The 144,179-nt window shown below is 44.0% G+C and overlaps 1 protein-coding gene and 1 pseudogene across 2 annotated transcripts; one reads left to right on the top strand and one right to left on the bottom strand.

The window, feature by feature from the left end:
- Nucleotides 1-32,147: 32,147 nt before the first annotated feature.
- Nucleotides 32,148-123,125, bottom strand: LOC139276189 (calcipressin-1-like). 2 transcript variants are annotated; one of them, XM_070893793.1, is made up of 4 exons: nucleotides 122,586-123,125; nucleotides 37,738-37,911; nucleotides 35,383-35,554; nucleotides 32,148-34,024 (listed from the first exon to the last, which is right to left on the bottom strand). In XM_070893793.1, exons 1-4 carry the CDS (start codon nucleotides 122,862-122,864, stop codon nucleotides 33,849-33,851), a joined length of 801 nt encoding a protein of 266 aa, XP_070749894.1. In that variant the 5' UTR covers nucleotides 122,865-123,125; the 3' UTR covers nucleotides 32,148-33,848. The 2 variants fall into 2 exon arrangements, with proteins under 2 accessions (XP_070749894.1, XP_070749896.1); XM_070893795.1 differs by lacking the exon at nucleotides 122,586-123,125 and adding an exon at nucleotides 48,064-48,359.
- LOC139276550 (U2 spliceosomal RNA) lies at nucleotides 55,007-55,245 on the top strand (annotated as a pseudogene).
- Nucleotides 123,126-144,179: the final 21,054 nt, after the last annotated feature.

Genomic DNA, 144,179 nt, shown 5'->3' with positions numbered 1-144,179 from the left:
TTAAAAAAGAGGGAGAGAGAAAACAGGGAATTATAGACCGGTTAGCCTGACATCGGTAGCGGGGAAAATATTGGAATCAATTATTAAAGATGTAATAACAGCACATTTGGAAAGCAGTGACAGGATCGGTCCAAGTCAGCATGAATTTATGAAAGGGAAATCATGCTTGACAAATCTTCTAGAGTTTTTTGAGGATGTAACTAGTAGAGTGGATAAGGGAGAACCAGTGGATGTGGTGTGTTTGGATTTTCAAAAGGCTTTTGACAAGGTCCCACACAAGAGATTAGTGTGCAAAATTAAGGCACATACTATTGGGGGTAATGTATTGACATGGATAGAGAACTGGTTGGCAGACAGGAAGCAAAGAGTGGGAATAAACGGGTCCTTTTCAGAATGGCAGGCGGTGACAAGTGGGGTGCCGCAGGGTTTAGTGCTGGGACCCCAGCTCTTTACAATATACATTAATGATTTAGACAAAGGAATTGAATGTAATATCTGCAAGTTTGAAGATGACACTCAGCTGTGTGGCAGTGCGAGCTGCGAAGAGGATGCTAGCAGGCTGCAGGGGGGACTTGGACAGTTTAGATGAATGGGCAAATGCATGGCAGATGCAGTATAATGTGGATAAACGTGAGGTTATCCATTTTGGTGGCAAAAACAGGAAGGCAGATTATAATCTGAATGGTGACAGATTAGTAAAAGGGGAGGTGCAATGAGACTTGGGTGTCATGGTACATCAGTCATTGAAGGTAGGCATGCAGGTACAGCAGTCAGTAAAGAAATCAAATGGCATGCTGGCCTTCATAGCGAGGGGATTTGAGTATAGGAGCATGGAGGTCTTACTGCAGTTGTACAGGGCCTTGGTGAGACCACACCTCGAGTATTGTGTACAGTTTTGGTCTCCTAATCTGAGGAAGGACATTCTTGCTATTGAGGGAGTGCAGCGAAGGTTCACCAGACTGATTCCCAGGATGGCAGGACTGACATATGAAGAAAGACTGGATCGAATAGGCTTATAATAACTGGAATTTAGAAGAATGAGAGGGGATCTCATAGAAACATATAAAATTCTGACGGGATTGACAGGTTAGATGCAGGAAGAATCTTCCCGATGTTGGGGAAGTGCAGAACCAGGGGTCACAGTCTAAGGATAAGGGGTAAGCCATTTAGGACTGAGATGAGGAGAAACTTCTTCACTCAGAGAATTGTGAACCTGTGGAATTCTCTACCACAGAAAGTTGTTGAGGTCAGTTCATTAGATATATTCAAAAGGGAGCTAGATGTGGCCCTTACAGCTAAAGGGATCAAGGGGTATTGAGAGAAAGCAGGAATGGGGTACTGAAGTTGCATGATCAGACATGATCATATTGAATGGCGGTGCAGGCTCATGTGCCGAATGGCCCACTCCTGCACCTACTTTCTGTGTTTTTATGTTTCTATGTTCTAGATTCCCCCATGAGTGGAAACATCCTCTCTGCATCTACCTTGTTGAGCCCCCTCATTATCTTATATGGTTCAATAAGATCACCTTTCATTCTTCTAAACTCGAATGAGTATAGGCCCAACCTGCTCAACCTTTCTTCATAAATCAATCCCTTCATCTCAGTAATCAACCTAGTGAACCTTCTCTGAACTGCCTCCATTGCAAGAATATCCCTCCTTAAATATGGAGACCAAATCTGTACGCAGTACTGCAGGTGTGGCCTCACCAATACCCTGTACAGTTGTAGCAGGACTTCTCTGCTTTTATACTCCATCCCCCTTGAAATAAAGGCCAACATTCCATTTGCCTTCCTGATTACCTGCTGTACCTGCATGCTAACATTTTGTGTTTCATGCACAAGGACCCCCAGATCCCTGTGTACTGCAGCATTTTGTAGTTTTTTTCCATTTAAATAATAATTTGCTTTTTTATTTTTTCTTCCAAAGTGGATAACCTCACACTTTCCCACATTATACTCCATCTGTCAATTTTTTGTCCACTCACTTAACCTTAGCCTGTCTATATTCCTTTGCAGATTTTTGTGTCCTCCTCACAACTTGCTTTCCCACCCATCTTTGGATCATCAGCAAACTTGGCTCGGTCCCTTCATCCAAGTCATTAATGTAGATTGTAAATAGTTGAAGTCCCAGCACCAATCCCTGTGTCACCCCACTTGTTACTGTTTGCCAACGAGAAAATGGTCCATTTATCCCGACTCTCTGCTTTCTGTTAGTCAGCCAATCCTCTATCCGTGCTAATATATTACCTCCAACCCTGTGAACTTATCTTGTGCAGTAACCTTTTATGTGGCACCTTATCGAATGCCTTCTGTAAGTCCAAATACACCACATCCATTGGTTCCCTCTTATCCACCCTGCTCGTTACATCCTCAAAGAACTCCAGCAAATTTGTCTTACATGATTTCCCTTTCATAAGACCATGCTGACTCTGCTTGACTGAATTATGCTTTTCCAAATGTCCTGCTACTGCTTCTTTAATAATGGACTCCAGCATTTCCCAACGACTCATGTTCGGCTAATTGGTCTATAGATTCCTGCTCTCTGTCTGCCTCCTTTTTAAAATAGGTCTGTTACATTTGCGGTTTTCCAATCCGCTGGGACCTCCCCAGAATCCAGGGAATTTTGGTAAATTGCAACCAATGCATCCACTATCTCTGCAGCCACTTCTTTTAAGACCCTAGAATGCAAGCCATCAGGTCCAGGGTTCTTGTCTGCCTTTAGTCCCATTATTTTACCGAGTACTTCTTCTTTAGTGATGGTGATTGTTTTAAGTTCCTCCCTCCTTATAGCCTCTTGATTATGCATTATTGGGATGTTTTTCATGTCTTCTACCATAAAGACTGATACAACATATCTGCCATTTCCCTGTTCTCCATTATTACTTCTCCAGTCTCATCCTCTAGGCGACCAACATTTACTTTAGCCACTCTTTTCCTTTTTATGTACCTGTAGAAACTCTTACTATCTGTTTTTATATTTCTTGCTAGTTTACTCTCATAATTTATTTTCCCTCTCTTTATTATTTTTTTAGTCGTTCTTTGCTGGTTTTTAAAAGTTTCCCAATCCTCTGGCCTCCCACTAATTGTGGCCACTTTTTATGCCATTGTTTTCAATTTGATACCACCCCTTATTTCCTTAGTTAGCCACGGATGTTTCTCCCTCCCCTTACAGTCTTTTCTTCTCATTGGGATATATTTTTGTTGCGAGTTATGAAATATCTCCTTAAATGTTTGCCAATGCTCATTAACCATCTTACACTTTAAGCTATTTTCCCAGTCCATTTTAGCCAACTCTGCCCTCATATCTTTGTAGCCTCTTTTATTTAAGCTTAGGACACTGGTTTGAGATCCAAATTTCTCACCCTCCAACTAAATTTGATATTCAACCATGCTATGATCACTCTTTCCTAGAGGATCCTTTACTAGGAGATCATTTATTAATCCTGTCCCATTACAGTGCCAGATCTAAGATAGACTGCTCCCTGATTGGTTCTGCAGAGTACTGTTCAAGGAAACTACCCTGTATATACTCTATGAACTCTTCCTCAAGGCTACCTTGGCCAATTTGATTTGTCCAATCAAGATGAAGATTAAAATCGCGCATGATTATTGCCGTTCTTTTTTTGCAAGCCTCCATTATTTCTTGATTTATACTCCGCCCAACAGTGTAGCTACTGTTAGGGGGCCTATAGACTCCGCCCATCAGTGACTTCTTCCCCTTATTATTCCTTATCTCCACCCAAACTGATTCAACATCTTGATCTTCTGAGTCAATATCATTTCTCACTACTGCACTGATCTCATCCTCTAGTAACAGAGCACCTCACCTCCTTTTCCTTTTCATCTATCCTTCTGAATTGTCAAATACCCCTGAATGTTTAGTTCCCAGCTTTGGTCACCTTGCAACCACCTCTCTGTAATGGCTATCAGATCATACCCATTTATAACTATTTGTGCTGTCAACTCATCTATTTTGTGACGAATACTGCGTGCATTCAGATAAAGAGCTTTTAATTTTGTTTTTTTATTGGTTTTCCCCATTTTCTGATACACATGTTTACATATTCTGCCCCTTCCTGTCATGCTCTGGTTGTCATTTCCACCACTGCTACCCTGCTCGATTGCCTTCTCCTTGCTCTTTGACTGTTTTAAATTTCCGCTCACCTGAACCCTACCCCCTACTAATTAGTTTAAAGCTCTCTCCATAGCCCGAGTTATTTGATTCGCCAATCGGTACAGAGGAGATTTATGAGGATGTTGCCTGGACTGGAGAATTTTAGCTGAGGAAAGATTGGATAGGCTGGGGTTGTTTTCGTTGGAATGGAGGAGGCTGAGGGGAGACCTCATTGAGGTGTATAAAAGTATGAGGGGCTGAGGTAGAGTGGATGGGAAGGATTTATTTCCCTTAGCAGAAAGGTCAACAACCAGTGGGCATAGATTTAAAGTAATTGGTAGGACGTTTAGAGGAGATTTGAGGGAAAATATTTTCACCCAGAGGGTGGTGGGGTTCTGGAACTCACTGCTTTAAAGGGTGGTAAAGGCAAAAACTCTCACCACATTTAAAAAGTACTTGGATATGCACTTGAATTGTCATAACCTACAAGGCTACGGACCAAGAGCTGGAAAGTGAAATTAGGCTGGATAGCTCTTTGTCGGCCAGGGCAGATACGATGGGCCAAAATGGCCTCCTTCTGTGCTGTAAATTTCTATGATTCTATGATTCTAATGTTTTCTGTTAAAATAAATAGGCTAACAGCAATTTCTCAGCACAAAGATTTCTGACCCAATGTTAGATTATTGGTTCCTTTAACTTATTTGGGTTTAAGTGAAACTGACTGAGGCATTTCTTTTTAGTCAGCAGTATTTTTACTCACCATTTTGTCACCTCTGCCTGGTGGGTATTAGACACGTTTATTTAGGCAGTTTCCATTATAAGTGTGAACATAGCAATTTATATCTAAATATATGAAACTAAGGACAGAATGATTGAATTTAAAATGGGGACTGAACTACATCTGTGCATCCTGGTCTAGTTATACTCAACTTGGTTTACCTAGAGACTATACTTGATCTTGAATCCTCACGGGAGATTGACTAGTAATCTATAATCTAATAAAAATCTTATATCTGTCCACATTTCCTGTTTACTTCACTTGCCATCCTGTTGTCATGTTTTTTGTCACATGTTTTCCTGTCGTTATCGAACAACATATCATCTAACTTATTTCTACAATGCCACAGGAGGGCAACTGATACATTAAATGTCTTATGTTGTGTGTACTCCCTGACGACTTTTTTCATGATCAATTTTTATGTTCGCAACCGCAAGGTGAGATTCCGACCCTATATTCTTTCCATCACTGTTGCGTATGCAATAACTCAATGGGCTTAGTACCATAAACTCAATCAGGTGCGACCTGACTCTACTTTATTAGCTCTCAAAGTGAGGATTAAACATGGAGGCTTTCTTTATATACAAGGGCTGCACGTGTGTGTCTGTGGCCCAATGACCTCCGACGGTCACTCCCTCTGGTGGCAGGTAAACCCAGGCATACATACATTACATCATTCCCCCCCAAGATCTTGGTATCAGTCCTATTTACAAATTGAGACAGTCCAGGGCTTTCCCCTCCCTAATTGATCATCTCAGTTCAATTCCAGATCTGGGTGAGCTCTCCAAGTCATTCATGACTTGAGGCTGGGTAGCTGATGTAATGGGAGTGGCAATGTCCATGTCGGGGATTGAAGGTCTAGATTCATTGACAACAGCAGGGCCTTCTGATGGCTGAATATGAATCAGTTGGTCATTGATGGTGTCTTCTTCAAGCTGTTCTGGTTCGTCTGTGTGCCGCAATTTCGTCTGATCAATGTGCCTCCTGCATGTTTGCCTATTAGTGAGCCTGACAATAAGCACCCTGTTACCCTCCTTGGCCGTAACAGTGCCAGTGACCCACTTGGGACCTTGACCATAATTTAGCACATACACAGGATTATTTATAGAGATGTCACGTGACATGGCAGTGCGATCATGATACCACTGTTGATGTTGACATCTGTTTTTGACGTGATCGTTAAGATCAGGGTGGACAAGCGAGAGCCTGGTCTTGAGACAATTCTTCATCAACAGTTCAGCAGGGGGGACCCCGGTAAGCGTGTGGGGTCTCGTCCTGTAACTAAGCAGTACGCGTGACAAGCGAGTCTGCAAGAACCTTGAGTTACGCGTTTGAGGCTCTGCTTCATGGTTTGGACGGCCCGCTCCGTTTGACCATTGGACACTACCATTGAGTCTCATAAACTCTTGAAACTCCAAATTCGTGAAGCATGATCCGTTGTTGCTCACAACGATGTCAGGCAGACCATGAGTGGCGAACATGGCACGAAGGCTCTCAATGGTGGCTGTGGATGTGCTGGATGACATGATTACACATTCTATCCATTTGGAATACGCATTCACCACCACCAAAAACATTTTGCCCAGGAAAGGACCCGCTTGTCGATGTGGATCCTCGACCATGGTTTGGATGGCCACGACCACAGACTTAACGGAGATTCCACTGGTGCATTGCTTAATTGCATGCAAGTGTTGCACTGATGCACACATGACTCCAAATCAGAGTCAATGCCAGGCCACCAAACATGAGACCTGGCAATGGCCTTCATCATTGCAATACTGGGATGGGTACTGTGTAAATCTCATACAAATCTCCCCCTGCCTTTCTTGGACATAACAACACGATCACCCCATAACAAACAATCAGATTGAATGGATTGTTCGTCTTTGCGATGGTTGTAAGGTTTGGTCTCATCGCACACTTCCCTGGGAATGGCCAACCAATCACCATTAAGGACACCACTTTTTACAACCGATAAGATCATATCCTGGCTGGTCCAAGTCCTAACTTGTTGATCAGTGACAGGTGACCCTTCACTCTCAAAGGCATCCATGACCAACAGTAGGTCTGCGGGCTGTGGCATTTCCACTCTGGCGTGGGCAACAGTAAATGACTCAATGCATCGGCACAATTCTCGGTGCCAGGTCTATGGTGAATGACATAATCATAGGCAGATAATGTCAGCGCCCACCTCTGGATGCGGGACGACACGTTGGTATTGATACCTCTATGCTCTGAAAACAAAGGTATGAGCGACTTGTGATCGGTTTCAAGCTCAAAATGAACCCCAAGCAGATACTGGTGCATGTTTTTAACCCCATATATGCAGGCTAAAGCTTCTTTCTCTACCATGCTATAGGCTCTTTCCGCTTTAGACATGCTTCTCGATGCGTACGCAACGGGTTGTAGTTTGCCCGACTCATTGGATTGTTGGAGCATGCAATCAGCTCCATGTGATGAAGCGTCACAGGCCAATACTAAACGCTTGCAAGAGTCATAATGTACCAGCAATTTGTTGGAACAAAGCAGATTTCTAGCCTTATCGAAGGCCCTGTCTTGAGATACACCCCAAACCCAGTTGTCGCCTTTTCTGAGCAGCACGTGCAGTGGCTCTAATAATGTGCTCAATTTAGGTAGGAAATTACCGAAGTAGTTGAGAAGACCAAGGAACGAACGCAGCTCTGTCACATTCTGGGGTCTGGGTGCATTTTTGATGGCCTCTGTTTTCGAGTCCTTAGGCCTGATGCTGTCTGCAGCAATCTTCCTTCCCAGGAATTCAACTTCCAGTGCCATAAAGACACACTTTGAACGTTTCAGCCTGAGCCCCACTTTGTCCAGACGACATAGAACCTCTTCCAGGTTATGCAGGTGTTCGGCAGTGTCACGACCTGTGACCAGAATATTGTCTTGGAACACCACGGTTCTAGGGACGGACTTCAGTAAACTCTCCATGTTTCTCTGAAATATGGCTGCAGTTGAGTGAATTCTGAAAGGACACCTGTTGTAAATGAACAGCCCTTTATACACATTGATGCACGTAAGTTTCTTCAACGATTCGACAAGCTCCTGTGTCATATAGGCTGATGTCAGATCCAATTTGGTGAACAACTTTTCCCCCGGTTAGTGTTGCAAACAGGTGATCAGCCTTTGGTAACAGGTACTGATCCTGTTTCGAAACTCGGTTGATCGTAACCTTGTAGTCTCAACAAATCCTGACAGTGCCATCACTCTTCAGCACAGGAACAATGGGACTAGCTCATTCGTTAAATTCGACCGGTGAAATGACTCCTTCACATTGGAGTTTGTCCAGTTTGATTTCGACCTTCTCCCTCATCATGTACGGGACTGCCCGGGCTTTGTGATGGACGGGTCTTGCATCCGAGTCCAGGTGGATCTGCACGCTGGCTCCCGTGAAGTTGCCGATGCCCGATTCAAACAACAAGGGAAATTTGCTCAGTACTTGAGCACACGAAGCGTCATCCACCAATGACAAAGCTTTAATATCATTCCAGTTCCACTTTATTTTTTTGAGCCAACTCCTGCCAAACAGCTTTGGACCATTGCCTGGAATGATCCACAGCAATAGATCATGAACCGCCCCATCCTACGATATCTTGACTGCTGCACTGCCAATCACTAGTATGAGCTCTTTGGTGTAGGTACGCAATTTTGCATTTACTGGACTCAGCTTGGGTTTCATGGCCTTGGTGTCCCACAGCTTTTCGGAAGACCTCTGGCTCATAATTGACTGACTTGCACCCATGTCTAATTCCATAGATACCGGTACACCGTTCAATTTTACTTCAATCATTATTGGTTGGATCTTTGTCAGGAACGAATGTACACTATACACTTCCTCCTTGGGTATCTCGGGTTGCAATGCCAAATCCACTCTGGATCGGTCATCATCATCCACGTGGTGTGTCGAAGCACGCTTGCTGAGCTATGGACACATCCGCTGAAGGTGCCCCATTTTCGCACAGCCTCTACAAATATACTGTCTGAAATGACACTGATGAGGCCAATGATTGCCCCCACAACGCCAACAGGGTGAAATCGGATTTGTGCCCAATGGCGGACGTCGAGCAGCTACAGGTTTTGCAAACACAGTCGGGTAGGCCCTGCCAGATGCAGCTCTGCCAACCGACGACACAATCTGGTGCACAGTACTTGCCGTGGAGTTCCGACTCTGCGATAATATCTGCTTTGTACTATTGATCGTGGTCAGGCAAGCCTGGGCAATCGTGATGGCCCTGCTCAGATCCAGCATCTCCGCAGCCAGCAGCTTCCGCAGGATCACCTTGTGATTTATGCCTATTACAAAGACGTTGCACAGCATGTCTTCCAACACGGTTCCAAACTTACTCGGCCCAGCGAGACGTCTCAGGTCAGCAACAAATTCCGCCACGTCCTGGCCCTCAGAACGAACATGCTTGTAAAAGCGATATCTCAAGATAATGATGCCTTCTTTAGGTTTGAAATGGTCCCGAATCGGAGCACATAATTCCTCATAGGTCTTTTCCGTTAGACATGCAGGTGAGAGCAGATTCTTTATGAGGCCATAGATTTTTGGACCACAAACCGTGAGGAAAACTGCCCTGTGCCTAACTGCGTCAGCGCCTTCGTCCATCTTGTTGGCCACGAAGTACTGGTCGAGGTGATCTGTAAAATCCTTCCAGTCTTCTCCCTCCATGAATCGCTCCAGGATTCCAACGGTGCTCATTTATTTTTTTGTGCGTGAAAGTTCATATTGAGCCTCGTCGCCAAATGTTGCGTATGCAATAACTCAATAGGCTTAGTACCGTGAACTCAATCAGGTACGACCTGACTCTACTTTATTAGCTCTCAAAGTGAGGATTAAACATGAAGGCTTTGTTTATATTCAAGGGCTGTATGTGTGTGTCTGTGGCCCAATGACCTCCGATGGTCGCTCCCCCTGGTGGCAGATAAACCCAGGCATACATACGTTACAATCGCAAAGACCGCCTACTTCCACTAATGTAACATTGCCCGCCTACACCCCTATTTCATCCCTTCTGCCTCTGATACCCTCATCCATGCATTTAACATTTCTAAACTTGATTATTCCAATGCTTTTCTGGCTGACTTAGAAACATAGAAACATAGAAAATAGGTGCAGGAGTAGGCCATTCGGCCCTTCTAGCCTGCACCGCCATTCAATGAGTTCATGGCTGAACATGCAACTTCAGTACCCCATACCTGCTTTCTCGCCATACCCCTTGATCCCCCTAGTAGTAAAGACTTCATCTAACTCCTTTTTGAATATATTTAGTGAATTGGCCTCAACAACTTTCTGTGGTAGAGAATTCCACAGGTTCACCACTCTCTGGGTGAAGAAGTTTCTCCTCATCTCGGTCCTAAATGGCTTACCCCTTATCCTTAGACTGTGTCCCCTGGTTCTGGACTTCCCCAACATTGGGAACATTCTTCCTGCATCTAACCTGTCTAACCCCGTCAGAATTTTAAACGTTTCTATGAGATCCCCTCTCATTCTTCTGAACTCCAGTGACTACAAGCCACGCCGCCCCCCCGCCCCCCACTGTAATCTACAGCTTATCCAAAACATTGCTGCCTGTATCCTATACCACACCAAGTCTTGCTCACCCATCACCCTTGGGATCACTGACTTACATTGCCTTCTGTTTCTCTAACACTTTAAATTTCACATTCCCATCCTTGTGTTTAGGCCCTTCCATGGCCTCTTTCCCCCCCCCACCCATCCTAATCCTGTAACTCCATCCACTCAACACCCCCCCCCACACACACCCCGACCCCCTCCCCTGCCTCTAAATGCTCTGTTCCTCTCACTTCGGTCTTTTGTGAATCCCCTTCCCCTTGTCCCACTATTGGTGGCTGATCCTACAGCTGGTTATGGCCCATGCTTTGGAACTCCTTTCATAAACCCTTCTGCAACCCCACTTTGCTCTCTTAAACATAGAAACATAGAAAATAGGTGCAAGAGTAGGGTATTCAGCCCTTCGAGCCTGCACCACCATTCAATAGCATGGCTCTTCCTTTAAAGACTCCTTATAACCCACCACTTTGACCAATTTGCTCATTGCTCCTAAATTCCCCTTTTGCGACTCGGTGTCGCCTCTGTGAAGCATTCTGGGACCACTTTCTGTATTAAAGGCACGATATAATGCAAGTTGTTAGTGTTATTGTTGTTGTATCATGTTACTTCACTCACCCTCCAGAGTCCACGAGCCACAGGAATGAGCTCAGCACGTGTGCTCATTGCACAATGTGGCTTGAAACAAGTCCTTAGCTACTTTAGCAGATTGTCTCACTCATGAAGGTGTCAGCCCTTACAAACATAACAACACCCTAATGCTTGTTTTATACTGGAACTATTCTGGGAGGTCACCATTCAGACCGGCACAGAGTTACCTAACAGTTCTGATGAAGGATCACAGACCTGAAACGTTAACTCTGTTTCTCTCGCCGCAGATGCTGCCTGACCTGCTGAGTATTGCCAGCAATTTCTGTTTTTATTTCAAATTCCAGCATCTGTGGTGTTTTGCCTTTGTACCTAAAAGCCATTGTGGTGGATCGCCTGCTGGCTCTATCCTGGGGATAACCCTGTGGAATATCTATCCATTGAGAATACCCCTGTGAAGCCCTTCACAGTGTTACATGAAATATACATAGGCTGAAATTTCAGCGGAACAGGCTCAAGCAGCTGAATTTCCTACTCCCTATGTAATATATGATGTGGATTAAATCATTTCACAAATAAATGACGTGCTTTTCTGTCACCATTCTTTTCTATTTAACTCAGTGCAATAATATCATTAAGAGAGTTTGCACAAGAAATTGTGTGTGGCCAATCCTGCAAACCAGATCATTGGATTTCCTCCTACAATGATTTGTGATAGAAAAATATTGCTATACAATGCCTTACATCCTGAACATGATGATATATTTGAAATAAAATATCTGTTCGGTTCTTCTTTTCAGATATATTATTTGGGCCAGGTTTCAATGGTTTAAAGACTGCACGTAGAGAAATGTTGCATTCAGGGTTGTCAAGCAATTCAAGACTGAAAATTAGATGTGATTTGTCACCAATATAATCAACATAACAAAAAAACAGATTATCTGGTCATTATCATATTGCTGTTTGTGGCTGTTTGCTTGTGCGCATATTGGCTGCCGTGGTTCCTACATTACAACAGTGACTACACATTTAAAAACAGTACTTAATTGGTTGTAAAGCGGTTTGAGACATCCGGTGGTCATGAAAGGCGCTTTATAAATCCAAGCCTTTCTTTTCTTTTCAATAATGAATTTAATGGGCCAATTTTCTGATTGTGTACACATTTTCTATCAAACAATGGTTAGACAATATGGAGTGGCAGATATTCCACCAAATTTCCACTCAAAAGTCAAGGAAATGGTGAACATAAGAACATAAGAATTAGTAGCAGGAGTAGGCCATATGTCCCTTTGAGCCTGCTCCGCCATTCAACAAGATCATGGCTGATCTTCAACCTCAACTCCACTTTCCTGCCCGATCCCCATATCCCTGGAATTCCCTGAGAGTCAATGGAGGAGAAATTCGGGAGCACCCCATTCGAGGTGCTAACTTTTGAAAGTTGAACAGGCGCTAATGTTTTTCAGCTTTCACAAAATTTGGTGTTTGCGTACCAGGAAGGAAGCGGAGCGCTAAATCAAGCACTCTACTTACTTCCTGGAGCGCTGCAGGATGCAGGTGGGGCGGTAGCTGTGCAGAGTTACACAATGGTCCCATGCCATTAAAGGGAAGGGCCTTCGCTGCAGGCTCTGCATTGGGACCAGTAAGCTGGTCCCCGATGGCAGCCACAATCCCGCCCGATCAGCCCCATGCACTCCAGCAGAGTGCCGGGCTGATCGATCGCGGCCAAAGAGGAAGCAAAAAAATTGAGAAGCACCATTTTTTAAATATTGCACTTACCTCGGCCACCTCCTCTTTAACTGTCGAGCCCCCTCAGAATCTTATATTTCAATTAGATCGCCTCTCATTCTTCTAAACTCCGGAGAGTACGGCCCAATCTCCCCTCATAGGACAACCCTCTCATCCCAGGAAGCAATCTTGTGAATCTTTGGTGCACCGCCTCCAAAGCAATTATATAATTCCTAAGATAAGTAGATCAAAACTGTGCACAGTGAAGCCAAGAATTTGATAGAAAGACTAAGGGTGGGGCCTGCAAATGCAAAAGGCAATTAGTAAAACTAGACAAAGACTTTACTGACCTGTGGAAAATGTTCCCATCTATTTTTAGTTTTTAAATTCATTAAATTCCAGCAGCATAGTTATAACTTGCACCAAGTGTATTACCACCGAACAATCGACTGATGATGATAACACGTGAAGACACAAATTCAATACTGCAACACGGATCTTCAAGCTTTCAGTGCTCAGTCTCTGCATATGGCACAGAGCCTCCTGGAATCTGCACTGTTAATACATGCTTGTTTACATTTTAGTTTTTTTTAGTTTCTGCTCCACCATGCTGCACTGTTCCGTACCTGGCACAATCATCAGACATTCCATCTCAGGATCCACTAATACTGCACCATAACCTGTCACCGGGTATATAGAGCAGACTCCCAGCAAGAGCAGCTGAGGCTGAGTTGAAAAACTTTCAAAAAAAGAGCTGGATAACTTTCTGATTGGGAATACATTGAGGGTTATTACCTCTAGACTTGCCTATTCCAACTCACTCCTGGCTGACTTCCCACATACTACACTACGCAAACTTGAGGTCATCCAAAACACGGCAGCCCGTGTCCTAACTTGCACCAAGTCACGATCACCCATCACCCCTGTGCTCGCTGACCTACATTGGCTCCCGGTTAAGCAACGCCCCAATTTCAAAATTCTCATCCTTGTTTACAATGCCCTTCTCTATCTCTGTAATCTCCTCCAGTCCCACAACGGCCCCCCCCCCCGAGATGTCTGCCCTCTTGAGCATCCCTGATTATAACTGCTCAACCATCGGTGGCTGTGCCTTCAGCTGCTTGAGCCCTAAGCTCTGGAACTCCCTCCCTAAACCTTTCCGCCTCTCTATCTCTCTTTCCTCCTTTAAGATGCTCCTTAAAACCTACCTGTTTATCCGAGCTATTGGTCATCCGGCGTAATTTCTTCTTATGTGGCTCGGTGTCAAATATATCTGTTTTGTCTTATAACACTGCTGTGAAGCGCCTTGGGACATTTTACTACATTAAAGGCGCTATATAAATAAAAGTTATTGTTGTTGTTATAGAATACATACAGTCTGAGAGCAAATGTTCAATGGGACATAGTAGGCCTCTTCTGCCAATGCTTGGGTCGGGGAGGGGGAAATTTGTCTGTGGAATAAAGTAAGTTTGAATAATGGAAGTGTGCAGATGGATGGGTTTTTGTGAATATTCTGGAGTTATGTTTGATAACCTTGGGAAGTATTTACACATAATTTCCTAAGAGAGTAATGGGTAAAGTAGAGCCCAAATAGGGTAGATTGTATTGAGTCTGTGGAAGAAGTGAGCCTCGTGCGACAAATGGTCTTTTTTCAATTTGTGTTTCCTTATGTTACATAGAATTACAGAATTTACAGCACAGAAGCAGGTTATGCTGCCCAATTGGTTTATGCTGGTTCCACTCGAGCCTCCTCCCACCCTACTTCATCTAACCCTATCAGCATATCCTTCTATTCCTTTCCCTCTCATATGTTTATCTAGCTCCCCCTTAAATGCATCTATGATATATACCATAACTACTCCCTGCGGTAGCAAGTTTCTGGGTGAAGAATTACTTTTAAAGGTTGGCGTCTGGAATTTCTACATTGATTCTCTCAATCGAGCATAGAAACGAGAGAGAAAGGAATAGAGGGATATGCTGATGAGGTTAGATGAAGTAGGGTGGGAGGAGGCTTGTGTGGAGCATAAACACCTGCATTGACCATTTGGGCCAAATGGCCTGTTTCTGTGCTGTACATTCTATGTAATACGTAAGCATCCACTGTAACTTCGGCGGAAGATCATTTGAAACCTCCGAGAAATGTAAGTGGCTATTTATGCCATCCCACTGGGGTTCCCGCTGATTTTCTGCCGAAGTCATGGTGAGAGATCGGGAGAACGGCGTGGAAATTTTAACCCTGGGTTTTTAAAGACAAAAAATGTGATCACCCAAGTTTAAAAATCAATACTGGAACGATGCAAACACATTTCAACACCATTCTGTTTAAGTCAAGTAAGATAACCCACTGACCACGGAAAGCATGACATATTCCTTCGTATATATTATTACACAACAACAACAACTTTTATTTATATAGCGCCTTTAACATCGTATAACGTCACAAGACGCTTCACAGCAATGTTATAAGACAAAATAGGTACATTTGACACCGAGCCACATAATAAGAGATTACAGCAGATGACCAAAAGCTTGGTTAAAGAGGTAGGTTTTAAGGAGCGTCTTACATAGAAACATAGAAAATAGGTGCAGGAGTAGGCCATTCGGCCCTTCGAGCCTGCACCACCATTCAATGAGTTCATGGCTGAACATGCAAATTCAGTACCCCATTCCTGCTTTCTCGCCATATCCCTTGATCCCACTAGTAGTAAGGACTACATTTAACTCCTTTTTTAATATATTTAGTGAATTGGTCTCAACAACTTTCTGTGGTAGAGAATTCCACAGGTTCACCACTCTCTGGGTGAAGAAGTTTCTCCTCATCTTGGTCCTAAATGGCTTACCCCTTATCCTTAGACTGTGACCCCTGGTTCTGGACTTCCCCAACATTGGGAACATTCTTCCTGCATCTAACCTGTCTAAACCCGTCAGAATTTTAAACGTTTCTGTGAGGTCCCCTCTCATTCTTCTGAACTTCAGTGAATACAAGCCCAGTTGATCCAGGCTTTCTTGATATGTCAGTCCCGACATCCCGGGAATCAGTCTGGTGAACCTTCGCTGCACTCCCTCAATAGCAAGAATGTCCTTCCTCAGGTTAGGAGACCAAAACTGTACACAATACTCCAGGTGTAGCCTGGAGGAAAGAGAGGTAGAGAGGCAGAGAGGTTTAGTCAGGGAGTTCCAGAGCTTAGGAAATGAGTGAATCCAATTATGATTGCTCTTCTTCAAGTTCACTCGCTGCAGAATAAAGCAGTTTAAAGATTCACAACTGGACTTACTCTACCACACCTGATTTTTTTTCAATCAGCCTTGAAAGAGATTGAAGATGTTTGCGTGCCAAAGATATGATATCCAATTCAGATTGCAAGTGGTACTACTGTTACATTCCTGGGTTATGCAATTGTACAGTCAGCTATTTAGGCAGAACGGATACACCCATAATCGTAAGATATTCATCGTTGACAGGAGTGACTAGCACTGCTGTACCTGAGGCAAGGCCCGAAACTTGTAATGGTGCCAGAGTACTGACTAAAGGTTGAGGCATTAGTAAAGTTGTGGAGTTGCACTCCCATTACCCACAGCGTGGGGGTAAATTAGACTTCTTTAATTCGTTCCTGGAATGTGGGCATCACTGACAAGGCCAACATTTATTGCCCATCCCTAATTGCTCTTGGGAGGAGGTAGTGGTGAACTGCCCTCTTTAAACGCTGCAGTCCACGTGGTGACGGTATTCTCACAGTGCTGCTAGGGAGGGAGTTCCAGGATTTTGATCCAGCGACAATGAAGGAACGGTGATATATTTCCGAGTCAGAATGGTATATGACTTGGAGGGGAACGTGGAGGTGATGGTGTTCCCATGTGCCTGCTGCCCTTGTCCTTCTAGGTGGTAGAGGTCACGGGTTTGGGAGATGCTGCCGAAGAAGCCTTGGTGAGTTGCTGCAGTGCATCTTGTAGATGGTACACACTGCAGCCATGGTGCGCCGGTGGTGGAGGGAGTGAATGTTAAAGGTGGTGGATGGGGCGCCGATCAAGCGGACTGCTTTGTCCTGGATGGTATCGAGCTTCTTGAGTGTTGTTGAAGCTGCACTCATCCAGGCAAGTGGAAAGTATTCCATCACACTCCTGACTTGTGTCTTGTAGATGGTGGAAAGGCCTTGGGGAGTCAGGAGGTGAGACACTCGCCGCAGAATACCCAGCCTCTGACCTGCGCTTGTTGTCACAGTATTTATGGGGCTGGTCCAGTTCTGGTCAAAGATGACCCCCAGGATGTTGATGGTGGGGTATTCTGCCCAAGTGGTCTATGCTGGTGTGTATGCTCCACACGAGCCTCCTCCCACCCTCTTCATCTAACCTCATCAGCATATCCCTCTATTCCTTTCTCTCTCGTGCACTTATTTAGCTTCCCTTTAAATGCATCCAGGTTCTATTGGAACAATCAGTGTCGAAATTCCAGACGCCAACCTTTAAAAGTAACTCTTCCCCACTGTAACACCATCCCCACCATCCTCCCAAGTCAATACTGTGGAAAAATGGTCACATGAAATCCCGAAATGTGAGTCATCTATCCCAGTGCATAACTGCATATTGATCAACCAAGTGTCATTTCAAATCTGGGCCTCTTCAATATTCCTTTCCGGTCTGGAGGTACAATGGTAATAACCGCGCAATGAATGGGCCGCGTAGCCCATTAAAGGGCCCGCGCACCCAAAACAAACGACAGAGAACTTTGGTCCTCTCGTTATTGGGACGTTCTGCTGCGGTCATGTGCCTGACACTACCTTGATTTGTAGTATCCATGTCCATTTTCCTGTCATCAAATTTGCATTGACCTCATTGTCCTTGTCATTTTCAAATCCAGTATCAGATGGTTATCAACCACACTGATTTCAACATTTTCTTATTACTTTAGTCAACACTATGGCGATTCATCCGCAGCAAGAACAAGTCAAGGTTATCAGTGGACAGAAGAGCATCAGATTGCATTACAGAATTTGGATTTTAGAAACGCTCTTCATATTCCTGCAACAATTCACTCAGAAATATTATCCATTTTCATGTGTTAGTCACGTTGGTCGACATAGGACATAATTTCTCAAGTTTTAGTACAATGTGGTACTTGCTATCAGTAATATTGCATGGTTCCTGGGAACTATAGCCAGGATTCAGGAAGGAGGTAAGGGGAGTGGAGGTGTTTAATAATACTACTGATCTATTGCTTAAAAAATTACCTTTTATTATATTTTTGTTACCACTACAAAAAAAGCCAGTTAGATTCATACATCGAATTACATAGAAATTGCAACACAGAAAAAGGACAGTCCGTGTTGGTGTTTATCCTCCACACATGCAGTATTTCTAATCCCATGTACCTGCCCTGCTCCTATATCTCTTTATTCCCTTTTCCTTCAACCACCTACTAGAATTCCCTGATCTCTATTATCACACATTAGCTCTTTTCCTTGTTGCTTTATTTATATTTACAATAAATAAGAATGGAGGGGGGTCGAAACTCTGCAGGAGTTCTTCCAGTGCCGCATGGATGCGCCCCAATTCCACCCCATATCCTGGGATCAGGGTCATTTGCCTATTGCAAGTGGGGGCTCAGACCATTTACAATATGGGGCGCCCACCTCAGCTGCAACCAATTGCCTTTGGGAAATTGGTCATTTAAAGTTTAAATCTGCCTTGAGGCTCTCAGCAGCTCTGGACGCCAAGGATGCTCAGGTACCCCTTGCACCCATTGTTGTCGCACTTTATTTACAGACACAAAACAAACTCAAAATGAGTTCTGATGAAAGCTCTCTTCCCCCCCCCCCCCTTCTAGTGAATCCATCTGGCATAGTGTGTCCTTTTGCTGAATAAACCCTGATGCATAGTCCACAAGTGAATCAATTCTGGTACAGTAACCCTCAAATGCATTCATCCTGGTATGCAGGCTCCCCCAGTTGTAACCATCCTGGCCCACAGACTCCCCCAGTTGTATCCATCCTGGCCCATAGGCTCCCCCAGTTGTATCCATCCTGGTATGCAGGCTCCCCCAGTTGTATCCATCCTGGCCCACAGACTCCCCCAGTTGTATCCATCCTGGTATGCAGACTCCCCCAGTTGTATCCATCCTGGCCCACAGGCTCCCCCAGTTGTATCCATCCTGGCCCACAGACTCCCCCAGTTATATCCATCCTGGCCCACAGACTCCCCCAGTTGTATCCATCCTGGCCCACAGACTCCCCCAGTTGTATCCATCCTGGCCCACAGGCTCCCCCAGTTGTATCCATCCTGGCCCACAGACTCCCCCAGTTGTATCCATCCTGGCCCACAGGCTCCCCCAGTTGTATCCATCCTGGCCCACAGACTCCCCCAGTTGTATCCATCCTGGCCCACAGGCTCCCCCAGTTGTATCCATCCTGGCCCACAGACTCCCCCAGATGTGTCTATCCTGGCCCACAGACTCCCCCAGATGTGTCTATCCCAGTCCAGAGACTTCTCTGGTGAATCCATCCTGGTACAGAGACTCCTCCTGGTGTTTCCATCTAAGTAGACTCCCCCAGTTGAAACCATTCCAGTGCAGTCTTCCCCGGCAAACTTAGCCCACAACAGAGATTTCTCTGGTGTGGTCATCCCAGAATAGAGTCTCCCCTTTTGAATCCATCCAGGATTTAAAGTCTTTCAGCAGCTTGAAGGGCCAGCAATCAGGTTTCTGCAATTTGATAACAGGGTGCAGATACAGCTATCAATGATGAGGCAAAAAGAGGTGGGTGATCAAGCGGCCAAAGTCAGCAGAATACAGAGTTCCGGTGTGTGTTTGCAGTGCTGTAGGAAGTTACAGGGATAGGGATGGCAAGGCAATGGAGGGATTTAAACAGGAGGATGAGAATCTTATAGAAACATTTAAAATAATGAAAGGGATAGACAAGATAGAGGCAGAAAGGTTGTTTCCACTGGTCGAGGAGACTAGAACTAGGGGGCACAGTCTCAAAATACGGGGGAGCCAATTTAAAACCGAGTTGAGAAGGAATTTCTTCTCCCAGAGGGTTGTGACTCTGTGGAATTCTCTGCCCAGGGAAGCAGTTGAGGCTAGCTCATTGAATGTATTCAAATCACAGATAGATAAATTTTTAACCAATAAGAGAATTAAGGGTTATGGGGAGCGGGCGGGTAAGTGGAGCTGAGTCCACGGCCAGATCAGCCATGATCTTGTTGAGTAGCGGAGCAGGCTCGAGGGGCTAGATGGCCTACTCCTGTTCCTAATTCTTATGTTCTTATGTTCTTATGTAAACTCGAGGTGCTAGGGGAATCGGAAGCCATTGCAAGTCATCGAGGGCACGAGTGCTCATGTGGATGCTGTACCAACACAATGATACAATATAAAAACAGCATTATGTGATTGCTCCTTTTTGCTGACCTTTACAAACATTGGCAGTATAGATCTATTCAAGGTGACTTGTGTTTGTTGGGCCACTTGTCATTAGATCTGACAGCAAATCAGTTGAAGAACCAACCATGGAAAGGTGTCCATTGTCCCCTATTTTTAAATTGGAAAAAAAAAGAGGAATGTTCAGAACCTCCACGTGTGCTGATATGAGTATGAAAGACAATATGAATGAAAGCCATTGTATAGAAGCTAATGGCAAAGTTCAGTACCTCTTAGTGAATGACTCATAATCAAAGTCATCTAAACGAATCAGGGCATTGCTTTCAACCACTTTCGTTTTATCTTGTTTTACCCTGCTGGTTCCTTTATCACTATCTAACACTTCATGAACTGTGATAGAAATTTATTTATGTAAAGACACTTCAATGGGTTAGCACATTATAGGTACGAGTGTGTCATGCAAACCAAAATAGGAAACTGAAAACCTGCTCTGATTCAAACACAATATTAAATATTCAGACAAACATGTTTTACTATGTGAAAAAAAACATTAGGGGTGCAGTCGCATAGTGGTTATGTTACTGAACTAGTAATCCAGAGGCTCAGATTAATGGTTTGGAGATATGAGTTCAAATCTCACCATGGTGGCTGGGGAATTTAAATTCAGTTAATTAAATAAACTTGGAATTAAAAAACTAGTATCAGTAATGGTGAGTATAAAACTATTGGATTGGCAGGCAGTGACTAGTGGGGTACCGCAAGGTTCTGTGCTGGGGCCCCAGCTGTTTACACTGTACATTAATGATTTGGACGAGGGGATTAAATGTAGTATCTCCAAATTTGCGGATGACACTAAGTTGGGTGGCAGTGTGAGCTGCGAGGTGGATGCTATGAGGCTGCAGAGTGACTTGGATAGGTTAGATGAGTGGGCAAATGCATGGCAGATGAAGTATAATGTGGATAAATGTGAGGTTATCCACTTTGGTGGTAAAAACAGAGAGACAGACTATTATCTGAATGGTGACAGATTAGGAAAATGGGAGGTACAACGAGACCTGGGTGTCATGGTACATCAGTCATTGAAGGTTGGCATGCAGGTACAGCAGGCGGTTAAGAAAGCAAATGGCATGTTGGCCTTCATAGCGAGAGGATTTGAGTACAGGGGCAGGGAGGTGTTGCTACAGTTGTACAGGGTTTTGGTGAGGCCACACCTGGAGTATTGTGTACAGTTTTGATCTCCTAACTTGAGGAAGGACATTCTTGCTATTGAGGGAGTGCAGCGAAGGTTCACCAGACTGATTCCCGGGATGACGGGACTGACCTATCAAGAAAGACTGGATCAACTGGGCTTGTATTCATTGGAGTTCAGAAGAATGAGAGGGAACCTCATAGAAGCGTTTAAAATTCTGATGGGTTCAGATAGGTTAGATGCAGGAAGAATGTTCCCAATGTTGGGGGAAGTCCAGAACCAGGGGTCACAGTCTAAGGATAAGGGGTAAGCCATTTAGGACCGAGATGAGGAGAAACTTCTTCACCCAGAGAGTGGTGAACCTGTGGAATTATCTACCACAAAAAGTTGTTGAGGCCAATTCACTAAATATATTCAAAAAGGAGTTACTACTAGGGGGATCAAGGGGTATGGCAAGAAAGCAGGAATGGAGTACTGAAGTTGCATGTTCAGCCATGAACTCATTGAATGGCGGTGCAGGCTAGAAGGGCCGAATGGCCTACTCCTGCACCTATTTTCTATGTTTCTATGTTTCTATTTTGTGAAAACCCAATTGGTTCACTAATGTCCTTCAAGGGAGAAAATCTGCCGTCCTTACCCTTATGTGATTCCAGACCCACACCAATGTGGTTGACTTTTAACTGCCCTCTGAAATGGCCTAGCAAGCCGCTACAAATGTGGGAGTACCTCCACTACACGGACTGCTGCTCACCACCACCTTCTCGAAGGCAATTCGGGATGGGCAAAAATGCTGGCCTTGCCAGCGACACCACATTCTGTGAATGAATAATTCTAAATAAATTGGCATATATAGATTTTTGACCTTTCTTTTGTTTTGTATGTGTACTAAGTGAATAATGGACCTCAAGAAAGGATTGTGTTCAAATGGAATTTCCCTATTGTTTTAAAACCCAACCCACTTCTATTTTGTCATAAGCCTTGGAAAAAAATTGATGTAATGGCAAGTGACATTTCCTTTCATCCACAATTTGAAGGAGGGTCACATTTTCCATTAAACATATTCTGTAAATACTGTGTGAGAAAACTTTACATTCTGTCTTTTAAATATAAACAATTGAAAAATCAAAATACTATCATGGGTTTGCAACAAAATACTTACCAAAATATAACCTTTGTTGCTTTCATTTGTTATTTGCATAAGAAAACAATTACCACAGCTCACTCTCGGCTGTACATCACGTATCTGTGCAAGACCTTTTCTATTTACCACGCCTGCTCACTTGCAGATACATAGACTGACTCATAATCACTCTCTCACGTGCAAAGTGCGATTCATATGCATTGCACAGTGCCCAACTCACACTGCAATAGCACAATCATTAGTAGAGATAGAAAGAAAACATTTTAATGCTAAAAATCTGAAATAAATAGTGAAAAAGCACAGCAGGCTAACCAGCAACTGAAAGGGAATTAGTTAATGTGTTGAGTGAGATTAAGTTCAGAAATCATTTTTTAACCTAAAATAGTCACAGTTACAGAGGGATTCCGAGGACTCTTGAAGATAGGTGGATAGAGACTAGATGAGGGGAGAGAGGATGGAGTCAAAATAAGAGAAAAGCTTGGAAAGACAGCAACAAACTGAAACAATGTTGTAGAATTTCCATAGGGGGGTTGTTCCAATCTCTGCCATAACTTCTACAGCAAGCCTGGAGCACTGGCATTAAACTGTTGGTCAATATGGATAGGGTGATAGGTATTGCTCAAAGACAATAGATGGTCTTTTTCTTCTGTAGGGTGAAGATAACTCTTCCGTAGAGTTGACACTTTCATAGGGTAGAGTTGACACTTCCGCAGGGTAGAGTTGACACTACAAGGACACAGGAAAGTACAGGACAGGAACAGACCCTACAGCTCAACTAAACCATCTCAAAAAACTTTCAACCTTGCTGACCAGAAGCTATTCCCCCTGGTTATTGACCAGACGGGGCCAATAACCAGAGGGCATAGATTTAATGTAATTGGTAGAAGGCTTAGAGGGGAGTTGAGGAGAACCTTTTTCACCCAGAGAGTGGTGGGGCTCTGGCACTCACTGCCTGAAAGGTTGGTAGAAGCAGAAACCATCATCACATTTAAAAAGTACTTGGATATGCACTTGAAGTGCCATAACCTACAGGGCTATGGACCTAGTGCTGGAAAGTGGGATTAGGCTGGATAGCTCTTTGTTGGCTGGCGTGGACATGATGGGCCAAATGGTCTCCTTCTGTGCCGTAAATTTCTATGGTTCTAAGCCAAAAGAAGAATAAAGAACTAACTGAACATTGGCATTCTGATCGCACACCAGTAATAATGTATAAAGGCTACGGTATAAAGGCAGCTAGTGTCACAACAGATAAGTTTATTACTTTTAAAGAATACTTGGGATCCACTGTAGCACCATTTATATTTGAATGGTTGACAAGAGCTGATTGTAGCTTAGTCTCTTCCGGTCATTAAAAATGTTACTGACAGATCAAGGTTGGTGAGCAGCATGTGCACATGGACTTTGTACTTACATAACTTCACAGCTTCTTTTTGCCACTGCTGTGAAAATACAACATTTAGTCTTCTTTCGTACGGCAGTTGCAAAGCAAATCAAATAACAATATCTAAGTCAGATATCCAGGCCAAAGCTTCTGGTATGATGACAGCCTTCTCACGGCCCACCCTGCTACATGATCTTAGATCACAACTAATGTCGTCTCACAGGACACCGAACTTGTTGTTTAGCCGACCTCCCAGTGACAGTCGCAAACCAAGCAAGTCGAATGCTCCTTTCCAGGACCAAAGAAAACTATACGTAGGCCCAGCCATCCGAATAGGCCAACTTAACATCAAAGGCATCTCCCGTTCAAAATTCTAATAGCTCGAAAGGTTACTCAAGAAACACAACATTTAGTGTGCCTCATAGTCCAGTATAAATTAGCATATAGCCCTAGTGAAGCTGTAATAATAATTTGAAATAGATCACTGCTATTAAATAAAAACGTATTCTCTCTGTTCCCTACCTCCCAATAACTCATCATTATTTGCTTTTATCCAGGAGATTAGAATAATTTGGGTGGTGGATTTCTCCAAGGTGATTTCTCCAAGATCGCCCAGTGAAGCAATGGGTGAAAAACATCAATTTTCTTTCCTCCATTTGATACGATTTCCATTTGGCAATCCAGATGAGAACTGACAAGACTCACTTATGACCATAAATATAAGATAAACACTAATAAATCCAATAGGGAATTCAGGAGAAATTTATTTACCCAGAGAGTGGTGAGAATGTGCAGCTCGCTACCAGAAGTAATAGTCGAGGCAAATAGCACAGTTGCATTTAAGGGGAAGCTGGATGCCCACATTAGGGAGAAAGGAATAACAGATATGCTGATAGGATGAGATACAGAGGGATGGGAGGAGGCTGACGGAGCATAAACATTAGTATAGACCAGTTGGGCCGAATGGCCTGTTTCCATGTTGCAAAATCTTATGTAAGTGGCAAATGCACTCCAATGGTATCTAATTAGGATACGCCGTGTTCACAGGCTGATTTTAGTAAACTCTCACTCTTTTTCTGGTCTGTTTTTCTTTTAAATATTTGCTCCCCTGGTGGCACAGTGGCTGTAGCATGGAACCCCAGGCAGCAGAAGGGCCCCAGGTTCAATTCCTGGTTGGTGCAGAGTTAATTGATCTCACGCTGAAATGAGCTCCCATGCATGATGTGCTAAATAAATGAAAACCAGTCAGGGTTTCCGCTCCTGATTACTGTCCAGTGCCTAAACCGAAAATATATAGAAGCGAATATTGGACAAAATAGTTCAGCTCTGTAATCTTCTCCAGCCCGAGATATCTGCGCTCCTCTAACTCTGCCCTCTTGAGCATCCTGATTATAATTGCTCAACCATTGGTGGCCGTGTGCCTTCTGTTGCCTAAGCCTTAAGCTCTGGAATTCCCTCCCTAAACCTTTCTGTCTCTCTACCTCTCTTTCCTCCTTTAAGACGCTCTTTAAAACCTATCTCTTTGAACAAGCTTGGTCACCTGCCCAAATTTCTCCTTGTGTGGCTCGGTGTCAAATTTTTTGTCTTTTTGTCAAATACTCCTGTGAATCGCCTTGTTACAATTTACTACGTTAAAGGCGCTATGTAAATACAAGTTGTTGTTGTTGTTGTTCTTGTAAACTCAAGTCCTTTCCTTTAGACCTTTAAATGCTAAGAAACAGTAAAGGGATATCCGATAAGTTATTGTTTGATGAGCCGTAAAATTCCATCACGCCAGCAGCTCAACAGCTACTCTGCTAGTCCCACTTTGCTGCAATATTTTCAAACTCAGTCTAACCAGCATGAAGGAGGATGGGTGGAGTAAAGAAAGAATATATTGTTATTGCCACTAGATTCTCCTCGACACTAAAATGTTACCAATCCTTAAAGTTACCAGAATACACACAATTGCATACTGTCAATGTACTGTTTGCACATGCTCTTCAGAAACAAATATCAAGTTCAGTCAAGTCTTCCCACAATTACTTCTGCTAAATATTAGGTGAAGGCAATCCTTGCCAGTTTTGTGCTCCTGTCATCTCGTGACTTGACTGCACAACAACCCAAATTTCACCTTGGGAAAATGAAGTTCACCTCTCTGCACTTTTACAGAATGTGCAAATGATGGGAAAGCTGCAAGTGCTGCGGACGTTGGCTCTCGAGAGATGAGCCACATCCCACCCTCCAGAACTTAAATATTGATCTCCAGGACACTGCTGTAAGTAACTCGGGACTACTTTCATTTTCTTTGAACACGTTTGTTTATTAGTGATACAAGTATTGGAGATGGGGGGAGAATGGCTATTTGAATGGATGGGGCGGTTGGAAAAATCTCCAGGAATACGTTCAACCAGAGTTGGTAAGCCTACCTCAAAACAACAAATTACAGTTTAAAAGTTGCTCAACAAAAATACCTCCCGCTGCTGAAAAATATACTGGGCACACATACATTGAAAAATTGGGCCAAAAATTGCGGCATCTCCGGGTGCGTACGATGTGCGCACACACCTGGCGAGGCCTTGCAAAAGCCGGTTCTCGGCACGTGATGCGCATGCACCAAGAAGGGGCTTTTCCAATCTGTAAACATTTCATTGGAGAGATTCTATGTATCCCCGGGAGAAGGACATCTGCGTAGGAGAGATTGGGCTATTTGCCCAACTCGTGCCCAACGAATGTTCTTCAAACTTTTACGCCTGGTAAAAACAGGCGCATAGCTTACTTTTACCAGTGTAACACTTTTAAAACATAGAAAAATTAAATGTAATCATTCATTTTTAGATTAAAAATCCTGTCCATTAAGGTAAGTTTATTTTTAACACATTAAAAACATTTCCAAAAAATATTTTTTTTTCTAAAACATTTAATTACATTTAATTTCAATTAATTTTAAATGTGCGAGGTGTTTTTTAAATTTATTGTGCTGTGTTCTTTTTATAGGGGGTTATTCTCATTGATAGTAATGAGCGCCTGTATAAACGGAGTTCCCATTATTATCAATGAGAATACTGCATTGGTGGTCCAGGCCCACGTGATTCCAGCAGATGTGTTCGTATGTGGAAGACATGTTCCCATACGCTGCGCAGTGAATTAAGGCCTCTGACCGGAATCCTATCTTCCTCCGGGACCACCAGGTATTGTCGTAGATAACTTTCGGGTCGGAGGAAACCTCCGACTGCAATTTCTCCCCCATTATGCACACCATTGCTCTTTACTATAGTTCAATTGTGCTCAAGTTACATGGTACAGTTGTCTTGAAAGTGGAGGTGGCGGCCAAAAAACAGGTAATAAATGCTGAAGTATCAAGGGCACAGCTCCTCACTACTGTTCAGGTGTTTCTCCGGGGTGGAGGGGGGGAATCAGCTACCATGAACGCAGAGAATGGTCCTGTTCTCCCAAGAGCCACCCAGAGTGTTTCTTCGCAACATAGCAATTGCTAGACAAAAGAAGATCAGGGTCTGTCTAGTTCGCTATCTACCATCCTGATTGTCGCATGATAGAGTTGTTGATGAATCATAGCAATCTATTCTATCAATTAATCTACAGCAGACCCCGATAGAACGCAAGGAAAATCTCAGTGGTGGACAGCTTTGGGAACCATCGGTCTCCAAATAATGCAGGTACGGTTCTATGAAGTGATCACAGCTATCAGCCATTAATGTGTGAGAATAATCAGATACTACTGAACAGTAATTGCGTGCAAATCGTTCTTTTCCTGAAGACCACAGGCTTGATATGAAGAGCCACAACGGAAACCATGCACACCGCCTGAGAAAACTCGGCCACCCAGTGAAAGCTGGCGCTACTTTAGAATCATAGAATAGTACAGCGCAGAAGGAGACATTTGGCCCATTGAGTCTGTGCCGGTTCTTTCAAAGAGCAATCGAGTTAGTCCCCCTCTGCCCGCTCTATCCCCATATCCCTGCAAATTTTTCTCCTTCAAGTATTTATCCAATTCCCTTTTGAAATAATAATGCAATATTAAATAAATAATGCAAGGCATTCTTTTCTCATTTTGCTACTGCTCACCTTCTTCCCTTTGTTTGTGTATGTTTGATCTTGGAAACATAGAAAATAGGCGCAGGAGTAGGCCATTCGGCCCTTCGAGCCTGCACTACCATTCAATATGATCATGGTTGATCATGCAACTTCAGTACCCCATTCCTGCTTTCTCTCCATACCCTTTGATCCCTTTAGCCGTAAGGGCCACATCTAACTCCCTTTTGAATATACCTAACGAACTAGCCTCAACAACTTTCTGTGGTAGATAATTCCACAGGTTCACAATTCTCTGAGTGAAGAAGTTTCTCCTCATCTCGGTCCTAAATGGCTTACCCCATATCCTTAGACTGTGACCCCTGGTTCTGGACTTCCCCAACATCGGGAACATTCTACCTGCATCTAACCTGTCCAATCCCGTCAGAATTTTATATGTTTTGACATCCCCTCTCATTCTGGACACAATAGAAAAGCCTGGTCACAACACAATTGTAAATGCAGTTGGGTGGATAACAAACCTGGACATGCATCAACAACAGCTTTGTCGCTGTCTGCTTTATCGCTGCATTTTGTTAACAAGGTTGTGTCACATTTTCTAGCAGCACAGGAATCCATTTTCAGCAGGTGATGAAGGGGTTGCCTCTTCCAAATGTAACTTTTGTCACTCACCTGATCCATGCACGCACTGCAGGTTACCCAACATGGCAGATGTATCTTGAGGTGACTTGGAAGGATCTAATAGCATAACATAAGAAATAGGAGCAGGAGGCGGCCATATGGCCCCTTGAGCCTGCTCCGCCATTTTATATGATCTTGGCTGATCCGATCATGGACTCAGGTCCACTCCCCTGCCCGCTCCCCATAACCCCTTATTCCCTTATCGTTTAAGAAACTGTCTATCTCTGTCTTAAATTTATTCAATGTCCCAGCTTCCACAGCTCTCTGAGGCAGCGAATTCCAGATTTACGACCCTCTGAAAAGAAATTTCTCCTCATCTCAGTTTTAAATGGGCGGCCCCTTATTCTAAGACTATGCCCTCTAGTTCTAGTCTCCCCTATCAGTGGCAACATCCTCTCTGCATCCACCCTGACAAACCCCCCTCATAATCTTATACGTTTCGGTAAGATCACCTCTCGTTCTTCTGAATTCCAATGAGTAGAGGCCCAACCTACTCAACCTTTCCTCATAAGTCAACCCCCTCATCTCCGGAATCAACCAAGTGAACCTTCTCTGAACTATCTCCAAAGCAAGTATATCCTTTCGTAAATATGGAAACCAAAACTGCACAATTCCAGGTGTGGCCTCACCAATACACCTGTATAACTTCCCTGTGTTTATACTCCATCCCCTTTGCAATAAAGGCCAAGATTCCATTGGCCTTCCTGATCACTTGCTGTAACTGCATACTAGCCTTTTGTGTTTCATGCACAAGTACCCCCAGGTCCCGCTGTACTGTAGCACTTCACAATCTTTATCCATTTAAATAATAACTTGCTCTTTGATTTTTTTTCTGTCAAAGTGCATGACCTCACACTTTCCAACATTATACTCCACCTTGCAAATTTTTGCCCACTCACTTAGCCCATGTCCTTTTGCAGATTTTTTGTGTCCTCCTCACACATTGCTTTTCCTCCCATCTTTGTATCATCAGCAAACTTGGCTACATTACACCGAGTCCCTTCTTCCAAGTCGTTAATATAGATTGTAAATAGTTGGGCTCCCAGCACTGATACCTGCGGCACCCCACTAGTTACTGATTGCCAACCTGAGAATGAACCATTTATCCCGACTCTCTTGTTTTCTGTTTGTTAGCCAATCCTCTAACCAGGCTAATATATTAGTCCCAACCCCGTGAACTTTTATCCTGTGTAGTAATTATCATGCTGTGGTAACATTTGTTTTTTATAGGAGGATTTTATCTTGATCCAGTTGTGGTCTGCAGGTCTTTGTGCAAAAGTTGCAGCAACTTTGTGGCAGCTATTGTTGGGAAGCAGCGGCAACAAAAACAGGTTTCCTCAACCATATCCAGGTGCATGTGGGGTAGTCCATGAATGTAAATCTTGGGTATGGCCAAAATGCACTTGTCTTGTCACAAATTCCTCTTCCTCCCCTTAATTACGTAGCATGGGGGCCAGGAAAGGAAGTTGGATGGTCAGCAGTTTAATGGGAATGGGATCAAGGGAGCAGAAAGTAGATCTTATGCATACGATGTGATGAAGGAAGGCATGAGGGGTGATAGGAGAGAAACTAGAGAAAAGACATGGTTTCAGGGTTAGGGCATGTGTAACCTTGGCATGGTGGGTAAGGGAGAGGCAACTGAAAAGGTGGTCTCAATGTTAGCGACAAAGATGTCCATGCACTTGTTGTTAGAGATGAGGGCAGAGGAAAGTGATTTAGAGATTGTTTGGTAGTGGATAAATTAAGCCAGGGCAGGGTTCATGTTTGCTTTCCAGGATGATCCTGTAGTAGCAAGTGGTTTTGGCTGAGGGGAACAAGGCCTTGTGTGTTCCAACCAGATACGATTGAGGTCTAAACCAGTTTTGTGCTAGATATGCTCAAGTCTGTGGCCCTTGGACTTGACAAAATGAAGATGGGGCCATAGTGGGAGTGCAAAAGCACAGATGGGAGAGAAAAATAATTTTACTTAGGATAAAGGCATCAAAGATGAAGGAGAGGGAGTGGTTGAGCAGACCCACACCTGCAGGCTAAACAGTTGGCAGTCAGAAAGGGCAGATGTAAGCGACTTCTGGGAGAATTTATCCCAGAGGCAGATGCGGAAGGAAGTGAGGTTGGAAGGGGGAAGTTGGTGGTGAGGGATACAAAGAAGTGGTCACAGATGGCCTTATCTGTGATCGAGGTCATGTTAGTAGAGAGGCCATGTGAGATGACACGGTTGAAGTGGGTGACTGTGAATATGACAGGAGAGTTTATATGGAGGGATGGGTTAAGGGAGTAAAGACGAGCAGTGAAATCAGAGGAGGCAGGACAAGTTGCGATGAGATAGACATTAAATTCACCATGAACAAGGAGTCTCTCAGTGCAGAGGCTGAGGTGGGAACACAGGATGGTAGAAAATTAGAATTTTAAAGGAGGGTTCAGAAGGGGTGGAACACGGTGAAGTGCTCAAGAGGAGAATTCAAGGTGTGATTGATGATTAGGGTCACCCCACTACCGCAGTGTTTTTGGCAAGGCAGATGGTAGAAAGTATAGCCAGGAAGGGGGGCTTCAGTCAGGGATACGGTGTCACCACCCATGAATTAAGTTTCCGTCAATTGTAATAATTCACAAGGATGATAAGGCCCTTGTTTGAGAGTGAATGGATATTCTGGAGGGAAATATAGAGAGGGATGGTGATTATTGATCCAGTGGCAGATTCCGAGGAGGTGGGGTAACTGGGAGTTTTCTGTTTTTCACAACTACACACAATATCTTAAGACTCCTTTTTACTGTTGAATTTACATTCCACAACACAACAACAGCTTGATGAGCTTTGAGGAGATAAAAATAAAAATCCAGTAGAGCGTCAAAAGCAACTTTAGTTTTTAATAAAATGTGTAATAATTGAAAAGTTGAGTGAAAATGTAGTACAAAAAGGAGCCAAATTCAGCTAATGCAATTCGCTGGTCAAAAAACACTTACATTTATATAGCACCTTTCATGACCACCGGACATCCCAAAGTGCTTTACAGCCAATTAAGTACTTTTTGGAGTGTAGTCACTGTTGTAATGTGGGAAACGCAGCAGCCAATTTTCACACAGCATACTCCCACAAACAGCAATGTGATAATGACCAGATAATCTGATGTAGTGATGTTAATGGAGGGATAAATATTGGCCAGGACACCGGGGATAACTCCCCTGCTCTTCTTCAAAATAGTGCCATGGGATCTTTTACGTCCACCCGAGAGTGAGAAGATGGGGCCTCGGTTTAACGTCTCATGATGGCACCTCCGACAGTGCAGCACTCCCTCAGCACTACAATGGAGTGTCAGCCTAGTCCATAGGCATCAATTTCAATAAATGCAGAGACAAGTTGCAGCACATACCTACTTTAAAAAAACTCTGACTTTGGTTCTGCCTGTGGTTTTAACATGGGGCAAGCAGCTTAGAGCTTACAATGGTGGACCACTTTCTTAATAATCATCTCAATAAGGACTGGCCACGGATTCGATATAGTATGTCATACTTTCATTTTATAAGGGAAGTGCATGCATCCAAACAAAACTAACACGGTCTTTAAAGCAAATGTATTTATTTGTAAACATCCCACATCTGCCCAATTATTCTAATCTGTACAAATATGAACAATATGTATAGCAGACAGTTCAATAATTTAATATTTTACTGATATTACACTTCTAGAGAAACAGCTTGAAAGGTTCTAACATTATACACAGGATGAGCATACTGTGACGAGACATCACAAATCAGTAATTTAGTACTTTCCACATTTACTCTAGGTAGTCACATCAACATAAATAATCAACGGGCAAGCTCAAGTAACCAACATTTCTGGCCAGGACAACATATTGAAGTGTAGTGGTACATATGGAATTGGTTTCGGATTGTGGTTACAAGAAGTCACTGTTAATCAGTCTTACTCTGGCTGATTTCCCTGCCCAGAATAACTGGTCTTGTACCTTTGAATGCGTGGGAGAGTTTTCCCTTTTCAACCCTTGTATATAAAGCCAGGTGACTTAGTCCCCCTTCTATTCCCGACCTGCTGTCCAGTCCAAAAGGAAAACCGGTAGGTAGATTGGTTTGGGACGAGAACAAAGAAGAAAAGATGGCCACATTCAGACAGCTGTTTGGTTTGAATTTCATTCCATTCCATACAATAAGTGTCTCCAAGAGTTGGCCTCCAAGAAGCGCAAGAGCCATTCCAATAATCAGCAACATTACTCGTTGTGATAGCACACAGCACTGCAGTCCTTCACTGTGCAAGTAAACCAGTCAGAGGGAGCAAAACACAACGGGCTTATGTAGCTAAGCCCAGCCCCGACATTAACGTTAAAAAGGACAAACTAAAGTAGGATTGGTCACGCATGATTTATCATGAAGCACATCCTAAAACGGTGCACGTGACTTGTGTCAGTTAATTAAAAAAAAACATATGCACTAGGATAAATGAACTTAAAAAATTTCCATACAACATCTTGAGTTTTAGTACATGCGGTTAGTTTTAGTGCATGGGGATAGGTAGCTACGTTGCAGAAGGTATGCAGAAAGATAAAGTGCAAGAGAGAGCATGTCAACTATAAACACACCCTTTGTGATGCACTTTGATAAAAGATAATGCATTACAATATGTTGCTGTATTGATAAAAGTTTCAAAGTAAAAAAAAATAAACTGATCCTGATAAGTGGTTGAATTAACATGCGCACAAACTACTGTTTGCCATTAAATTCAAATCCCTGCTTAAGTCTTGAATATGTCAAAATTCCATACATGCCGGGCACTGCTGGAAAGGACTAATTTAAAATATCGTAGCAGGCCACTCTAAACACATGATTAACTGCAATTTTGCAACAATATGCAAATGAAGTAAAACCGTGAGGAAACAAATCATTCCAAACACTCGAAGACACCAAAAATGGTAAAACAGACACAACTAACAGAAAATGTTCAGTGCCAACCACAGCCGCTACATTTTCATGTGCACCATCGTCACTCTGCTGCTCAATCAGCTGATCCGGCTGCCCTCATTTAACACCTTTACACTTTAATGTACAGGCTTGGAGCAGAAAATAACGTAAAAGAATTTATACAGTACAAATTTCCCACATTCTTTCTGCCTATCAGTACACATACAGTTATGTATTTGGGAACTCAATCATTTGCACTGCCGTCCAGTATCCCCATTATAACTCAGTAGTGCGGTCGCTCTCCGCGCCAGGAGTCCAAATGCCAAAAACAAAAGTGGTCAAGTTCACTTTCATTTAGAATGGCCGGCAGTGTAGTCTGGCCGTCTCGTCTGAATTATTTTTGGTTTCGGTCGATTTTTCCCCTCCTCTTCTTCTTGCTCCTGCTCCAGCTCTGGGTCACTTTCACAGACATGAACGACAACACTGGGAGTGGTGTCAGTCCCAGCATGCAATTCATATTTCTCCCCTATACAGAACATAAAAGAATGGATTTTGACAACAAAAAATTTACCTCTTTACATTTGATACGACAGGATTTATTATACATTGTTGCATCTATATCCCAATGTGTTAACCAGGACTCATTGGATCACCATTCTTTCCAACAATTCAAAAATAGAGAACTCATTATCCTCAGTCCCTGTTTTCTCTTGGCTTTTAAATCCTAAATTAGGTGGTGCCCAATAACTATTTCTTGATTTAACTCATCTTCCCTCCTGCCCTATGATACTTAGTCCCTTTATCTTAGTTCAGCAGTTTAAAAATATTCCTCGTGGTTCAACAGTCACCACACCCTCTAAATATATTTCTTCCAAATTAGTTCTCTTTTCTTCCTCCCCTCTCAGTCCTCTTTTTCCTCACTCCCCGACTGGTAATCTGTACCCGGACCAGTATCCAGCATCCGGAAGTTACACAGCAGCAGTCTGGGTTGACTTGCCCTTTAAATATCTCTTCCTCGTTACCAAAGTCATACTTCAAGACATCTCAGCCAACTCACTTTGTAGGAATGTTCCATTGGGACAGACAAAACTCATCTTCCCTCCACATACAAAATGCAGGAAACTGGTGCTATAGAGAAGACCTACATAGCATGGGAACGGTAGCATAGTGGATATGTTGCTGGTGTTATGTTATAGTAGTTATCCAGAGGCCTGGACTAATAAACCGGAGACATGAGGTCAAATCGCACCACAGCAGCTGTGGAATTTAAATTCAGTTAATGAAATAAATCTGGTATCAGTAATGGTGACCATGAAACTACCAGACTGTTGTAACCGTTGTGAGACAGGTTAGTTTTACCCTACTGATGATGTGTTGTTGCAATAGTGATCCTGCGCAGTACGAGAGGAACCACAGACTGGTTCACTTACGTCCTTTAGGGGAGGAAATCTGCTGCCCTTACTTGTTCTGGCCTATATGTGACTCAAGGGAAAGTAGTGTGGTTGACTCTTAACTGCCCTCTGAAATGGTGTAGCAAGCCACTCGGTTGTAACAAATCGTTACAAGAAACAATAATATCTTCACCACGCAGACAGCAGTGGTTCGAGAAGATGGCTCTCCACCACCTTCTCAAGGGAAATTAGGCAATAAATGCTGGCCTTGCCAGCGAAGCCCACATCATAGGAACAAATAAAAAAATAATTTGCACTTTTTATACAAGTTAATGGAAGCTATAAATGGGTACATTTAATGAAAACACTAATTTACCACAAGAGTGCTCACCAATGTTGGAAGAGAAAAATGCATGGGGCTGGGAGAAAGAAGGAAGAAAGAAGGAAGGTCTCAAGTCCTACTGAACTACAACAAAACATGTGTTGTGCTTACCTGGGCCCAGCTTGGAGATTGCATACAACAGGTCATAGTTAATAACCGGAGTGGCATCTTCTGCTTGCTTCCAGCCGACAGGAGGAGACGCTGGCGGAGAAATGAGGAACTGCTTTTCTGGATGGGGTGGAGCTAGGTGTGGGCTACCTTTACTGAAAGATTTGTTCTGGATCTGAAAAAAAATAAACATTTAAAAATGCAAGCTTTTTTTTTTAAAACGAAAGTTGTATTTTGATCTAAAATCTGTGCAAATTTTGTGCTCAAAGTTAAACAGCACTGAAGAATGGAACACTTTTCTATTTCAAACACCCAAGAGTATATTTTCTGATCAGTACTATCCCATTTTCAGATATAAAGTGGGCATTACTGATCGGGAAACGGGTCTGAGACGAGTCAAGTGGGGTCTTCGCCCATTTTATGCATTGTACGTAACCACCCCTGAACCCATTTTCAAAGCCTGGATAGCATTGTAATCATCTACAGTAAAGATGTCAATGGCAGTGATGCATTCACGGTATTTCAAGCTTTCTAGTGGTACTGAATGATAAGGTAAATCAATGATAATCGGCATCATCTGCAATTGCACTGGCATCAATATCTATCTACAGGCCCTGGCACAGACCTACATGGCAACTGTGGGGAACTGGTTTTACTGGTTCCTGATCTGTGCCATCTGCTGCAATGCCACAGACAGCTACTATACGCCATAGGAATAGCACTCTCAATGACATTAAATGATCAGCTGCAGTCTCAAATCTGCCACCACCTACTCACAACCACCTCACACAGTACAACCACTTTAGTCAGACAGGGGGCAGGCGCTGTGCTACTCAGTCACTTGCCTGCAGACTCCATCTCATGCCTTCACATTTGTTTTTCTTTCATTTCACTTTTATCCGTCCATTTTTCCCCCCCACTCCAGCTTTGGTTGATATGCCTTATAAGCCATTCCAAGGATTCAACATTTTTGCCCCTTAATGCTGCCACTTCATCCCTTTAAATTTGATTTGAATTCACTATTTTCTAGTCGGCCAACTCCCGGGAGATTGATTGCCTTCCACAAGGCCAGAGATACACATGGAGCTATGAATAATGGCACTAATGAGCGGACCACAGAAAATTGCATGCCATTAACACACTTCGTACCAGGTTTTGCGGGGCTGATGATTGCGCATGCCGTCGTAACCCTTGTAAAAGATCCCGGACATTCCGGGTTTCCGCAAGTGTGAAAACCCTGAGCTTGCGATCTGTCAAGGTTCGCCTGACCCAAAAATCGCCGGAGCAGAGTTTTATTTGCCCAGCTACTGTCCAGCAGAAGGCCCACGAAACCCTTACTCCTGGTAAAGGCAGGTGTAGGGCCCGCTTTCACCAGCGTAAGGGTTAATATAAATGTTAAATAAAAAATTTAAAAATAAAATAAAACATCCAAACATTTAAAATTAGTTATGTAAATTTTGTAAAATATTTAAAATTATTTTTCAAAAAATTATTTTTATTGTAAATGCTTCATTAAAGGGACTTTTAATTAAATTTGAAAATGGGAACACTTATTTTTATTCCAGTTGTGTAAATTATTTAATTATTTGGGGATTCCCCAAATTAATGGCAATTCCGTTGGTAAATGGAATCCTCATAAGCATATGAAGAATCCTCCTTTCTGATAGGAGTACCTGATCCATGTGATCCCAAGGATGCTTCCGAACCGCTTGCGTCCCTGGGATCCGTGGACCTTTACGCAGACGTGCACCTGCAGGCCCAGGACCCAACGTCTCCAAAGCTCTGAAGCCAGCAGATAGGTTCAAATTTTGTTTTCGGGTCGGAGGCATACTCCGGAGGTACGACTCCGACCGCAAATTCCGGCCCATTACGTCTGGCTGGCATTGAACTAATTTCTAGCCATTCTGGACTGAACTTGCTTGGGACTGGAAACACTAAAGTTCCTGGGTCCAAGATTCCCACATCTCCCTCGATTCTAAGTCCAAACGTGTCCAACCTCAGAATGCCACTTTCTGTGGCATCAGAGCGCTATTCTCCCATACCAGTCATGCTGTGGCTGTAATTAAATTACAATTTTAGTGTTTAAATACTTTTTTCAGTGTTACATAATTTAGGACAAGGCCTCATGAAAGGTACCTGTACTTTAATATATTTTAAGCAATTAGCTGGATACTTGCTTTAAGATTGGAGATTGATGGATTTTTGCTAACCAAAGGTATTAAGAGATATGGGCCAAAGGCGGGTATATAGAGTTAGGTCGCAGATCAGCCATGGTCTCATTGAAGTGAGGAACAGGCTCGAGGGGCTGAATGGCCTCCTCCTGTTCCTATACAAGATTACAGTAGCAGTAATGAATACCTGTGCGAAGTATAGTTTCATTTTCTTCCCATTAAACTCCGTTTCATGAAGTTGAATTCTGGCCTCAGTGGCTGCAATGGGGTTGCTGAAGTTGATCCGCACACGTCTGAAGCTCTTAAAAAACTGAAAGGTCACATTCTTGTCATAGGCTCTGAATAGTGTCTCAAAGTCATCCTGTGGAGAGATTTAAAACAGTAAGAATTGTCAAACTCCAAGCAATTAGTTCCAGAACAGGTTTAATAGCTTTCAACATTAGATTTGAGTTATAGTCCTCCATCACTTTATCACAGAAATCTATAGGTCAAAAAGGTGAGGAGGAGACAGAAAGTTCTCCATTCAAAGTGCTCCCCACTTTAGAGACTTCCTTCAGTCTTCTGATTTTATATCAATTTTCTGAGTTGCAAGGAGGCACAAGAACAGATCATCCTCCTTCCAAGGTTGCTCAATGAGGTCTAACAGGCAGCATCCTGAACGGTTCCATTGGAAACAAACAGAGCCATGCCTTTGGATTGGCATTAGCCATAATGCAGGAGCAGAACAGGGGAGACCAAGCTGACTGACTGAGGGAACAGGGGAGACCAAGCTGACTGACTGAGGGAACAGGGGAGACCAAGCTGACTGACTGAGGGAACAGGGGAGACCAAGCTGACTGACTGAGGGAACAGGGGAGACACCAAGCTGACTGACTGAGGGAACAGGGGAGACACCAAGCTGACTGACTGAGGGAACAGGGGAGACCAAGCTGACTGACTGAGGGAACAGGGGAGACCAAGCTGACTGACTGAGGGAACAGGGGAGACCAAGCTGACTGACTGAGGGAACAGGGGAGACCAAGCTGACTGACTGAGGGAACAGGGGGGACACCAAGCTGACTGACTGAGGGAACAGGGGAGACCCAAGTGGTTACATTGTTTTGTGTATTTGGGCTTCTCTGGATTGGACTATTGTAAGTAGATCTCCTCTTTCCACACCCACACCCAACCCCCTCCCCCTCCACCCCCCACCATACAAAGTCCTCCGGGCTGTTCTTCCTCTTTCAAGTCAAAGAGCTGGCAAGATTGATCCTAAACATTTGAGGTATTCAATTAAACAGCCAATAATGGACACAAAGCAGGTCAAGTCCACTTACAGGTACTGCTGCAGACTGGTGAATGTATCACTTTATGAAGGAGTTACAAGACAATGGCATTTGACCACGTGGCACAGTCAACTTGATGTTTTATGACTTGAATTAAAAAGTTTTAAAGTGCATAATGGGGCCACTGACAAATGGAGCAAAACTTCAGGAATAATTGGGTGCAACGTTTTTGAATCGGAACACCTCGTCACAAACACACGGTAAGAGTTTATTGTTACTTCTGAATTCATGGAAAATCTCACTTTTATTGTTCAAATAGTTTGATTGTTTCCCATAAAGACATCCTACAATTGCATTGCACTGTTTAAAAAAAAAGTTTAATTTTTTTTTACAAAAGGCCAAAGGCGACCTTGACATTTAACATTTTGCACGAGATACACAAGCAGCTGATCTCTCCAATCATTCCAACAGTAAAAGCTGTTGCATTTCAACTGAACATATGAAAACAAACTCATATCTGCCTTGCAAAAAGGAAACCACACGACATTTAGCTGCATGAGGTTCCCGTAATACGTGAAGGAGGTTTCCCGTAGATGTACGATATCCTCCCCAGTCCAAAAGCAAAATGCAACAACTGACCATGACTGGTTTCCGACGTGACCCAATGATGATTACACAGCACACAATGCCTCATTAACGGCACTTTTACACACACAACACCCACGATCGTGCTGCCAAGTCCCGCCGAGTGCGGGTCTCGCACGCCTGGCTCTAAACCAGAATGTAAAACTGCTGGGACTGTCTTCAGGGCTGCGCGTCTTGGCCAGTTGCAGCAGGTTTACATCTGGCCTGCAGCCAGCTGTGCAGGACCAGCGGTTGGGGAGCCCAGTGGCATCAGTGCAATAGAGAGCGAGTGACAGGCAGCTCAGCTTTCCATTATTTGCTTCTATTTTCACTGTGGGCCTCTTCGGAGCTCACTTCACTCATGATGCTCTTGCTGCATTTTGCAAGCAGTTCACAGCTAAGTGCAGGGGCGATGGGCAGTTATGTAACTGCACACACCTGTGTGCTCTCCAGGAAAAGCACATCTAGGAAGATTGCAGCAAGTAAACCTAATCCGGTACAGCTCAGTTACAATCCTTGAACCATTCCTATGTTGCTACCTCTTTAATCTAGCTTTTAGTCACGTGTCCTAATATCTCCTGCTTTGATTTAGTGTCAATTGTTGTCTGATTGTGCGCCTGGAAAGCACCATGGGAAGTTTTACTATGTTAAAGGTGCTATATAAATGGTAATTATTTGTGTGTATGGTGGCTGTTTAATGCAACTGTAAATAGATATGTATTTGAAATTAGATGAATTTAATATTCATGTTTTATGTTAGTGCTCCATTCCTATGTTGATCCCAAGTCATGCCGAGTCATTTATAGCAACCATCTGGTCATGCCATGTTGGTGGATGTTAAAAGTTAAAAAGATTGCCTGCATTCATGGGTAAACAGAATAACCTTTCTACCAGTAACACAGATAAGGATCCCTTCTAATCACATACAGACAGAACCTCTTCACACCCAACTTCGAGTCTGCTCAGTACACCTTTGGCTGGCTATTTCAGCAAAGTTCAACTAAGGGTCATAAGTTAGCTAGAACCAATGGGGAAAGGGGATAATAGGTTGCCATTCACAAATATAATATTTTTCACTCAATTTTTTTTGTATGACATTGCAGACAGTTACTCAGAAATACAACAACTGATATGGAGGCAAGGCACAGAAGTCTGAAATGATGCTTCAACTTCGAGAGATTTTGGTTGGCAATTGCCATTATTTGTGCTGATTTTGATGGCAGTGCCTCTTTGCTAAGGAGGGGGAAAAATGGCAGGTTTCCTGACCCTGTTGCCAATGTGCAGTGACAGGTTTCGGCTTGATGCTCAATGTAGAGACTCTTGATTGATGAACCAGAGGGTTTTTGGTAGCAATGGAATGGTCTGCCAACAGTGAGAAGGGTGGGAAATGAGGAAGTGAGGCTGGAGGGCAGAGAGAAAAACTGGCAAGAAAAGGTGCCACAGAAAAAGTTTATAATTTCTGGCATTAAAACTCAACCAGCCATGTATTTGCAGGGTACAATATAGGACCATGAGCTCACACTTTCAAATCTGTGTGTCTTGGAGAAGGCAAAGTGTAGAATAGTCTGCATTCTTTGTAATCACGTGCATGCATCAATGTTACAAAGAATGCCTTGTTGCATCTTTATTATAGAACACAGTGGACTTTGATTGTTAAGTGAATGTCAAGAAAGAAACAAATATTAAATTCATCTAATTTCAAATATATATCTATTTACAGTTGCATTAAACAGCCACCATACACACAAATAATTACCATTTATATAGCACCTTTAACATAGTAAAACTTCCCATGGTGCTTTACAGCTGCATAATCAGACAAAAAATGACACTAAGTCAAAGAAGGAAATATTAGGACACGTGACTAAAAGCTTGATTAAAGAGGTAGATTTTAAGGAGGGTCTTAAAAGGAGCGTGAGGTGGAGAGGTTTAAGGAGGCAAGTCCAGAACTTAAGGCCTAGAAGTCTGAAGGCATGGCCACCAATGCTGGGGTGAATGGAGTGGGGGATATATATCCGCAGCATAACTAAGACCACCTACTTCCACCTCCATAACTTCGCCCGGCTCCGCCCTTGCCTCAGCTCATCTGCTGCTGAAGCCCTCATCCATGCCTTTGCTACCTCTAGGCTTGACTATTCCAACACCCTTCTGGCTGGCCTCCCACTTTCTACCCTATGTAAAACCTGAGGTGATCCAAAACTCAGCTGCCCATGGCCTAACTCGCACCAAGTCCCGCTCACCCATCACCCCTGTGCTTGCTGCCTACATTGGCTTCTGGTTAAGCAACACCTGCGATTTCAAAATTCTCATCCTTATTTTGAAATCCCTACATGGCCTCACCCCTTCCTATCTATCAACAACCACCACCACCGCTCCCCACCCGCCCCCCCCCCGGCGATGTCTGCGCTCCTCTAATTCTGCCCTCTTGAGCAACCCTGATTATAATCGCTCAACCATTGGTGGCCATGCCTTCTGTTGCCTAGGCCCCAAGTTCTGGAACTCCCTGCCTACACCTCTCCACCTCTCTTTGCTCCTTCAGGACACTCCTTAAAACTTACCTCTTTGACTAAGCTTTTGGTCACTTGCCTTGATTTCTACTTATATGGCTCGGGGTCAAATTGTTTCATCTTATAATGCTCCTGTGAAGCACCTTGGGACATTTCACTACATTAAAGGCGCTATATAAACACAAGTTGTTGTTGATACTCAAGAGGTCAGAGTTAGAGGAACTCAGAGTTCTCGGAGGCTTGTGCAATGGGAGGAAGTTACAAAGATAGTGAGGGGCGAGGCCATGGGGGAATTTAAACACAAAGATGAGAATTTTAAAATAGGGGCGTTGCCGGACTAGGAGCCAATATTGATCAGCGAACACAAGGAGTGAACAGGACTTGGTGCGAGTTAGGGTACAGGCAACAGAGCTTTGGACGATCTCAATCATTTTCCTAATGGGGCACATTATGTTCACAGAGCAGTAAAACATTTAGATATAAAACTATTTCAGAATGCTGCCAAGTCAAATTTCAGTCTTTTACTGCCCTCCTGTGATCGGCGTGGACTTGAAACTTCCTTCTGACGGGACTTATAAATTGCACCTTGAATTTATCCTCGAGAAATACAAGTCACCATTTCAGTAAAGAACTATAGCAATGCAAGAAAAGTTGGAATGTGTAAAGGCAACTCAACCTATTGTGCCCATTCATTTCGGATAATGGATACTGTATTCCATGTGGATGCTACGCAACTCAACATCTAAGGTTATGCAATGAAACTCTGCCCCATCCACCTGCCCAATAGTCAAGTGAACGCTCCCAACACAGCTAACCTTACAGCCTCCATTCGCGCTAGGCACATGCACCATTGACCAGTTGCCTTCCTTAGTGCGACAGTAGTTTTTGGCATGACTGCAGCTCTATGGATCACTTTCCACAAGGCATTCATATTATCCCCATCAATATTTAACTCTCAGTCAGTACAATTTTTGAAATTGTTTTTTGGACTACTGAATGAAATCAGCAGCAGTGATTTATGACTACATTGACTGCAAGTTCTCAAAATAGAAATAAGTTTTGTGTGTCAAGGTGGGGCCGGGGGGGAGGGGCAAAGAGAAGGAGAGAAATCAAATGTATATCTAAACTGTAATTCCACTCCCAGGCTAATTGACAAATGGAATTTTCCATCCTGGCTCAGAGTCTAAGTTTAGACCACTTCCTTAAATGCATTTTCCAAATCCTCGTGTTTTTTTCTCATGTTAAGGCAGTGTAAGTTGTTTATGAAGCGGAGCATCATCAGTGTACCAGACCACCCAATCTCCTCTCCCCCTCCCCCCCCAAATCTCCTCTTTCCCCTCCCCTCCCAATCTCCTCTCTCCCCTCTCCCCCCCAATCTCTTCTCTCCCCTCCCCCACCCAATCTCCTCTCTCCCCTCCCCCCCAAATCTTCTCTCACCCCCCCCCAAATCTCCTCTCTCCCCCCCCCCTCCAATCTCCTTTCCCTCCCCCCCCTCATCTCATCTCCCCTCCCCTCTCCCCTCCCTCACGCCCCCAATCTCCTCTCCCAATCTCTTTTCTCCCCTACCCCCCCTCTCCCCTACCCCCACAATCTCTTCTCTCCCCTACCCCCCCAATCTCCTCCCCCCACCCCCCAATCTCCTCCCCCCCATCCCCCAATCTCCTCCCCCCAATCTCTTCTCTCCCCTACCTCCCCAATCTCCTCCCCCCCAATCTCTTCTCTCCCCTCCCCCCAATCTCCTCTCCCCCCAATCTCTCCTCTCCCCTCCCCCCCAATCTCTTCTCTCCCCTCCCCCCCAATCTCCTCCTCCGCAATCTCTCCTCTCCCCTCCCCCCCAATCTCCTCTCCCCTCCCCCCCCAAATCTCCTCTCTCCCCCCCCAAATCTCCTCTCTCCCCCCCCCAAATCTCCTCTCTCCCCCCCCCCCAAATCTCCTCTCTCCCCCCCCCCAAATCTCCTCTCTCCCCCCCCCCCAAATCTCCTCTCTCCCCTCCTCCCCAATCCCCTCCCCCCCCAATCTCCTCTCTCCCCTCCCCCCCCAAAGACATTTTGCCAGAGCTTGTTAAGTGTCAGGTGGCTTCCTCCCTCCTAAAACATGGTAGAAGTCAATAATAAAAATGGCAAAGCCCCACTTTTGTAGTTTAAAACCTACCTCTATGACCAAGCTTTGGGTCAGCTGATATCTCCTGTGGTTCGGTGTCAAACTTTGACTGATAATGCTCGTGAAGTGCGTTAAGACGTTTTGCTACATTAAAGGCGCTGTATAAATGCAAGTTGTTGTTAAGGATTGGGAACCAGTTAGGGACCTGGTTTGATAGTGTATTATTGGAATGTGATTATCAGAAAGGCCCATGAATATTCATTTTTTTCTCTCCCAATGGAAGAAGACACAAAGCTAGGAACAAGGAATAGAATGATCAGCTTTACAGAGACAGAGCCAGGAGATTCAAACAAACAAAGTGTAAGGAGAATAACATTGAAGAAGATGTGCCACTTCCCTGAACAGCCAACCACTGCCATACTCTCACTGGTCCAGGTGCTCTTGCATTCCTTTTGTTCCACCTACAGTCGCTTCTCAAATCTTCTGTCAGTTTGAGAAAAACACAATGAAAGATTTGGAAAAAAAAGTGTTTGGGGGGGGGGTGGGGGGTGGCATACAAGAGGTCACTTCCCACAACATGGGCTGCTGGTCTCCCATGAAGATTTGTGTTGATAAGTGAGGTTACACTCGACATCCCGATAGTAAAAGGAGGAAAGACTAGCGCTTATACAACAACTTGCATTTATATAGCACCTTTCACAACAACAACAACAACTTGCATTTGTATAAGCGCCTTCAGCCTAGTGAAAAGTCCCAGGGTGCTTCAGGACCTCAGGATGTCAGGATGTCACAAAGTGCTTTACAGCAAATGAAATACTTTTTGAAGAGTAGTCAGTGTTGTAATGTAGGAAAGACGGCAACCAATTCACGCACAGCAAGCTCCCACAAACAGCAATGTGATAATGACCAGATAATCTGTTTTTAGGTATTGGTTGAGAGACAAATATTGGCCAGGTCACTTGGGCGAAGATCTCACCCAATCAACAGCACCTCAGACAGTACAACTCCCTTGCATGTCCTAATAAGTCAGAGCCAATTAAAAACGGCACGTAGAGCTTTGTGCCTGTGCTATAGTACAAAGTCTGTGTACCGCTGAACGCTGACAGTATTTTCAAGCAAAAGTAAACTGCCAGTGCAAAAGGAACCTGACCACTCTACTCAAAGGTCAACGTAAAACTTGGATTTGCCACAAAACCAGTCACATCGGGATGAATACAACAGAATATGTTACAATCCCTTTTTTTACTGCTGACATTGCACTCTGGGTCCCAGGATGGCATTAAGGCCTAACCATGCGAATGCTTTCACTTGTCACTCAATTCAAGCCTATGAAGAATTAAACAATCGAGTCAATATAACAGCATGTAATGCCTCTTGATGATAAACAACACAGCCAGGAGTGACCTAGCAACACACCTAGGAGTGACCTAGCATTGTCCGCTATCATTTTACCTTCTTATAAAAGCGGTACCAGCATAGGCATAATTCCAGATTGAGTAGATTGGGTCTGTACTCTCTGGAGTTCAGAAGAATGAGGTGTGATCTCATTGAAACATAATATTCTGAGGGGGATTGACAGGATAGATGCTGAGAGGTTGTTTCCCCTGGCTGGAGTGTCTAGAACTAGGGGGCATAGTCTCAGGATAAGGGTTTGGCCATTTAAGACTGAGATGAGGAGGAATTTAATCACTCTAAGGGTTGTGAATCTTTGGAATTCTCTCCCCCAAAGGGCTGTGGATGCTGCGTTGTTGAGCATATTCAAGACTGAAAGTCAGATTTTTGGACTCTAGGGAAATCAAGGGATATAGGGATCGGGCAGGAAAGTGGAGTTGAGGTTGAAGATCAGCAATGAACTTATTGAATGGCGGAGCAGGCTTGAGGGGCCGTCTGGCCTACAGTACTCATTGATCACTACAGTTGTTCATCATGTCCAATGAAAGCTATGTTACAATTCCAGTTAGCATCTATCCATTTTTTTTTAATATAAATAAGTTATCTGAAATGCTGCCTCAAACACAGTTCTCAATCTCCATTAACAAAAAAGTGTTTTATCTGGTCTGTATACCATGAGGAAAACCAGTGTGCTTTTGCTCGACTATTGCCGATTACTCATTTTATCTGCACCTTGCTTAGCGTCAAGTCTAAAACTTTTTGTTTGAGTCATGGGAACTTTTTGCATTATTTAAAAATGGTAAATGCGTCTTTCACAAATACCAAAATAATAAAAAAGGGACCACAATTATTTACTGCATGTGTGAGACCAGTGAGAACTTTAAAATGTGTATTGGGCATTGTTTGATCACAGAATGCTGCTGTGATGTGAAATTGTATTCATCAGGTAACTGTTCCTCCAATGCAGCCTTCGGCCGCCTGAGGAAAAGAGTGTTCGAAGACCAGGCCCTCAAATCTACCACCAAGCTCATGGTCTACAGGGCTGTAGTAATACCCGCCCTCTGATCCATGCATCTCCATGGATCAGAGGCATGGATCATGTACAGAAGACACCTCAAGTCGCTGGAGATATATCACCAATGATGTCGCCGCAAGATCTTGCAAATCCCCTGGGAGGACAGGCGCACCAACATTAGTGTCCTCGTCCAGGCTAACAACCCAGCATTGAAGCACTGACCACACTTGATCAGCTTCGCTGGTCAGGCCACATGGTTCGCATGCCAGACACGAGACTCCCTAAGCAAATGCTTTATGCGAAGCTCCTTCACGGCAAACAAGCCAAATGTGGGCAGCGGAAACGTTACAAGGACACCCTCAAAGCCTCCCTGGTAAAGTGCGACATCACCACTGACACCTGGGAGTCCCTGGCCGAAGATGCCCTAGGTGGAGAAAGTGCACCTGGGAGGGCGTTGGGCTCTTTGAATCGTAACGCCGAGAGCCTGAAGAGGTCAAGCGCAGGCAGCGGAAGGAGCGCGTGGCAAACCAGTCCCACCAACCCTTCCCTCGACGAATATCTGTCCCACCTGTGACAGAGTCTGTGGCTCTCATATTGCACTGTTCAGCCACTAAAGAACTCACTTCAGGAGTGGAAGCAAGTCTTCCTCGATTCCGAGGGACTGCCTATGATGATGATGATGTACAGTAGGGTTTTAACACGAGTAGGTTTATGCCATCCAGGGTTAATTTTAAATCTTATATTAGATTTCTGCCAGTGAACAGTTATAACTTTCTCTTACAAATTATAATTAGATTTCAAAAAGGTTAGGGACTCCATTCATAAATTTCTACCAATAGATACCCTCAAGTAACATACTCATTAACTCGAGTACGTTACCTTCTTTGAATTATGGGATATAATAAAAGAGGACTGTCATTTAGAACTTGGACAAAAAGTAGAACTTCTTCCTGGGAAATGATATGCAACTATTCAGTTTATTGGGATGCTCACCTATTCACAATTCTGAGATTGCTTTCTCCCTTCCCCACTTGTGCTTGCCAATAACTATTCTGCAGAGTTTATAGCATAGCCCTGTTTCCCCGACTGTAATATAAATGTAGGTACTGAATAAGCTGGGACAATGCATTCACCAGTAGAGTACGACCCCTTGCAACCCTTTCCCTTTATTTCAGAAACAAAATACGGTACCTAGTTTTAACCCCCAGGAGATAGAATTCACCATCTTTATACGCAATTCCTTCTTTTCCTCAAAATAAGTTATACACTAAATGAGCAGGACGCGAAGGAAAAGAATCATTTTGCAACAGAGGATCATAAAATGTAACGAGGTGTTCATTCCATATTAGCTATTTAGAGAGTATTAAGAAACCAATACCAGATATCCCCAATATCAGTTTCACACACAAACACACACTAAACTACCACGTGCTCCACAAGTCAAATGCCAAACATTCTTAATGTCACTCTTATACATCAAGCCAGTTAAATATGTTCTGGACAACAACAACAACGATTATAAACTGACCCAAAATGTACAATAAATTGAAACGAGATAGTCACTCGCAAGCCGTTTTTAAAAAAATACACAAATTAAGCCAACTCCTTACCCGAACATCAACATCACTGAAGACTTCAGTGTCAGGCAAGCAGGCAATCAGAATAACGTTGCAGTTAAGGCTTTGTAAATGCATGGCTTGTTTGTCTCTAGGAAAAAGAAAAAAGGCTCCCAGATCTGGTTTGTAAACCAGCAAAACGGTCTTAAGCTGCTGATCAAATGTCACTCCTATGAATTACACTCTGCCGTGCAGTGAGTGCACTACTCTAATTTATATAGCAGCTAGTGCTCGCCCTCAAGAGCTTTACGGTGTGAGACAGCAAATTCTTAAACAAAACCTGCACGTTCCTACCAGGACAAAATGAACTTCGAATGGAAAGTCGTGACATCAGCACTTAAGTCAAGCTATCTATGCTAATCAGCTTGGCTTTGCACTGGAAGATGGAAAAAACAGCTGATGTTGCCCGGCAGCTGTGTTATCATTGGTTCTGCACATAGTTTCCATCAGCAGTAATTCCATTCACACCCACAATATGCACTTGATTTGAATGGCTTGCCTGAGATGGAAAATTTTACAGCGTTAAAAGAACTGTTAAATAGTAACAGGAATAAATCATTAAACTGTTTTTAAAGATATTTTAAAAAGAGAGCATGATAGGAAAATGAACAAGCCACCCTTGAATCTCCCCCCAAACCTCTTTCCCTCCACTCATGGCACCTCATGAATTGAACTACCTCACTTAAAACCAAAAATATAAAGAAAACCGCCACCGTTACACGCACAGCATGTTCCATTTATACATTTCATAGAATTCTTTGGGAATGGTCCAACAGACTGAAAACCATTTAATGGTGCTATTATGTTATGATTAGTGGCTAGAGAGTGGCTAGCTGTCGAATGTGCTGGAAGGCAGCAGACCTCAGCTATACTGCCAGCTCCATATCATATTCTGGCCAAGGACAGCTAATCTCTGGGGGGAGGGGGGGTGGGTGCAAAGAGCAAAGAGAAACAAAAGTCAGTTTCTCTGTTAAAGAAAGCCATGCCAGCTCCTAGGAATTGAATCCCCAAGAACACTGGACAAATTTAACACAAAACAAATGAGAGGAAATCATCAGGCAGACTAAAATGGTCATGGCACCAACAAGAATTAATAAAAGATATGGGGCTAAAGATTCGTGATACCTGGTTAGCGCCGGGCGATGTTTACCGCCTCCAACCGGGATATTCACTATTAGCACCCCAAGATGGGAGTAGAGCACGAAGGGAAGCGTTCCACATTACTCTTCGGGCGGTACGGGGTGGTAGCACTGCAGGGATATTGAAGTTCTGGCGCTAGGAAACCAGCAACCGTGCACCTAACAGGGAGGTCAGCTGGACCAACCAAAAAGTGAGAGAAAGTTGAAGGTAGCATTGGAAACATCAGCAGGAGTATGTCAGACCTCACAGAATCACAGAAATGTTAAAAGATTTTACACTGAACACCCACCTGCTTCTGCTTTATAATATCGCCGCAGGAGCTCCCACGGAACGCCTGCTCTCTGTCGGTGACAGCGCCAGGCGCTATGGCAAGCGAAAGGAGTGAAGTTCAGGATCGCGGTGCTAATGTGGTGTTGCACACTCATGACGTCACCAAGTGGGTGGTGTTAGAGTGCTAACTGATAGCGCCACTGCTAAACCACCGATGAAGTTCGCGGCAGGCACCAACAGCGCCAATGGGTGGCACTAAGCAAACGAATTTTTAGTCCATCCGCTTTCACCCATGGCCCAAACACTGGCATAGACCTGTTGGGCCAAATGGCCTGTTTCTGTGTCATAAAATTCTATGTCATTGTCGCAGCTTATAAATTCACAATTTAAATTGGAAGCCATTTCAGGCTCCAGGCAACAACCCAGGATGAAATGTCTGTGCAAAAGTTTGGATACACATGGTATGAGTATGAGGATTTGCTGCTTTACAATTAATAAAGAAGCCGTCATCAAGAAAATGTGACTGGGAAAGTGTTTGAGGAATTAAATGTGGCATTAAATAGATGCATACCTTTGTGGGAAACCACAGCATTTGGAAATTCTGTGTCACATTTAGTTTGCTGAAACAAGGGAGGAGGTATGTATGTGCGTAACTGAAAATGAGGAAGGAAAATAATTACAGCCTAATGAAATATGTAGGACCTTGCCCATTAAGCAAACAGATCTATTTCAAAAATATCCTCTTAGGTCTTGCCAAATATTACTACCAGGAAGCTCACATGAAGACTATGAAAGTATAGAGCAGCTTCAAGCAACATCAGTGACTGTTCCATCTCTTTCACTGACTCAGCAGTGCAGGAACTAGCTTGGATAGCTGTTGTAGTCAAGTGTCCAATAATGTTTCCCTACAAAAACTTCCTCTTAATGTATAAAGTACAGCACAAAATAGAACTTGACCTATTAAGCCAGGCACAATAAAATGTAATTTGTGAAACATTTGGAACATCGAGCTCAGTGCAAAAACTGCGATAACCGCGGAATGGCCAATGAACAATTTCAGTTACGTCAATATAACTATCTTTGCTGCACAGCTAACCTTTAGCAACCATCGACAATGACAATGCTTACATAAAGTATTTTCTTTGTTAACTAAAATACAGTTGACATTTTAACGTTTCATCAGTATACCGTGTGTTTTTTCCTTTGAATTGCCATTTGCTCAAATTCAAATATCGACCATCAGAGCAGTTGAAGCAAAACTGCACTGGCGGCCAAGGCCTCTGCAAAAGGATAGGGCAGTTTCAATCCAGTATACACAGGTTATGTACATAGAAGCTACCCTAGTTGGCACAAATTGGCAGTTAGAGTGCAACAGAATGACTGTTATCCATACTGATACAGGGGGGCACTGATACGACGAGGTTCAACACTGCCTCCAGTGCGCCAGCGCAGCCTTCGGCTGCCTGAGGAAGAGAGTGTTCGAAGATCAGGCCCTCAAATCTGGCACCAAGCTCATGGTCTACAGGGCTGTAGTGATACCCACCCTCCTGTGTGGCTCAGAGACGTGGCCCATATACAGTAAACACCTCAAATCGCTGGAGAAATACCACCAACAATGTCACCGCAAGATCCTGCAAATCCCTGGGAGGACAGACGCACCAATGTTAGTTAGCGTCCTCGATCAGGCCAACATCCCCAGCATCGACGCACTGACCACAGTCGACCAGCTCCGTTGAGTGGGCCACATTTGTGTCAGGCATGCGAACAAAGCAAGCGCTCTACTCGGAACTCCTACACGGCAAGCGAGCCCCAGGTGGGCGGAGGAACATTTCGAAGACACCCTCAAAGGCTCCTTGATAAAATGCAACATCCCCACCGACACCTGGGAGTCCCTGGCCAAATACTGCCCAAAGTGGAGGAAGAGCATCTGGGAGGGCGCTAAGCACCTCGAGTCTCGACGCCGAGAGCATGCAGAAAGCAAGCGCAGGCAGCGGAAGGAGCGTGCGGCAAACCAGATTCCCCACCCACCCTTTCCTTCAACCACTGTCTGTTCCACCTGTGACAGAGAGCCTGTAATTCCTGTATTAGACTGTTCAGTCACCTAAGAACTTACTTTTAGAGTGGAAACATCTTCCTCGATTTCGAGGGACTGCCTATGAGTGATGATGACAAGGGGGAGGAGGGAGGGAGTTATTTTTGCTCAAGTACAAGGTATATTGCTTCACTCAGACGATGGTTCTGGCTATGCCTGACCGTGGAGCTATATTCTGCCATACCCGACAAGTGGAGGAAAGAAAATGTCCCATTTCCCAGTGTTGGTCTGTACAAAAATTCACAGGAGCTACTTGTCTTGCCTGCTGCAACGGCAGGCTTTAGGTACATGGGCATCAGAAAACAGTGGGGGTGGGAAGAGACAAAAGATTAGCAATCTTCATCTCATTCCATTTTAGCCTGCTTTGATTTAGGACCTCACCTTGTATACTATATGGACAACAGTTTGATAAGTGGATGTCTAGAATTTCTCTTGCTTAACTGTACATTGGTTCATTGTGGGGAATTGATTGTTTTACCGTATTTGCCGTATCGTGATCAACAGCTTTCACAGTATTCACATTAAGAAAATTAAAATTTGGACGTAGTTTATAAGATGATGAAAGGAATAGAGGGGCCCAAAATCTGCAGTCAGTGGCGAAGCAAAGACGTTTGCCGCTGGCCCCGAAGTAAGCTTCCCACAAAGATCTCACAGACAGCGAACTGGAGAGTAGGTAAGCTCCTTTGATTCTAACTTTTGAAAAATGTTAGCGAGAGCAAAACAAAGATTAGGGCCCTTACAAGGGGAAAAGGCAAACCTGAAGTAAAGGTGATTTTTTTTTAAGTTTTTCTTAAATATTTAACTTTTTATTAAAATGGATAAATTTGATACTTCACAAAATTAAAATTAGTTTTTCAGCACCATAACCTTTGTTTAGCAGTCAATACGCTGCTAAAACCCCAGTTACACCTAATCCCTTTGGGTCTAACTTTTAGTGAGGAATTTAACAATGGTATTATTGCGGAAGAGCTGATGTTTTCTTCAGTTGCCACGATGTGACAGATTACACTGACTGGGGGGGAGCCGGGGGGGCGGGGGGGGGACACACAGCGCAGCCTGCGGAGGAGCAGTGAATGACAGACCGCATCTTCACAACCTCCGTGTTAGGTTGCGCATACGTGGGTCAGTTTCAAAGGCGAAATGATGGCGAACACCGCCAGTTCGCTGTCATCAGGATCGCAAGTTCCAGGCCGTTGTGTTTGTGTAGACAACCGGTTAGGGAGGACGGGGAGGGGGGCGGGGCACAATCCCAAGTTATCCAAAGCCAGATATAGGTTAGCTGTTAGGAAGTGGTTCTTTTCTCTTTTCCCAGAGAATAGTGGTTCTGTGGAATAGATCGCCGGCTCCTGCAGTGAATTTGCTGAATTCCTTCATGCGAGAGCTGGACCTGTTTCTGGTTGGAGCGGAGATCATCTCATACAAAGGAAAGGTTCTGTATAACAATAATCAGGGCTGGAGTGGTCTCCTGGACTAGTTTTGATCGCCTAAGGTCAGAAAGAAAATTACCATATTGTTTTTCCACAATTAGGCTGGGTTTTTAAATCTGGCTTTACGTTGCTCCCAGGAGATTTTGTGGCTTTCAGGTGGGTGGGGAGCGTATATATTCAGATGCACAAGTTGTGTGGCACAGGCTGGATGTACCAGCGGGTCTTTTCCTGTCCCTCATTGGAGTACGTCTGCAAATATGTTTTTTTTTTTAAAAAGCAGAAAAAAATCAATACTAGATTCCATGGTCTCTAAATTGTAACACTGCTTGTCCAACATCCAGTACTGGATGAGCAAAAATTTTCTCCAATTAAATATTGGAGCCATTGTCTTTGGCCCCGCCACAAAATGCATTCCCTAGCCACCAATTCCATCCCTCTCCCTAGCATCTGTGAGGCTGAACCAGACTGTTCACAACCTAGGCATCATATTTGACCCAGAAATGTGCTTCCAGCCACATATCTGCGGCATAACTAAAACTGCCCATCTCTGCCCCTGCCTCAGCTCATCTGCTGCTGAAACCCTCATCCATGTCTCCGTTACCTCTAGACTTGACTATTCCAACGCACTCCTGGGCTGGCCTCCCACATTCTACCCTACTTAAACTAGAGGGGATTCAAAACTCGGCAGCCCGTGTCCTAACTTGCACCAAGTTCGGCTCACCCATCACCCTTGTGCTCGCCGACCTACATTGGCTCCTGGTTAAGCAACGCCTTGATTTCAAAAATCTCATCCTTGTTTACAAACCGCTCCATCGCCTCGCACCTCCTTATCTCTAATCTCCTTCAGCCTCACAACCCCCGCACCCCACCAGAGATATCTGCGTTCCTCTAATTCTGCCCTCTTGAGCATCCCTGATTATAACTGCTCAACCATTGATAGCCGTGCCTTAGCTGCCTAGGCTCCAAGCTCTGGAACTCCCTCCCTAAACCTCTCCGCCTTTCTACCTCTCTTTCCTCCTTTAAGATGCTGCTTAAAATCTACCTCTTTGATCAAGCTGTGGCTGTCGAATATATTTGTTTTTTCTTAAAACACTCTGTGAAGCACCATGGGATGTTTTACTACATTAAAGACGCTATATAAATACAAGTTGTAGTTGTTGTAGATTAAGCACGATTGCCCAGAACTTGCACAACACATCTACATGTCGGCCTCGAGAATACAATTAGTTATGACTCACCATCTAAACTGTGCTGCTGTAAGTGGGCAAAGAATAGCAAGTATTTCATACCATTGTTAGTTTCATGACAAAGCTGGCTAGTTACAAGACACGTGATCCTGAATAATCCAACACACAGTCTGCAACATGGAAAAGTGAGTCACATCTGGATTCCATTATTTTTTAAACATTGTGATAATAATCAAAGGACCAAATTAAAGTCACCAGGAATCCGGAGTCATTCAATTAAAAAATTGCGTAACCTTTGTTTCTGCGTCTTCAAAGGTCACATTTGACACTTCACTCTGGATGTTTGGTTGTATTACTACTGCAGCTGTTATGCATGAACATTCAGATATCTATGGACTGCTAGCTGTAGAAAAGCACGGAATGAGTTTTTCAGCTATACAGGTCACATTGCTACAAAGCAACCTTGGCTTCACAGCAAGACATGCAGCATGACTGAAGCCCGAGTTCAGGACTGAGACCACCTCCAGGAGATACTCTCGTACCACTCCGCTTCACACCCGTTGCGGTGCATGAAATTTCCAGCCAGCCTTTCAAGCTTTTAGTCGTAGCGATCAAGAATACTAGCACTTATACAACAAAGTATTGTGTATATACTTAAGCGCACATTCATGCATACAACATGTTCTGCTTTATCCTAATTTGAGAACACACCGAGCCAGCAGTATAGCTGTTAAATTGGCACTTGAGATAGAAAGGCAGCATTAGACACAGAGAAGTCACAATTGTGTGGCTGGGGGAGTCAGGCATTAAAGGGGTATCTTCTCGCTTCTCGGCCTTTTGGCTAAGATCATGCGTAACTGACCTGACAGGGGAGTAACCACCATAACCCCAAGGTGGTTCTCCCTGGATCAGGAAGGTATATGCTTGCTTTTTTGGAAATAGGAGGTGGGTGGGGTGGCTTGACCCATCCACCTCCACGGAGGTGTGTGGGGGACCTGACCCATCCACCTCCATGGCACGAACCTGGTATTGCAGTACTTCCAGGAACGGTGCAGTGGCTCTAGGCCTTTTGGCTAAGAGCATTGGCGCAGAGTGATCCTTGATGTGTGCAAGGTGACCTCTGGTGTTTGTGATTTGACAAAGAATTGGAACGATTGGCTACGAATTTCAAAAAAAAAAATTAAAGGGGTATCTTCAACATAGTAAACAAGATAGCACAATGATAAAGAACGCAAGAAATGCTCGCACAGAAGGAGGTGAATCAGCCCAGAGAGTTATTTATTCTATTTCCTCAGTATTTTTCTTCCGCAGTTATCCAATTTCCCCCTGAACCTAGCGATCAACTCAATTTCAGTAGCCACATGGACAAGGTGTTTGTATTCTAATAATCCTTTGAATGAAAAAAAAATTCTACAAGCCGCCCCTAAATTTGTGGAATGTAAATCTGGTATCTAGGCTGCAACTGACTCCCAAAGTGAATCTCACTCTTGAACCCCTTGTCAAATTGGATATGGACTCTGGATTCAGGTTACAAATACATCATCATAACAATGTCAGTCACACTAATGCAAATGTAACAATAAAGGACCCCAAACAATGATGGGTGAAGATGACTCTTATGCCGCAATTTCACCAACGGATGTGAGTTGGGTGCAGGTGGCATCAGTGGTGTGCGGGAAATGCCCCCCAGCTGCAGCCCGCCCTCTGACAGCAATTTTCCGTGGCTGGGGCTCGTTAAGCCCGCTCTGCGGGTTTCCCGGCCATTTAACTGGAAGTGGGTCTGATAACATCATCTGATGGCGCGTCATCAGCCGGTTTCCTTAAAGGGACCATGCCCAACTATTTTTTGACAGTTCATGTGTCAGTCTTTTGCAGCATTGAGCTACTGCAAACACTGACACACACTGCACAGCTGCACTCAGGCTCTCCCATGAAACCCTCCAAATGCTTATGGAGGGAGTCACAGCACGCAGGGAGGTCCTCTTCCATTCCAATGGACAGAAAAGACCTCTTCAGGAGACCAACGCAGCCAGGTTGCACATTACACATGAGGGCACAAGCAGGGATGTTGTATGGAGGACCAGGCTGCAGTGGTGTAAACCTTTCAATGATCTCAGAAGATTACAAAAAGTTACTGCAAAGCCACACTCAACCTCAGCCTGCTGTACCACTCATCACATCCCCATCATTCTGCCTTCCCTTCTCTAACCCTGCACATCCTTACTCACACTTACCTTGCACCTTGCACCTCCACCCATCTCTCTCTCTTCCCCCCCCCTCTCATCAGTTCCCCATTTCACTAGGCACCCCTCATATGAATCCTTGTACCAGCAAACAACACACAAGGGTAGGCACTTGGGTCCTTTAGCCAATGTTCATGTACAGATAATGTTGATGCGGTCAAACATTGAAATCTTATTTTCAGAACTTTGCGTTCTTGGACAGATTTGTAGACACCTTTGGAATTGGCTTCGTGAGTTGTAGTGAATGGTGAGACATAAGGGTATCCCCACAATGGTGATGACTGTGAAAGGAATGGGTTGGACATTGCAGGGATGCGTTATGGAGCTGGTGTCTCGTTGTGCCAACCTGGTGCATCATGTGGCAGTCAGCATGAAGTGAAGTATATGTGGCCATGGTAAGATCATCACTGGCCTCCCGGTCAGCAATGTGGTCGGGTGCTGATGCCCTGTGCAGCATCAGGTAATTGCGGAGAAGCTTGGTGTTGTTGGTGGTGATACTGGTGTGTTTAGTGATGTTGCTTTTGGGGCTGATTGTGGTGGGATTCTAAGGACCAAGGTGAGATTTTTTCAAGGGCACCGATGCTGCTGGAAGAAATGGCAGGTGAGGTTGAGATGACAGAAGCGCCCTGTCAATGGTGAGCGAGGTTGATCCAAGGAGGTGACAGTGAATGGAGCATTCACTGCAAACACTTCCAAAGTGCATATAGCTCACAAATACTCTTCCAAAGCCCGAAGGCGTCAGCTTCTGACACTGGAAAGTGAATAGCTGTGAAATGATAGCTGCAGAAGTGGTCAACTAGCCAAAGCAATAGAGTCAGAGAACCCGACACACTTAGCTGGTGTGAAACCCGAGGGATGGTAAACTTGTCAAAAACTTGGTAAAATTGTAAGTGCCTGCTTTTAATCCTCTTAAATGAGCATGTAAGTACCTTTTAATGATGTTAATTACTTGTCTTGCCGTTTGCTGTTGTGTCCGTTATCCGAACACACATTACGACAGCTGAAAAACTCACGGAGACGGGTTCAGAGCTGGATCCCGACCCGCTGTCAATCAAAGCTATTTTGACAACAGGCCCGCCTCCAACCCCGCACTCACAGGGCTGGGAAGATTCTGGCCTTAGTGTGTGGATGATATAAATGCTCTAATGTTCAGATTTCAGGCAAGTTATGAGGCCAAAATATAAAACAGATGATTGTGTTTAAAATGATGAAAGGGTAGATATATAGGGCTTTTTGCCCAACTTCTGCCCAGCGAATGTCCTTCAAATTCTTACGACTGAAAAAAGCAGGCATAAAGCCTGCTTTTATCAGTGTAAGACTTTTAAAGTACAGAAAAAGACATTTAAAAAAATAATTTAAACATTTTAAATCTTGTTAATTAAGGTAAGTTTATTTTTAGATGCTTTAAAATATGTAAGAATGGTTTTTTTAATTAAATTTTTGCTTTAAATAATTAAATTCCATTTTTACTCATTTGAAATATGTTATTTTAAAAAAAAGTTATTTTCAGTGATTCTGTATTTTTGGGGGTATTCCCATTCATCTTATGGGAATTCCAGAATCACCATAAGTATGAATGGGGATCCCCCCTACTCCGATAGGTTGGGCCGGCCTACGTGATCCCAGTGATGCGTACGAAGCCCATATGCTCCTGGAATATGTGGGCCTCTATGTAGGCCTTCACGGAGAGGCCCGGGACCGCAAGCCTTTGAACCTCTGGGACCACCAGGTAAATTCGTAGAAATTTTTCAGGTTAGAGGCATCCGCCAGCGGGAAGCCTCCGACTGCAATTTCTGGCCATTGATTAGTTGAAGATGGCTCACAGTCCAAGTAGAAATTAAATCTGTAGAAAAGTACACAGGAAAGATGGTGCAATTTGATGGGGTTAGATGAAGTAAGGTGGGAGGAGGCTCGTGTGAAGAACAAACGCCAGCACAGACCAGTTGGGCTGAATGGCCTGTACGTGTGCTGTAAATTGTACGGCCTGGATTTTGCTGCAAGTGCCTAAAAAACAGCTTTTGCCGTTCACCTCGTGCACAGTTGTTCACAGACTTTTAGGTGGCTTGTCAGCAGAGAGACATCCAGTCACCCAGCATCTGTTTGAATGTGGCACCCTCTACAGGGGATGTGTGGCGTCCGAGCTGGACATGCAGCAGGGATGCTCTTGAACCAATCAGATCGAAGAATCCTCACTGGGACAAGCAGACTGTAAAGCAGGAAGTAAAGAGCAGGAAATGTAAATAATTACATTTAAATAATTGTACATGAAGCTAAATAAAGATTGGGGCATGTAATTAAAGAGACAGCAACAGCAACATCGATTTTCTTCGGAGGGAATGTGAGACTTCACACTTCTAAAATTACATTTTCAGGGCCAGAGAAGTTATTCAGGAGTAATTATCACTTATTACACCATTGAAAACTCGATTACTCCTAATTGTACAGGCCCTAACTTTTTCCACCGGTCCTTAGTGCGCGACTTGTGGGAAAGAACCACAAATTCATGACATTACAGTGATAAATGCAGATGCCACCAGCGAAGACTGAAACAGCGCCCCCTGTGGAGGAGCAGGGTATCACTGACAGCAACTTGCGGATTTCCGCGTTTAACTAGGCGTGTGCGGACGCCAGAAATTACTGTCAGTCATGATAATAGCGAGCACACCGTCAGCCGTCAGTAGTACTGCTAAATCCGGACCCATGTCCTTTTCATACACCTGGATCTTGGTGACTCTCATGAGCTAGGTGGTGGGCAATTCACCGAGTTTACAAAAATAACCAAAAAAAACTGCATTTAGAAACAAGGTTCACAATCCATTACAAATTATTACATTTTAACCTGTTGAAGTTTCCATTCATCGAATACAGTGGACTTCAGAATAAAGTGCAATGATCACCTGGCTGTACTATTAGCAATTGGAAACTGAATCAGGTTGCAAAACTGGGGTCAACAATACCTACAGCTCCTCATGCTATTGCCGTGTAAGAGAAGTTTCTATTAAAATGAGGCAGCTGCTCCTATACTTCTATTTTTCATTTAACAAAAATTGTAATTGTTAAAAAGTAGAACCACAAAGGTAGTAATCTCAGGATTGCTACCAGTGCAACGAGCTTGTCAGAGTAGGAATTGCAGGATAGTTCAGATGAATACTTGACTTGAGGAATGGTGCAAGGAGGAGGGATTCAAATTCCTGGGGCATTGGAACTGGTTCTGGGGGAGGTGGGACCAGTACAAACCGGACGGTCTGCACCTGGGCAGGATCGGAACTCATGTCCTAGGTGCAGTGTTTGTTACTGCTGTTGGGGAGGGATTAACCTAATATGGCAGGGGGATGGGAACCTATGCAGGGAGGCAGAGGGAAGTAAAAAGGGGGCAGAAGCAAAAGGTAGGAAGGAGAAAAGCAAGAGCAAGGCAGAGAAATTAAGGGCAAAAATCAAAAAGAGCCACATTACTACATAATTCTAAAAGGACAAAGAGTGTTAAAAAAACAAGCCTGAAGGCTCGGAGTCTCAATGCGAGGTGCATTCGTAATAAGGTTGCTGAATTAACTGCGCAGCTAGCTGTTAATGGATATGATACAATTGGGATTACAGAGACATGGCTCCAGGGTAACCAAGGCTGGGAACTCAACATCCAGGGATATTCAATATTCAGGAAGGATAGACAGGAAGGAAAAGTAGGTGGGGTAGCGTTAATAGTTAAAGAGGAGGTTAACGCAATAGTAAGGAAGGACATTAGCTTGGATGATGTGGAATCTATATGGGTAGAACTGCGAAACACCAAAGGGCAGAAAACGTTAGTGGGAGTTGTGTACAGACCACCAAACAGTAGTAGGGAGGTTGGGGATGGAATCAAACAGGAAATTAGGGATGCATGCAATAAGGGTACAGCAGTTATCATGGGTGACTTTAACCTACATATTGATTGGGCTAACCAAACTGGTAGCAATACTGTGGAGGAGGATTTCCTGGAGTGTATAAGGGATGGTTTTCTGGACCAATATGTCGAGGAACCAACTAGAGAGCAGGCCATCCTAGACTGGGTCTTGTGTAACGAGGGAGGATTAATTAGCAATCTGCCCCATGCGCGGCCCCTTGGGGAAGAGTGACCATAATATGGTAGAATTCTTCATTAAGATGGAGAGTGACACAGTTAATTCAGAGACTAGGGTCCTGAACTTAAAGAAAGGAAACTTCGATGGTATGAGGCATGATTAGGCTAGGATAAACTGGTGAATGATATTTAAAGGGTTGACGGTGGATAAGCAATGGCAGACATTTAAAGACCACATGGATGAATTACAACTATTGTACATCCCGGTCTGGTGTAAAAATAAAAACACAGGAAAGGTGGCTCAACTGTGGCTAACAAGGGAAATTAGGGATAGTGTTAAATCCAAGGAAGAGGCATATAAATTGGCCAGAAAAAGTAGCAAACCTGAGGACTGGGAGAAATTTAGAATTTAGCAGGAGGACTAAGTGTTTAATTAGGAGAGGAAAATAGAGTATGAGAGTAAGCTTGCAGGGAACATAAAAACTGACTGCAAAAGCTTCTATAGATATACGAAGAGAAAAAGATTAGTGAAGACAAATATAAGTCCCTTGCAGTCAGAATCAGGTGAATTCATAATGGGGAACAAGAAAATGGCAGACCAATTGAACAAATACTTCGGTTCTGTCTTCACTAAGGAAGACACGAATAACCTGCCGAAAATACTAGGGGAACGACGGTCTAGTGAGAAGAAGGAACTGAGGGAAATCCTTATTAGTCAGGAAATGATGTTAGGGAAACTGATGGGACTGAAGGCCGATAAATCCCCAGGCCTGATAATCTGCATCCCAGAGTACTTAAGGAAGTAGAAATAGTAGCTGCATTGGTGGCCATTTTCCAAAATTCCATGGACTCTGGATCAGTTCCTATGGACTGGAGGGTAGCTAATGTAACACCACTTTTTAAAAAGGGAGGGAGAGAGAAAGCGATTATAGACCAGTTAGGCTGACATCAGTAGTGGGGAAAATGTTGGAATCAATTATTAAGGATGAAATAGCAGCGCATTTGGAAAGCAGTGACAGATTGGTCCAAGTCAGCATGGATTTATGAAGGGAAAATCATGCTTGACAAATCTTCTGTAATTTTTTGAGGATGTAACTAGTAGAGTGGACAAGGGAGAACCAGTGGATGTGGTGTATTTGGGCTTTCAAAAGGCTTTTGACAAGGTCCCACACAAGAGATTGGTGTGCAAAATCGAAGCACATGGTACTGGGGGTAATATACCGACGTGGATAGAGAACTGGTTGGCAGAGAGTCGGAATAAATGGGTCCTTTTCAGAATGGCAGGCAGTGACTAGTGGAGTGCCGCAGGGCTCAGTGCTGGGACCCCAGCTCTTTACAATATACACCAATGATTTAGATGAAGGAATTGAGTGTTATATCTCCAAGTTTGCAGATGGCACTAAACTGGGTGGTGGTGTGAGCTGTAAAGAGGACGCTAAGAGGCTGCAGGGTGACTTGGACAGGTTAGGTGAGTGGGCAAGCACATGGCAGATGCAGTATAATGTGGATAAATGTGAGGTTACCCACTTTGGGGGCAAAAACGCGAAGACAGAATATTATCTGAATGGAGGCAGATTAGGAAAAGGGGAGGTGCAACGAGACCTGGGTGTCATGGTTCATCAGTCATTGAAAGTTGGCATACAGGTACAGCAGGCAGTGAAGGCGGCAAATGGTATGTTGGCCTTCATAGCGAGGGGATTTGAATATCGGAGCAGGGAGGTCTTACTGCAGTTGTACAGGGCCTTGGTGAGGCCTCACCTGGAATAGTGTGTTCAGTTTTGGTCTCCTAATCTGAGGAATGGCGTTCTTGCTATTTGGGGAGTGCAGCGACATATGAGGAGAGATTGGATCAACTGGGCCTTTATTCACTGGAGTTTAGAAGGATGAGAGGGGATCTCATAGAAACATATAAGATTCTGACAGGACGGAACAGGTTAGATGCAAGTAGAATGTTCCTGATGTTGGGGAAGTCCAGAACCAGGGGCACAGTCTTAGGATAAGGGGTAGGCCATTTAGGACTGAGTTGAGGAGAAACTTCGTCACCCAGAGAGTGGTGAACCTGTGGAATTCTCTACCACAGAAAGTTGTTGAGTCCAGTTCATTGGATATATTCAAGAGGGAGTTCGATGTGGCCCTTACAGCTCAGAAGTTATGGAGAGAAGGTGGGAATGGTGGTACTGAAGTTGCATGATCAGCCATGATCATATTGAATGGCAGTGCAGGCTCGAAGGGCCGAATGGCCTGCTTCTGCACCTATTTTCTATGTTTCTATGTTTTATACACTTACCAGAATCATTATACATTCGTAACTGCTACTGAAAAATCTAACCTGTGCACAATTTCCACTCAGGATCCTTGCAGCTACATTTTAGAACTAAATCTTTTTCAGAAGTGGTCAGCTCTCGTATAAAAAGAGAGGCTGGTAATTAACTGCTTTTTTGGAGGCTAATTTGTGTTCATGTTGGGTGGGGGGGAAAAAAGAGTTCTAATGCAATAAACAGATCCACAAGTACAAAAGTGCAAACCACATTCGTTAACTTTAGTTCCGTCAATGGACTGATAAGTTGCTACAGATTGTACAAAGAGCAGGCTATTAATATTTGGCTTTCAGCCAAATTAATACACAATCACATTTTCCACTCTCTGCTTCAGTTGCATCTGTAAAAGGGTTTACATCAACCCATTCAAGACCACCAAATCCACACACTCAAAATGTTGAAGTTCAAAAAAATCCCATGCCCACAAAAGTAATGTTGGTAGAAAATTACATGAAATAATACTTTTTTAAAAAAAAAGTAAGGACCCCAATTGTCACAAATGTAGTTGGAATTGAAATACACCAAGTACATTTATAACACTGCATGTTCTTTTAAAAAATAATGTTTTGCACCATGAATAATCTGGGTGCTTTATGGAAAGACTAGAAATGTAATATAGTCTTGGTTGTCGAGATAGCATCCATTGATAGTCATGCACAATTGAGAAAACGGAAAATTTGTACCAGGATTGAAACCGATCCAGTGACTGACGAGACGGAGAAGGAACTTAGGTGTTCAATTTTTAAACCAATGAAGTCTCCTTTACGGAGGTCATGCCATACCTTTTTACGTGGACCTGAATGCATGCTGGCGTGGTTTCCAGTTTCCCGTATCAAATAAAAACAAGAAAGAATGAGAAAAATCTCAGCAAAGCTAGTGAAGGTACAGCCGTTAAGCTCTTGATGACACCTGTTCGTTTGCTAACAGATGATTCAACACACTGGCATTCTGCAGCAGGTCTGTCTTTTAAGTAACCTAGATGAAAGACTCTTTTGTTATCCTTTGAATTGGTGAAAATCTCAAAATATGATACAGATATACAAACCAAAACATACCAGGGTGAGGAAGGCAAGGGAGAGAGAGCAAAAACTAATCGTAGCTTTTTTAAAAAGTGTTAAACATGGACAAGGACACTTACAAAATGGGAAAAAGAAATAAATACCAAAGGCACACTCAAAGTCAAAAGATTTTAAAGAGTCAAAACATTAGGGAATCATAAATGAGTTGAGGATACTCAAAATATTGCAAGCTAGAAGATAACAGTTTGTTGAAAACTTAAAAAAATATTTTGATATGTCTCATGATATCTTTTGATACCTCACTACCACTTCTCTCGACCTCTCCTCGATTTCAAAATTCTCCTCCTCGTTTTCAAATCCCTCCATGGCCTTACCCCTCCCTATCTCTGTAATCTCGGTTTGACTGCTGGTCCAACATCCAGTTCTGGATGAGCAGAAATTTTCTCCAATTCAATATTGGGAAGACCAAAGCCATTATTTTCGGTCCCCACAAACTCTGTTCCCTAGCCACTGACTCCATCTCTCTCCCCAAATTCTGCCCGAGACTGAACCAGATTGTTTGCATCCATGGTGTCAAATGTGACCCGGAAATGAGCTTTTGACCACATATCCGCAGCATAACGAAGACCACTTATTTTCACCTCCGTAACATCACCCATCTCTGTCCTTGTCTCAGCTCATCTGCTGCTGAAGCCCTCATCTATGCCTTTGTTAGAACTAGACTCGATTATTCCAATGCACTCCTGGCTGGCCTCCCACATTCATCCCTACTAAAACTAGAGGTGATCCAAAACTCGGCTGCCCGTGTCCTAACTCGCACCAAGTCCCGCTCACCCATCACCCTTGTGCTCGCTGACCTACATTGGCTCCCGGTTAAGCAACGCCACAATTTCAAAATTCTCATCCTGGTTTTCAATTCCTTCTATGGCCTTGCCCCGCCCTATCTCTGTAATCTCCTCCAGTCCCACAGCATCGTCCACCTCCACCAGTTTCTCTCTGATCTCCCCTCTTCACCTCTCCACACTCATCTTGTCCCCGAGACCCACTTCCTGCTCCCTTGACCCTATTCCCACTAAACTGCTGACCACCCAACTTCCTTTTCTGGCTCCCATGTTAGCTGACATTGTTAATGGTTCTCTCCTTCAAATCTGCCGTCATCACCCCTCTTCTCAAAAAAACAACCCTTGACTCCACTGTGCTTGCAAGTTACCACCCTATCTCAAATCTCCCTTTCCTCTCCAAAGTCCTTGAACATGTTGTCGCCTCCCAAATCCGTGTCCATCTTTTAGGAACATCCTTTGTGACTGTGACAAAGGTAAGCTATCCCTCCTCATCCTTCTCGACCGGTCTGCAGCCTTTGACATGGGTGACCACTCCAGCCTCCTCCAACACCTCTCCACCGTCGTCCAGCTGGGTGGGACTGCACTCGCTTGGTTCCATTCTTATCTATCTAATCATAGCCAGAGAATCATCCGCAATGATTTCCACTTCCGCATCATTACCGCGGTGTCCCCCAAGGATCTATCCTTGGTCACCTCCTATTTCTCATCTACATGCTGCCTCTTGGCAACATCATCTGAAAACACGGCGTCAGTTTCAACATCTATGCTGAAGATACCCAGCTCTACCTCATCACCACTTCTCTCGACCCCTCTACGGTCTCTAAATTGTCAGACTGCTTGTCCGATATCCAGTTCTGGATGAGCAGAAATTTCCTCCAATTAAATATTGGGAAGACCGAAGCCATTATCTTTGGTCCCCTCACAAAACACACTCCTTAGCCACCAACTCCATCCTTCCCCCGAGCATCTGTCAAAGGCTGAACCAGATTGTTCACAACCTAATTGTCATATTTGACCCTGAAATGAGCTTCCGGCCACATATCCAGGAAATAACTAAAACCGCCTATTTCCATTCCGTAACATTGCCTGTCTCTGCTCTTGTCTGAGCTTATCGTTGCTGAAACTCTTATCCATACCTTTGTTACCTCTAGACTTGTTTATTCCAATACACTCCTGGCTGGCCTCCCACATTCTACCCTACATAAACTTGAGGTCATGCAAAACTCGGCAGCCCGTGTCCGAACCTGTACCAAGTCCCACTCACCCATCACCCCTGTTTCTCTGGCCTACTTTGGTTCCTGATTGAGCAATGCCTCGATTTCAAAATTCTTATCCTTGTTTACAAATCCATCCATGGCCTCACACCTCCTTGTCTCTGTAATCTCCTTCTGTCTCACAACCCCTATTTAAAAAAGCAGGACAAAAAGCAGGAAACTATAGACCAGTTAGCCTAACATCTGTGGTTGGGAAACTGTTAGTGTCCATTATTAAAAGAAGCAGTAGCAGGACATTTGGAAAAGCAAAATTCGGTCAGGCAGAGTCAGCATGGATTTATGAAGGGGAAGTCATGTTTGACAAATTTGCTGGAGTTCTTTATGAGGATGTGCGAACAGGGTGGATAAAGAAAAACCAGCAGTGTACTTGGACTTTCAGAAGGCATTTGACAAGGTGCCACATAAAAGGTGACTGCACAAGATAAAAGTTCACGGATTGGGTTAGCATGGATAGAGGATTGGCTAACTAAGAACAGAAAGTCAGGACAAATGGTTCATTCTCTGGTTGGCAACCAGTAACTAGTGGGGTGTCGCAGGGATCAGTGCTGGGACCCCAACTATTTACAATCTATATTAACGACTTGGAAGAAGGGACTGAGTGTAACATAGCCAAGTTTGCTGACGATACAAAGATGGGAGGAAAAGCAATGTGTGAGGACACAAATAATCTGCAACAGGACACAGACAGGCTAAGTGAGTGAGCAAAAATTTGGCAGATGTAGTATAATGTCAGAAAGTGTGAAGTCATGCACTTTGGCAGAAAAAAAAAATCAGAGAAAGTTATTATTTAAATAAAGATTGCTAAGTGCCGCAGTACAACGGGACCTGGGGTACTTGTGCATGAAACACAAAAGGATGATATGCAGGTACAGCAAGTGATTAGGAAGGCCAATGGTATCTTGGCCTTTATTGCAAAGGGGATGGAGTATAAAGGCAAGGAAATTTTGCTACAGCTATATAAGGTATTGTTGAAGCCACACAAACTGCGTGCAGTTTTGGTTTCCATATTTACGAAAGGATATACTTGATTTGGAGGCAGTTCAGAGAAGGTTCACCAGGTTGATTCCGGGGATGAGGGGATTGACTTATGAGGAAAGGTTGAGTAGGTTGTGCCTCTACTCATTGGAATTCAGAAGAATGAGAGGTGATCTTATCGAAACGTATTATTATGAGGGGGCTTGACAAGGTGGTTGCAGAGAGGATATTTCCACTGATGGAGGAGACTAGAACTAGAGAGCATGATCTTAGAATAAGGGGCCGCCCATTTAAAACAGAGATGAGGAGAAATTTCTTCTCAGAAGGTTGTAAATCTGTGGAATTCGCTGCCTCAGAGCTGTGGAAGCTGGGACATTGAACAAATTTAAGACAGAAATAGACAGTTTCTTAACCGATATGGGTATAAGGGGTTATGGGGAGCGGGTGGGGAAGTGGAGCTGAGTCCATGATCAAATCAGCCATGATCTTATTGAATGGCGGAGCAGGCTCGAGGGGCCGTATGGCCTATGTTCTTATGTTCTAACCCCCAAAATATCTGCGCTCCTCAAATTCTGCCCTCTTGTGTATCCTTGATTATAACTGCTTAACCATCGAGGCCGTGCCTTCAACTGTCTTGGCTCTAAGCTCTGGAACTCCCTCCCTAAACCCCTCTGCCTGTCTTTCGTCCTTCAAGATGCTCCTTAAAACCTACCTCTTTGACCAAGCTTTTGATCATCTGCCGTAATTTCGTTTTATCTGGCTCGGTGTCAAATTTATTTTTTGTCTTATAACACTCTTGCGATGCGCCTTAGGATGTTGTATTACGTTAAAGGAACTATATAGATACAAATTGTTGTATATAAATACAAGTTGTTGTTTCTATAGAATGCAGATGACCATTAAACGGTCAAATTAGTTCTGAAGATATGTTAGGTAGAAAATGAGGATTGGAAAAAAAGCAAAGTGTGCTGAATTCTTCAAACCAATTTTCACTGATCTCAGTGCAGAATCTCAGATTCATCCAAACTTGACTGGGAATTTTAATGAATGGATAAAGGGACGAGCACTACATTTTTTTTTAAACTCAAAAGCTTCATTGCCTGCAGGACACCAAATCAAATAGAATTCTCACTTTAGGCTTTTGATGTTCCAAAAATAGAGGAACTGCAACTGAAGTTGGAAACGTATCAAAATACAATCCTCGTTAGCCTTGGCTCAGTGGTAGCACCCTCGCCTCGGAAACAGAAAGTTGTGAGTTCAAGACCCCCTCCAGAGACTTGAGCACATAACTGAGGCCGACACTTGTGCTGTACTGAAGGAGTGCTGTACTGTCAGAGGTGCCATATTATGGAGATGGTTTCCCTAGTGGCCTGGCCAATATTCATCCCTCAACTAACATTACTAAAACAGATTATCTGGCCATTATCTCATTGTTGTTTCTGGGACCTTGCTGCACACAAATTGGATGGTGTTTTCTTACATTACAACAGTGACTACATTCCAAAAGTATTTCATTGGCTGTAAAAAAAACTTTTAGGACATTCTGAGGTCATGAAAGTTGCTACAAAAATGCAACCCGTGTTTATTTTTTAATTCTCCCAAGTTTGCAGAATACAATCAGCTGCGAGGGCAGTCACTAGTGTTGGAGGCTGCCTAGATCCGTGGAAATTATTAGCTAGTGGAAGGGCTAAGCCCCTAGGGCTATTAAATTTATTTACTATGAACAAATGTTCCTCGCACCAAAGTACATTACCTTACATGTATGCAATGTGTCAATCATGTTTTCATGTGAGATACATCAGTTATCTACACGTACAGGGAGGCAAGCACTGAAAATACAGGAAGGGATCTGTCCACACAAACTAACCAAAAAGGTCTTTTTTTTTTAAATGAACTCAGTAGAAATTGTGGGGACAACAAAAAAAAAGGCAAACCCAGGAAAGGAAAAGGTTGTGCTGCGACAAAGCAAAGCATCCAATCAACAAGCCTCCTCAAATTCTTGGATGTCTCTCAAGGGCATCTGACAGCAACACAGTTTACATAAAGTTTAAAATAACTTATTAGGGAGGTTATATTTGGAATAGTGTGTGTAATCCTGGGCATCCTACGTTAAATACATTGGTAAATTGGATGGGATTCTGAGAAGAAGGAACATAACCCATGTCTATAAACACTGCAAGGCATGGGTTACACAGACTTAAGCAGGTTTACGTTGGACTGACATCATGAAACTAGAGGATAAAAGTACAAAATAGGCAAACCTCAAATAAAGTGGGAAATTATTTTCCTTTGCCTCTCCCCTCCCCTAGAGGTGTGGAATAGCGCCATTAATGTCATGGTAGATAATGCCAGCAAAAGGAGCTGGATGAATCTGACTATATAATCGCTATTAAAGTTATTGGAAAAATACGTGATTAAACACAGAGGTAGAATTTATTTGATTCCAACCCTATTGGTAGCATGATCCAGTGATGCAAGTTCAAATCCCACCACGACAGTTGGGGAATTTAAATTCAGTTCATTAAATACATCTGGAATAAAAAGCTAGTATCAAGCAATGGGGATCCTGAAACTGCCGGATTGTAGTAAAAACCCATCTGATTCTCGATTGTCCTTTAGGGAAGGAAATCTGCCGTCTTTACTTGGTCTGGCCTATATGTGACTCCAGACCAACAGCAAATGTGGTTGGCTCTTAACTGCCCTCTGAGTTGTACCAAATTGCTACAAAGAAGTATTCACACACGGACTGCAGCAGTTCAAGGCGGCAGCTCACCACCACCTTCTCAAGGGCAAGTAGGGATGGGCAATAAATGCTGGCCTTGCCGTTGGCACCCACATACCGGGAATTAATTTAAAAAATGAAATCATCTGCAACTGCAACTTATCTGAATTTATTTTAAAAGATTTTTTTCACACATTTCAAGAGGCAATGGCAATTCTCGGAAATTAACTTTTTCCACTTTTTAAAGAGTACTGTCATCAAGTACATTCAGGTTGCATACACCACGGTAAAATTTTAATACTGCACTTATAGTCAAGATTTCTTCCATCAGTAGCACAGGCTCTGGCAGAAACAATGCAATCTAAATGCCACTAGAAACAATGGCTAACTCATTTAGATTGATGCAGTTGAGGAGAGAGGGAGATGGTCTTCTGGTTATTATTAGTACATTGCTGGGGAAGGGTAGAGGAAACATACACTCCCCACCCAGTGTACAGCCAGGTTATACTTGACTTGCAGTAATGATGGAAGGCTTATATTCACTGGAATTTAGAAGAATGAAAGGGGATCTCATAGAAGCATTGGGATGGGATTGGACAGGTTAGATGCAGGAAGAATGTTCCCGATGTTGGGGAAGTCCAGAACCAGGGGTCACAGTCTAAGGATAATTAGGTGTGGCCCTTACGGCTAAAGGGATCAAGGGGATGGAGAGAAAGCAGGAATGGGGTACTGAAGTGCATGATCAGCAATGACCATATTGAATGGTGGTGCAGGCTCGAAGTGCCGAATGGCCTACTGCTGCACCTATTTTCTATGTTTCTATGATAAGGGGTAAGCCATATAGGACCAAGATGAGGAGAAACTTCTTCACCCAGAGAATTGTGAACCTATGGAATTCTCTACCGCAGAAAGTTGTTGAGTCCAGTTCATTGGATGTATTCAAAAGGGAGTTAGATGTGGCCTTTACGCCTAAAGGGATCGGGGGGGTATGGAGAGAAAGCAGAAGTGGGGTACTGAAGTTGCATTATCAGCCACGATTATAATGAATTGTGGTGCAGGCTCGAAGGGCCGAATGGCTTGCTCCTGCACCTATTTTCTATGTTTCTGTGTTTCAGGCATCTGGACTGTGTGGAGCAGGTATGAGGAAGCGATGGTCTTTTCCTGCCCGTCATTTCTGTCTTTCCATTTCCCCAATATGGGCATTCCTCACCCCAATGAGAAAGGACAGGATAAAGTCATGGATTCAACCAAGAAAAGGAAACTACAAAGTTACAATAAAATTATACTATGTTCCTTTTGAAGATGTACACTGTAAATAAAAAGTTTGGGATGAAAAAGGTGCAGCAGCTGGTGTACAAGCACCTTTGCCTGTAGACTAACCATCGTGCTGCATTTTTTCAGAATGGGCTATTTCAAGAACACAGTCTGAGCAAAAACTTCCCAATGAGTTAATGATCCGTCAAATATTTACTTCTGTTCCATGCTGCTGGCTATTTATGGCACAATAAAACCTCATTTAAAAAATTTCAACTGGAGGACATTCTGAGCCATCGGCATTATGAATGAACTATTATGGAAAAAATACCTATTCTATTCAATACCATCAATTAAAACATTATGTGGTTCCAATTTCATAATTTTACTTTATATATGTAAACATTAAATGTTGGTTTTAAAGGGGTTTTATGATAGAAAAGAGAGTCTTGCAGTCACTGCACTAAGAGTGAATCAGTTTGACTAATAGCTCTGGCCTTCTAAAACTTGGATTTCAGGTACTCTAAAAATACTTTTTCCTTGCACCCAACGCAAAGGTCCACTTCTGTTGACAAGCCTTCGTTTCCCCATGAACAGGAATATGGGGGAAGATTTTAACCCAACCCCCTCAACAGAAAACAGGTGGGTAAGCAGTTAAAATGCCCCGGGTTACTTACTCGCCAGAAAGCTTCCATAATGCTGCTGCTTCTGGGCAGGTGGTTAAGCTGCCCACCCAAAGCCGGCCAGTCCTGATACAGGTATGCTAATCGGGGTCGAATGACATCATCGGGCCCCAACAGCTATTTTAACCTTGCCCTAAGAGAGGCTACCTGATTCTATGGAGATCAGCAACCTTGATAAAATGGCCAGGAAGTGGACCAGTGGCAGGTTAATGAGACCCGGGCGGTTAAAAATCACTGTGACCTCACATTGCCACAGGCTAGTGGGAAACTAATTGGAACCATCAGGGTATGGTAGTAGCATAGTCATTATGTCACTGGACCAGTGATCCAGAAGCCTGGACTAATGACCCAGAGACACAAGTTAAAATCCCACCACAGCAGCTGAGGAATTTAAATTCAGTTCATTCATTTTGTAAAAAGCTAGTGTCAGTAATCACAACCATAAAAACCCATCTGGTTCACTAACGTCATTTAGGGAAGGAAATCTACCATCCTTACCTGGTCTGGTCTAACAGTGCAGCACTCCCTCAGTACTACACTGGAGTGTCAGCCTAGATTTTTGTGCTGAAGACCCTGGAGTGGGACTTGAACCCACAACCATCTGACTCAGAAGCGAGACTGCTACCCACTGAGCCACAGCGGGACACAATGGCTGCCTTCCAGGTTTCCTCATTCAATTTTTAATACCTGTAGGACAACGCAACATTGCCAGTGAGTGATACTCTCTCTCGGTCTGTCTCCCCTTTCCTCCTTCAGTGGAAGGGCCAATACAGGAAAAGCATTACTTGGTCAGTAATCTGCACGGAGAGAGATCAAAAAACTCCCTTTGAAGTGGCAGCGAGGTGCTACCCAGAGTTGTGGATTTTCTCCAACCTGCTCCCTCCCCCCAACAAGAGGCAGATAGCAATCAGCCAGCTACCTCAGAAAATATACATCACACTGGATCAGTTTAAAGAAAAAATGGAGATTCTTAAAATCCGATTGGTCACAACCGCATTCAATTTTGCTTAAAACAAATCTGCAATGCCTCCAATTTCACCTTTGCTGTAATCCACAAAAACGTCGTTTAATAGCTGGAAATTTCCTGCATATTTGCACCCAGACCCATGCGCAATTGGGGCACAATGCAAACACATGGCCCAAAAAAAATCACGGAATTTTGGGCATAATTGAGTTTCGGGCACAAATATAATATGCCCAGATCTCCTTGATCTTTTACAATCACCTATCAATCCCACCGCTCAAACACATCTCCCCCAAAATAATGGCCCCGCACCCAGCTTCCTGCCAATTGTGCTTGCTTCAAATTACGACCGTTTTTTCCAGATGTAGCATGAAACAATGTCATTTTTCTGGTGTTTTATAGCAATTTTTATGAGCATTAAAAAAAATAATCCTGAAGAGACCTGCACTGTATTTTCTGCTTTATTGAATGCATTTTTATGGCATCAGTATAAGTCACATTGAAAATGGTACAGCTTCCCCAAATGCAGGTTCTTAAACATTTTGTACCCAACGTGCAAGAATGATTTGGTTAAACGACTTGAAACTTTAATCGTCATGCTTAAAGGAGGAATGTATGGTGTGGGTTCGGCGCTTTTCTTGGGCCAGATTTGGTCATAATTTGGCAGACAGAATGATGCAGGAATGGGCAGAAATTTCCAGGTTGTACTTCCACAGGAAATTCCCGGTTGATCTGTACATTTACATTCCTGAGAATTTTTCCGATTCCACCCAAGATGTTTATTCTGTTTTTTTCCCCCCCAAACATCAAGAACATGTAGCTCTTTAGGCAACTAGATTCATTGTGTGTGTGTGTGTGTGTGTGTGTGTGTGTGTGTGTGGGGGGGGGGGGGGGGGGGGAGGAGGGAGGGATCTACATTAAAAAAAAATTAAAGATGTATTTATTTTCCCTTCCAAAATTGCTTTACATGCACTCACCCTATCAGGGGACAGAATCTGATAAAAATGATGATTTATACACATTATTTAAAATAAGGATTTCTACATTTAAAACCTTTCCCGCTAATCACCAGACATGAAAATGAACAGAAACTGCTCAGCCCCAGCACTAAGTGCAGACTTGGGCACATTGCCCTGTCCATTCAACCTGGTCCTCCAACAGAGCCAGATAGAATAGGCTCACTGCGATATCCATAATTCTTGATTAATCTGTACTTGTATTGGGGAACATGAAAACTTCTAATAATTAAAGAAAAACACTCGCATTTACATCATATGCCATCATGCAAAATGTAAAAGCCCTTCACACAATAAATTATTTCTGGAATGCGGCGATTTTTGGGTGGGGAAATAGGGCAGTTAATTGAGCAGTTAAATTGTCCTTCGAGGGAGGAATGTGGCCAGGATACTGGGAGAACTCCCAGTCTTCTTCAAACAATTATCCACTCCCACACAAGTCATTTTTATAATACACTTTAAAAAGTCCCTAGAGCTACCTCAATAGGTCCTGGTGAGATCAACACCCAACTTTGCACAAACCCACTGAACAAAGACACCCGGATTTCAATTGCTAGTCTGTGCCAAGTTAGCCAATCTTGGTTAGGAGCACACAAGAGGTCACTTTTTGAGGGATAGTTTCAAGTAATCTAGCGTCTCCAATTGGTCCCATCACTACCAACTTCAGTGACTCTCGACGTCTTCAATTCATCAAAGTGTGGCAACAAGTTGGCAGGGTGGGGGCACGAGGAAGAGGAGAGAATAGCATTAGAAATAAACATTTTGTAGGTATGATCAGAGCTGTGTTTCCAAGAGTGTGCTGGGAGGAGCTGGAAGAATCAAGTTGCATTATTCTACCATTAGTATCTTGCCAATTTTCCTACTATTTTATATAAATGTTATCTATAAACAATGATGGAAACATGATCTTCACTTGCATACTGTGATATATAGCAGGACTATTTTTCCACCTTCTGAGGTAATGGGAGAATGTGGTGGGCATTCTGCATGCTTTCCAATGAGCAATTTCCCATGATATGGGGTTAATTGTTCAACACAGGCTATATTAACCCACATAAAGGCAGAGAATAGAGGTGCAAGTTTCAGTTCACTGATTGAAACCATAGGTTAGTAGTGAACCTGACAGAAAAAAGTTAAAGGAAAGAGCATTAACTGTTTGTTAAAATTGAATAACCTTCTGATGCTCTCCATCTACACTTATATATGAAGAATGATCACTTGGGCAAAGAAGGTATTAGAGAACAGCTGACGTCCATGATCTGTACCCAGCACAACAGCTGCACAGGGTCACGAAAGTGTCAGAGAAAGTGAAAGAAACATTTGAATACAACATGCCGGCAATAGATGCTTTGCCATCATCAGCAAACTGAAAATGGATATCTTGACAGGTACAATGGCATGTAGGAGGATTGTTACCGAAATCATCCACTTTTCACAAAGGTCTTGAGATGTATATGATATATGGGGTGTGGAGGGAAAGGGGGATCCTTTTGGAAAAAGCACATTGCTGGGAGATGCAAATTGAGAGAGAGAATCCTTCCGATTTACAGGGAAACATGTCGCAGGATTTTCCTCCCATCTATAATCAATCACTAATTGAAAAGACTTGCATTTATATAGCGCCATTCATGACCACCAGACATCCCAAAGCACTTTACAGCCAATTAAGTACTTTTTGAAGTGTAGTCAGTGCTGTAATGTAGGAAATGCGGAAGCCAAGTTGCACACAGCTAGCCCCCACAAACAGCAATGTGATAATGACCAGATAATCTGTGTTAGTGATGCTGAGGGATAAATATAGGGCCTTCTGCTCTTCTTCGAAATAGTGCCATGGGATTTTTTACACCCAACTGAGGGAGCAGACGGAGCCTCAGTTTTACTCTTAAATTCCGAGGTCCCGGATCTGTATGAAGTGTTTACGGACCCGGGAAGGCATCGGAAAAGCCGGTTTACAGCGTGCAAAGCGCATGCGCTGAAAACCAGCTTTTCCGATCTGTCAAGTTTCTGGCTTGACAGATCTCATGCATATCGGGAGCGGGAACACTTGCAGGGCAAGATTTGCGATATTTACGCACATCTTGCCCAGCAAATGTCCTCAAAAATCTTGTGCCTGAAAAAGCAGGCGTATAGCCTACTTTTACAGTCGCAAGTGTTTAAAAATACACAAAAACATTTTAAAATAATTATAAAAACACATTTTGTTAAAAATCCTCCCCACAAATAAAATTAATTTATTTTAAGGCATAATTAAAAAAACTTTGAAAAAAAGTCAGGAAAATATTTTTTTAATAGGAACTTTAATTTAAATGAATCTTAAATATGTAATGTATTTTTCTATTTTTTAATTAGTGTTGTGTGTGTTTGGCGGGGGGAGGGGGGGGGTTCTCATTCATAATGGGAACTCCAACTTACGGAGTTCCTATTATTATGAATGAGAAAATACTGTATCTTGATTGGCTGCCCAGATGTGACTCCAGCTCCAGCATACGGACGTCCCAACGTGCACACGCTCCGATGCGCAGTGAGTGAAGGCCTCAGGATCAGAAGTTTGAGCGAGCTCAGCGTCTTCAGTTAAGTGTGCATATTTTTTCCATTTTTCAGTAGTTTGTCCATGGGAAGACCTTGATTGGAATTTCTGGGTCAAATGTCTCATATCCAAAAGACGGCACCTCCGACAGTGCAGCACTCCCTCAGTAGGGGGGAATGTCAACCTACATTTTTGCGGTCAAGTCTCTGGAGTGGGACTTGTGACTCAGAAGCGAGGGTGCTATCACTGAGCCATGGGGCTGACACAGAAGCTCACCAACAAAAGTCCTCTACAATGGATCCTGAGGAAAAAGTTACCAAAGACATACAAAATTACCTTTCAAGGTCTCAAGTTTTATTTCCTGAAAATAAAAGTGGGTCTTCATTACGGAATTCGAAATCAGTATCTGCTTAAGCACACCCGAGAAACCCAACCCTGCTCACTGAAGGAAAAAGCATACACCGTACAATTTTTTGACAGAAGCCACTCTGACCACGTCACTGAGTAACCTCTGGGATCAGTCTATGGAAAGACCATTATCTACTCAAGACAGCACTTTGCTGAAGTCTATGAATGACAGCTTCAGACAGCTGTTGTGCAAGCAGTGGAAACTTTGAACAATTTGCACCCGACGTCTGAATCCTCCCTCCCTGCCTGCCTCCGAGGATAGGTTGCCGCCGCCACAGGACAAATTGCTCACCCTAAAAGTACCGACTCGGAATCGAAGCGTTCAGTCTCCTTAAACTGCACGTTTTCCATCTATATAGACACGAGGAAAAATGATATTGGTGTGAATGTGCTCCAAGAGCAAGTGTGCAAAGGCAATTTCACCCTCAACAATTTTTAATTTTAAAATAAAAGCAAATTGAAACTCAAGCGTCTGACATCCTCTCCCGTCTGCAGTGAAAACCTCGAAGTCTGGGCTGAAGACAGGGGCAGATTGCCGGACAGGCCACGTCTGGGGCGCCACAACCTGAGACGCTAAAACCAGGTTTTAGTTGCGCCCAAAGATTGAGCCGAACTCGGTGAAAAGGGGGAATATTACCTGGAATCCAACATTTTACCGTGTCCCCCAAATCAATCCAGCTTTAGTGCGCTGCCTTTCCACACACCCAGACAGGGTTCCCGCCACCCCACAGGCCGCGCTGACACCCGCTCACTACACACACCGTATATTGGGAAATCGATATTATGAATGCTGTGCTTGAAGAACAGCAATATAGAATTAAAATATTGCAATATTGCCCACGAGTCAGGCTGGATTTTCAAACAACTGGAAAACAGCACACTTTCAAATTCACTTGTTGAGCAAGAGAAGCTCACCTATCCATCACAGCCACAAGCAGGACAGTAACAATCGAAACAGCGATTTGGTTATTTAAAATTGTAAAAATAATCTTCTACAAAGCTAGCACTAATCACAGATTTAAAAAGGAAACGATTTTCTGACTGCTTAAAACCTGGCTCCCCATCAGGGTTATCTCGGTCACAGTCATGGGGGAAATGACACATTGTGTGTGGGGTAGGGTTCCCAACACTCCCCGAACGGCCGGGAGGTTCCCGGAGTGCTGCCCGAGAGATCAGCGATTTCAATTTCCCGCTGGAGTGCGTCCACATGAACAGGCACTCGTGTGAAGTACTGCAAATAATTATCAACGGTTAGTCTGGCATCGGGAGTCAGAATGAGGTTAGACTGCAGTCATTATGGGTGCTCGGGAGAGAGGGCGAGACTGGCCAATGGGGTGGGAGAGAGACTGGTGGGACACTGCGGAATGGGGTGGGAGAGGGAAAATGTGTGCTGGGAGTGACTGGGGAATGGGGAGAGGGAGACTGGGCAATGGGGTGGGAGGGGGGCTCGGGAAGGAGAGGAAGATTGGGGAACTGGTGCTGGGGGAGACTGGGGAATGGGGTGGGAGGGGAGCTCAGGTGAGAGAGGGAGATTGGAGAATTGGTGCTGTGGGAGACTGGGGAATGGAGAAAGGGAGGCTGGGGAATGAGGGCTCAGGAGGGAGAGGGAGACTGGGGAATGAGGGCTCGGGAGAGTGGGAGTGGTGGGATCAGGGAACAGGGGGAAGAGAACGGACTAGGGTTCAAGCACGGGAGGGAGAAGGGGGCACGTGAGGACCACCATTTCCCACAAAGCTGGGAGCAACAGCAGCAACGTGTTGAGTGGGAGCGGGAGAGGGGAGAAGCCAGCCAGTAAAGGGGCAAGTGAAACCTGGGGACCTTACTATGGGTAAATTGAAAGAATGTTTCCATTGATGGGCGAAGAGCGAACTAGGGAATGGAAATCAAGGATTCTCACTGGACAAACCAAGAGAGAAGGGAAGAGGGAGAATCCTGAACTATTAGACCATGGGATCTTTTACCACATGTGGCTATTGAGTTAGGGATTAAAACTTAATTTAAAAGTAAAGGGGGAAAATATTCAAAAAATGAGGAATATAAAAGGATTGGGGTGGGGGAGGGGGGCTGGCAGGGAAATGAGATTATACGTGAGTGTGCCAGCACTAGGGGTCGAATGGCCTCCTCCTGTGCTGTAATTTCTATAATTCTATGAAAACTCTCCTACATTGAGACTGAGACCAGGGAGTGGGTTAGACATGTTGGTCCTGAGCTAAGTTTAGGACGATATGAGAAGAGCCCCAAACACTGAGCCCACTGCCCTTTGTGTGATCTCTCAGGTTGGTTCAGCTCAGTCTGTACCGGCCGTTGTGACAGGTGAAGTCTAGGTACTGATCAGCTCTGACGGAGGCTCCCAGTTCACGGAACCGGAGTCCAGGGAGATGGGGAGAGATGGGGTCTCTTGAAAGTGACATCAACTGACCACACCTTGTGTAGTGCAGGGGATATCTGGCAGGGTAAATATCAGTGGGTTATAGGATTACTACTAGTTACCAATAAGATATAGGGGATTACACCTTTTACTACCAGCTACATATAGACTATCAGTGAGTTATTGTATTATTGTTGCCTATGAGGGGAATCTGTTACCAGTATTAGTTATCAGTGCAATTTCAGTGAGTTGCCATTAGTTACTGGTGAAATCAATGTTCCTCCCACATCAGATTTCCCCTCTATAAATTGCTCCCCCGTCATCAGTATCCCCTCTTCACCTGCTCACGGGTGGCCCCTGGTTCTCGGAACTTCTGGTACAACACCTCATGTAAAGATTCTCAACCATAGGGCACCCAACCTTGATCAGGTGAATGCAGTAACATATGTAGACGTTGCAACAGTGCAGCACTCCCTCAGCACTGCACTGGAGTGTCAGCTAGATTGTATGCTCAAATCTCTGGAGTGGGACTTGAACCCACAACCGTCTGACACAGGAGAGAGAGCTACCACTAAGCTAAGACTGACACAGTTTAGTGGTTGTTAACACGCTGCAGTAATGGACTGGCAAGAAACCATTTCAGTCAGAATTTCACACACAGCAAATTTACAATTACATTTATTTTTTTTAAAGAAACGAATCATCAAGTGAGAGGCCATAATTTATTGATTTTCTTTAATTCTTGAGACTTGGACATTGCTGGCAACACCAGCATTTATTTGCCATCCCCAATTGCCCTGAATGGTGGTGAGCTTTCTTCATGGACTGCTGCAACAACTACTCGTATTAATATAGCGCCTTTTAACATAGCAACAGGAGGTTTATCAAACAAAATTTGACACTGAGCCACACAAGGAGATATGAGGGCAGATGGCCAAAAGCTTGGTCAAAGAGGTAGGTTTTAAGGAGCATGTTAAAGGAGGAAAGAGAAGTAGAGAGGCAAGGAGGTTTAGGGAGGGAATTCCAGAGCTTAGGGCACAGGCACGGCTGCCAATGGTAGACCGATTAAAACTGGGAATGCGCAAGAGGCTAGAATTGAAGGAATGCAGATATCGAAGGATTTTAGGGATGGAGAAGGTTAGAGAGATAGGCAGTCCATGTAGTGAAGATACTTGCACAATGTTAGGTTGGGAGTCCACAGACTTTAATCCGGTGACAATGAAGCAACAGTGACAGGATGATGTGTGACTTCGAGGTAAACCTGGATGTGATGGTGTTCCCATGTACCTACTAGAAACATAGAAAATAGGTGCATGAGTAGGCCATTCGGCCCTTCGAGCCTGCACCACCATTCAATAAGATCATGGCTGATCATTCACCCCAGTACCCCTTTCCTGCTTTCTCTCTATACCTCTTGATCCCTTTAGCCATAAGGGCCATATCTAACTCCCTCTTGAATATATCCAATGAACTGGCATCGACAACTCTCTGCGGCAGGGAATTCCACAGGTTAACATCTCTGAGTGAAGAAGTTTCTCCTCATCTCGGTCCTAAATGGCTTACCCCTTATCCTTAGACTGTGTCCCCTGATTCTGGACTTCCCCAACATCGGGAATAGTCTTCCTGCATCTAATCTGTCCAGTCCCGTCTGAATTTTATATGTTTCTATGAGATCCCCTCTCATCCTTCTAAACTCCAGTGAATAAAGGCCCAGTTGATCCAGTCTCTCCTCATATGTCAGTCCAGCCATCCCAGGAATCAATCTGGTGAACCTTCGTTGCACTCCCTCTAGAAACATAGAAAATAGGTGCAGGAGTAGGCCATTCGGCTCTTCAAGCCTGCACCACCATTCAATATGATCATGGCTGATCATGCATTTCAGTACCCCATTCCTGCTTTCTCTCCATACCCCTTGATCCCTTTAGCCGTGAGGGCCACATCTAACTTCCTTTTGAATATATCTAACAAACTGGCCCCAACAACTTTCTGTGGTAGAGAATTCCACATGCCCACAACTCTGAGTGAAGAAGTTTCTCCTCATCTCGGTCCTAAATGGCTTAGCCCTTATCCTTAGACTGTGACCCCTGGTTCTGGACTTCCCCAACATCGGGAACATTCTTCCTGCATCTAACCTGTCCAATCCCGTCAGAAACATATAAAATTCTATGAAATTCCCCTCTCATTCTTCTAAATTCCATTGAACACAAGCCTAGTCGATCCAGTCTTTCTTCATGTGTCAGTCCGGTCATCCCAGGGATCAGTCTGGTGAACCTTCACTGCACTCCCTCAATAGCAATAATGTCCTTCCTCAGAGTAGGAGACCAAATCTGAACACAATATTCAAGGTGTGGCCTTACCAAGGCCCTGAACAACTGTAGTAAGACCTCTCTGCTCCTATACTCGAATCCTCTTGCTATGAATGCCAATGTGCCATTTGCCTTCTTCACCGCCTGCTGCACCTGCATGCCAACCTTCAATGACTGATGTACCATGACACCCAGGCCTCGTTGCACCTCCCCCTTTACCAATCTGTCACCATTCAGATAATAATCAGCCCTCCTGTTTTTACCACCAAAGTGGATAACCTCACATTTATCTACATTATACTGCATCTGCCATGTATTCACCCACTCACCTCACCTGTCCAAGTCACCCTGCAGCCTCTTAGCATCCTCCTCACAGCTCACACTGCCACCCAGCTTAGTGTCATCTGCAAAACTGGAGATATTACATTCAATTCCTTTGTCTAAATCATTAATGTATATTGTAAATAGCTGGGGTCCCAGCACTGAACCTTGCAGTACCCCACTAGTCACTAATGTAGGAAACACGGCAGACAATTTGCACACAGCAAGCTCCCACAAACAGCAATGTGATAATGAGCAGATAAACTGTTTTTAGATGTTGATTGAGGGATAAGTATTGGCTAGGAAACCAGGGATAACTCACCTGCTCTTCTTCAAAGTAGTTCCATAGGATCTTTTATGTCCACATGAGAGATGAGGCCTTGGTTTAATGTCTCATCTGAAAGATGGCATCTCTGACAGTGCAGGACTCCTTCAGTACTGCACTGGAGTGTCAGCCTAGATTTTGTGCACAAGTCTCTGGAGTGGGACTTGAACCCACAAACTTCTGACTCAGAGTCGAGAGTACTACCCACTGAGCCAAGCTGAATGTTTAGGCTAGTAGATGAGATACCGATCAAACAGACTACTTTGTCTTAGATGGTGTTGCAACTGCACTCATCCAGGCAAACGGATATTCCATCATACCCCTGGCCTGTGCCTTGTAGGTGGTGTGTAGTCTTATTTTAAATGCTTTGGGGAGTCAGAAGATGAACCTCATTTGTTAAAAGGAAAAATCGCGTTTGATGAAAGGCACATTATTTATCATGCCATTTATGAACAAGCTGAGATGCACCGTGGTCTCATCACTGCCTGTATGGTTTCCAGCATTTAATTTTTTAAAATCTCATCAATTTTGGGCAAAGCAGCGGTTTTTAAATTGAATACATTACCAAATTTTAAATGTGGGTGTCTGTTCTCGCATTTAACTCAGGCCAGCAGAAATATCTGAGTCAATGATTTTTCAATTGCTTCAAGCCCTTCATGTTGAAGATTTACAACCACATCACTAGTCCCGAATTTGGACTTACACTGTTTAATGAGTGCATCTGTTAGTTAAATTGTCAATTAAAGAGTAGAATTCTTTCACCATTGTCTCTATCCCATTCTTTAAAAAAAACAAGATTTGGCAAGAACGTTATTGAAGGCAATTAACTAGACTCCTTGTCTGTGTAGCTCTACCCAATTAAAATTCACTTGCAACAGTTAACCCAGGAGTAACTTAGAAATGCTTAAATGCATCCCATGGAAAGAGAACCACAAAGAATTAAAACAAATCAGAATCTAAGATGGCACAGTGATTTAATCAGTAGACATCTGTTTAAATTTAGAGTCGGGTCGGGAAAGCAAGGCAGGAGGAGGGGAGAAAAGTCCTTATTAAAAAGTAGGATTATTGTGCATCACTTAACTGAATCGTGATGCAATTGTATGTTGCACATGCTGCTTTTACTGCGACATTTACTGGCACTTGCTGCAACATTAATTTGCATTTCCCAAAAGGAATGGGTATTTCTAAATAAACGGGAGCTAGTAAACATTAATTAAAAGGATGTGTGCAGGATGTTCAAGTTCAGTTTGAAAGCTGGTTACCATTATTCAGTACGGTCATCTCTCACTGCATAATATAATACAAAGTTTCTCCACTACATTTTTTTTTTAGGTCCACTAAATATTACTGCAAATTTGGAACTATGTGCATTTTTTTAAAACTTTAAATAGCCTCTTTAACATATAGTAAAAAACATTTCAAGGCGCTTCACAGCAGTGTAAATGACAAACACTGGATGCACTGGAGAAGTACCATCAACGCTGCCTCCGCATTGACAGGAAAGGCCCACCAACGTCAGTGTTCTCGCTCAGGCCAACATCCCCAGCATCGAGGCATTGACCATGCTCGATCAGCTCTGATGGACAGGCCACACTGTCCGCATGCCTGAACTAGACTCCGAGCGAAGTCACGGCAAGCGAGTCCCAGGAGGACAGAGAAAATGTTTCAAGGACGCCTTCTTGAAAAAAAATGCAACATCCCCACCGACTCTTGGGAATCCCTGGCCCAAGACTGCTCACAGTAGAGAAGAAACATTCGAGAAGGTTCCGAACACTTTTTGAGTCTCTTCGTGGGGAGCACGCGGAAGCCAAGTACAAACAGCGGAAGGAGCATACGACAAATCAAGCACCTCACCCACCCGTCCCTCCAACCACCATCTGCCCCATACGTGACAAGAGACTGTAGACCCCGCATTGGTCTCATCTGTCACCTTGGAACTCATTTTATTATGGAAGCAAGTCATCCTCGACTCCGGGGGACTGCCTAAGAAGAAGAGATGATAAACTAGGAAATATTAGGAGGGCTAACTAAAAACTTGGTCAATTGGTGGATTTTATGGGGAACCTTCAAGGAGGGGAGGGAGATGGTGAGGCTGAGGTGTTTAGAGCCTGAATTCTAGAGTAAGAGGCCTAGTTGACTGAAGGCATGGCCGCCAAGGATGGAGCAAAGGCAGTGTGGCTATACAAACAGCCAGAGTCAGAGGAGCAGTGAGTTGAGAGATGGGCATTGTAGGGTTGGAGGAGGTTACAGAAATAGGGAGCGACAAGGGGTTTAAACAAAAGGATAATTGATCATGGTGAAGGGCTATGCCTGAAACTTTAATATTTTCCGTTCTTTACAAATGCTGACCTACTTGCTGTTTCCAGACTGCGCGCTTATTTCAGATTTCCTGCATCTGCAGCATTTTATTTTCTGCGTGTTACAGTTTTCTGTGCCTCACGTCATTTTGGTTGCAGACTCAAACCTAAGCACATTGCTTGCCAAGAGGCACTATTAAAAGTTCCAACCTCCAATTAGATCACCTGTGGAGACACCTAGAAGATAGAGTACACTCATTCTAATTACTCCAACAGATTTAGTAGTAGATGCGGAAATAGATTGAAGAATAAAGTTAGCAAAGACAATGAACCTGAAATTGTGGTCGGAGGCTTCCCGCGAGCAGATGCCTTCGACCTGCAAATAATCTACGCACTTACCTGGAGGTTCGGACACTTGCGCCCCTGGGCCTCTATGCATAGACCATGCAGTGCACAAGTGCCCCCTGGGATCACAAGGGCCGGCCCAACCAATGAATAAAGGGGGATCCCCATTCATACTTACAGGGATTCCGTATGTACGGAACTCCCCTAATATGAATGGGAATACCCCCAAATATACACGAAGACTTAAAATACATTTTTTTTATATATCATATTTAAAAATCAAAATGGCATTTAATTAAATATTTAAAACAAAAATGTAATTTTTTGAAAAATAAGTTTACATATTTTAAAGGGTCTAAAAATAAACTTGCCTTATTTCAAAGGTTTTTAAATATATAAATTATTGGAAAAATTTTTTTATTTTTGTGTCTTGGGGCTGGATTTTCAGCAGGTTTGCGACCGGCTTTTCGCTGCAATTTGACCCTCTGCGGCGAAAACCCGGTCACAAAGCCTGGGCGGGATCCTTGGGTACCTGTTTGCAGTGGCGCTTCCAAGAACCGCCAACGTGCAACGACCCGGATTGCGTTTGCATCGGACTTTCGGCTCTCTCCCGACCCAACTCGTACGCCGTGCCCAGAATAGAGACAGGTCAAATCTGTCGGTGCAGCCCAGCTAGCAGCGGCAAGTATGAAAACCTGCAAAAAAGGTAAGTTAAAGTTTATATTTTTTAATTTGTTTTCAGTGATTCGATAGATAAGGGTCTTATAAATGTTTTTGGAATGTTTTTTGGTGTTCCCACCCCCTGCCCCAAGACCTCTCTCACAGTGCTCCTGGCCCAGGACTAAAGTTGCCGAAAGTTACGGTTTGCGCCGCGAATGCTTGTGCAACGCTTCCCTTATTGGCGCATAGGTAAAGGCCGAGAGGGCTAAAAGCGCAGCAAAAATGGTAAGTTTCATGTATCGCTCCCGTTTTCGCCGAAAAACTGGCCCTTACGCAGATAAAAGCCTAAGGCCTGCTTTTAGAGGCATAGAATTTCACAGGCATTCGCTGAGCAGTAGCCCAATTATCCGCCCGCGGAGGCCCTTTTCTCGGAAATGCGTGCGATCCGTTAAGAAGATACTTGACAGATCGCAAGTTCTGGGTTTTAGCCCATCATACCAACTAGTAGATTTTCTTTAGATCCATGATTGGGAACTTTTTAAAAATAGGTCAATACTTGCTCCTTTAGTGCTGGGGCCTCAACTATTTACAATCTAGATTAATGACTTGGTGGAAGGGACAGAGTGTAATGTAGTCAAATTTGCTGATGATACAAAAGATAGGTGGGAAAGCAAGTTGTGAAGCGGACTCAAATAATCTGCAAAGGGATATAGATAGGTTAAGTGAGTGGGCAAAGTGAGCGAGATGGGTCAGCAGAAGAGAGTCGTGTTAGAGAGAGAGTTGAAGTCCACCAGAAAACTTTGGCAGATAGAGTATAATGTGGGAAAATGTGAGGTTATCCACTTTGGTAGGAAGAATAAAAAAGCAAATTATTTAAATGGGGAAGAGATTACAAAATGCTGCGGTACAGAGGGATCTGGGGGTCCTTGTACATGAAACACAAAAAGTTAGCATGCATATACAGCAAGTAATTAGAAAGGCAAATTGAATGTTAGCCTTTATTGCTAAGGGGGATGGAGTATAAAAGTAGGGAAGTCTACCCCGGAGAGCTGTGGAGACTGGGTCATTGAATATATTTAAGGTGGAGATAGACAGATTTTTGAATGTTAGAGGAGTCAAGGGTTATGGGGAACAGGTAGGAAAGTGGAGTTGAGGTCAAGATCAGATCAGCCATGATCTTATTGAATTGCAGAGCAGGCTCGAGGGGCCAAATGGCCTACTCCTGCTCCTATTTCTTATGTTCTTTAAAATGACCTGATGGAACAAAAAAAAAGTTTCTTGGTTGAGCTTCCCAACAAGAGACTTCAACCCAGTCCAAAATATTCTTCAAATCACATAAATGGTTTGGTACTGGCAGTTATCTCATCACCATCAGAACCAGATTGTACATAGTGCAATTAAACTTTGTAATAGAAAAAGTGTGCACCCTTCAGTCCTGTGCAGGGAGATTTGGCAATCACAAGTGAAGGAAATCAGAAATTTAGGACGTTAACAGCTTTTAAACATTTCAATAGTACCTCAATAAGCTAAAACCAGCCTTGTAGCATGTTGGAATTATAAAAAAATTAAACACAAACTTCAATTGTAACTGCGAAACAGATGCCAGGAGGAGCCCGATTATTGGCAAGAAGAAATACAATCTTTCCCATCGAAATTTAAACTAACTTAGTAACTACTTGTGGGTCGACAAATGTATAAGGAACTTTGAGAAGAATATGTTCAGTTCCTGGACCTAATTAGCAAACATGAAACAAATTTATTACACTTTAGGTACACAATTGGTTTGCGCCTCCAAAACACTTGGAAACATATGAGAGCGGTCCCAATAATTGGATTTCACTCCCTCGCCGATTCCTAGCCCTAAGCAAATGCACTTCAGGACTTGCCTCCTTCCAAGGCACTATTCCAGCAAGAACAAAGGTGATCTCCCTAGGTGACCTCCCCAGTGTCCTGGCAATCCCTCAACCAATATTACAAAAAAAAACAGATTATCTGGTCATTATCGCATTGTTGTTTGTGGAACCTTGCTGTGCGCAAACTGGCTTCTGCGTTTCCCTATTGTACAACAATTATTATATTTCACAAATACTTCATTGGCTGTGAAGAGCTATGGGATGTCCTGAGGTTGTGAGAGATGCGGTGTAAATGCAGCTTCTTTAATTCTAACACACATTATGTAATATGTTACCAGGGACGGCTATTAAAGCGGACTGTACAAGTGGGTTCAAGGGACAATTGAATGAATTTTCTGTAATGGTTCTACTGAAAAAAAAACTGTATTTATAATAGCACCTTTATTGACCTTGGGATGTCCCGAATTGCTTCACAGCCAATGAAGAGCTTTTACAGTGTAGTTACTGTTGTAATGTGAGAAAATAAAAGGAGTGAATTTGTGCACAGCAACATCTTACAAACAGCAAAGATATAAAAAATATGTTGAATAAGGGATAACATTTTACCAGCATACAAGAACTTTCCCCTTCTCTTCTTTGAATAGTACCAAAGGATCATTTACATCCAATGCCTACATTTCAACAGTGACTACATTTCAAAAGTACTTAATTGGCTGTAAAGCGCTTTGGGACACCCTGAGGTCATGAAAGCTGCTTATATAAATACAAGTCTTTCTTTTTGCTGAGAACACTGACAGGGCCTCGATTTGCTGTTTTATCTGAAAGACAACATTTCTGACTGCAGTACTGCATTGTGGGTGCCCCTCAGAATCTGTTTTTGAGGCATACTAAAAACACGAGTAAGCTATTTGACCATATTAAATATACCCACGAGCTTTCAATGTCTATACTTTGTTCCAACTTCCGTCTAAAGAACGATTAAAAAAATAATAAAGAGCAGGAAGATAGATTATGAAAGTAAACTAGCCAAAATATAAAAACAGATAGTATGAGTTTCTACAGATATATAAAAAGGAAGAAAAAAAGTGGCTAAAGTAAATGTTGGTCCCTAGAGGATGAGACTGTGGAATTAATAATGTGGAACAGGGAAATGGCAGAAACACTGAACAAATATTCTGTAACCGTCTTCACAGTAGAAGACACTAAAAACATCTCAATAATGGATAATCAAGGGACTATAGGGAGAGAGGAACATAATACAATCAAAGTAATACTTGGTAAAATAATGGGACAAAAGGCGGACAAGTCCTCTGGATGTAATGGCTTAAGAGAAGTGGCTACAGATAGTGGATGCATTGGTTGTAATCTACCAAAAGTCCCTGGATTCTGGGGAGGTCCCAGCAGATTGGAAAACCGCAAATGTAACGCCCCTATTTAAAAAAGGAGGCAGACAAAAATCAGGAAATATAGACCAGTTAGCCTAACATCTGTCGTTGGGAAAATACCGGAGTCCATTCTTAAGGAAGTAGCAACAGGACATTTGGAAAAGCATAATTCAGTCAAGCAGAGTCAGCATGGTTTTATGAAAGGGAAATCATGTTTGACAAATTTGCTGGAGTTCTGAGAGGATGTAATGAGCAGAGTGGATAGGGGAGAAACCAGTGGATGTGGTGCATTTGGATTTCCAGAAGGCTTTTGAAAAGGAGCCACATAAAAGGTTACTGCACAAGATAAAGGTTCACGGGGTTGGGGGTAATATATTAGCATCGATAGAGCATTGGCTAACTAACAGAAAACAGTGAGTTGGGATAAATGGGTAATTTTCCGGTTGACAAACAGTAACTAGTGGGGTGCCACAGGGATCGGTGCTGGGACCTCAACTATTTACAATCTATATTAATGACTTGGATGGAGGGATAGAGTGTAATGTAGCCAAGTTTGATGATACAAAGATGGGTGGGAAAGCAAGTTGTGAGGAGGATACAAAAAAATCTGCAACGGGTTATTAGACAGGCTAAGCGAGTGGGCAAACATTTGGCAGATAGAATATAATGTGGGAAAGTGTGAGGGTATCCACTTTGGCAGAAAAAATAAAAAAGCAAATTATTATTTAAATGGAGAAAAATTCCAAAATGCTGTAGTACAGAGGGACCTGGGGGTCCTTGTGCATGAAACACAAAAAGCTAGCATGCAGGTACAGCAAGTGATCAGGAAGGCAAATGGAATGTTGGCCTTTATTGCAAGGGGAATAGAGTATAAAAGCAGAGATGTCCTGCTACAACTCTACAGGGTATTGGTGAGGCCACATCTAGAGTACTGCGTACAGTTTTGGCCTCCTTATTTAAGGAAGGATATACTTGCATTGGAGGCAGTTCAGAGAAGGTTCACTAGGTTGATTCCGGAGATGAGGGGGCTGACTTATGAAGATAGGTTGAGCCTACACTTATTGAGTTCAGAAGAATGAGGTTATCTTATTGAAACTCATATGATGATGATGAGGGAGCTCGACAAGGTGGATGCAGAGAGAATATTTTCACTCATAGGGGAATCTAGAACTAGGGGACATAGTCTCAGAATAAAGGGTCGCCCATTCAAAACTGAGATGACGAGGAATTTCTTCTCTCAGAGGGTTGTAAGTCTACGGAATTCTCTGCCCCATAGAGCAGTGGAGGCTGGATTATTGAATATATTTAAGGCGAAGATAGACAGAATTTTGAGCAATAATGGAGTAAAGGGTCATGGGGAGCGGGCAGGGAAGTGGAGCTGAGTCCATGTTCAGATCAGCCATGATCTTATTGAATGGCGGAGCAGGCTCGAGGGACCTAATGGCCTACTCCTGCTCCTATTTCTTATGTTCTTGTGTTCATAAGATTTTATTAAAAAATACCAGAAAATGCCATTGAGGCCGGTTTCATAGAATACCACCTACTAGCCTTGTCACCATTATCTCTCAAGCCTTTTGAAGAAAATGCATCCATTTGTCCCGTGAACCAACTTATACAATCCAAGACGAATAGTCTTCCCTGGTAACATCCTTTATTTTTTAACCTTTGGGTAAAGCATCCTCCTCAATTCATAAATTTTGAAAGTTTGCATCCCCTGATATTCGAAGACCTCATCAGAGTGACAATTCGCATGATTATTGTCATCAAATCCCTTCCTAAAATCAGAACTTTTCAAAAGAGTCCAAGGTGATGAAAATGACGGGACATTAGGTCATTATACAAGTTTTTAAATGATGGATATTACTCTTCAGAATGTTCATCTATCTGACCAGTCAAGTTGCAGGTGAGTAATGAAATCTCTCTTCGTTCCCATGGCTATGCAGTTTGCATAAAAGTCGGGATGTTTCGGGGTTGTGTGTATAATTGAACTGTTTGTAAAATTACACCATCAAATCTTAGTCTCTCCTTTTCCAAATAAAACAAGCCCAAGTTCCTTAACCTTGCTCACAACTTTAAAATTGCCAATATCCAGAATCATCTTAGTTGCTTACCTGTATACCCCACATTGAGATTCGATGACCAGCACTGCACAGTACTCCAAACAAAGCTTTACAACATACAATTACACAAAAAACAAAGTTGATCTAAAGACTTTTGATATACTTGCAAATACGCCAACAAATCCCAATCTGTCACTTTAAGACTATATACTCATAGCAAGAGTTTTTTTTAATGTTCAGCTGAATTCTCAGAATAGGAGTTAAAAAAAATGCTAATAGCATCCCTTTGATGGAAATAGTTTCCCCATTTCACCTAACATTTTCCTTTCTTCTCCAAAGATACTATTTGGGTACTCCACTGGACGAAATTTCAGGGATTATTTCTCAAAATGTTTCCAATTGAAATAAAAAACCCCCAGAACTGCAGAAGTATAGATGTCTCACAGAAAAAGCACAAAAGTCAGGTTTAATTCCATTATAAACCATTTATTATACGAATTATATAGTTCCAATGGAAAAACACCTTTAACAACTCTACACCCTCAGGTGCAACAGTGGATTTAGTCAAATTTAAAAGAGGTGGTTAGAGAAATGGAAATTCTGAACAGTGGTATCCATTGTATACAACAGCTTTTTAAAAAGCTCTTCTAATGACCATTTCCCTAATGCATCAGGTCACGTCCAACCCAACTTTCCATTACTTTACTGGAACAATATAACCATTTTGAAGACAGGCTATTTTGCCACATTGGACTCCTTTATGGCGTAATTATTAAGATAAGTCGACATACCAATAAAATAAAGCTAACTGCAGATTTGTGTTTAAAAGTAATAAAAACACTTGCGAACGAGGCCATACTGATTTAATTTCATTCGGAGAGGGAAAGTAAGGAATGTCTTTGAACATACACCACATGAATGGAAATGAAGCCTGCACACACTTACTGTCACAACTGCCGACTGATCTAATGCCAACGCTGTGACTGGAAATTCATGTTGCTTTTTATGAAATGTGGGGCATTCTAGTTTAGTAGGATTTAACTAATTTAACACAAAGCAAGTTTTTGTAATTTCTGCATAAAATATATTTTTTTAATGATTGCATAAGCTGCCCAGCGTTCACTCACTGCCTACCAAATCTCTACAACCAGGCACAATTACAATTTAATTTATGTTATATTAAAATGTGCAATATTTTTTCTTCCTCCTTTTTCCGTCAATTTTCTCTTTCTACTTGCCTGAAGGTACTGGCTTCTTGCTGCGATACCTTGCTATAGGCCTGGAGGCAGCAAGTACAGCCTACTCCTCCTGAATGAGGGAGGACACCTAGTGGCCAAACAAGGGTACATCAGCAAGGTGATTGGGCACAACTCAAAGTTTAATTATAGATCTGATTCATTATGCACTTTACTCCAAGTCAATCACTCCTGCCCATGCCCCACAAAGTTTAAAAACAGGTTTCTGATGAAGACACTTACTGTTGTTCAAGAGGTTCGGAAATACAGAATGCGGTCATGCAGCAATGTTGTTGAGCATCACTCAGAATAAGGGGTCGCACATTTAAGACGGAGATGAGGAGGAATTTATTGTCTCAGAGGGTCGAAATCTTTGGAATTCTCTACCCCACAGAGCTGTGAAGGCTGAGTCATTGAATATGTTCAAGACAGATTTTTGAACTGCAGGGGAGTCAAGGGTTATGGAGAACAGGCAGGAAAGTGGAGTTGAGGGCATTATCAGATCAGCCATGATCGTATTGAATGGTGGAGCAGGCTCGAGAAGCTGAATGGCCTGCTCCTGCTCTTATTTCTTTTGTTCTTATGCTCTTCTGTACTAAGAGCAGGAGTAGACCATTCAGCCCATTTTGACAAAAAGTGGAAACTCCAGAAACATTGCCGGAAAATTAAGCCCCCAAGTTTCGGCTCACTTCGCCGAACTGATCGCTGAGGTGATCGTCCACACATCGCCCATCCCAACTTTCGGCACATCGCCGGCACTTTGCCCATCTGATCGCTCGTCGAGAACATCGTGGGATAATAGTTGCTTTTCCTGGGCCTTCCTCATCCAAATGGGCACTACGGACGTCATTTTGAATTTCGGAAGAAGGGAGGTGGCAGCAAAAAATAGCTGAGATATTTGTTAGTTATTTAAGGCTATTTTACAGATAGACTCAGATTTATACTTATATTTCATTGTATAATTGTAGCTTAGTATATTAGGCATTTTTTTAAACTGAAAAATGCATTTATAACAAGTGAAAAAAATTATTGCTAGTGATGGAGCCTATGCTTTCTGTGCCATTACTCGTAACTGCTCACACGCTGGTTTCTGAAAGGATCAATCAAAGAGGTGACAGAGTAATGCTTAGACCGAGGGGACAGAGGTGGTGAGCATATAGCCAATGAAGGTACTTGGAAAAGCAATATTACCTCAATCTTGTCTGAAAACTCGTGTCTCAGGAGGTTGCACTTCCGGAAGGAGGTCATCGATGAGATTCACAGAATGAACTTTATAAGTTTCCCTATGACCAGGCAGGCACAGACTGGGAGGGCTTTGGGTTTCTCCAGAATAGTAAACTTCCCCAAAGTGCAGGGAGCAAGAGACTGCATGCACATCGCCCTGAAAGCGCCTTTACAGAACGCAGAGGTGTTTTGCAATAGAAAGGGATTCCACTCCCTAAATGTGCAGCTTGTTGTTGACCACAGCCAACTCATTCTGACAGTTAATGCTACATTTCCTGGCAGCATCCATGAAGCGCACATCCTATGTGAGAGTGTTATCCCTGACCTGTTTGTCAATCAGCCAGAAGGTCAGGGTTGGATGCTGGGGGATAAGGTATATGGCCTTGCCAGCTGGCTGGTGACCCCACTGCGTAATCCGGTAACTAAAGCAGAGAAACATTACAATGAAAGCCACATTGCGACACGGAACATCAAAGACAATTGGAGTCCTAAAGCAGCGCTTCAGATGCCTGGACCACTCTAGTGGCAGCCTACAGTACCACCCTGACCAGGTCGCTGAGTTTATTGTGGTGTGTTGCATGCTACATAACCTAGCAATAAGGAGAGGACAGCAAATGCCTGATGGGGCTGCAGGTCCACCTCCAGCCGGCAAGGAGGAGCAGGAGGAAGAGGAGGCTGGTGAGGACCTCGGGGAGGACCAGCCTGGCGATGTAGCCATGGTCCTACCACCTCCCCCCCCCCCATCCCACCCCCCCAGAAGAAAAGTATCCCATGGGAGTTACGTGGCCGCAAAGCTGTTGAGTCAGCAGCTGATAAAGGAACGCTTTGCATGAACTTACATTGGGGATCATCACATTTACATTTTGATTAACAATTACAGTTAAACAAAAGTTGCATTTGCTTTGAGTTACGTTGAGTTACGTTTTAGCCTTGCCTACACTGGCCTGGCCTTTGTAATGGAGCATTTGCATTAATGCTTAACTTAAGTAATGCTATTACAAGAGAATAAAGATGTTAAATTATTCAAAATGCCTAAGTTAACTAACTTTATCAGAGAATGCACAACAATTATTAAAATCATTAACAAAATTTATTGCAAACAGAATTCTTTTCAATCACCCTCCTCCCCACCCACCCACCCCCAACTATGAACGAACATTTTAAACAATTCAACATACAATGAACAATGATCTCTGCTCTGTCTTCCTCCTCTCTCTCTCTCTCTCTCGCTCTCTGCCCCTCCCTGTGCCTTCTACACGTGTGGATGACCCCTGACCTACCACACATGCGCAGAAGCCAGTTGCTAGGGTAGCTTTTGCCTTCCACATCGCTGACATTTCAGATTGCCCATTTCACATTGCTGGCCGAGTGGAAAATCGCTCAACAAAAATGGACGATGTTCCAGCGATCAGTAAGGCTGAGACGTCGTACATCGCTGGAACATCGCCCATTTTTTGGGCGATGGCCAGAAAAGTGGAAAGTCTAGCCCTAGGAGTTTTATTTCAAAAGGAACCTACTTTGTGTGTGAGGGGATGATACTTTCAAACATTTTAATTAAATCTTGGGTCTATATTCTCTGGAGTTTAGAAGAATGAGAGGTGACCTCATTGCAACATACAAGATTCTGAGAGGTCTTGTCAGGGTAAATGCTGACAGGCTGTTTCCCCAGGCTGGAGAGTCTAGAACTAAGGGGCACAGTCTCCGGATAAGGGGTCGGCCATTTAAGAATCAGATGAGGAAGAATTCCTTCACTCAGAGGGTGGCGAATCTCTGGAATTCTCTACCCCAGAGGGCTGTGTATGTGGAGTCGCTGAGCATATTCAAGGCGGAGATAGATAGATTTTTGGATTTTAATGGAATCAAGGGATATGGGGATCGGGCAGGAAAGTGGAGTTGAGGTAAAAAATCAGCCATGATCTTATTAGATGGCGGAGCAGGCGTGAGGGGCCGTGGAGCCTACCTCTTCTCCTATTTCTTATGTTCTTATCTTGTGAAGGGCTACAGGCAGGCAACAGTATTTGCACAGGCTGTGGAAATGTATTTTTATCTAAGCTGATACCATACGGTATGTGTGCGCCCTTTGCAATATATATATAACAAAATGGAGTCCTGGCCCTTCCAGAACTTTCTGCATTTTAGCAGTCAGCTTGCATAAACAGCTAAACCTAGTTTGAGATGGCTGAGGGCCATCAGACAGCTAGGAGACAAGTCATGCTGAGACAAGTACCCCCCCCCATGGTGCTCTCCTATTGTCTACACGACAAGAGTTCCATGTCACCCCACCCTTATCTTTTAGACTCAAACCACCAGCCATTATCTCTTGTAGAGACCTCATCCATTTGATGCAAACAGATAAACTGACTAGGAAACTGAACAATGCAAGACAGGTAATAGCTCATTACCTCACTTTCATGGAGTAATGGCCGGCTGGCCAACTAATAACCCTGACAAAAGGAAATATCTGGAAACCATGTCAGGACAAGGATGTAGTAATTAACTCTTTATCTGTATTCACTGACTACGAGACAGAGCCAATACACAGGGAGAGGCCATAACTTGGGTTTTACTGTATAAATATCTTGTGAAACTGTACCATTGCGGAGGTGTTCACTTAGCCCTTGACTGAGTGTAACCTGCCCCTTGCTAGCAAGTAAATTAAAGAAACTTCTGCCGGAGCTGTAAGTGTCGGAGTCATTCTTTTCGGAGGTCGAGATTTCGACAATACCTCCCCACAAAATACAACACAATTTAAAACAACACAAACAAACTACCATGGCAAGACAACACAGTTTGGTTAATCCCAGGCTTATAAAACAGATTGTTTTTCCCCCGAAGGCACAAAGTGAAGCCTCAGTCCAGTTTTTCCATTAATTCCACCGTCTCCATCACACCAAGGGCCAAGGGCAACGGTTGGGTAGAAACCTGTTCTGTGTATACCTGGAGCTTTGAATTTGATGGCATGCCTGACTTAGGAGTTCCCAATGGTAGTTGTGGATGCCAAAAGGGAAAACAAAAAGGGGAGAAAAATGTTGTATACCCTTGAAACAGCCATGGTGACAACAGAGTAACAGAACAGCCCTCCAGAAATAGCTGTAAATAATGTGTAATGCAATCAAGCTTAGAAGTCGCTTTGAAAGACTATTGCTCTTTACGTCACTTCATGGCACAGCAAACATTAATCTCTAGTTTGAGTATCTGTTGTCCCTCCCATCAAGCCTGAAAGAATTTATTTTTCAGTTTTCAGTTCTGATGAAGGATTATATTCAAAATGTTCAGATGTCTGTTGTCTGTAGATGCTGACTGATCTGTTGCTTGTTGTTTTGTTTGTTTCAGATTGCCAATGCCTTTAGGCTCTAAGAGTGAATAGTTTTGGGACGGAGCTGCATGTGGAGGTGTCCCTCCAGGGACAGAAAAGCACTGCTACATGAAGAAACTCTACTGCGCTCAAATGGAACATACTGACATTCACCCACATGCTCCTACTTCACATTTGTACACTGCAGAATCACTGCCCTCACGCGCTGGTTTCCGATTTCAGGGTTCAAAACTTCTTACACTGACAAAAATCAAATAATCGGAAGTACAGAACACACAAAAAACTAGCTGTCCTGGGTGTGCACTGAAGTGCGGGGGCGGGGGTGGGGAGTGAAACAACTGGTTTTAGCTCATTAATTGTTTTTAAAACTTGCATTAATGTAGCACCTTTAACCTGGAAACATGTCCTAAGGCACAAGATTTAAAAAAATTGATAGTGAGCCAAGGTAAGAGATACTATAAAGTGTGATTAAAAAGTTTAGTCAAAGGGGTAGGTTTTACAGAGGGTCTTAAAGGAGAGGGAGGGAATTTCAGTGCATGTGGCATAGGTGGCTGAAGGCTCGGCTGCCAACAGAAGTGATTGTGGGGGGGGATGAAGAGATGAACAAGAAGCGGATTTAGAAGCACAGAGTTTGGGGGTGGAGGAAGGAGGGAAGAGATTTTCTGGAAAATTAAAAAAGATATGGAGGCAACGCCCAGATTTCAACACAAGGATGAGTATTTTAAATGTGAGGCACTGGGGGAACTGGGAGGTCAGCGAGGACAGAGGTCATGGGCAAGTGGGTCATTATTGAAAAGTCACTGGCTGAATCAGAAAAGGGCCAAATGACTGTCCAAAATATACATTTCCCCACCCATGTAAAATGCACTCCAGGAATTTAGCAAATCAGGACCAAAATTACAGTTTTTTGGGGGGGGGGGGGTTAACTGAAGTAATAGTAGCATGGCCATTTTGGGTGGGGGGGGGGGGGGGGGGGGGGAATTTTAAGAAAACCACCAAAAAAAAGTTCAGATTTGCTTGAAATCTTTAACGAATTAAAATTCAGAATTTATCTTTTCTAGCTTCCCTTCTAGATCATTTCATTGCTGCTACTTTGAACCTACCTGTTTTATGCAATTTTAACAATTGAACTTCAAGCGCTGCTGCATTTGAGGAGGTTTGTGGACAGACTCGGTTCCCAGAGCATCCACAAGAAATCCAAACAGCTGCTCGGGACTTTATTCACCGTGAATATTTATTAGTTGCAGGGGTGGATTTAGGTACATCTCTCACTTACCTAAACAACAGGTTTACCCAATAGTTCTCTTAAGTGCAATGCTAAAAATCATTCCTGTACGCAAGCTCATCTTGCGCACCAGAAATTGGTTCTCAGAGCATTGTCTGGGATTGAATGTGTTTTAAAAAATATATATATATGTTCTTGGGATGTAGGCGACACTTGTACGGCAGTATTTATTGTCCATCCTAGTTGCCTTAAGGGTATCGAGTCAACCATATAGAGTGGGACTAGAGTGTCATGTAGGCCAGATGTGGCATTCACTATCTAGAAGACTTTAAGTGAACCCATTGGATTTTCATGGCAACACAAAACCAAAATACTGCGGATGCTGGAATCTGGAATAAAAACAGAAAATGCTGGAAATCTCCGTGGATCAGGCAGCATCTGTGGAGAGAAAGCAGAATTAACGTTTTGGGTCGATGACTCTTCGTCAGATTTTCATGGCAATCTGGCAGCTTTCATGGTGCTAGCCCATAATTGACCAGATTTATTGAATTCATGGTGGGATTTGAACTCATCCTCTGGTCTGCTTTAAAAAGAGAAAGGGATAGACCAAGTAATTACAAGCCAGTCAGCCTAACCTTGATGGTGGGAAAATGAATGGAAAAATTTTGAGGGACAGGATAAATCTTCAATTAGAAAGACATGGATTAATCAAGGACAGTCAGCACGGGTTTGTAAAGGGAAGGTCGTGTCTGACTAACTTGATTCAATTGTTTGAGAAGGTAAGTAGGAGGGTCGATGAGGGTAGTGCTTTTGATGTAATGTATATGGATTTTAGCCAGGCTTTTGGTAAGGTTCCACATGGCAGACGGGTCACAAAAGTAAAAGCCCATGGGATCCAGGGCAAAGTGGCAAGTTGGATCCAAAATTGGCTCAGAGGCAGGAAGCAAAGGGTTGATGGGTGTTTTTGTGACTGGAAGGCTGTTTCCAGTGGGGTTCCACAGAGCTCAGTACTAGGTCCCTTGCTTTTTGTGATTTATATCAATGATCTAGACTTGAATGTAGGGGGGATGATACTAAAATCGGCTGTGTGGTTGATAATGAAGAAGACAGCTGTAGACTGCAGGAAGATAACAATGAACTGGTCAGGTGGGTAGAACAGTGACAAATGGAATTCAATCCAGAGAAAAGTGAGGTAATGCATTTGGAGAGGGCTAACAAGGAAAGGGAATACACATTAAATGGTAAGACACAGAGAAGCGTAGAGGAACAAAGGGACCTTGGAGTGCATGTCCACAGATCGCTGAAGGTAGCAGGCCAGCTAGATAAGGTGGCAAAAGCGACATACGGAATACTTGCTTTTATTAGCCGAGGCATAGAACATAAGAGCAGGAAGGATATGCTTGAACTGTATAAAACACTAGTTAGGCCACAGCTAGAATACTGCGTGCAGTTCTGGTCACCACATTACAGGAAATATGTGATTGCACTAGAGAGGGTACAGAGGGGATTTACGAGGGTGTTGCCTGGACTGGAGAATTTTAGCTATGAGGAAAGATTGGATAGGCTGGGTTTGTTTTCTTTGGAACAGAGGAGGTTGAGAGGAGACCTTATTAAGGTGCATAAAATTATGAGGGGCCTAGATAGACTGGATAGGAAGGACCTATTTTCCTTAGCACAGGGGTCAACAACGAGGGGCCATAGATTTGAAGTAATTAGTAGAAGGTTTAGAGAGGAGTTGAGGGGCAATGTCTTCAGCCAGAGGGTAGTGGGGGGTCTGGAACTCACTTCCTGAAAAGGGTGATAGAGGCAGAAACCCTCACCACATTTAAAAAGTATTTGGATGTGCACTTGAAGGGCCATAGACCAAGAGCTGGAAAGTGGGATTAGACTAGATAGCTCTTTGTCGGCCGGCGCAGACACAATGGGCCGAAATGGCCTCCTTCCGTGCTGTAAATTTCTATGATTCTATGGTCCAGTAACCATAACCGCTGAGTAACCATATCCACTATAAAAGACAGACTTGCATTTATATAGCACCTTTCGTGACCATGGGACATCCCAAAGCGCTTCACAGCCAATGAAGTACCTTTTGAAGTGGGAAATGTGGCAGCCAATATGTTCACAGCAAGCTCCCACAAACAGCAATGTGATAATAACCAGATAATCTGTTTTTGTTATGTTGATTGAGGGATAAATATTGGCACGGACACAGGGCATAACTCCCCTGCTCTTCTTCAAAATAGTGCCATGGGATCTTTTACGTCCACCTGAGAGAGCAGACAGCGCCTCAGTTTAACGTCTTATCCAAAAGATGACACATCCGACAGTGCAGCGCTCCCTCAGTACTGCACTGGATTGTCAGCCTAGATTTTTGTGCTCAAGTATCTGGGGCCCAAGTTTCCACAAGAAAAAAAACGGGCGCCCCTCCGAGCTGGGCGCCCGTTTTTCGCGCTTAAAACAGCACCTAAAAAAATCCTCGGTAGTCTGCACCTACTTACAGGTCCTCTGGCCCTTGGCGCAGTCAGCACGAGCTGTGGGGGGGCGGAGCCAGGTCCCGGCGCTGAAAACAGTGCCGGGACCTCTGCACATGCGCGCTACAGTCGGCACGCAAGTGCAGTAGCTCCAGGCGCCGAACTGTGTGGGAGGGGCCCAAAGCACGCAGCCCCTAGCCCTGGCCCAATGGCCTCACTGGGGCTCCTCCCACGGCCAGCACCTGCTCCCCGCCTGACCAGACCCGACACTCGCTCTCCCCCCCACCCCGACCAGACACCCGCTCCCCCCCCCCGCGACCCGAGACCCGCTTCCCCCCCCCCACCCCGAGACCCGCGCCCCCCCCCCGACTGACCCGACCCGCGCTCCTGTTCCCCGACCCGACCCCTCCCCCCTCTCTCTCGCGCTCTCCCCCCCCCCCCCTCCCTCCCGCTCAGCGGCACGAACGGCCCTGGCTGAAGCACTTTCACACAGGTAGGAAGATGGTTTATTTAATCTTTTCGTGGCTTATAAATGTTTATTCAGGTTGGATTTATTTGTATAATATTTGTCGAAGTATAAATAAGGATTTATTGTCGAATTTAATGACTTCCCTTCCCCCCCCCCCCCACCTCGTTCTGGACGCCTAATTTGTAACCTGCGCCTGATTTTTTTATGTGTAGAACAGGTTTTTTCAGTTCTACAAAAATCTTCACTGGCTCCATTCTACTTTAGTTTGGAGTACATTTTCACTGTGGAAACTTTCAAATCAGGCATCAGTGGCCGGACACGCCCCCTTTTGAAGAAAAAATTCTGTTCTAAACTAGAACTGTTTTACCTGACTAGAACTGCAGAAAAAAAAATGTGGAGAATTGCGATTTCTAAAATAGTCCGTTCTCCACCAGTTGCTCCTAAAAATCAGGCGCGAATCATGTGGAAACTTGGGCCCCTGGAGTGGGATTACCTTACTACATCCTCGTGCATCCTCACAGAATAAGCAACATCAGGCGGTGTAGCAGGCTATAAACTATGATTCATGTTTTAAGAAAGATTAAAAGTGAAAGGTTAAAAACTAATGTCAATACCGTAGTTTTCACTTCTTTACTGAACTTCTAACTTGCATCTTCACAGACTGAAAAATAACGGAATACACAGCACTTTGGTAAGCTCAGACCAACATCAATAACATAAAACTTGTACATATAGTGTCACCTAACCATCATGTAATTCTACACGGGCTACAGTATAATGGCAAGAGAACTCCCAAGCTGCAACAAGGTCGAGATATACATTCCATCCCACTCAAATTCAGCCAGAAGCAAAGGAAATCAAATACGTACATTTCAAAATTGTGTAAAGCCATCAAAACATGCAATTTATAAACATAAAAAGGTGCCTGTGTAACAGTGAAACTCCCTTGTGATCTGTACCAGATCTCAATCTTAAGTGCGTGTCTTCCTTTAATCTCTCTGAAGGCAGACCAAGTTAGCACTAGACAAAGTGCAATTGGTTTGGTTCATAGGCGACTTTATTTCACAAAACATAGAGCACATTGTGATTTTCATCACGATCAATTAGTTCAACTTCTGTATTCATACCACTACTAAAATAAAGGTCACACGTACCCGAGCCCACTTCGATGGGCCCTTTACTTAATGTAAAACACACTTGCAGCCTGCTGCTGTGTCTGACTGATTCAGGTGTCCCTGTTGATTCAAAGACTCGCAGAGATCAAAGAAATTTGTCACTTCCAAAATGCTAGAGATTGATGACAAAAGGGCCACTGTTCTGGGATCTGTGCAAAACAACTGCCTATCTTGCATTTAAATAATTAATCTGCCTACGGATAGCCCACCCAGCAAATCTGGGGAAACTACTCTTTTTCAGGCACACTTCTGCCCAACACATTAAAATGACTTGAGTCTAAGGACTGGAAATTCCCAAACCTGTGCCCAGTTTTTCGGCGACATTTTGCCGTTTTTGGCCAAAAACGGTGAACCGGGAAACTTGTAGAAGTCTTGCGCCAGCGGTTTTTAAGTAATGCTGGGGAGCAGACTCGAAAAAGCACTTGTGCCTAAAATTTGGTTCACAGCGCACCCGCTGACAGGCGAAAAAAAAAATCGACCGGGAAAACCTGTGTTGCCGCCCTTGGAACAGCGGTAGGTATGAAGACCTGCAAAAAAGGGAAGTTAAAGTTTTTATTTTTTATTCTTTTGCAGAGATTCGATAGTTAAGTGCCTTGTGCATATTTTGTAATTTTTTATTTTTTAATGTTTTCCCCCCTCCCTCGGCCCAACTCGCAGCGGAATCGGCCTCGGAGAAAAGTTGCAGAAATTTTACGGTTTGCTCCGCGAATCCTTGTGCAACGCCGATTTTTAACCGCTGGGCACATTTTATCCCGAATGTTAGGCCTCGGAATCATAGCGGTATTTTTTGGGGAAAAATACAGCTATGACCAAAAATGGAATTTCTAGCCCCAAGTCTTTTTCTGTGGAGAAAATCCACTCATTATTGATGGCCGTTCTCCATAGTACAGTAATGGTAAGACACAATGCTACCAACAGGTAAATTCCTGCAAGACAATGAAGAGGTCCAACATCCCCATAGTGTGCAACATGTACCCATCTGATGAAGTTAGTTCTCTTACTGCCATCTATTGGCAAGTTTGGAGCTTACCTGGGTCCCCTCGCTTCCTCTGGCTGGGGAATCTAGAACTAGGGGTCACAGTTTCAGAATAAGGGGTCGGCCATTTCGGACTGAGATGAAAAATTTCCTCATTCAGAGGGTGGTGAATCTTTGGAATTCTCTACCCCAGAGGATTGTGGAGGCTCAGTCATTGAGTATACTCAAGACAGAGATCGATAGATTTTTGGATATTAAGTGTATCAAAGAATATAGGGATAGTGAGGGAAGGTGGAGTTGAGGTAGATCAGTCATGATCTTATTGAATGACAGAGCAGGCTTGAAGGGCCGACTAGCCTACTTCTGCTCCTATTTCTTATGTTCTTATCCTTGGTAAGGGAACAAAAAAAACTAAGAGGTCTCCTGGCTTCAAACTGTGCTCTTCCAGGCTGGCTATTCAAGGTCTGACTTGCCTCTCCCCGAACAATAGATTGTTGGAGAGTTTTCGTTCATGCTACAAGAATCCACAGCAAATATAGAATTGAGTGGGAACTTCGGTTCCACGTCGGTCATGTCCTGAATGTACTGAACATGGAACCACCATCACTCCATACTGCACAGTTTGGGTTCCGCCACGACACTTGACTCCAGACATCATTACAGCCTTGGTCAAACTAGGATAAAAGAGCTGAATTCCAGAGGTGAGGTGAGAGTGACTGCCCTTGACATCAAAGCAGCAGTTGACCAAGTGTGGCATCAAGGAGCCCAAGTAAAACTGAAGTCAATGGGAATCAGGGGGAAAATTTTCCACTGGCTGGAGTCATACCTAGCACAAAGGAAGATGGTTGCGGTTGTAAGAGACCAATCATCTCAGCCTCAGGACATCACTGCAGGAGGTCTTCAGGGCAGTGTCCTAGGTTCAGCTGCTTCATCAATGACCTTCTCTCCATCACAAGGTCAGAGGTGGGGATGCTCGCTGATTATTGCAGACTTCTGTTCCACTCGCAACTCCTCAGGTAATAAAGCAGCATATGCCCACATGCAGCAAGACCTGGACGACATTCAGGCTTGGGCTGATAAGTGGCAAGTATCATTTGTGACACACGTGTCAGGCGCTGACTATCTCCAAGAGAGTGTCTAACCACTGCCCCTCAACATTCAACGGCATTAACAAATCCCACACCATCAACATCCTGTGGGTCACCATTGACCAGAAACTTAACTGGACCAGCCACATAAATACTGTGGCTACAAGAGCAGGTCAAAGGCTGGGTATTCTGCAGCGAGTGTCTCACCTCTTGACTTGTAGATGGTGGAAAGGCTTTGGGGAGTCAAGAGTGTGATGGAATACTCTCTACTTGCCTGGATGAGTGTAGTTCCAACACCACTCGAGAAGCTCAAAGCCATCCAGAACAAAGCAGCCTGGTTGATTGGCACCCCATCCTCTATCTTAAACATTCACTCCCTCCACCACCGTGGCTGCAGTGTGTACCATCTACAAGAAGCACTGCAGCAACTCGCCAAGGCTTCTTTGGCAGCACCTCCCAAACCTGTGACCTCTACCACCTAGAAGGACAAGGGCAGCAGGCACATGGGATCAACACCTCCAAGTTCCCCTCTAAGTCACACACCATCCTGACATGGAAGTATATTGCCGTTCCTTCATTGTCAGATGAAAATCCTGGAACTCCCTCCATAACAGCACTGTGGGAGTACCTTCACCACATGGACTGCAGCGGTTCAAGAAGGCGGTTCACCACCACCTTCTCAAGGGCAATTAGAGATGGGCAATAAATGCTGGCCTTGCCAGCAACGCCCACATCCTGGAATGAATAAAAAGAACTCTGAGCCTCCACAAATATCAGAGCCAAGTCAGGTCCCCATTATGGACCTTTATTAAGATCTGTAGTTCCTTTAATCGAGACCTGTGCCGATCCAGCATCAACTCTGCCCTGTTCAACAGCAGTTGGTCTGCTTCATTATCAAAGATATAAGCCAATAGCTCAAGGACAAGAATGTTTGATCAACATTAGCAGCATTACAGCAGAGAGCTTCACTATTGCTCCCTGACCCTCTGGCACTGTGAAGTGGTGGGAAGCCTGCTGGTATTTACAAACGAATGCCTACATGCACAAAAAAAGCTACGCTGTACTTCGAACAAGTGCTCTCACTTAAGCTATTACCAAATCATCACCAGCAGCACGTACTTTAACCAACACGGAGATTATCCAGCACTGAAAAGAGGTTAAATTCAATACAGACCCTCAGCACTGACAAGGCACTTCAGGCCAATTTCTGAACAGTGGATTGTAGACTCTCCCTGACCTTCAAAGGGAAAGACAACTGCGGCTGGACACATTCTAAAACAGTGCCGTCACTAGGTTTATTTAGTGTATTGGCTTAAAAAAATACTTTAAAGCCAACAAGCTTTGATGTGGAGCTTCTTACGCAATACTCTTAATTCACTATTTCATATTGCTCCCACTGCTAGTAACAGATCTGTAACCACCAGTATTCATCCCTCACAGCCGAAGCAGGACTTCAGTCCAATGTCTACAGATGACAAGGATTCCTCCTTACAAAGCTCTTTCCTGATCACCAACTCACAGGATGAAAAGGATAAATGTTGTCATAGACCAAGTTCAATTTAATCCTGTAATCTTTGGGCTATGTCAAAACCAACAGGCCATTCACTTGTCCGTGTTCGAAAGCGTTCAGTTTTGAGAACTGCATTCAAATTGAACTCTTCAGACCCAGACTGGATTCCCACCCATACATATCATTTCAAAGTCAAACGATTCACATAAATCAATTAAGTACCCTCTGTATCTGACTGCTTGTATAATGCCAAAGATTTTTTTTTAAACTATGCCATAGGTAGTGCTACACCAGGTATGTCGAGGTGCAGTGCGTATGATGGCAGTATGTACAATGTAGTGCTTATGGATTTTAGCAAAGCTTTTGATAAGTAAAAGCCCATGGGATCCAGGGCAAAGTGGCAAGTTGGATTCAAAATTGTCTCAGAGGCAGGAAGTAAAGGATAATGGTTGATAGGCGTTTTTGTGACTGGAAGGCTGTGGGGTTCCGCAGAGCTCACTGCTGGGTCCCTTGCTGTTTGTGGTATATATCAATGACTTGGACTTGAATATTGGGGGTATGATTAATAAGTTTGCAGATAACACTAAAATAGGCTTTGTGGTTGATAATGAAGAAGCTGCGGATTGCAGGAATATATCGATGTACTGGTCAGGTGGGTAGAACAGTGGCAAATGAAATTCAATCCGGAGAAGTGTGAGATAATGCATTTGGGGAGGTATAACAAGGAAAGGGAATACACATTAAATGGTACGACACTGAAAAGTGTAGAGGAACAAAAGGACCTTGGAGTGCAGGTCCACAGATCCCTAAAGGTAGCAGGCCAGGTAGATAAAGTGGTTAAGAAGGCATATGGAATACTTGTCTTTTTTAGTTGAAGCATGGAATCCAAGAGCAAGGAAGGTATGCTTGAACTATATAAAACACTGGTTAGGCCACAGCTGGAGTAGTGTGTGCAGTTCTGGTCACCATAATACAGGAAAGATTTGATTACACTGGTAAGGGTGCAGAGGAGATTTACAAGAATGTTGCCTGGACTGGAGAATTTTAGCTATGAGGAAAGATTGGAGATGCTGGGTCTGCTTTTTTTGAAACAGAGGAGGCTGAGGGGAGACCGGATTGAGGTGTATAAAATTATGAGGGGCCTGGATAGAGTGGATAGGAAGGACCTGTTCCCTTGGCAGAACATAATAGGAGCAGGAGTAGGCCATTTGGCCCCTCGAGCCTGCTCCACCATTCAATAAGATTATGGCTGATCTGATCTTGGCCTCAACTCCACTTCCCTGCCCGCCCCCAATAACCCTCGACTCCCTTATCATTCAAAAATCTTTCCATCTCCACCTTAAATATAGTCAATGACTCAGCCTCCACAGCTCTCTGGGGTAGAGAATTTCAAAGATTCACGATACTCAGAAGAAATTCCTCCTCATCTCCGTTTTAAATTGGCGACCCCTTATTCTGAAACTATGCCCCCTAGTTCTAGATTCCCCCACGAGGGGAAACATCCTCTCTGCATCGTCAAGCCCCCTCAGAATCTTATATCTTTCAATAAGATCATTCTGCTAAACTCCAATGAGTTTAACTTGCTCAACCTTTCTTCATAAGACAACCCCAGTATTTCATTGGCTGCAAAGCACCCCGAGACATTCGATGATCACGGAAGTCACCACACAAGTAGGAGTCAACAACCAGGGGGCATAGATTTAAAGTAATTGGGGGGAGGTTTAGAGGAGATGAAGGGAAATTTCTTCACCCAGGAAAGTGATGGGGGTCTGGAACTCACTGCCTGAAAGGGTGGTAGAGGCAGAAACCCTCACCACATTTAAAAAATACTTGGATGTGCACTTGAAGTGCTGTAACCTTCAGTGCGACGGACCAAGAGCTGGAAAATGGGATTAGGCTGAATAGCTCTTGGTCAGTTGGTGTGGACATGATGGGCCAAAATGGCCTCCTTCCATGGTGCAAATTTCTAATGATTCTATATCCACATCTCTTACAAGGTCTTCTAATCTTGGAATATCTTCCATACATCTGAGCTGGAACTCAGCCCCATGCAACTAGCAACAAAAACAATCTTCTATTTTTCTCCTCAATTCTTTTGGGGAACATTAGCCTCATTTTATCCATAAAGACAACATGGCTAAGTCTTTATATCATTACACCAGAGATATTCCATTGGTGAAGACTTAAGCAACTAAATGATCATGTACGCTTTAACTCTTAAGACATGATGATCCGGTAGTTTAGGCCATAGATTTCGACTAATGTCCGATTGACCACTCTCAGTATTCTTGTCCCTTCTTTCAGATAACGTTTTTGCAACCCTATAGATGCTGTCCTGTGCATTATAGGTTTATATATTAAATATCTGCAAAATGTGAAAAAACAACATGCATACACAAATTGCACAGCTAAGCTTTACAGGCTTGATATGAATCAAATGTATTTAATCTAATATACAAAATACAATTAAAAGCACCTTTCACCTATTATGTGTGGGCTATATCAAATCTAGCCTTTTATGGTTGCAAAGTGAAGATTAATATAGAGAACACTTAAAATGGCAACTCGCCCCCTAACAGAGGCTGCTCAGACACTTGGTATGCTGGGTCTTACATCCTTCCTATGTGGACATCAAGAAATCATCCAGTAAAGACCAAGAGCAACTTATGTCTCTAGACAGCCACATCTTAAACCATCAACAAGGCTGCCTCTTGGAACACTGTACATTTCCAAATATCGGTACTGTCTTTCGACCTCTCCAAAGCAGTTGAAGACACCATTTTATTCCAGAAAGGCTGCTTTCACCGCTAAGATGATGATAAAAGCAGCATCCTCTCCAATGTTATTTGTAGGAAGATGTTCACAGACAAGTTTGTAATCTCCTTATACAGCCTTTATTTAAATGTGTGTGTGTGAATCTGCGAGTGTTTATCAGCTTTCACTTGCTTTGTTTCAATGAAACATACAGCAACACATCAGTCAAATATCTTGTTCATAGCACTGACCCTGCAGTGTTACTACTCATGTTGTAGAAGCTACCGTTTTTGTACATATTCTGTGAAATTGTATTTATGACACAGGGACTCAAATGTTGCTTATATTTATCGTTTTTGAATTTGCTTTGCCTCAAAAATGAATCAAGCCCTCTTAGGTAGTGTCAAAGAATCACATATTCCTCCCAATACCAAAATTGTTAGAGAGGGAGCAGTGGAGGCTCACCTCACAAAGCTCTCGCCCTTAATGACAATGGGATTCATTCTTGTGATGTGGATCATGCTTCAATTTCAACAAGACCATACCTATGGAATTCCTGAAGCTCATAATAACGGAACTTTAAAAAAATGGAACATACTTTTCAACCACGACAAAAGATTCACTAAAAACAAACCCGAACGCACTGTGGGTCATGTAATCCTGCTGCATATTAGAGCACTAGTACTTAGTGCCATAGCGTGCGAAGAATGTACATTTAATCTGGATTCTGAGCTGCGCTGAGAGAAGGTTGTACTTTCTCCTTGCAGAGTGAGAAGGGGGGGAACCTCAGAAGGGGAGGGGGGGGGTGTCGTCACATCTGGATGGCACATCATCCCTCTTGACGGACTGCTGCAGGGGACATTGGCAGACACACAAGGAATCAAGGGAATAAAAATTACATAGGAACAGGAGTGGACCATTCAGTTCTTTGAACCTATTCTGCCATTCAATTAGATCATGGCTGATCTGTATCTCAACCCCATCTACCTGCCTTGGTTCCATATCCCTCAACCTTTACCTAACAAAAATCTATCAATATCAGTTTTAAAATTTCCAATTGACTAGCTTCAACAGCATTATTTTTTTTTGGGGGGGGGGGAAAAGAGTTTGAGAGTATCACTATCCTTTGTGTGAAGTAGTTTTTCCCCACATCAGCCCTAAAAAGTCTAGCTCTAATTTTAAAAGGTTACACCCCCTTGTTCTGTACTCCCACTCCCCCCTTCAGAAGGAAATAGTTTTTCCTCTAGCTATCCTTACTAATCCCTCTAATCAAATCCTTTAATCATAAACATCTCAATTACATCACCCTTTAATCTTCTATACTCGAGGGAATACAAGCCTAGTCTATGAAACCTGTCCTCATAATTTAACCCTTTCAGCCCCAGTCTCATTCTGGTGAATCTGCGTTGCATTAAATTAAAATAAAGGAATAAAACTCTAGTACTTCCAATAACACAGGATTTCTCACTCAAACTTTGATTATTTGATCTATCCTTAATGGTTTAGAATCCACGCTGATAAACATATAATCGCCTTGTAGCTATCTTGCACTGTGATCTCAGCAGCCTGATGAAGGCAGAATTTCTCTTTCGCCCACTGTGATACGTGCTAAATATTGGCACCTGCTTTGCTGCAGTGTTCTGCCTGTATAGCCAGGAATAGATTGGCACTAGACACGCTACAACAATGTTCCACAGGCAAGGGCTTATCCACTAGTTGCTTTCCTCTTTAAAGTGCGACTGCTTTGAGAACTATATTGGAACCGTGGTGTCATGCAGCTTTAATGAAGGAGCCATACATAATGGATATAGCTGTATTTTACTAGGTCATCATATACAAATGTTACAAACAAGAGTCTGCAACATTTCCTGGTGTACAAAGCATATGACAGAACTTTGCTCTGAAAGGCACTTTCTTTTGTAAAGGTGCACGTTTCCTGTTTGAAGCAAGCTGCCTCATTTATACTCAGGCCCACAATTCAGACATCATTCGTCACAAGAAAGAATTAACAAAAAACAGCCCATTTGATGTGTAAAATTGCAATCTTCACAAATATAGACTCCACTCATGTGAGTTCCTGCCCCAGGGCTGGGCAATGACTGGAAACACAGGCTATTTTGTGGTATGGGCTATATTGAGACTATCCCCCAATTCACTTGTGACTCCCTGGAGAAACCCATCAACTGACACTGACGAGATAGATACAGATGAGGAAGAGATTCAAGCCATCTTCACTCAGGAAGGTCAGGCAGAATCACATTTCAAGTCCTCAGGATGCCCCAAGGTGCTTCACAACCAATAAAGTACTTTTGAAGTGTAATTACTGTTGTAATTAATGTAGGAAAATGCAACAGCCAATTTGCACACAGCAAGGTCCCACAAGCAGCAAGGGCATAAATGACCAGATAATCTGTTTTTGATCATGTTGGTTGACATATAAATGCTGGCCAGGATATCGGGAGAACTCCCCTACTCTTCTTTGAATAGTACTACATGGTCTTTTATGTCAACCTGAGAGGGCAGGTGGCGCCTCCATTTAATGTCTCATCTGAAAGTGCAGGGCTCCCTCAGTACTTCACTGAAATGCCAGGCGAGATTATGTGCTCATGTCTCTGAAATGGGGCTTGTACCTACAACTTTCCGATTCACAGGCAAATGAGCTATCACTGAGTCAAGGATGACACATGAAGATCCTAAACAGACCATTCATACCTTCATGGAACTCAACTGTTCCTTAAATGATTCCACGGATGCCCTCCATTCTTGGAGCTGAATCCATTCCATGTCTTGATCGCTCTTGGTGTCAAGAACTTCTTGACATCAGTCTGAAATTTATCCTTACCAATTTTGAACCTGTCCCCTTTGTCTTGATATCACGGTTTAGTTTAGAGTGCTGCTACGAATCCACCTTTTTTAAAAAACTGTTTACTAGCTCATAGCAAAACCACCAATTTTCCATGATTCCATGGCCACACAATCAGAAGCAAGCTGTACCTGGGCCTGTGACAGGGTTTCTCCGACTGTACCGTTGCCTTCTTTGCTCCTGCTCGGTCTCTTCTCATCAGGGACTGGCAAGCTGGTACTGTGCCATTCCCTAAACCTACTGCTTTTTCAAAAATAAAAATCTTATCCAACTTTTTAATGACACAAGTGTGTGGAGACCACTTGAGAATTGGTTACAGAATCTAAATGCTCTTGCCACATTATTTGGATGGCTTGCCACAGAAATTGGCAATGAGGTGCTACAGAATTTTAGGGATCCTCCATACAGTTTCTAATCCTGATAATATAAACCTTTTTTTTTGCACTGCTAGTTAATCCAGTAATTTAAATTAAGCAATGTAAATAATAAAGTGGGAATTTATTGCTAAAAAATGTTGAATCATCAGATAATTGGAAGCAAGCAATTTTGAAGTAACAGTAGAACTACATGCAAGATTACCTCTTAATCTTCCTTCCAAGGAGTGAAGACCTCGTTTCTACAGTCGTTCTTCTTAACACAGTCCTTAGATTCTGTAAGCTCAGTCTTATGGCTCTTTTTTGCTTAGATAAGTAAGTTCAGCATTTTATTTGCTTTGTTGATCCCTCTTTTGCAATGAGTGGGCTTGTTCAGCATTGGATCTAATAAATCCCACTCGATCTCTTTCCTGAGCTATTTCAACACTATTTATGAAATACTTCTATTGTCCAAAAAGGATAATGGATTTTGGCCTTTATCTCAAACGGGTTGGAATGCAAAAGTGAGGAGGTGATGATTCAGCAGTACAGAGCGTTGGTCAGACCCCCAAGCTGGAGTACTACGTCCAGTTTTGGGCAGCGACTCGAGGGAGATATCCTTGGAGAGGGTGCAGCACAGATTCACCAGATGACGTCAGGGTTTAAAAGATTAAATTATGAGGACAGGTTGCACAATGCTGCCTTGTGTTCCCTTGAGATTAGAAGGTTGAGGGGTGATCTAATTTTAAGTGCTTAAAATGAAAAAGGGATTCAATAGAGTAGATACAGAGAAAATATTTGCTCTGGTGGGGTGATCCTAAAGAAAAGCCATAATCTTAAAATGAGAGTACGGTAGTGGAAATCTGGAACTCCTCCACCAAATGTAGTGGAAATCTGGAACTCCTCCACCAAATGTAGTGGAAATCTGGAATTTCTCCCTCCACCTCCCACCCACAAAAAAAGTCTCTTGAGGCTCGGTCAATTAAAATTATCAGAATTGAGATCGACACGATTTTTGTTATGTCAGGGTATCAAGGGATATGGAGCAAGGGCGGGTAAATGCAGTTGAGCTTCAGATGAGCTATGATCGAATTGAATTGTGGAATAGGCACTGGGCTGAATGACTTGCTGTTCCTATATTCATTTTCTCATGTGCAGTACTTGACATTTCCATATTAAATTTCACCTGAGATTGATCTGCCCACTTACATATTTTGTCCAACTCATTCTTTAGCTCCCAAGCTGACTCCTCAGATTTAACTGCCCCTCTTGATATCATCTGAGAATTGAGTTTCTGAATCCAGGTCATGAATACAAATCAGACAGGGTTCCAACACTGATCTTTATGGCATTCATCGAACAGGTAATGCGTTACTTCCTAATTTACCAATTTATTATCCATTCCCAGGTTTTAACCTGAATCACCATCACTTTTAAGTTTATGTGGAACATGGTCATAATTATTTTTGGATGTTAAGATACACAAGGTCATAGGGCTTTCCACAGTCCACTTGGAAAAAGCCAGGCTCTTCCCCTTCTGAATCCATGTTGGCTGCTGTTTACTCCCAATAATCCTGGAACAAGTCTCGCTTATTTGAGTGGAGTTGAAAAAAATGTAACATTATGATACACCTCATTCCCAAAAGTAAAGCTCCACATACTTAAAGTTGTTACAATTTGTTTACTTTACTTATATAAATTTCCAGTAGCAACAAACTTTACATTCTGAATGATCCTCAAAGCTTTTACAGTGTGTTAACTAATGCAATGCACAGCAAAACTGATACTTGGGCCAAGATATTCACAAGCAAGATAACCCAACGTGTTCCATAGGCCAGTTATTACGTGGAGCAGTTGCACATAGATTACAATGCGAGGCAGACAGGAGTGCAGTGACTGACCTGACAGACATTACGTATTTTCAGAAGTGGAGTGAGACCATTGGGAGGAGGCATTGGCTGCAGTATAATCACGATCAGCACAGAGCAAACTTTAAATGAATCAATAAACTTTCTAATGATGGTAGAGAGCCCAGTGCCACATCAGCTTTACACCATTATTAAAAATTAACTGGAATTCAGATGTTGGTGAGCTGAGTTTTGCACATGTCTGCTTGTACTTTTACACAGAACTTTACTTTGGTTGGCAGTAAGACTGAAGTGAAATCACTGGTATGATGCACGTCTACCAACTGTGCAGCATTCTCAGTCGATAAGAGTCTGAAACTGGTATGTGTGCAATAATGGCACTCAACTAATTAAAAAAAAACACAAAATAACAATTGATAAAAACAAAACTGTATAGTAACTGATAAAACAATTCACAATATTAGCCCTGTTATCCAGAAAATGTAAAATGTGGTAATAGATTCTCTGTGGCTAGAAAGTTAAGTGAATAGAAGAGTTTTTTTTAAATCACCTAATCTTTTCATTTCATTCAAATGCACTTTAAATTAATCAGCAGTGGTTATCAAATAGGTTTCAATAAAGTTTAGTGGAGAGTTTGCAAAATTTGCAAAATTTGCACACGATAACCATTTGAACTGTAAAAAGCACAATTATAGAGTCTGTCATTCCAAATTTGTTTTGGAGAGGACATGAAGTACTGATAGCTATAGGTGACTGGTGGCACTAGTAATGAAAACAAGATGAACTAAGCGTATTGGGGTAATAGTAACACATATTAGCTTTCGTACAATTTTTCCTGCAATGTATTCAGAGAAAGTTCATTCTAGAAGAATAAAATGCACCTTCAGTACAGATAAAGAGCTACTCAGTGGGTTCGGAAACAGCAATCAATAGTACAAAAAGCTAAGATCATAGATGTCAGTATATACTGAAAAAATTTCAAATTAGCAACTCACTTTACTTTTACATTGCACAAAACCCACAACATAACCCTTCTTCGGGCAAACTGGCCTTATGCATTTTCACGCTACTGACCAAGATCCGTTAAACACAGATGTGAACTTTTCAGCTACCACAGCTGATAATTTGGACGAGTAAAAAAAACCCTACAAAAGCTGCAACAACAGAAACACATTTTTGCTTAAAAGTTTTCAAGACCAGTACGGTATAGAAATGTTATTAGAATGTCTTTTTATATTAAAACTGTAACTAGCACGAACAGCATCTAGAGGAAAAAAAGGACTTCCCAGTTATCCCCTTGATTGGTCCACTGCATCAAATTAATTTTGTTTCCTTTCCTTCCCATTATCACTTCAGAATTAGCACGAGCCTGGGTAAAGTGATCAAGGTGACTACTAGGAGACCTGTTCAATTGTTTAAGTGGCACCTGGTGGCTATTTCCAGAAGTGCAATCTAATTCACCAAAGAATAACAGATTAGCAGCATTAACCAAGACAGTCACTCGGACATTTGCAATCTTTTCTGCAAAAAAAAATCAAACGTTATTGCTCCAAGTAAAGACAAACTTATGTCCATTTAATTTACTGTGTGCTCTCAAAGTCACCAGTGATTTTTTTGCTGCAAGATTACATAACATCATAAGGACTTGTAACTAAAATGAGGACCTTGTTCCCTTAGCAGAGAGGTCAATAATCAGGGGGAATAGATTTAAAATAATTGGTAGAAGGCTTAGAGGGGAGTCGAGGAGAAATATTTTCACCCGGAGAGCGGTGGGGGTCTGGAATTGACAAAGGGTGGTGGAAGCAAAAAAAAAACACATCACATTTTTTTTTTTTAAATACTTGAATTATGCACTTAAAAGTGCCACCAAGTGCTGGAAAGTGGGATTAGGCTGGATAGCTCTTTTTCAGGCAGCACAGACATGATGGGCTGAATAGCCTCCTCCTGTGATTCGGAGGACGGAGAACAGATAACCGAGTTATTTATTTTAAAGTGCACAGTAGCAGCAAGTCACAACAGGTGTGAATTGAGCAGAGGATCAGAAGGCAAGTGAGTTGCTGGAGGAGAGCAGGTTCTCAATGAAACATAACACATTCTCATAGGGCTTGACAGGGTTGGTGCAGGGAGTCTCAGAATAAGGGGTCGGTCATTTAGGATTGAGATGAGGAGAAACTTTTTTCACTCAGAGGGTGGTGAATCTTTGGCATTCTCTACCCCAGAGGGCTGTGGAGGCTCAGTCTTTGAGCATAGTCAAGACAGATAGAATATTAAGGGATTATGGGGATAAGAACATAAAAATTAGGAACAGGAGTAGGCCATCTAGCCCCTCGAGCCTGCTCCGCCATTCAACAAGATCATGGCTGATCTGGTCGTGGACTCAGCTCCACTTACCCGCCCGCTCCCCATAACCCTTAATTCCCTTATTGGTTAAAAATCTATCTATCTGTGACTTGAATACATTCAATCAGCTAGCCTCAACTGCTTCCTTGGGCAGAGAATTCCAGAGATTCACAACCCACTGGGAGAAGAAATTCCTTCTCAACTCGGTTTTAAATTGACTCCCCCGTATTTTGAGGCTGTGCCCCCTAGTTCTAGTCTCCACGACCAGTGGAAACAACCGCTCTGCCTCTATCTTGTCCATCCCTTTCATTATTTTAAATGTTTCTATAAGATCACCCCTCATCCTTCTGAACTCCAACGAGTAAAGACCCAGTCTACTCAATCTATCATCATAAGGTAACCCCCTCATCTCCAGAATCAGCCTAGTGAATCGTCTCTGTACCCCCTCCAAAGCTAGTATATCCTTCCTCAAGTAAGGTGACCAAAACTGCACGCAGTACTCCAGGTGCGGCCTCACCAATACCCTATACAGTTGCAGAAGGACCTCCCTGCTTTTGTACTCCATCCCTCTCGCAATAAAGGCCAACATTCCATTCACCTTCCTAATTACCTGCTGCACCTGCAAACTAACTTTTTGGGGGATTCATGCACAAGGACGGCCTCCATGCGGCTGGTGCCGTGTTCGGACCACCACCTGGTATGGGCGGAGCTCGCTTCGCTCCGCGCGAGGACGGGGTCCGCGTACTGGCACTTTAACAACCGGCTGCTGGAGGACGTGCGGTTCCAGGACTCGTTCCGTCGATTCTGGTCCGACTGGAGAAGGAAGCAGGGGGGCTTCCCCTCCTTGAGGCTATGGTGGGACGTGGGCAAGGCTCACGTCCGCGTCTTCTGTCAAGAGTATGCGAGGGGGTCGACCAAGAGGCGGGCGGCCAGGGTCGGGCGCCTAGAAAAAGAGGTGCTCGACCTGGAATCCCGTCTCGGTCAAGTCGTCGAGGACCCGGCCCTGCGGACGGTGTACGAAGCTAAGAAGGCCGCGCTGAAGGACCTGCAGCTCGTCGGGTCCCGAGGCGCGTTCGTGAGGTCGCGGATCCGGTTCCTGCGGGATCTGGACCGCGGCTCCCCCTTCTTCTACTCGCTGGAAAAAAGGCAGAGTGTCCATAAGCAGCTCTTGACGCTGCTGGCCGACGACAGCTCTCTCGTCTCGGATCCGGAGGGCGTCAACAACAGGGCCCGTGAAAATTACGGGGCTCTGTTCTCTCCGGATCCGTCCAGCGAGGAAGCGCGTAGAGTTTTGTGGGAGGACCTGCCGAAGGTCAGCCCGGAGGGCGCCGAAAATCTGGAAGCTCTGCTAAGCCTGGCGGAGCTGACCGGTGCCCTCGACCAGCTCTCGAGGGGAAAATCCCCGGGGCTGGACGGGCTGACCGTGGAGTTCTACAGGGCGTTCTGGGACGTCCTGGGGGGCGACTACGCGCGGGTCCTGGGGGAAAGTCTGGCGACCGGGGAGATGCCCCTCTCTTGGCGCAGGGCAGTCATCGTCCTGCTGCCTAAGAAGGGCGATCTCCGCCTCCTTAAGAACTGGCGCCCGGTCTCCCTCCTCAGCACGGACTACAAAATCTTCGCCAGGGCGATGTCTGCTCGCCTTGGTGCCGTGCTGGACCACATGATCCACCCCGACCAGTCCTACACGGTCCCGGGCCGGACAATCCATGACAACATCCATCTGGTCCGGGACCTCATCCATCATTCCCAGGAGGCTGGTCTGTCGGTCGCCTTCTTATCTCTCGATCAAGAGAAGGCGTTCGACAGGGTGGATCACGACTATCTGCTCGGAATTCTGCGCGCTTTCGGGTTCGGGACGCATTTCGTCGCCCGGATCCGACTTTTGTACGCCGCCGCGGAGTGTCTGATTAAGGTTAACGGGTCCTTGACGGCGCCCCTTCGCTTTAGGAGAGGGGTGCGCCAGAGATGCCCCATGTCCGGCCAGTTAAACGCCATCTGCGTGGAGCCTTTCCTGCGCCTCTTGCGGAGGAGGTTGACGGGATTGGCTCTGCAAGGGCCGGGCGTGGAGGTCGTCCTCTCGGCTTACGCCGATGACGTGCTTCTCGCGGTAGAGGATCCCGCTGACCTGCGGAGGATGCGTGAGTGCCAAGAGATTTACTCGGCCGCATCCTCCGCCAGAATCAACTGGGAGAAATGTTCCGGACTCCTGGTGGGTCAGTGGCGGGTGGACTCCCTGCCGGAGGAGCTCAGGCCTTTTGCCTGGAGCACGACCCATCTCCTCTATCTGGGAGTCTACCTTAGCCCCGACGAGGGAGCCTGGCCGGCGAACTGGCAGGAGCTGGAGGCCAAGGTCGCCGCTCGCCTAGGGCACTGGACAGGACTGCTCCGAGTGCTGTCCTACAGGGGTCGAGCGCTAGTCATAAACCAGCTGGTGGCCGCAATGTTGTGGTACCGGCTGGTCATTTTGACCCCTCCCCCTGCATTTGTCGCCAAGATACAGAAGAAGCTGGTGGACTTCTTCTGGAACAACAGGAAGCACTGGGTCTCTGCCGCGGTCTTGAGTCTCCCGCTTGAGGAGGGCGGTCAGTCGTTGGTGTGCGTCAGCGCCCAGCTCGCGACTTTCCGTCTTCAGACCCTGCAGAGATACCTTTACGTCGAGCCCCCTCCTAGGTGGTGCGCTCTGGCGACGTATTTCTTCCGCCAGCAGCGCGACCTCAACTACGACACGCAGCTCCTGTTTGTGAACTTGGGGGGTGTCAGGACCACCCTCCGGGAGCTGCCTGTCTTTTACAGGGACCTCATCAGGGTCTGGAACAAAGTCTCCACCAAGCGCAGCTCTCCGCCGGCTGGAGTGGCGGCCGTCCTGCAGGAGCCGCTGCTCGGGAGTCCGTACCTCCACGACCGAGGTTTTATGTGGCGGTCGGAAGAGAGGGCTGTGGCTGGTGAGGTGACCAGGGTCAGGGACCTGCTCGATGGCGGAGGAGTGGGCTGGATGGCGCCAGGCACGCTGGCGCGGCGCCTAAATTCAGCCGACGTCCGCCACGCGGCCGAAGCCATCGAGTCGCTAAAAACAGCTTTGGGCCCTGATTTTGTTAGGTGCATCGAGGAGGCTCAAGCACATGGGGAGATCCCGTCCGAACTGACCCCCGTCCGGACGGAATTCCTCATTGCCGCCAAATCCCGGAACCTCCCTCGGGGGCCGGCGCCTCACAACTTGAGCCGCCTCGGGGAAATCCCCTCCGTGCCTTTCAGTTCCGCGCGGAAGGGTTTCCTGTACGGGCTGCTCCTGCACACTCTCAACTTTGCCATCCTCGCCGGCCGTCCGGACACGCCATGGCGTACCATCTTGCCGTCCGGAGGAGGCGGGGGTCCCCGATGGAGGGCACTCTACGCAGGGGTCCTCCCACTATTCATCGGGGATTTGGCCTGAAGGGTGGTGCACGGAGCAGTGCCGTGCAACAAATTTTTAAGCCGGTTCACGGACTCCCAGGTCGCCTGCAATTTCTGCGGTCTGGAGGAGTCCGTGTTCCATATTTTTAGTGAGTGCACAAGGTTGCAGCCCCTGTTCCATTATTTGAAGGGGCTGCTCCTGAAATTCTGGCTGCACTTCAGTCCCACTCTCCTGATCTTTGGGCACCCTGTGCGGAGGGGAGCGGGTAGGTCCGAAGGCCTCCTCGTAGGACTGCTCCTGGGCACGGCCAAGGGTGCCATCAGCCGGTCCAGGCAGCGGGCGGTCGAGGGGGTCGTTCAACCTGACTGCCTGCCTCTGTTCCGCTCTTACATCCGGTCCAGGGTGTCCTTGGAGATGGAGCACGCGGTGTCCACCGGTACGCTCACGGCCTTCCACGAGAGGTGGGCACCGGAGGGACTGGAGTGCATCATCACGCCCGGCAACCAAATTTTAATTTGATTTTACGTTTTAAAGTTTAATTTGTTTTAATTGCCGGTGCTTTTAGTGTCCCCTTCCCTTTTATAGGGGGCACTGGGGAAAAATGTGATTTTAGTGCCCAAAAAAAAAACCAAAAAAAAGAAAAAAAAGGGGGCCTTGTAAATGTCTGCTGTGTCATCCAGGGCGGGTGGCACGGTTTAATGTTTTTTGTTTTGCAGATAAACTCCAAAAAGAGTTTCATGCACAAGGACCCCCAGGTCCCTCTGCACCGCAGCATGTTGTAATTTCTCCCCATTCAAATAATATTCCCTTTTACTGTTTTTTTTTCCCCAAAGTGAATGACCTCACACGTTCCGACATTGTATTCCATCTGCCAAACCTTAGCCCATTCGCTTAAATCTAAATCTCTCTGTTCTCTACACAACCCGCTTTCCCACTAATCTTTGTGTCATCTGCAAATTTTGTTACACTACACTCTGTCCCCTCTTCCAGGTCATCTATGTATATTGTAAACAGTTGTGGTCCCAGCACCGATCCCTGTGGCACACCACTAACCACCGATTTCCAACCCAAAAAGGACCCATTTATCCCGACTCTCTGCTTTCTGTTAGCCAGCCAATTCTCGATCCATGCTAATACATTTCCACTGACTCTGCGTACCTTTATCTTCTGCAGTAATCTTTTGTGTGGCACCTTATCGAATGCCTTTTGAAAATCTAAATACACCACATCCATCGGTACACCTCTATCCACCATGCTCGTTATATCCTCAAAGAATTCCAGTAAATTAGTTAAACATGATTTCCCCTTCATGAATCCATGCTGCGTCTGCTTGATTGCACTATTCCTATCTAGATGTCCCGCTATTTCTTCCTTAATGATAGTTTCAAGCATTTTCCCCACTACAGATGTTAAACTAACCGGCCTACAGTTACCTGCCTTTTGTCTGCCCCCTTTTTTAAAACAGAGGCGTTACATTAGCTGCTTTCCAATCCGCTGGTACCTCCCCAGAGTCCAGAGAATTTTGGTAGATTATAACGAATGCATCTGCTATAACTTCCGCCATCTCTTTTAATACCCTGGGATGCATTTCATCAGGACCAGGGGACTTGTCTACCTTGAGTCCAATTAGCCTGTCCAGCACTACCCCCCTAGTGATAGTGATTGTCTCAAGGTCCTCCCTTCCCACATTCCTGTGACCAGCAATATCTGGCATGGTTTCTGTGTCTTCCACTGTGAAGACCGAAGCAAAATAATTGTTTAAGGTCTCAGCCATTTCCACATTTCCCATTATTAACTTCCCCTTCTCATCTTCTAAGGGACCAACATTTACTTTAGTCACTCTTTTCCGTTTTATATATCTGTAAAAACTTTTACTATCCGTTTTTATGTTTTGCGCAAGTTTACCTTCGTAATCTATCTTTCCTTTCTTTATTGCTTTCTTAGTCATTCTTTGCTGTCATTTAAAATTTTCCCAATCTTCTATTTTCCCACTAACCTTGGCCACCCTATACGCATTGGTTTTTAATTTGATACTCTCCTTTATTTCCTTGGTTATCCATGGCTGGTTATCCCTTCTCTTACCGCCCTTCTTTTTCAATGGAATATATTTTTGTTGAGCACTGTGAAAGAGCTCCTTAAATGACTTCCACTGTTCCTCAATTGTGCCACCGTTTAGTCTGTGTTTCCAGTCTACTTTAGCCAACTCTGCCCTCATCCCACTGTAGTCCCCTTTGTTTAAGCATAGTATACTCGTTTGAGACACTACTTCCTCACCCTCAATCTGTATTACAAATTCAACCATACTGTGATCACTCATTCCGAGAGGATCTTTTACTAGGAGATCGTTTATTATTCTTGTTTCATTACACAGGACCAGATCTAAGATAGCTTGCTCCCTTGTAGGTTCTGTAGCATACTGTTCTAAGAAACAATCCCGTATGCATTCTATGAATTCTTCCTCCAGGCTACCCCGTGCGATTTGATTTGACCAATCGATATGTAGGTTAAAATCCTCCATGATTACTGCCGTTCCTTTTTCACATGCCTCTATTATTCCCTTGATTATTGCCCGCCCCACCGTGAAGTTATTATTTGGGGGCCTATAAACTACACCCACCAGTGACTTTTTCCCCTTACTATCTCTAATCTCCACCCACAATGATTCAATATTTTGTTCATTAGCGCCAATATCATCTCACAACTGCCCTGATATCATCCTTTATTAACAGAGCTACCCCATCTCCTTTCCCTTCTTGTCTATCTTTCCGAATCGTTAGATACCCCTGTATGTTTAATTCCCAGTCTTGCCCCCCCCTGCAACCATGTTTCTGTAATGGCCACCAAATCATACCCATTTGTAATGATTTGTGCCGTCAACTCATTTACTTTATTTCGAATGCTGCGTGCGTTTAGGTAGAGTGTTTTAATACTCGTTTTTAAACCATGATTTTTAGTTTTGACCCCTCCTGCAGCCCCTTTACAATCAGTGGCCCTTTTGTTTTTTGCCTTGGGTTTCTCTGCCCTCCACTTTTACTCATCTCCTTTCTGTCTTTTGCTTTTGTCTCCTTTTTGTTTCCCTCTGTCTCCCTGCATTGGTTCCCATCCCCCTGCCATATTAGTTTAACTCCTCCCCAACAGCACTAGCAAACACTCCCCCTTGGACATTGGTTCCGGTCCTGCCTAGGTGCAGACCGTCCGGTTTGTACTGGTACCACCTACCCCAGAACCGGTTCCAATGCCCCAGGAATTTGAATTCCTCCCTGCTGCACCACTGCTCAAGCCACGTATTCATCTGAGCTATCCTGCGATTCCTACTCTGACTAGCACATGGCACTGGTAGCAATCCTAAGATTACTACTTTTGAGGTCCTACGTTTTAATTTAGCTCCTAGCTCCTTAAATTCATCTCATAGGACCTCATCCCTTTTTTTACCTATATCGTTGGTACCAATGTGCACGACAACTGGCTGTTCACCCTCCCTTTTCAGAATGTCCTGCACCCGCTCCAAGACATCCTTGACCCTCGTGCAGGAAAGTAGAGTTGAGGTAGAAGATCGGTCATGATCTTATTGGCCTACTCATAGAAACATAGAAAGTAGGTGCAGGAGTAGGCCATTTGGCCCTTCGAGTCTGCATCACCATTCAATATGATCATGGCTGATCATTCATCACAGTACACCATTCCTGTTTTCTCTCCATACCCCTTGATCCCTTTAGCCGTAAGGGCCATATCTAACTCCCTTTTGAATACATCTAAGGAACTGGCCTCAATAACTTTCTGTGGTAGAGAATTCCACAGGTTCACAATTTCCTGCTCCTTAAGTTCTTTTTATCTTAGCTCCTGCTGGCCTGCCTGGTGCGGACACAGACTCAGCGGCCTAGTGTTTTGCACACAGAGAGCGAGAGAAAGGGGGAACTGCTTACTCGGTACAAGGCGTCCACGAACACCCGCTCGTCCACGTTGCAGGCGATGGTGGAGGTCGGCAGGTCGTCGAGCTGGGCGGCCAGGTGCAGCGGCTGTGGGCGGCCGGGACCGGGACCCTTGGCCGCCGCGTCCGCCGTCTCGCTCTCCATCTCCGCCTCACCGTTCGCTCCGGGGCAGTCGCCCTGCTCCTCCGCCGCCGGAAACATCTCGTTTTCTCTCTCCATGTCCGCATCAACCAAGCTTCTCTTCTCGCTGTCCCCGCTGTTCGCCACCGTCATTATTTTCCCCAGTGTTTGTTTTTTTTTCTTCTACATCAATAATCTTGTTTTTGTTTTAAAATAAAAACACACAATATTGAAGGCGCTGGCTCAGCCGCCGCCCATCCTGCGGGAGGCTGTGAATTCACCGCCTGTTTCCCGAGGACAGCAGCCTCTCGATCTCGCTTGCACCTTCCGCCGCAGCGTCGTTGTCCAGCGCCGATACTTTGTTGCCAGGACACCACGCAACAAGTTACTGCCCCAGGACGTCAGCACTGGCAACACGATACACATATGTTGCCATTTTTAACCTGCGAGCAGCCATCCAGGCAGTCGGCCCCTCACCCAACGCAGCTACTTTGCAAATCAGCATCAATTTGTGTCAAGCCAAGGCTCAGTGCTTTAGCAGCCTCGCCTCTGTGTCACAAGGAGAAATCCAGGCTGGCACTCCAGCGCATGCTGAGGGGGTGCCACACTGTCAGGGGCGCGGTCTTTCGGCTGAGGCATTACACCGAGGCCCTCCGTCTGAGGCGTTAAACCGAGGCCCTCCGTCTGCTCTCTCGGTTGGATGTAAAAGATCCCATGGCACTTTTTCGAAGAAGAGCAGAATCCTAGAAGTTTACAGCACGGAAGGAGGCCATTTCTGCGCGTCGTGTCCACGTCGGCCAACAAGAGGCTATCCAGCCTAATCTCACTTTCTAGCTCTAGGTCTGCAACCCTGCAGGTTACGGCACTTCAAGTGCACATCCAAGTACTTTTAAAATGTGGTGAGGGTTTCTGCCTCGACCACCCTTTCAGGCAGTGAGTTCCAGACCCCTACGACGCTTTGCGTGAAGAAATTTCTCTTCAAATCCCCTCTACACCTTCTACCAATTACTTTAAATTTATGCCCCTTGGTTGTTGACCCCTCTACTAAGGGAAATAAGCCCTTTCTATCCACTATATCTAGGCCCCTCATAATTTTATACATAATCATCATAGGTCGTCCCTCGGAATCCACTCTTAGCATGAGTTCTTAGGTGGTTGCACAGTCCAATACGAGAACCAGTCTCTGTCACAGGTGGTTGAAGGAAAAGGTGGGCGGGGAGTCTGGTTTGCCGCATGCTCCTTCCGCTTGATTTCTGCATGCTGTAGGCGACGAGACTCGAGGAGCTCAGTGCCCTCCCAGATGCACTTCCTCCACTTTTACACCTCAATAAGGTCTCCCCTCCGCCTCATCTGTTCCAAGGAAAACAAATCCAGCCTATCCAATCTGTCCTCATAGCTAGGGTTCTCCACTCCCGGCAACATCCTCGTAAATCTCCTCTGTACCCTCTCCAATGCAATCACGTCCTTCCTGTAATGCGGAGACCAGAACTACATGCAGTACTCCAGCTGTGGCCTAACCAATGTTTTATATAGTTCAAGCATAACTGACTTGCTCTTATATTCTATGCCTCGGCTAATCAAGGCAAGCATTCCATATGCCTTCTTAACCACTTTATCCACCTGGCCTGCTACTTTCAGGGATCTGTGGAATGCACTTGCCTGCCTCTCTTCCGTGGTACATCCACGCCAGGGTGTCCTTGGAGATGGAGCACGCGGTGTCCACCGGTACGCTCGCGGCCTTCCATGAGAGGTGGGCACCGGAGGGACTGGAGTGCATCATCACGCCCGGCAACCAAATTTTTATTTGATTTTATGTTTTAAAGTTTAATTTGTTTTAATTGCCAGTGTTTTTAGTGTCCCCTTCTCCTTTTATAGGGGGCACTTGGAGGAAAAAAAAATATGATTTTAGTGCCAAAAAAAAGCTTTAAAAAAACCCAAAAAAACACAAAAAAAGGGCCTTGGAAATGTTTGGTGTGCCCCCCCCCCCCCCCAGATCGGGGGGACACGATTTAATGATTTAATGTTTTAATTTTCTCCCAAAAAGAGTTCTGTGGAATGCACTTGCCTGCCTCTCTTCCGTGCGTACATCCGCGCCAGGGTGTCCTTGGAGATGGAGCACGCGGTGTCCACCGGTACGCTCGCGGCCTTCCGCGAGAGGTGGGCACCGGAGAGACTGGAGTGCATCATCACGCCCGGCAACCAAATTTTAATTTGATTTTATGTTTTAAAGTTTAATTTGTTTTAATTGCCAGTGTTTTTAGTGTCCCCTTCCCCTTTTATAGGGGGCACTTGGAAAAAAATATGATTTTAGTGCCCAAAAAAAAACTTTAAAAAAAAAACAAAAAAAACAACAAAAAACCCCCAAGAAAACACACAAAAAAGGGCCTTGGAAATGTTTGGTGCACCCCCCAGGACGGGGGGACACGATTTAATGATTTAATGTTTTAATTTTCTCCCAAAAGAGTTCTGTGGAATGCACTTGCCTGCCTCTCTTCCGTGCGTACATCCGCGCCAGGGTGTCCTTGGAGATGGAGCACGGAGTGTCCACCGGTACGCTCGTGGCCTTCCGCGAGAGGTGGGCACCGGATGGACTGGAGTACATCATCACGCCCGGCAATCAAATTTTAATTTGATTTTATGTTTTAAAGTTTAATTTGTTTTAATTGCCGGTGTTTTTAGTGTCTCCCTCCCCTTTTATAGGGGGCATTGGAGAAAAAATATGATTTTAGTGCCCAAAAAAAAAACTTTTAAAAAAACACACAAAAAAAGGAGCCTTGTAAATGTTTGGTGTGTCCCCCAGATCGGGGGGCCACGATTTAATGTTTTCGTTTCCTCCCAAAAGAGTTCTGTGGAATGCACTCCCAGGTCCCTTTTTTCCTCTACACTTCTCAATGTCCTACCATTTAATGTGTACTCCCTTTCCTTGTTATCCCTCCCCAAATGCATTACCTCACACTTCTCTGGATTAAATTCCATTTGCCACTGGTTCTGTCCACCTGACCAGTTAATTGATATCTTCCTGAAGTCCGCAGCTTTCTTCTTCATTATCAACCACACAGCCTATTTTTGTATCATCTGCAAACTTCTTAATCATACCCCCTATATTCAAGTCTAGATCATTGATGTATACCACAAAAGCAAGGAACCCAGCACTGAGCCCTGTGGAACCCCACTGGAAACATCCTTCCAGTCACAAAAACACCCATCAACCATTACTCTTTGCTTCCTGCCTCTGAGCCAATTTTGGAACCAACTTGCCACTTTGCCCTGGATCCCATGGACTTTTACTTTCGTGACCAGTCTGCAATGTGGGACATTATCAAAAAATGTTGCTAAAATCCATATACACTACATCATACGCACTGCCCGCATTGAATTTTTCGAGGAGATAACCAGGAGGGTCAATCAAGTTAGTCAGACATGACCTTCCCTTAACAAATCCATGCTGACTGTCCCTGATTAACCCGTGTCTTTCTAAATGTAGATTTATCCTGTCCTTCAGGATTTTTTCCAATAATTTTCCCACAACTGAGGTCAGGCTGACTGGTCTGTAATTACTCGGTCTATCCCTTTCTCCCTTCTTAAACAAAGGTACCACATTAGCAGTCCTCCAGTCCTCTGGCACCACACCTGAAGCCAGAGAGGATAAAATATGATGGTCAAAACCTCTGCTATTTCCTCTTTTGCTTCACTTAACAGCCTGACATACATTTTATCCGGGCGGGGGACTTATCCACTTTCAAAGCTGCCAAACCTCTTAATACCTCCTCCCTCAATATGTTAATTTCATCTAATATTTCACACTCCTCCTCGATAGCAGTATCTGCACTGCCCCTCACCTTGTGAAAACAGACACAAAGTATTCATTAAGAACCATACCCACATCTTCCGCCTTCACACAAATTGCCCTCATAGTCTCTAATAGGCTCTACCTTTTCTTTGGTTATCCTCTTGCTCTTAATATATTTATAAAACATCTTTAGGTTTTCCTTGATTTTACTTGCCAAGAATTTTTCATGCTCTCTTTGCTTTCTTAATATCCCTTTTGATCTCACCCCTGGATTTTCTATTCTCCCCGAGAGATTCTGCAGTATTTAGACCTCGGTATTTGTCATAAGCTTCCCTTTTTTTCTTTATCCTATCCTGAATGTCCCTCGACATCCATGGGGCTCTAGATTTGTTAGTCCCACCCTTTTTCCTTAAGGGCACATATTTGGCCTGAACCCTCCGGATCTCCTCCTTGAATGCCTCCCACTACTCTGACACTGATTTACCTTTAAGTAGCTGTTTCCAGTCCACACTAGCTAAATCACCTCTCAGCTTAGTAAAGTTGGCTTTCCCCCAATTTATAACTTTTATTCCTGGAGTAACTTTGTCCTTTTCCATAATTACCTTAAATCTAATTGAATTATGGTCACGGGCACCTAAATGCTCTCGCACTGATACCCCTTCCACCTGCCCAGATTCATTCCCTAAAACTAAATCCAGAACTTCCCCCTCCCATGTTGGGCTTGCTACATGCTGGGTTAAAAAGTTCTCTTGAATGCATTTTAGGAATACCGCACCCTCTGTACCCTTCACACTAATGTTGTCCCCGTTAATATTAGGATAGTTGAAATCCCCTACTATTACTGCCCGATTGTTTTTGCACTTCTCAGAAATTTGCTTACATGTTTGCTCGTCTATCTCCCGCTCACTGCTTGGGGGTCTATAGTACACACCCAGCAGTGCGACCACCCCTTTTTTATTTTTCAGTTCGACCCATATGGCTTCGTTTGATAATCCCTCTAATATATCATCCCTCCTCACAGCTGTAAGTTTCTTTAATCAATACTGCGAACCCCCTCCTCCCTTTTTACCCCCCCTTCTATCCTGTCTGAAAATCCTGTAACCAGGAATGTTAAGCTGCCATACCTGCCCCTCTTTTAGCCATGTCTCTGCAATAGCTATAATATCATACTCCCAAGTGTCTACCTGTGCTCTCAGCTCATCTGCCTTATTCGCTACACTCCTTGCATTGAAGTATATTCCATTTAGTATAGCCCGACCTCCTTGTTGTCTACTTTCTAGCCCTTGTTTCCTCTGTCTTTCAAATTCACGAACTAGATTTTTGCTTTCCAATTCTAGCTTTACTCCCCTTCCTACTGAATCTATTCTCAGGTTCCCAGCCCCCTACCAAGCTAGTTTAAACCCTCCCCAACAACACTAGCAAATCCCCCCGCGAGGATATTGATCCCGGCTCTGTTGAGGTGCAACCCATCCGGCTTGTACAGGTCCCACCTCCCCCAGAAGCGGTCCCAATGCCTCAGGAATCTAAAGCTCTCCCCCCTGCACCATCTCTCCAGCCACACGTTCATCTGCTCCATCCTCCTATTTCTGTACTCACTAGTTTGTGGCACCGGGAGTATTCTGGAGATTACTACATTTGAGGTCCTGCTTTTTAATCTCTCTACTGGCTTCCTAAACTCTGGCTGCAGGACCCCATCCCTCTTCCTACCTATGTCATTGGTCCCAATATCGATCGCGACCTCTGGCTGTTCACCCTCTCCCCTCAGAATGCCCTGCAGCCTCTCGGTGACATCTTTGCCCCTGGCACCAGGGAGGCAGCATACCATCATGGAGTCACATCTGCGGCCGCAGAAAAGCCTGTCTGCTCCCCTGATTATTGAGCTCCTACCACTAAAGCTCTTCCATTCTTCTTCCCCCCCGCTGTGCAGCTGAGCCACCTGTGGTGCTATGGACTTGGCTCTGGCTGCACTCCCCAGAGGCACCATCGCCCTCACTGGTACTCAGAAGAGAATACCCATTGGAGAGCAAGATGGACTCAGGGGACTCCTGCACTACCTGCCGAGTCCTCCTCTTTTGTCCGACAGTCACTCACTCCCTCGCTGCCTGCACACACTTAAGTTTTGAGGTGACCACCTCTAGAAACAGGCTATCTACATAGCTCTCAGTCTCGCAATGACTCCAGCCACCTCTCAGGCTCCAAAACACGGAGCTCGAGTTGATGCAGCTGGAGACACCTCCTGCACATGTGGTCGTCCAGGCTGCGCGAAGTGTCCAAGACTTCCCACATGCCACAGGATGTGTAATCCACCGGACTGAGCTGCTCTGCCATCCCTCTAGTTAGACTCGGAAATATCAAGCAGAAATAAACTCTACACCTTAGCAAAACACACCCAGCTGCTACTCTGGAAACAGCTGATTTAATTAATTAGGTTTTTTTTAGATAATAAATAGCACTTATATATTTATTTGCAGCTCCTAACTTGCACCAATGCCCAAAGTTTAAAAAAAGAGAAATACTCACCAATCAATCGGCCAATCGCTTACCTGCTTGGCTGTGATGTCACACTTCAATTTCGATTCTTTTTACTTTTTATCTCTTACTCCTGTTGCTGCTGCAGATAGCTCCTCCCGATCTCCGGCTCTCCCAATCTCTGGTTCCTCCCGATCTCCGGCTCTCCCAATCTCTGGCTCCTCCCGATCTCTGGCTCTCCCAATCTCTGGCTCCTCCCGAACTCCGGGTCTCCCGCTGTGTGCCTGGTCAGCTCTCGCAATGTTCAGTCGCTCCTCCCGGGGAGGGAAGTTGTCAATATTTATCCCTCAATCAACATCACTAAAACAGATTATCTGGTCGCTATCACGTTGCGGTTTGTGGGAGCTTGCTGTGTGCAAATTGGCTGCCACCTTTCCTACATTACAACAGTGACTACACTTCAAAAAGTATTTCATTGGCTGTAAAGCCCTTTGGGACACCCGATGGTCGTGAAGGTGCTATATAAAATTCAGGTCTTTCTTTCAATCTGACTTGTTTTTTTTCTTCTGAAGAAATATTTTATTTCAAGAAGCCTAATATTACAAGCATATTATTAATTGAAACCCACAGACGAAAGTTCATCGACCTGAAACGTTAACCCTGTTTCTCACTCCACAGATGCTGCCTGACCTACTAAGTGTTTCCAACATTTTCTGTTTTTATATTTAACAATTAACAATCCATAGCATAGATGCATTGAAGGGAAAATCGGATAAACACATGAGGGAGAAAAGAATAGAAGGTTATGTGGAGAGGGGTAGAGGAAGGATGCTTGTACGGACCAGTTGGGCCAAATGACCTGTTTCTGTGTTGCAATTTCTATTTAACGATCCAGGTATAAATTGCAGCTGGGGCTCTTTTCTCTAGAAAAGATTAGATCGTGGGGTGACCTGATAGTGGTCTTTAAGATTATGAAAGGGTTTGATAGGGTAGCCGTAGAGATGTTTCCATATGCGGGGGAGACCAGAACGAGGGATCAACATTCCCTATCAGCTGCGTGGCTGCGCAGCCCAGGACCGGCTTTCTCAATGTAAAGTTTCGCGCATGCACGAAATTGTGAATGGGCTGTGCCATGTCCCCTCAAAAAAAGAGGGAACATTGCTTGGGGCCACAAGTATAAGATCGTCACTAATAAATCCAAAAGGGAATTTAGGAGAAACGTCTTTATCCAGAGAGTGGTTAGAATGTGAAACTCGCTACCACAAAGAGCAGTTGAGGCAAATAGCATAGATGCATTTAAGAGGAAGCTGGATAAACACATGAGGGAACAAGGAATAAAAAGATATATTAATAGAGTTAAATGAAGTGGGGAAGTGGGGAAGTGGGGGGGTGGGGGGAGGAGGTTCGTGTGGGGCCTAATCACCGGCATTGACCTGTGGTCGAAATGATCTGCTTCTGTGTATTAAAATACTATATAAACCATGTACAGGTATACATTTTTTTTAAATTATAATGCTTTTAAAAAAGAAGTTCAGATGTAGCTTTCACATTGATTTGATAGTATATAGTCTTCATCATCATCATCATCGGCAGTCCCTCGGAGTCGAGGATGAATTGCTTTCACACTAAAAATGAGTTCTCAGGAGCCAGTCCAATGTCACAGGTGGGACAGACGGTGGTTGGAGGAACGGGAGGTTGGGGTGCCTGGGATGCCACGCTGTTTCCGCTGTTGATGCTTGGCTTCAGCTTGCTCTCGGCAAAGAGGTTCGAGGTGTTCAGCGCCCTCCCGGATGCTTTTCCTCTATTTTGGGCGATCTTGGACCAGGATTCCCAGGTGTCGGTGGGGATGTTGCACTTTTTCAAGGAGGTTTTGAGGGTGAACTTGAAGCGTTTTCACTGCCCACCTGGGGCTCGCTTGCCGTGTCGGAGCTCTGAATAGAGTGCTTGTTTTGGGAGTCTCGTGTCAGGCCCGTCTTGTGACCCATCCAGCGGAGCTGATCAAGTGTGGTCAGTGCTTCGATGCTGGGGATGTTGGCCTGAGTGAGAATACTGACGTTGGTGCGCCTATCCTGCCAATATACAGTCATAACACAGCATTTACAGGAAGGTACATTAACAGCAAAGAAACCTCTAGTCACACAGTAATTTAACATGCTTCAGGTTAGATTTTTTTAATTTAATTTTTCTTTTCATTCAAGTAATGTGTGGAAGCTTTTAATTGAATTAAAAATTATAATGTCCTATTTAGTTGCATCCCGTCTTTTGGATAAGATGTTAAATTGAAGCCCCGTCTGCCCTCTTAGGTGGATGTAAAATATCTCAGGGCACTATTCGAAGAGCAGGGGAGTTCTCCCGATGTCCTGGCCAATATTTATCCCTTATTGAACATCATCAAAATAGATCAACTGGCTCTTTATCTCATTGCTTTTTGTGGGCACTTGCTGTGCACAAATTGGCAGCTGCATTTGTCTACATAACAACAATGGCTACACTTCAAAATAATTCATTGATGTGAAGCACTTTGGGATATTATAAAGGCATTACATAATTACTGTACATTCTTTGGTGCTATTTTGTTTCTTTGACTCAGTTGCTATTGCTTTTGTTTTCTTTTTCATACTTATATTTCTTGTAAGTTTCTGATTTAATTAAATATTGTAACATTCTGACAGTTAACATGAGTTGACAAGATGAATATAGTAATTAAAAATCACAGAAAATTTTACATTCTCATTGTTAAGGGTACACTGCCAGATAGGGAATGGGTGACCAACAGGAAGAGTAGAGCAAGGAAGGTAGTGCAGGGGTCCCCTGCGGTCATCCCCCTGCAAAACAGATACACCGCTTTGGGTACTGTTGAGGGGAATGATTCATCAGGGGAGGGCAGCAGCAGCCAAGTTCATGGCACCGTGGCTGGCTCTGCTGCACAGGAAGGCAGGAAAAAGAGTGGGAGAGTGATAGTGATAGGGGATTCAATTGTAATGGGAATAGATAGGCGTTTCTGCGGCCACAACCGAGACTCCAGGATGGTATGTTGCCTCTCCGGTGCAAGGGTCAAGAATGTCTCGGAGCGGGTGCAGGACATTCTGAAAAGGAAGGGTGAACAGCCAGTTGTCGTGGTGCATATAGGTACCAATGATATAGGTAAAAGACGGGATGAGGTCCTACTGGATGAATTTAGGGAGCTAGGAGCCAAATTAAAAAGTAGGACCTCAAAAGTAGTAATCTCAGCATTGCTACCAGTGCCACGTGCTAGTCAGAGTAGGAATCGCAGGATAGCTCAGATGAATGCGTGGCTTGAGGAGTGGTGCAGAAGGGAGGGATTCAAATTCCTGGGGCATTGGAGCCGATTCTGGGGGAGGTGGAACCAGTACAAACCGGACGGTCTGCACCTGGGCAGGACTGGAACAATATCCTCGGGGGAGTGTTTGCTAGTGCTGCTGTGGAGGAGTTAAACTAATATGGCAGGGGGATGGGAACCTATGCAGGGAGGCAGAGGGAAATAAAAGGGAGACAGCGGCAAAAGATAGAAAGGAGAAGAGTAAAAGTGGAGGGCAGAGAAACCCAAGGCAAAAACCAAAAAGAGCCACATTGCAGCTAAATTCTAAAGGGCCAAAGTGTGTTAAAAAGACAAGCTTGAAGGCTCTGTGCCTCTATGCGAGGAGTATTCGGAATAAGGTGGACGAATTAACTGCGCAGATAGCAGTTAATGGATATGATGTAATTGGCATCACAGAGACATGGCTCCAGGGTGACCAAGACTGGGAACCCAACATCCAGAGGTATTCAACATTGAGGAAAGATAGACAGAAAGGAAAAGGAGGCGGGGTGACATTACTGATTAAAGAGGAAATTAATGCATTAGTAAAGAAGGACATTGGCTTGGATGATGTGGAATCGGTATGGGTGGAGCTACGGAATACCAAAGGGCAGAAAACACTGGTGGGAGTTGAGTACAGACCACCAAACAGTAGTCGTGAGGTTGGGGACAGCATCAAACAAGAAATAAGGGATGTATGCAATAAAGGTACAGCAGTTATCATGGGCGACTTTAATTTACATATAGTTTGGGCTAACCAAACTGGTAGCAATGCAGTGGATTTCCTGGCGTGTATTTTAGGGATGGTTTTCTTGACCAATATGTCGAGGAACCAACCAGAGAGCTGGCCATCCTAGACTGGGTGATGTGTAATGAGAAGGGACTAATTAGCAATCTTGTTGTGCGAGGCCCCTTGGGAAAGAGTGATCATAATATGATAGAATTCTTTATTAAGATGGAGAGTGACACAGTTAATTCAGAAACTAGGGTCCTGAACTTAAGGAAAGGTAACTTCGACGGCATGAGGCGTGAATTGGCTAAAATAGACTGGCAAAGGATACTTAAAGGGTTGATGGTGGATAGGCAATGGCAAACATTTAAAGATCACATGGATGAACTTCAACAATTGTACATCCCTGTCTGGAGTAAAAACAAAACAGGGAAGGTGGCTCAACCATGGCTAAGAAGGGAAATTAAGGATAGTGTTAAATCCAAGGAAGAGGCATATAAATTGGCCAGAAAAAGCAGCAAACCTGAGGACTGGGAGAAATTTAGAATTCAGCAGAGGAGGACAAAGGGTTTAATTCGGAGGAGAAAATAGAGTACGAGAGGAAGCTTGCCGGGAACATTAAAACCGGCTGCAAAAGCTTCTATAGATATGTGAAGAGAAAAAGATTAGTGAAGACAAACGTAGGTCCCTTGCAGTCGGACTCAGGTGAAATTATAATGGGGAACAAAGAAATGGGAGACCAATTGAACAAATACTTTGGTTCTGTTTTCACGAAGGAAGACACAAATAACCTTCCGGAGTTACTCAGGGACCGAGGGTCTAGTGAGAAGGAGGAACTGAAGGATGTCCTTATTAGGCGGGAAATTGTGTTCGGGAAATTGATGGGATTGAAGGCTGATAAATCCCCGGGGCCTGATTGTCTGCATCCCAGAGTAATTAACGAAGTGGCCCTAGAAATAGTGGATGCATTGGTAATCATTTTCCAACAGTCTATCGACTCTGGAGCAGTTCCTATGGACTGGAGGGTAGCTAATGTAACACCACTTTTTAAAAAAGAAGGGAGAGAGAAAACAGGCAATTATAGACTGGTTAGCCTGACATCAGTAGTGGGGAAAATGTTGGAATCAATCATTAAGGATGAAATAGCAGTGCATTTGCAGAGCAGTGACAGGATCGGTCCATGTCAGCATGGATTTATGAAAGGGAAATCATGCTTGACAAATCTTCTGGAATTTTTTGAGGATGTAACTATTAGAGTTGTCAAGGGAGAACCAGTGGATGTGGTGTATTTGGACTTTTGAAAGGCCTTTGACAAGGTCCCACATAAGAGATTGCTGTGCAAAATCAAAGCACATGGTATTGGGGGTAATGTACTGGCGTGAATAGAGAATTGGTTGGCAGACAGGAAGCAGGGAGTTGGGATAAAGAGGTCCTTTTCGGAATGGGAGGCAGTGACTAGTGGATTGCCGCAGGGATCAGTGCTGGTACCCCAGCTCTTTAAAATATATATTAATGATTTGGATGAAGAAATTTAGTGTAATATTTCCAAGTTTGCAGATGACACTAAACTGGGTGGCAGTGTGAGCTGCGAGGACGATGCTAAGAGGCTGCAGGGTGATTTGGACAGGTTAGGTGAGTGGGCAAATGCATGGCAGATGCAGTATAATGTGGATAAATGTGAGGTTATCCACTTTGGTGGCAAAAACACAAAGGCAGAATATTATCTGAATGGCGGCAGATTAGGAAAAGGGGAGGTGCAACGAGACTTGGGTGTCATGGTTCATCAGTCATTGAAAGTTGGCATGCAGGTGCAGCAGGCGGTGAAGAAGGCAAATGGCATGTTGGCCTTCATAGCTAGGGGATTTGAATGTAGAAGCAGGGAGGTCTTACTGCAGTTGTACAGGGCCTTAGTGAGGCCTCACCTGGAATATTGTGTTCCATTTTGGTCTCCTAATCTGAGGAAGGATGTTCTTGCTATAGAGGGAGAGCAGCGAAGGTTCACCAGACTGATTCCAGGGATGGCTGGACTGACATATGAGGAGAGATTGGATCAACTGGGCCTTTATACACTGGAGTTTAGAAGGATGAGAGGGGATCTCATTGAAACATATAAGATTCTGACAGGTCGGGACAGGTTAGATGCAGGAAGAATATTCCCGATGTTGGGGAAGTCCAGAACCAGAGAACACAGTCTTAGGATAAGGGGTAGGCCATTTAGGACTGAGATGAGGAGAAACTTCTTCACTCAGAGAGTTGTTAACCTGTGGAATTCCCTGCCGCAGAGAGTTGTTGATGCCAGTTCATTGGATATATTCAAGAGGGAGTTAGATATGGCCCTTACGGCTAAAGGGATCAAGGGGTATGGAGAGAAAGCAGGAAAGGGGTACTGAGGGAATGATCAGCCATGATCTTATTGAATGGTGGTGCAGGCTCGAAGGGCCGAATGGCCTACTTCTGCACCTATTTTCTATGTTTCTATGACATTATGTCAGAAAATAATTAAGGATGAGGAATACCATTCAGCTCAAATTAATTCATCCATCCAGAAGCACTTTATAGTCCCCTCTTTTCAACATCCAATTTTTATTGCATTCAGGGTTTTCACTTCTGCCATTCTACGGGGAAGTCCATTCTGTGCTGATTACTCCGCATGATGAAGAACATCCTACTTTAATTTCTAAAATTACCTTCTACTAGTTTGAACCTTTGTGCCCTTGTTCTACTCTGACAATTTACATGTCTTCAGTCAGAGGTACGCCTAACTTGGAATGTCGGAGAAAAACTGCCTTTGCAGACTGTTCTGCACCAGGGAGACAGTGGCAGAGTGGGGACGTATCCTAGAATCTGACTAGAAACAAACCCCACCATAGGGGCAGTCATAATTATTACAGCCCTCAACCTTTATGTATCTGACTCACTCCACCTGTTACAAGGGTAATCGGCGATATCAATCAATTTGCAGTTCACAGTTGTATCAAACAAGTGACAGATGTATTTTTCGGCAGAGCAAGCAAATTTTGTGACTTTTTCCATGGGCATCCAGCAGCAAAATTAGGGGGCTGTGCAATTATTTTCACATGACAGGATATTTTTCATGGCATGCATGTGTTTTGTGTGCATGGTTCCCTGCACATCATCCCACAACCTTTATGAACCACAAAAACTCCACTCAGGTCCTTTGTGACTATCTAAACAGAATAATGTAAATGAATGCCTGCTTCCTAGGCAGGAGTCATGACTGCCAATTTGTTTTAAGGCAATCCACTGTGTCAGGATTATTTGATGGGTAACAAAAAACTGTAAGGGTGGCTCCCAGGAGATCTAGGCTACACTCTTGAGACAACAATGAACAGCAACAGAGCACGGATACAACAAGGCTCACGCAGCCAATAGGATCATTATCAAACAGCTTGGATAAGTACTTCAGATACCTGAACAGATCAGAGGGCACCTTGCAATACATGACTGACATTATCATTCTAATGTGCTGCATCATCCACAACCTTTTCATCCAAAGAGCCATAAACATAGATCAGGTGCTCAAGAAGGCCATTTACCCTCAATCAAGAGCAGAGCAAGACAAATTTGAAGAGCAGGAAGAGATTCCTACCAAACCTTCTTTGTAGACAGCTAGATCCTTATGGTTGGCTTTCATGAATAACACTTACATCTGAGTACCCATTCTGTCCAATATGTGAATAGACCTCTCCATATGTGCACAGTGAAGTGGCCAAATGCACCTTTACCAATATAGGGCTTTGTATTTATTCAGTACCATGAATTTCATTCATTTCATTTGGTATTTACCTTATTCTATACTATACCAAGAAAATTCTCCTGATACAGTCAAAGTATAACTAGATTTAATATAAGTGATTTGTGTATTGTGTTTGTTACTCCAGTGGTACTCCTTGGTGACAGTGTATGTTTTGGGTGCTCTGGAACCTATCCTAGTGCTCCTTCTTGATGCTTCCCGAGTTGCGGCAGTAATTGATATAGCTGGATGCTAGTGTCATGGCCATTTCATGAACAGTATAAAGAGGCGGAGCGATGGAGATGGCTCTCCCACTCCTTGTACCAGTCATGAAATAATCTGGCAACTGAATCTGGCATGTTTGCTGATGTGGTACTCGCTTCCTGGCACATTTATTACATTAGGCAAGCCTTGGGCATCCAAGGGATGTCTGAGGTTCCTCCAAAATGTTTGACTGCCAGCCGTCCGTGCTTCAGGCGAGAAACAAGAGGATGGGAGTTGAACCCATAGTATTAAATGCAACACATTCAGCTGGTTTGTAATATGTCTTGTATAACTGAATTTGTAACTTGGAAGAAAAGTAGCAAAAGAGCAAAATGCCACAGAAGGACAAGATTTTATCTGTATAAAATGGCAATAGTTTTGATATAGTGGGCACATTTTGGTCTCTTTATCTGAGGAAAATAACTTGCCTTAGAGGTAGTACAATGAACATAAGAACATAAGAAATAGGAGCAGGAGAAGGCCATTTGGCCCCTTGAACCTGCTCCACCATTCAATAAGATCATGGCTGATCTGATCATGGACTCAGCTCCACTTCCCTGCCCGTTCCCCATAACCCTGTACTCCCTTATTACTCAAAAATCTGTCTCTCTCTGCCTTAAATATATTTAATGACTCAGCCTCCACAGCTCACTGGGCAGAGAATTCCATAGATTTACAACCCTCTGAGAGAAGAAATTCCTCCTCATCTCAGTTTTAAATGGGTGGCCCCTTATTCTAAGACTATGTCCCCTAGTTTTAGATTCCCCTATGAGTGGAAATATCCTCTCTGCATCCACCTTGTTGAGCCCCCTCATTATCTTAAAAGTTTCAATAAGATCACCTCTCATTCTTCTCAACTCCAATGTGTATAGGCCCAACCTACTCAACCTTTCTTCATAAGTCAACCCCCTCATCTCCAGAATCAACCTAGTGAAGCTTCTCTGAACAGCCTCCAATGCAAGTATATCCTTCCTTAAATACGGAGATCAAAACTATATGTAGTACTCCAGGTGTGGCCTCACCAATACCCTGTACAGTTGTAGCAGGACTTTTCTGCCTTTCTACCCCTTGCAATAAAGGCCAACATTCCATTTGTCTTCCTGGTTACTTGAAGGTTTACTGGATTGATTCCTGGGATGAGAGGGTTGTCCTATGAGGAGAGATTGAGTAGATTGGGCCTGGAGTTTAGAAGATTGAGGTGATCTCATTGAAACGTATAAGATTCTGAGGGGGATTGACAGGGTAGATGTTGAGAGGTTGTTTCTCCCGGCTGGAGAGTTTAGCACTAAGGGGCATAGTCTCAGGATAAGGGATTGGCCACGTAAGACTTGAGATGAGGAGGAATTTATTCACTCAGAGGGTTGTGAATCTTTAGAATTCTTTACCCCAAAGGGCTGTGGATGCTGAGTCATTGAGTATATTCAAGGCTGTGATAAATTGAGTTTTGGACTCTAGGGGAATCAAAGGAAATGAAGATTGGGTGGGAAAGTGGATTTGAGATCGACGATCAGCCATGATCTTATCGAATGGCGGACCAGGCTTGAGGGGCTGTATGGCCTACTTCGGCTCCTAATTCTTATGTTCTTTTGTTCTCTGGAAGTGGGATATAGAACCATAGAATGATACAGCACAGAAGGTGCCCATTTGGACTATCGTGCCTGTGCCAGATCTTTGAAAGAGCTATCCATTTAGTCCCACACCCCTGCTCTTTCCCCATCGCCCTGCATTTCTTCCCTCTTCAAGTATTAATCCAATTCCCTTTGAAAGTTACGATTGAATCTGCTTCCACCACCCTTTCAGGTCGTGCATTCCAGATCATAACAACTAGCTGAGTAAATGTTATTTTCCTCATGTCGCCTCTGACTCATTTGCCAATTACCTTAAGCCTGTGTCCTCTGGTTATCGACCCTTCTACCACTCAAACAGTTTCTCCATACTTACACTATCAAAGCTCTTCATGATTGTGAACACCTTTATCAAATCTCCCCTTAACAATCTGTGCTCCAAGAGAACAACACCAGATTCTCCAGCCTCTCCACATAATAGAAGTCTTTCATTCCTGGTACCATTTAGTAAATCTCATCTGCGCCCTCTCTAAGGCCTTGACATACTTCCTAAAGTGTGATGCCCACTATCCTCCTCACTACTTGCTACATTTCTGATTTTCATGTCATCTGCAAACTTTGAAATTAAGCCCTGTATACACAAGTACAGGTCATTAATATATATCAAAAAGAGAAGTGATTCCTACACTGACCCCTGGGGGACACCACTGCACACTTCTCTCCAGTTTGAACATAAGAACATAAGAATTAGGAACAGGAGTAGGCCATCTAGCCCCTCGAGCCTGCTCTGCTATTCAATAAGATCATGGCTGATCTGGCCGTGGACTCAGCTCCACTTACCCGCCCTCTCCCCGTAACCCTTAATTCCCTTATTGGTTAAAAATCTATCTATCTGTGACTTGAATACATTCAATGAGCTAGCCTCAACTACTTCCTTGGGCAGAGAATTCCACAGATTCACAACCCACTGGGAGAAGAAATTCCTTCTCAACTCGGTTTTAAATTGGCTCCCCCGTATTTTGAGGCTGTGCCCCCTAGTTCTAGTCTCCCCGACCAGTGGAAACAACCGCTCTGCCTCTATCTTGTCTATCCCTTTCATTATTTTAAATGTTTCTCTAAGATCACCCCTCATCCTTCTGAACTCCAATGAGTAAAGACCCAGTCTACTCAATCTATCATCATAAGGTAACCCCCTCATCTCCGGAATCAGACTAGTGAATCGTCTCTGTACCCCCTCCAAAGCTAGAATATCCTTCCTTAAGTAAGGTGACCAAAACTGCACGCAGTACTCCAGGTGCAGCCTCACCAATACCCTATACAGTTGCAGCAGGACCTCCCTGCTTTTGTACTCCATCCCTCTCGCAATGAAGGCCAACATTTCATTCGCCTTCCTGATTACCTGCTGCACCTGCAAACTAACTTTTTGGGATTCATGCACAAGGACCCCCAGGTCCCTCTGCACCGCAGCATGTTGTAATTTCTCCCCATTCAAATAATATTCCCTTTTACTGTTTTTTTTTTCCCCCAAAGTGGATGACCTCACACTTTCCGACATTGTATTCCATCTGCCAAACCTTAGCCCATTCGCTTAACCTATCCAATTCTCTTTGCAGCCTCTCTGTGTCCTCTACACAACCCGCTTTCCCACTAATCTTAGTGTCATCTGCAAATTTTGTTACACTACACTCTGTCCCCTCTTCCAGGTCATCTATGTATATTGTAAACAGTTGTGGTCCCAGCACCGATCCCTGTGGCACACCACTAACCACCGATTTCCAACCCGAAAAGGACCCATTTATCCTGACTCTCTGCTTTCTATTCGGCAGCCAGTTCTCTATCCATGTTAATACATTTCCTCTGACTCCGCATACCTCTATCTTCTGCAGTAACCTTTTGTGTGGCACCTTATCGAATGCCTTTTGAAAATCTAAATACACCACATCCATCGGTACACCTCTATCCACCATGCTCGTTATATCCTCAATGACTTCTAGTAAATTAGTTAAACATGATTTCCCCTTCATGAATCCATGCTGCGTCTGCTTGATTGCACTATTCCTATCTAGATGTCCCGCTATTTCTTCCTTAATGATAGTTTCAAGAATTTTCCCCACTACAGATGTTAAACTAACCGGCCTATAGTTACCTGCCTTTTGTCTGCCCCCTTTTTTAAACAGAGGCGTTACATTAGCTGCTTTCCAATCCGCTGGTACCTCCCCAGAGTCCAGAGAATTTTGGCAGATTATAACGAATGCATCTGCTATAACTTCCGCCATCTCTTTTAATACCCTGGGATGCATTTCATCAGGACCAGGGGACTTGTCTACCTTGAGTCCCATTACCCTCCTAGTGATAGTGATAGTCTCAAGGTCCTCCCTTCCCACATTCCCGTGACCAGCAATTCTTGGCATGGTTTTTGTGTCTTCCACTGTGAAGACCGAAGCAAAATAATTGTTTAAGGTCTCAGCCATTTCCACATTTCCCACTATTAAATCCCCCTTCTCATCTTCTAAGGGACCAACATTTACTTTAGTCACTCTTTTCCGTTTTATATATCTGTAAAAGCTTTTACTATCTGTTTTTAGGTTTTGTGCAAGTTTACCTTCGAAATCTATCTTTCCTTTCTTTATTGCTTTTTTAGTCATTCTTTGCTGCTGTTTAAAATTTTCCCAATCCTCTAGTTTCCCACTAACCTTGGCCACCTTATACGCATTGGTCTTTGATTTGATACTCCCCTTTATTTCATTGGTTATCCACGGCTGGTTATCCCTTCTCTTACCGCCCTTCTTTTTCAATGGAATATATTTTTGTTGCGCACTATGAAAGAGCTCCTTAAATGTCCTTCACTGTTCCTCAATTGTGCCACCGTTTAGTCTGTGTTTCCAGTCTACTTTAGCCAACTCTGCCTTCATCCCACTATAGTCCCCTTTGTTTAAGCATAGTACGCTTGTTTCTGACACAACTTCCTCACCCTCAATCTTTATTACAAATTCAACCATATTGTGATCACTTATTCCGAGAGGATTTTTTACTCGGAGATCGTTTATTTTTCCTGTCTCATTACACAGGACCAGATCTAAGATAGCTTGCTCCCTTGTAGGTTCTGTTACATACTGTTCTAAGAAACAATCCTGTATGCATTCTATGAATTCCTCCTCCAGGCTACCCCGTGCGATTTGAGTTGACCAATTGATATGTAGGTTAAAATCCCCCATGACTACTGCCGTTCCTTTTTCACATGCCTCCATTATTCCCTTGATTATTACCCGCCCCACTGTGAAGTTATTATTTGGAGGCCTATAAACTACGCCCACCAGTGACTTTTTCCACTTTCAACTCTAATCTCCACCCACAATGATTTGACATTTTGTTCATTAGAGCCAATATCGTCTCTCACAACTGCCCTGATATTATCCTTTATTAACAGAGCTACCCCACCTCCTTTCCCTTCTTGTCTATCTTTCCGAATCGTCAGATACCCCTGTATGTTTAATTCCTTGTCTTGGCCACCCTGCAACCATGTTTCTGTAATGGCCACCAAATCATACCCATTTGTAATGATTTGTGCCGTCAACTCATTTACTTTATTTCGAATGCTGCGTGCATTTAGGTAGTGTTTTAATCCTAGTTTTTAAACCATGATTTTTAGTTTTGACCCCTCCTGCAGCCCCTTTATATTCAGTGGCCCTTTTTGTTTTTTGCCTTGGGTTTCTCTGCCCTCCACTTTTACTCATCTCCTTTCTGTCTTTTGCTTTTGTCTCCTTTTTGTTTCCCTCTGTCTCCCTGCATTGGTTCCCATCCCCCTGCCATATTAGTTTAACTCCTCCCCAACAGCACTAGCAAACACTCCCCCTAGGACATAGGTTCCGGTCCTGCCCAGGTGCAGACCGTCTGGTTTGTACTGGTCCTACCTCCCCCAGAACCTGTTCCAATGCCCCAGGAATTTGAATCCCTCCCTGCTGCACCACTGCTCAAGCCACATATTCATCTGCGCTATCCTGCGATTCCTACTCTGACTAGCACGTGGCACTGGTAGCAATCCCGAGATTACTACTTTTGAGGTCCTACTTTTTAATTTAGCTCCTAGCTCCTTAAATTCGTCTCGTAGGATCTCATCCCTTTTTTTACCTATGTCGTTGGTACGAATGTGCACCACAACAACTGGCTGTTCTCCCTCCCTTTTTAGAATGTCCTGCACCCGCTCCGAGACATCCTTGACCCTTGCACCAGGGAGGCAACATACCATCCTGGAGTCTCGGTTGCGGCCGCAGAAACGCCTATCTATTCCCCTCACAATTGAATCCCCAATCACTATCGCTCTCCCACTCTTTTTCCTGCCCTCCTGTGCAACAGAGCCAGCCACAGTGCCATGAAGTTGGCTGCTGCTGCCCTTCCCTGATGAGTCATCTCCCTCAACATTACTCAAAGCAGTGTATCTGTTTTGCAGGGGGATGACCGCAGGGGACCCCTGCACTACCTTCCTTGCATTGCTCTTCCTGCTGGTCTTCCATTCCCTAGCTGGCTGTGGACCCTTCACCTTCGGTAAGACCAACTCGCTACCCGTGCTACTCACGTCATTCTCAGCATTGTGAAAAACAATTGCTCACTGTTACTCCCTGGTTTCTGTCCCTTACCTAATTTTATATCCACACAGCCACTGCCCCTTTAATCCCATGGGCTTCAATTTTACGAACAAATCTATTATGTGGTACTTGAAAGTCCAGTTACACATTAACTATTAATGTGACATTTTCCCATGCTGACAGAAGGGAATCAGGAATTGACAGAAGCATACTATGCAATTAACCCCTTGGGCTTGCAAGAAAAGTCACAATGGATTTTCTATTTCTTTCTTCTTTAAAACAGGTGATCACGGTTTTCGAGACCGAATGAGTGTTGATCGTGCAGATGAACTGAGAGTCGTTTTCTGACATGAAAGTGGTTTCACAGATTTACGTAGTAGCCTTTGCTGGAAAAGCTTTGTTGCAGTAGGAGCTCTAGTAGTGCTCAGAATTTAATATGCAGTCATCGATGGATCTCAAATGTCACAGCGTGGTGACAAATTGCTCTAAGGCTTTGCCTCCCAAAGACTCTGCTTTAACCTATTCAGCATCATTTGTTATCTTCTCAGACATATTTCTTGAGGAAGGGAGAGAGATAAGAGTTACATCCAAAAGTAATTACAAGCACTTCTGTCTCCTCTGTAAAATCACCAAGCCTGGGCATAATATGTTTGTGAAATTGAAATTGAAATATTAGATAAACTAATATGAGTTGCTGTTCAAACACTCAAGAAGGGAAATTTATCTGAAGTTTAAGGAGATAATCGCTGTAAAGTCCTGTCCCCTCAGTACAGATTCACACGAGGCATGTAGTGAAGTCAAGGTCACTCTGGACCTGCACCTTTTATTTCACAGCTCTGGAATGCTGCACTTGCCTGAGACCTGTCCTTATATACCTGTCTCTTGCAAGTGCACCCCCGGTGGTAAGGTATGCTGGTGGTCACAGGTCATATCTTATTACAGTCATGTATAGCATGTTAGGATACAGTTATATATAATAATGTAAGGTACATGA

This window comes from Pristiophorus japonicus, chromosome 11 (genome assembly GCF_044704955.1).
Source record: "Pristiophorus japonicus isolate sPriJap1 chromosome 11, sPriJap1.hap1, whole genome shotgun sequence".
NCBI classification, from domain to species: domain Eukaryota; kingdom Metazoa; phylum Chordata; class Chondrichthyes; family Pristiophoridae; genus Pristiophorus; species Pristiophorus japonicus.
The sequence above is the reverse complement of the archived record's forward strand: the minus strand, read 5'-3'. Positions and strand labels throughout refer to the sequence as shown.

Bases quoted from the DNA above. Each gene is read 5' to 3' on its own strand.
- LOC139276189 (XM_070893793.1), bottom strand. From the start codon at position 122,864: ATGACGGTGGCGAACAGCGGGGACAGCGAGAAGAGAAGCTTGGTTGAT. The intron at 37,912-122,585 runs GTAAGCAGTTCC...ATCTCTCCACAG, and splicing joins TCGTGGACGCCTTGTACCGA to GATGACTTTGAGACACTATT. The intron at 35,555-37,737 runs GTATTCATTACT...ATTTTTTTTCAG, and splicing joins TGAAACTATACTTCGCACAG to ATCCAGAACAAATCTTTCAG.